This window comes from Podarcis tiliguerta (assembly GCF_965153285.1).
Source record: "Podarcis tiliguerta genome assembly, chromosome: 5".
In the NCBI taxonomy this organism is placed as follows: Eukaryota; Metazoa; Chordata; class Lepidosauria; order Squamata; family Lacertidae; genus Podarcis; species Podarcis tiliguerta.
Window position 1 is genome coordinate 37,662,547 of NC_139538.1, and position 121,896 is coordinate 37,784,442.

Here is a 121,896-nt window from a genome sequence, read left to right on the forward strand (position 1 = left end):
TTTACTAAGAATTTTGATCATCTTCACGACAGTCCTGAGAAGTTAAGGGGGGCAAACTGGTTGTGTGCACATGTCTGCTAAGCACATGATTAGCCATCCAGCTGCGAAGCAGGGGTTGTGGAGTCTCACTTTGATCAAAATGAGCAGGCTGGTGTGGGAACCAAAGTCTTCCCTGCCCCTCACAGCTGCTTTGAGCTATTTCCCCCCAGCCCAGCTTCAATACCAGAAGGTCTCCTTGATCAACATGCAGCCCTAAGTCTAGACATGTGGCATTTCACATGTTTTTGTTGCAGCACAGCGTGTTGGAACAAAATGATCTCCTCATGCTTCACACCAGTACAAATTTTCAGCATCATAAACGAGGCTAACCCTACTTGCCAGAGGATTTCTGTAAAGATCCTTAGGGCAGCAATATTAGTTGAATAGCCAGTCACATCCATCACTTAAAACATTTTCATCAGCTGAAAGTGTTCCTCTGATTAATCAGTCAGTTTTTTAAAAATGCATACAGTGTGTATGTTTGTGCACGCGCACAAATAACAACTGCAGGTGTCACACTTAAGAGAAAATGCAGTGTGTGTTCTGCCTGTTGTAACAAATGTGTGCACCATTGAACGGATGGCTACTCAGAAGTAAGTCCTACTGAATTCAGTGGGCTTTATGCCCAGGGAAGTGGTCAGGATTGCAGCCGAAAAGCATGATTTGCCCCTTAAAACTATTGTTTTTCTCATATGCAGTTAACCAAGTTTCCTTCAACTGGGTTACAGCCCTAGAGATAATGTAGGTCATACATGTTTTACACAGATGCCACAAGGAGACACTGACTAGATCGTTGATACAGACAAGGTCTTACTATTCTTTTGCTGAAATCTGTATAGATGTAATTAGAACAGGAAAAAGAAGGTCAGTTGCTGCTGTTTGTCAAATTCAGTTGCCTGCTCTCTCTAAAAAGAGCCCATCTATTGACTGGCAGTAACCTCACCCACCTAGGTGAGGTTACATCTTGATTGTGCAACCAGAATAAGTAAAGCCTCTTAGCAGGGGAGTCAGACAGCCGTGTGACATGGTTAACAATCTGTGGACATGCATCAAAACAAGCATGCTCCGAATACCAATTCGCACTACTTGTGGATCTCTGAGGACTTTTTACAGGAGCGACACAGATATTTAACAAGGGATGGGTGTGGTCAGTCATGGGGCAGGCATCTCTGTGTCCCAAGGTGAGGTTCTTCAGCAAGGTTCATCCACAAGGAAGCTTTCTGTTCCTCTTTGTTCTGCACTCTAGCACAAAACTTGAAGTATCTGCCAAAAAAGAGAGAGTCAGGTATTGACAGTGACAGAGGATGCGCAAACCACACATTGTATTTCCAAGCCTCTAGGCATCAAGCAAAGGAGGAACTTGCACATCACCCTTGAAGAGAAATGCCCAAGTTCTACCCATAATGGGAGTGGATATAGATATTGGAAGGGCTGAAGCAGAGCAAATGCAGACCCATATGCACTGGGAACAGAAACTGCTTTCGAATGAGTCTTGATCCAATTTAACAATCATAACTTCCTCCAAACAATCTTGAACATTGTAGTGGTGTTAGGGTGCTGGAATTCCATGAAAATACAGTTCACAGTGTTCCTCAATAGGAAGTCAGGATACTTAATTAGGTTTGAAGTGGGATGATGATGATGATGATGCTTGATAATTAAGAAAGGAGAGAGATCACTGGACTGTCAGCCAGCAACGTTCTCCATGTGGATGCTACAGGAGGCCAGCTTTCAGAATTTTGTTTCCAGGCATCTAGAAACAAAGAGAGAGGGCTACCCTCCAAACCAGCCTGAATGAGCTTAGCTGTGCTCTAAATCCCTGCTGGCGATCTGGCCTTGACATCTCAGGCTGGGGGTTCTCCCACTTAGCATTTGCACAAGTCCAGATGAAATCTAATGACAAACTGAAGTGAATTAACTAGAAATGGGGAGGCAATTCAATTTGCATTATGAATTTAAGGGAGTGCTTAGGAGGTGTGGACAACACTCCACCAAGGCTTTCCGTGGGTGTCTTATAGAACTCTTGCTGTGTGTAAACAGACTCACTCCTGCTTAGCCTTAACAAGCAAAACATTTCAGCACACGATGAAGTAAGGAAAAGAGAGAGAGAGAATTGTGGAAGAGGATGGATGTTTCCCCAGCTCATTCTCTGCAGTCATGGCTGGGTGGGGGAACTCTTTTCCGTTCCTGCTGAGAAGACAGAGCCAGAGTGTTGCCTGAAGGATACAGGAGGTACAGCTTAGATGCAAACCTGTGTTGTTTTTTTGGCAGACAGAAAATATTGCAGCTAGGGATTGGGAGCCACCTTAAAAGTGGTAGCTAGAGCTGTCAGGCTGAGTGGGGAAGCACTCAGACCAAGAGAGACAGCAGTTGCCAGCAAAGACAAGCTCTATCCACAACAGCACAGCAAGCAGCCTGGAAGAAGAAAACAGACATTGCTCCCAAGCCCTCCTTGCCCCCTATGCTTGCCTGCATTTCCTGACACCCAAGAAGCCAGCCAGCCAGCTAAGCCTCCTGGATTATAAGGGCCAAGACTACAGATGACAGGCTTGGGCATTCAAAGCCATCTGCTCTGTTTATTTGGTTGTCCTCCTAAGTAAAAGGGAAGAAAAAGAAGGGAGGAAAGGAAAGGAAAGCAAGCTTCTGGCAACTTGAACGGTAAGGCTGAAAAACACTTTAAAAAGCAGAGAATTGCAGTCAGCCTATCTGTGCACGTGTGTGTGTGTGTGTGTGTGTGTGTGTGTGTGTGCTTGTAGCTGATGCATGTTTATTTCACTGGAGCCCATGTTGCAGACAAATAGCGAAGCTCTCGCTGGTGTCTTAGAGTGTGGGGAGTTGGTCTGCAGTAGAACTGAAAGGAGGACGTAGCTTGAAGACTGCAGCAGGATGTCTGTGAGGTTCGTCTTTAATTCAGCTGCAGTTTAATAGTCTGTTGGGTCTAGTGCAATGTAAAAAGACACTGGGCACTTGATGCTATTAACATACAAACACGGTGCCTGCTGTCGGAGCTAGTTAGGAAGGAAATGAGCGTCCGTTAACTGGACTGGAAGGAAAGCTGTTGTGAAAGAATGATGGAAGGTGGGTAGAAGAAACAAGAGCAGCCCCCTCCCAGGGGAAACTTTGCTCTCCAGAGATTAAATACAGCTTCTGGTTTAGAGAGATAGGAGATGTGGGCTTCCTTCCACACACATTTTTTTCTCACCGGTTTGCTAAGACATATAAAAATGAGAATCTTCCTTAACCTGCTAGGGTCCTGGAGCTTCACCTGTTCACATGAAGTTTTGCCACTGCTGTTTTGCAATGCAAAAGCGGCATAGTTTTAAGCCGGCTGAAAATCTGATCCTGTTTTGTTTACTAAAGCCACATCTGCAAGGTGGGCTTTTGCAAGTCATATTCTATACAATCCCATTATGGGACAGAAGGAGAGTAGTCAGATGCTAAAGAGGACAGAGCACTTTTGACAAGCAACTGCCTGCTGAAATTCCCTCTTCTCCACAGCTATTAAAGGTGCAGGAGCTGTGGCTCTGTTGTATCTGGCACTGCCTTACAAAGGAGGTATTTGTTTAACCAGGAATGATACTATGGTTTCCTACCTACCAACCCCATTCCAAATTCCTCTTACAGTCCTAACAATGTCTGCAACAGGTGAGGGGCAGGTAAACAGGGTACAGTGGAGCACAGAGATTTGATATTTGTCAACATGCATTGGGTCTGTACTTGTGTGTAATCAGAACATCATCCAAGGGGCAATTAACATGATGCATTGTTGTGGTCAAGTTGATTAGATCCAAGCTAAATTTAGCATGTGGTTATTATGTAGTTTCATCTTGCACCCAGTTTGGCACTTAGACCAAACTGCTGATTTAAATATGCTAATCGTCAGGTGCTTTGGGGCTAATGTATGTTGAACTGCAAGTTGAGCATGTCAGTTAAATTGTCACGGTATCATTTCATCATCTGGTAGATAATCCACTCAACACATAATCCCATCAGTTCTTGTGAAACTGAAAGTTTTCATAACTAAGAATCCACACTTTCAATATGGAGCTCAAACCACACAATTCATGGCAAATACTGGCACATTTTTATACTTCAGTGAAGGCCATAGAATGAGCCCAGCTAATATGGCCATTAAGCACTGTCTGCTCTGACAGACAGCAGTAGACTTTCCTAACCAGGTTACAATGCTATTCAAATACCTTCATAAGCAAACCTCCTGGGAACTGAGCAGGGAGCCTTGTGTATGCAAACCGTGGGTTGTAGTGCTAAACAAGCCTGCCCTCTCTCCCATTACTGGAAGCAAACACATGCTTGTAGATTCAGGAACTGCAGTACAGAGCCACATCAAAAGTGTTCTGGAACTGTCATCAGCGTTCTTTACTAGCAATGGCACAACCCAACCTGGGTTTGGAGGTGGCAAGTTTCAATCTGCCCAGAAACAGCACCTTCAGAAAGCCAAATGAATGGTGGTCTAACATGATGCTCCCATCTCCAAGCTGACTGATATTTTTACAGGCTATTTTTAGGCAAACACTGGTGTTGGGCAATGTGCCATTTGAAATTTACATATCTAACAAAATTAACAGAAGCAAATTACACCTTTTCTTTCTAGGGAGATGGCAATCTATGATTTTAGTCCAGGAATTGCGTCATCCCCACCCACCCTCCGCTGGCTTAATGGAACTTGGCAATTAGCAAAACTAATCAAAATGGCTCTATTTCCAATGTTTGCTAAAATCTTCAGCATGTGAAGTAGGTATCCTAATTGGCCTCAACTTAGCAGGCAAATTAAAGCTTTTTCTTTTTGCCAAATTTAAACCCTATTGCTTTCCATGAGAAAGTTAGGCATGTAGTTCAATATTTCCACTGAAATTAATGGGACTTAGTCCAGTTAATGTTAAGCACGTTTACATTCCATTGATTTTAGTGGAAAATGTTTAAGCACATCCTTAACTCTCTCAGGGAAATCAATGGATTTAAAAATGCCTAACTCTGAATTGTCTTTCTGGGGCCATTTGAGCAGCACCCACTGATTCTCTGCTGGTATCTTCTCAGATGCTTAAAGTGTTTGGGTTCCCTTCCGTATGCATTTTATGAGAAAGAAATTGAGCAGCCTTATTCCTCCGAGGGCATCAAGTGAATGAAGCCTTGGCCATTATTATAATTTGCACAGCATTTTCTGTTGTACAAGTGTACTTTTAAAGTCACTATCACATTCACTCCCATAACAGTCTTTAAGGCGTAGGTCATCCCCGCATTATGAGTGAAGAACTGACTCTGAGGTGCTCTCCTTGACATATGGAGCATTCATAGCTAAGCAAAGATTTGAACTTGCTTCCCGCTGGCTTATGTTGGTGGCTTTTCAGTCACTGGGTCTACAGCTACCTGATTTCAGACCAACCACAGACATTCTTCTATGAGATGAGAACAGCTAAGCCATCTGGCTATTATGTCCACACAGTGTGAAAAATTAACTTTGGAAGATAATTCATGATTTTGCAAAGGAAAAGACCAGAAAAACAAAGCTTTCTTCCTGAATTGGTCTGTTTATAAAATGTTTGCAGCTGCATCGGTCCCTTAGGATGGAGGGAGGGGGAATCAAAACAGTAAAAGCACAGTACCTTTATTAGTGCCAACCAAAAAATGACAGAATAGTCAGCAAGCTTTATCAGCCTCTTACCTCAGGCTGGAAGTTATGTTAAAAATAGAGGAGGGGTATTTGGGGGCATAGCAGAAATTCCCAGTGTGACTGTAGTGTAATTTCAGAAATGTAGAAAATGTGATTTCCGGATTAAAATAGAAACTTTTCTTTCATGACTCATGAGAATGAGATGGGATTGATCCGATGCTCTTTTTTTACTGAGCCAAGATCAATGCTCCTTGAACCCAGAAGGAGCTAGCCGGAGGGGGGAGCGTCATTGCTCCTCTGCCTTCCCAACCCAGCCGTTGCTGCCAGGGAGGTGGGGCATAAGAGTGAGAGGTTGGTGTGATGCAGGTGCAGTGTTATTGAGAATCAAATTGGCTTCGTCACTGCACCAGCACCACACCAGCCTACCCAACACTATGACACTCCTTCTCTTCCTCTTGGTTTATGGCAGTGATCACTGCAGTGGAAAACCAGGTAAGCGGCGCTGCCCCAACCTGCTCCGCCCTGCCAGCCAATGCTGCCTGGGCTCTGGTCAGATGAGACCAATGGCCCAGATTAATCTGCAATGTGGCCTTGGCGCTTCCTGCTTGGTCCTTGTTGCTCTGGGCAGCTTTGAACAGAACTATGCAAGTGCCTGTGGCCCCTCTGGTTCTCACTTTTCTGCTCTAGAACTTCCCTTCTGTCTGTGCTGACCGCTCCGCCCCGGCGTCCTTAGCCAGCCAGCCAGGCAGCCTGCTTCTCTCAGTCCCAGAATCTAATGGTCTAGAACAGGGGATGGAGATCTGGTGGCTGTCCAGATATTGTTGGACTCCAACTCTCATCATCCCCATCTAGAATCGGTCACTGGTCAGAGAACATGGGGCTTGTAGTCCAGCAAAATCTGCAGGGCCCTAGCCAATCCTGCCCCAGGTTAGAGTTTGACAACTAATGTGGCCTAAGTCAGGATAGGCCAATCTGCCAGGTTGGGTTTTACTCAGTTTCTTATGTTTCCAATGTTAAGATCAGTTCTCCACATTTCTATATAAGTTAGCAATTTTAAAAAATATATTCTCATGAAAATGCACTAGCATTTCAGTGCAAATTTTTCCTAATATCCATTTCCATGCAATTTTTCCTAATATATACACATTTCCCACAAGACAATGTGTTGTTTAATGTTATTTTCACAAACATATGCATTTTTATGGACACTTTACCTCGGTATACACATTTTTGTGAGCATTACTTGACTGGAGAGCTATACTGCAAAATTCAAAGATGTGTGAATTTTGAAGAGCTGCTGTAGTTTGGTTCTTGTATTGTTTCAGAAAGTGCAGATTAGGTAGGTTCACCTTTAAATGCAAAATGCCCACAATAAACATATTAGTTGTTAGTAGTATAACCTTAATGGTTAGAAGTGCAGTCTCTGAAATACTGAAAAATGTAGAATGCAATTCTATATACATCTGCTCAGAAGTAAGCCTCATTGAGTCAAACGGGGATGTGTATAAGATTTGAGATTAAGTTTTGCCTCTTAACAGGAATGCACTGTCAGACAAACATCCTTTTTCCTTATTTGAAGTGCATCAATGAGACTACATTTCTAATTGCAGGAAAGGGTATAACATTTATTCAGGTTGTTTACTTTTTATAAGATATATTCAGTTTTGTACCTCCAAATCATATGTCTCTTTCGTACTAACTGCCTCTGACAATAAAATCCCATGTATGTAAATGTCTACTCAGAAGTAAGCCCCAATGAGTTCACAGGGACTTACTCCCAGGTAAGTGTGCATAATTTATCTCTAAGTTATATTAATGGGTAATAATAATAATTAAAAAGGCAACTAGTGAAATGCTAACATTTGTGCTTTACTTTGATGATAAAGGATCGCCGTGTAGGTCAATATCTGTTTTAGTTTAAACCTGTGTGCTCAAGAGGGAGAGCAGTGGTTTGAAGGTGGAACAGGGGAGGGGGGGACAAGGGGCCCATGAATATCCTGTTCCCTAGGACCCCCACAAACCTGGAGCTAACCCTGATTATGAATAGACCATCTCCTCCAGGAATTTGTATACAGTAACTCTTTTTTTAAAAGCCACCTAATCTATTGGCCATCAACATATCCTACAACAGTGAATTCAATAAATTATGTGTTTTTCCTTTCCTGGTGCATTTCAAATATATCCAAGGGTGTGATAATAGAATACAAATAATTTGCAGGGGAAGAACTGAGAGATCTTGCTATTACATCCTCCTACACAAAGCAGTGTGTGTGAGCCTGGCTGGGATTTGTATCTATCAGCTATCCATTATTCCATGCCATTTTTCTTCATATTGGCTGAGAACAGCAAACCTGACACTCTCCTATTTGGAATACTGCAAACAACTCCAAGTCTGAGGGCAGCAGACATTCCAATATCAAGGAGAGATAGATATTCCTTTAAACAGAACGTGATCGAGCTCTTGAGCAAAGCCGCAACAAATTCCATCCCCCAAAGTGGCTTAATGAGTGCTATTCTGCAGGTTGCCTTCCCCAACTTGGTGCCCTCTAGATGTTTAGGAGTAAAACTCCCATCAACACCAGGCAACATGGCCCTGGGAGTCATAGCCCAGAATGTCTGAAGAACTCTAGGTTAGGGGAAGGCAGAACTTGAGGTATGAGAAGATGACAGGTATGAATACTGATGGATGCAGATGGGAGAATTGTGATGAGCAGATGCCTTCAGAGGATGAAAAGTGAAATCGTTCCAATGGACTTTTTGCATCAATCATTGGTTCTGCTATCCAAGAAATTTCCTCTTCCATCAAAAAGTATAAGCTGGAAACATCCAGTGATTAAAGCAAAAGCAATAGATTCTGCAAATGTATTGTTTGGCTCTGTGGTAACAAACTGCTTGCAACCTTTTTCTCCCCCCCCCCCCCTTATTTTTTTTTAATTTATTTTTCACAATCAAACATTATCTTTGCATACCTTAATAAACAAATGCAATTAAAATTTTAAAAAATAAAAATAAAACATTTTCATATCATATCAAATCCATATTTCGGGATTCCTCCGATCCCTTGACTTCCCTCCATTCCCTCCCCCGGTTCTTTTGTGTTTTCTTATGTTGTACATGTCTATAATTTTCTTATCTTTAAATATTTCCAATTTCAAACCTTATCATTAATATTACAAGTGTTTTTTAAAAACCCTGCTATTGTATTAACTTCTTTACTGTGCTTTTGTAAATATGCAATAAACATTTCCCATTCTTTTTTATATTTGTTGTCCTCTTCATTTCTTAGCCTTCCAGTTAATTTAGCCATTTCAGCATATTCCATTAGTATACGTTGCCAATCTTCTTTAGTTGGGACTAGTTCTTCTTTCCAGCATTGGGCTATCAATGTCCGTGCGGCTGTTGTTGCATACATAAACTTTTATATTCTTTCAGTATATCCGTTCCAATTAAGAAAGCTTCCGATTTTTTAACAAAGGTTATTTTTAACATTTTTTTTCAATTCGTTATAGATCATTTCCCAAAAGCTTTTTATAACTTTACATTGCCACCACATATGGTAAAATGTACCTTCTGCCTCTTTACATTTCCAACACTTATTATCTTTTGTTTTGTACATTTTTGATAGTTTAACCAGTGTTAAATACCATCTATACATCATTTTCATAGAGTTCTCCTTAAGTGCCGTACATGCCGTGAATTTTATATCATTTCTCCATAATCTTTCCCAGTCTGCCATCTGTATATTATGTCCCACATCTTTTGCCCATTTTATCATTACACATTTGACCTCTTCATCCTTTGTCTCCTATTCCAACAATATATTATACATTTTTGATGATAATTTATAATCACTTTCTATTATTTCTCTCTGGAATTTTGAGATTTCATATGCAAATAATAATAATAATAAAATGCTTGCAACATTTTTCATAGACCTAATAGAAAGAATGAATTCAGAGAACTCTTAACTGGCACTGTGGAAGGCCTTGCACAATCATTTGATAGTGCCCTGTGCTACTCTGGCAAATCTGATCCAATTGTCCCTTTTTGATTTTCTTCTGCCCAGATACTTTTTGAGAAAACAGTGTAATAATATTTGATAGCATGCATGTTGACAAAGAACTACATGATGTTCCTTCAATATTTGGTGAGATTGCAAATACACCCCCCCCCCCGAACATTCCTGATCTTGTACCAAATGTACCTACAAGACTTTGTCACAGATTCCTATCCTACAATTAGTATAAAGAATGTGTAGCAGTACTGAGCAGCTGGTGGATCCCATTTTGTTTTTGCAGTTTTCCCAATTTTGTTAGACATAGCAGTTTTCTGATAGGAAGAAAGAGAGATTACAGGCCCCTTCATTCATTAATCTCATGAAGGGGATTCATATGATTACAGGAAAAGTGGAGCCACCTGCTCCCTGGCACTGACTCCCTGCTGCCCCCATATCTAAGAGTTGCGCGTGGATGTCAGAGAAGGGGAAACCTATGGCTGTAGAGGTCTACATCTGAGAAAAGGTCTATGCTCTCCTTGGTTAGCTATTCTCAGTTTGTTGATGTTCGGGGAATGGACTTTGGAGCTGTACAGCCTTGGGGGGCAGGACCAGTGATGGGGGACCACTGCTCCTTTAATCCCTGGAAAGAGACTTACGCAGAAGGATGAAGGCTTGCATGTTGTGGGCAAAAGACATCACTCTCATTGCACATTGAAAGTCACAACCATGTTACATGTCAATATTCAGGGTAGTCAGAACTAATTTGTAGCCATGATGAATATGACTGCGTTGGGATATAAGAGCAGAGGGGGCTTTCACAGTAAAGACAAAGAATTTGTGCACTGGATTGGAAGCCAATGTGGGTATTTAAGGAGAGATCTGATGTGATCAAAGCAACATGAGGACACAAGCGATTTGGACTGCTAAGTTCTATTTTGACAGAGGTGAGGGGGCCAAGAGAAGAGCAGGCTGCAGTCGTCAAAGCAAAGGTGTGGAGCAGAGTTTTTGTTGAGCCAGTGGAGGGGCAAAGAGCCATATTTTTTGCAGTGTTGTAAAAGGAGAAGCAGCATGACTATACTTTTACTTATTATACATTTGTTATCAAAACATGCTCATATTAAATTTATCCTTGTGTTGTTGTTCAATTTCCAGTCTCACCTTGGGATCAAAGTCAAGCTGGACCTTTCTGATTCTGCTATTAGCACACAGATCCTGCGACTGGGTATGTGGATTTTTATTTTGCCTTTTGAAACTTGCTGCTGTAACAACTACCCTCTTTTTCCTGGGTTAGATATATCAGAGATCACCATGAGCACCTGAGGTGCTTCTGAAAAGGAAGATAGGGCTCTGTAAATTTCACTCATTTATTTGTTTCCTGCCTTTCTTCAGTGAGTCTGAGGCAACACAGGTGGTCCTCCCCCTTTCATCCTCACAAGAAGTTTGTAATATGAGTTCTATAATAATATTTTATTATAGAATCACTGGAGACACGGTGCTTGGTCCCCTCCACACACACACAGTGGCGTAGCGTGGGTTATCAGCACCCGGAGCAAGGCAAGTAATTTGCGCCCCCCCCCCCCCACTGCACTGTCCCTCCCCCAGATAGTCCCTCGCTCTCTCTCTGCACCGCACGCCTGGCAGCCTCCCCTTCACAGTGGGTGGTGACCCGGCGGCTCGGATCGGATTCGCACAGCCAGCACTGCAGTGAGAGAAGGTGAGTGAGCCAGGTAGGGGCAGAGAGCTGCGAGTGCGAGCGCCCCCCCCCCCCGATGTTGCGCCCGGTGCAGCCGGCCCCCCCTGCATCCCCCACGCTACGCCACTGCACACACACACACATCAGTGATGGCTGGCACCCATCAAGGTTGGTGAGGCAGAAGCCAGGGAGCCCAAATAGTAGCCAACTCATTCTAGTTTTGTCCCCTTCCTCCTCCCTGCCAAGTTCTATAAAGGTAGCACGATAAGGGTAGTACTGAGAACAAGGCAGAAGAAGCTGACAGCCGCCCCTCTGTACTGGTCATAAGTAAGTAAGTAAGTAAGCAAGCAAGCAAGCAAGCAGGTGGAGCCTGGGTGAGGGCAGGCTGAGGCTGGCGGGGCAATGCTCCACTTTTCCAAATGGACCAGCCTTCACTCTTCTGGTAGAGCATGAGTCTTTTAATCTCAGGGTGCATTTGAGCTGCACATTGGGCAAAAGATTCCTGCAATGCAGGAGGTTGGACTAGAGGACCCTCGTGGTCCCTTCCAACTCTGCAGTTCTAAACCACAGAGCCTAGGGCTTGCCGATCAGAAGGTCGGCGGTTCGAATCCATGTGACAGGGTGCACTCCCGTTGCTCGGTCCCTGCTGCTGCCAACCTAGCAGTTTGAAAGCACGTCAAAGTGCAAGTAGATAAATAGGTACCGCTCCGGCGGGAAGGTAAACGCTCTGGTTCTCCAGAAGCAGCTCAGTCATGCTGGCCACATGACCCGGAAGCTGTATACCAGCTCCCTTGGCCAATAAAGCAAGATGAGTGCCGCAACCCCAGAGTCATCCGCGACTGGACCTAATGGTCAGGGGTCCCTTTACCTTTACCTATGTTCCATGTACACCACACGCAATCTAGATTATTTGCATATTATCACCCATGAAAAGTGCTTCCCGAGAAACTGGTTTCATTCCAAAGAGAATAGCTCATTGCAAAAAGAGTCTGCATTATCTCCTTTTGAAAACAGATGTAGACTGTCCTGGCAATACCAGATGTATCCACACCTGCCCAGTGACATTGTAGGTGGGTGTATACCAAGAATGCAATCATTACGGTACTTCCTTCCTACATCAGGAGCATGCTCAGGAAGGAAAAGGTGCGGATAACCTAAACAAGAGGAGGGTTTCCAAATATGTATCACGTAACCACCCGCCCTTGTGAATGTCAATATCTAGAATCAATCTAGTTTAAAAGCAGGGGATGAGCATGAACAATCATGGAGGAAAACTACTACAGGTTAGTGTGTATGTAGCCTGATTTCAAAACTCTAACCACTATGGGAGATTGGCTCCGGTTTATGCAAGAGTATCCTGTTTAGATAGATAACTGGTTCAGGGTGAAGCTACTCTAACACCACCAGAATGCAACAAAGACAATTCCCAGTCAAAAGCAGCATGAACAGGAAAAATTGTGGGGGGTGGGGTCTTGTTATTCCAGCATATGGAGTAGCACATTCTCTTTCTAATTTGTCCATATTAGCTTCCCAATTCACTGTGTATTATCAATCACAGTGTGAAGGACTGTTGTGCTAGGAGTGGATGGAAAATCAAGGGGAATGCTCCATTGCTGCACTGTTAATTAGAAATGACAACAACTCCTTGCCTCATTGTAGAGATGAAGGTCTAAGAAAACAGCTACAGTCGCTACCATCTTCCTTCATAGGAAAAGGACTACATTTAGGAATAGCTGGCAATGTAATGAACCTGGTGGATTTTTTTCCTCCATCAAAGGCAGTTTTCTTGCACTTCAGACTAAATCAAAGATTTACAATGTGTCATACAAGAAAGATAGCAGGACCTGTATCTTTCCTCCCCGCAGTCAAAAAATGTCTGGAAGCAAAAGTCTTGCACAGGTTTTTTTTTTACCCTTTCCACCATTTTAGAGGCTGGTTTTGAAACAAAAAACCCCCCAACAAGATACAACCAGCCAGTTGTAACATGTAGCTTGGTCATTTTAGCAGCAGCTGTGTAAACAGCTGAAACAAGTTAGATGCATTTAGTTCTTCAGCATTTGCAAGTCAAGGTGGGGCTGGGATCTAATTCAATCTGCTGCTTAATCCATTTATACTAATCTGTAGCAGGCTTTGTGCAGATGACCCTGTAAGCACATAGGCTGAGTGAAAGAAACCGAGGGTTTATCTAGTCTCAAAAAGAAAGAAACGGACAAGGATCTCCATGGCAGGAAGATGAAGTGAGTGTACTTATCCTAGTATTTGTATCCCCCTTGATCCAGCAGCAGTAATTCATGGTGCTCCTTCTATGCACTGAATTTTGCTTTTATTTGCTGAACATGTTGCAGAATACAATTGCAAAAAACCCCACAGCCCCACACAATCTGTCTGGAGGGCCTTACATAAATACAAAGAACTGTTTTTTAAAAAATATCAAACTCTTTGCCTTTACTTTTCCAGAATGCATATTGTGTGCTGGCATTTGATTCTCATTGGGGTGGATGGTTCCAAAAGGATAAATCTATGTTTAATAACTCTCCCTTTGATTTAATGATATACTAATGGTTCTGAAGGTGTGGGGGCTGGGAGCTGTGTCATTCTGGGTGGTAAAAAGTAATATGAATGAATGGCAGAAATCGGAAGGAGAAGCTGCTAGTTAAATGTGCGCTTTCTCCTCCGAGTGCTGGTGGTATTGACATCAGTAATCACAAAATGCTTTCAAATAAAATTATCCTGCAATTGCCTGGGATACTTCATGCAGAATTGATTGGGCAATCCTAAATTTAGTTAAGAGGGAAAGCCCAGACTCCAGCTTCACACCTTCCTCTCTGACGTCAGAGCCTGAACACTGACCGTTCTCGGGGCAGCTACAGATACAATTTTTGAAAGGGACCCGGTTTGTCTCTGTGTGCAAAGAGCAGGGCTGCTGGAGGCCCTCTTCACTTTGATACGGCCAGCAAAAAGAATGCCAGGTGTAAGTGGGGTCCCAAACACCAAAGTCTCCAGCCTTAGCTCTTCCAAATTTGTGTCCCTGTGGAGAACAAAAGGTTTATCTTGGAAGCCCTGGGAAAGCTGTGGATTTCTTTGAGAGCTGCTCATCAGCTCCCTTTCCCTGACACTGAGAGAATGCTAGAGCTATATTTGGAGAATATAGATGCCTTTGCTTCTCATTTTCTGTGCACAGTCCACACACCTGCCATCAAGATTGTTCTTTTGTGTCAGTGGAGAATCCAGGATCTGTGAATTTTCTTTGTTTCTGTGTATGATGTGATGGAGGAGATTGGGGGCCCTGGCAGAGGGATTCTCCATTTCAGCAGGGAGACGTAAGAGTGGAGTGCAGCAGGAATTGGTCTCGAGGAGCTTAGCTAGAGTGTAGCAGCTTTGCTCACTCCTTTCAGCAATAGAGCATGGAGCAATATGATGGCTCTCTGGGCTGACGGAAGGGCATTGAGTCTTTAGGTAGACCTAGTAGAGCCAACCCTCCCCTCCCCTGGAGTGATTCTTGTAGTTGTCTTGGGGATATCTAGCTGATAGTAGAGTTCATTCCAGAACTGTTTTCGTGTAGAGGTAGTTTGAGTCTGCAGGGACATATTGCAGCTGCTGCAAAGTGTAGATAGGAAAGAACAAGGAAGTTAGGGTAGAAACAATTGTGTTTGATGGAAGCATGCCAGATGTTGCTGTGGACCAGCATGAGTGCATTTGCACCAACCAATACTTTCACTGGCACCCATAGGGTCTTCTTCCCCCACCCCTGGCATGAAATTAGTCTTTAAAGAAAGAGTCTGTTGTAGCCAATATAATAGATTTTGGTGTGTGCTTGGTTGTGATGTCCGCAATAGTGTCTATAGTTTGCAGATGTGCTCCTGGGCCCTGATCTTGGCCATTTCTGCTGGTAACTCATTTCCTGTACCAACTGCAGAGGTGTTGTACCAGTATTTGGATCATCTGTTCTGTCTGCCCATTTATGCGGAGACGATAGATGGAAGAGAGTCTGCCCTTGATTTGTAGCAGTGTCAACAGGGCTTGCCAGAACCATAATAGTGACCGTGTGTGTTCATCTGTGATAACACGATTGAGTGCCCAGTGAAGTCAAAAGAGGAGGTGAGCTATTTTGCTAGCCAGAGGCACTGGATTAGCAGGGGCAAAATGAATTGCAATCATGTCTGAGAGGTGGTGAACACAGTGGAGTTTGCTGTGGTGGTTGCTCAGGGACAGGTTGGCATTGGTGATGGAAACAAACCAAGATACCACAAAACTCTGTGTTAAGTCTGCTGTGGCCAAACCAGCATAATTCCTCCTCTGAAAGGTCTCTGTGAGAGACTCTTGATGTTTGTGCAGGAGTTGTACCAGGATAAAGGTACCCCTGCCCGTACGGGCCAGTCTTGACAGACTCTAGGGTTGTGCGCCCATCTCACTCAAGAGGCCGGGGGCCAGCGCTGTCCAAAGACACTTCCGGGTCATGTGGCCAGCGTGACATCGCTGCTCTGGCGAGCCAGAGCCGCACACGGAAACGCCGTTTACCTTCCCGCTAGTAAGCGGTCCCTATTTATCTACTTGCACCCGAGAGTGCTTTCGAACTGCTAGGTTGGCAGGCGCTGGGACCGAACAACGGGAGCACACCCCGCCGCGGGGATTTGAACCGCCGACCTCTTGATGTACCAGGATAGACACTTCCAAATGGTGAGTAGAAAGTAGGGCACCAGGGAAAGAGAGCTTATCAGTTCAATGGTTTTTTTAATCCCAGCATTTGTTGGTTTGTTTATTAAATTTATATACCAACCTTAATCCAAAGACCACAAGGCAGTTTACAGTATCTCCTGCAAAGGAGGAGTAATGCCACAGATACAGCACCTTAAGTTGCAGCAGATCACCTTAGGTATAGAACTGATAGGTAATAGAAAAGACTTTCAGTAGGTGATATTGACAGGGGAAGACAGAATCATCAAAGGATGTCAGAGTTCATCTGTTTCTTGCTTAACCTTATTCAGTTTTATTTCTGCCAACCTAGCAATTTGAAAGCACACTAGTGCAAGTAGATAAATAGGTACCACTGTGGCGGGAAGGTAAGCGGCATTTCTGTACGCTCTGGCACTTGTCACGGTGTCCTGTTGCGCCAGAAGCAGTTTAGTCATGCTGGCCACATGACACGGAAAACTGTCTGTGGACAAACGCCGGCTCCCCTGGCCTGAAGCGAGGTGAGTGGCTCACCCCATACCCACCTTTGACTGGACTTAACTGTCCAGGAGTCCTTTACCTTTACCTTTATTTCTTTTATCAAGGGAACCTAGAACCCAGGGGCTGAATGTGGCCCTCCATGCCTCTCTATTTGGCCCTCAGGACACTCCTCCAGCCACACCCTTCACTGGCCCTGCTTGCCCCCTCCCCCAAGTGTTTTTGCCTGCCTGGAATGTGCCCCTTAATAATTATTCTTGTCTAGATGGAGGATACAGAGAATGTGGGTGTGGGTGTATAAACTGGACTACTGGACAATGGTAGTGTTTACATTTGTTTCTCCACCCACTTTTGCCTCTGGCCCCACCTACCACTGGTAGGTCTGTCCTGTGCCTCCCCTCTCAGAGAAAGATTTCCCAGACAGGAATGTAACCCTCAAGCTGGAAAAGCTTCCCCACCCCTGTTTTAAATCTTTGGAGACTGCAGACTGCCTTCTTGCTGAAATGGAAAATGAATTCCAACACAGCAAGGTTACCCCCTCTGCCTCTCATGTGTAGACAGGAGATCGAATTACTGGTACCGGAAAAGGATTTTGGAGCATCATGCAAAATTCAGCTGATGTGCATTATGGCTGACCGGGCCGAAAGACTTAAAGCAGAGTTGCATGAACTCCCCTTGATTCCCTCCTCCACAGCCGGGGCCATTGCAGCACTCTTGTTATTTGGAAGGAACTAGAGCAGGCAGGGAGCTGCTTGCTTCCTGCTGGGATCCCACAACCCTTTCTCTTGGTGAGGAAAATCCCTGCTATATACATGCTGCCATCCTGCATAATCGTGACCAGGCTGAGAAACTGAATCTATAATCAAAACATTTCCAAAATAGCCTAGCCTCGGGGGATTTCCCACTGGTTGCCTGCTCATCTGCTATACCCAGAAAGGCTGCCTTCCATGTTACGTCACGGGTGCCTGAGAAGAATGCTGGCAGCAAAGAGTCGGCTTATCAAGAGGAAATGCTTTCTAGTAGTCTATGGTCTTGAGCACCAGAGCTTCTGTTTCTGGTCTATGTCAAAAACATTATGCTTTGTGGCTCAGCCAGCCATCAGCGAAACACTAAGAGAAGAGCCTGTGATCATAAGTGCTCTGGGCAGAAAGAATACTAATAAAAAACCCCCAACCAGCTCCACCAAGCTAAGCTACCAGAAGCAGCACAAGAGAGCTGCAAGGCTACATTTCAGTGTAATGCTGAGCCAGAGTTTGATCAAACCACAGTTTGTCCAGTGAGCAAGGATTGTTCTTGCAGATGCCCAAATAAACTATAGCTTGTTTCAGCTGATGTTTCCCCCTCCCAAAATGCCCAGCTGCTGTAGCAATGCCCTCTGTCACTGATTCACTTCTGCAGAAACAAGATGGAAAACTCAAGTGTGCTGCTCCTCTGGCCACAACTCTGAGCAAAAGGCTCTGTTCCCCCAATCCTGGGTGCTCCTCGTGAAGGCTCACAACACACACAAAATCTTCATGAACAAACGTGACTGAGCAGGCCCACTAACCTGGCAGATTTGGAGAGAAAACAATCTGATCTGCCAACCCAAAAAATTTCTGGACCCCTGATGTGCAGTGTTTAAGGAAGTACTTCCTTTTGTCTTCCACCCTATTGCTTGCAGTTCAAGGCTGTTCTTGCTTTTTTATTGTCTTTTATGTAAGCTGATAAAGTTTCTTTACTACCAGGGTGCAAAACTATTGGGCATAAACATAAGAACCTCTTCATTCTATGCACTGATAATGAGTCCCAGTCTATACTATATCCTTTAGCTGCAGGCTCCCCAGTAATAATAATAATAATAATAATAATAATAATAATAAATTATTTATATCCCGCCCTCCCCAACCAAAGCTGGGCTCAGAGCAGCTAACAACAGTAAAATAATACAGCATTCTAAAATCAATTCATTATAAAATCAGTTCAAATCAAATTGATGGCAACCATTGGGCTAGAGTTCTGTGAAGAATTACCAAAGGAGGGGGTCAGGCTGTGCCTTGGCCAAAGGCATGGTGGAACAGCTCTGTCTTGCAGGCCCTGCGGAAAGATGTCAAGTCCCGCAGGGCCCTAGTCTCTTGTGACAGAGCGTTCCACCAGATCGGAACCACAGCCGAAAAAGCCCTGGCTCTGGTTGAGGCCAGCCTAACCTCTCTGTGGCCCAGGACCTCCAAGGCGTTTTTGTTTGAAGACTGTAAGGTCCTCCGTGGGACATACTAGGAGAGGTGGTCCCGTAGGTACGAGGGTCCTAGGCCCTATAGGGCTTTGAAGGTTAAAACCAGCACCTTAAACCTGATCCTGTACTCCACCGGGAGCCAGTGCAGCTGGTATAGTACCGGATGAATGTGATCTCGCAGTGAAGACCCCATAAGGGTCTTCTGCACCCATTGGAGTTTCTGGGTCAGTCTCAAGGGCAGCCCCACATAGAGCGAGTTAGAATAATCCAGTCTGGAGGTGACCGTCACGTGGATCACAGTGGCTAGGTCAGAGCGAGAGAGGTAAGGAGCCAACTGCTTAGCTTGGTGGAGATGAAAAATGCTGCCTTTGTTATAGCTGCAATCTGCGCCTCCATGGAAAGGGAGGTGTCAAACATTACACCCAAACTCTTAACGGACGGTGCTGGCACTAATTGCGCCCCCGCAAGAGATGGGAGTTGCCTCCCCAATCCCATATAATCCTGACTCAGCCAAAGGACCTCTGTCTTCGAAGGATTTAACTTCAACCGGCTCCCACATAACCATCCAGCCACAGCTTCCAAACATCTGATCAATGTGTCTGGGGCCGAGTCAGGATGGCCATCCATCAACAGATAGAGTTGGGTGTCATCAGCATACTGATGGCAGCCCAACCCAAAACTCCAGACAAGCTGGGTGAGGGGACGCATAACGATGTTGAGAAGCGTCAGGGAGAGTATCGCACCCTGCGGAACTCTACACACCAAGGAGTGGCGCAACTACAGTTCCCCCCCAAGTGCCACCCTCTGTCATAGTTTAAGGCAGGCTTGGAAGATAGGGGAAGTTCAGGGAAGAACCTGAGACTGATTACTAGGTTTGCAGTGCAGAAGAGGAAATTATTGCACACTTTTGAAAAAGCATGAAAATGTTTTCTGTGCTTCCCCCCTCCGCTTTTTGAGGTCTGCTCAAACCTGACTGCTGTGCATTGTGAGAATATAAAGAGAGTCATGAGATTGTACCTGTGGGTTGTGCATTTTATATTTGGAACATCAGTGCTGCTTCTGATCCCTAAAAGATGACTGTCCCAGATATGCCCCAACAGCAGAAGTGTGGAGTTTGCTTTTACTGCACAAACTGAACATGGCAAAAGGTCGTTTGCTCCTGTTTCTTAAAGAACCTCACTTTAGGCCAAGACGCTTATTCTGCAGGTTAAAACAATGTTTTTTAAAAACAGACCAACGAACCAGGCATGTTCAGCAACAGCAGCTGACCACAGATCACTATCGGCCTGTCGAAGTAGGAAGTATTTTGGCATTTCCCCTTGATATCTTATTGAACATTCTCTCAGAAATCGGAGGCCCTGTAGTTGACGGGGTCACCTGCCTGCTATTTGTGGCTTATCTGTGTGTCTCTGTGTGCATGCAGTTAGTTTGTACCATTTTGGGTTTTTTTACCGCGCCTTCCAGCAGCGCTATCAGGGTGTCTAGCAAGATCACTGTCGGCTGACAGTGGGGGTGTGTGTGTGATGCAGCTTTGTCATGGTGCAACTGCTCCAACGCCCACAGCATGTGCAGATTAGATAGCAAGAGTGGCTTTCAAGGGCTCAACAGGCAGAGAGTCCAAACGCCCTCCAAGTGCTCTGTTTGCGGTTGAGGGGAGGATGACCATATAACGTAACTGCTTCAGGATTTCTCTTTGAGAAATTGCTGAGGGAGGGAAAGCACTGCAAATATTTTAGCAGGCTGGAGATCAAAGGTGCCCTTTCTCCCCCAGAAGTCAGAGCCGCAATCCATTTCCTACTCTCTCCAGAGCTTTGCTCCCTGGATCCCTGGCCGTTGCTGAGTGGGATTCCCATCTCAGCCACAAGAAATGCTGCTGGCAATTGTTCTCTCAGCAGCAGCAGCAGCCTCTTGTCCCCTGCCCACTCTGGCACTAGGAGATTTGCAGCTGGGGGGGGGAAGGTGTGGGTGGGCAAGCCAGAGGAGGCAGCAACTGAAAGGAGGGGAAGTTGCTGAGCTCGCTGAGAGCAGCAGCACAGCTTTAAAAATGAAGAAGAGTCTATCTGAGGTGAGGAAACGCTGTTGCAGGCATCAGGAACAGGGGGAGAAGATTGGGCGGGGTGTGTGATTTCTTTTTAAGATGCCAGTGGAGAAAGGAGCGTGAGTATCCTCCCCTCTAGCACTTCCTCTCATTTCATGTCTCCTTTTTGCAAGGAATATGATGTGAAAATGGAGAAGCCAGTTGGGAAATGTAAGTGGGAACACTTTTATTCTAAAAGCATCACATCCAGGAAACCACGGTACTTTCATACACAAACACAAGCACAAGCACACACGGTTGCCTAGATTAAGGGAAGGGCCTCAATAACTTTTGTTTCTCTACAGTTCTATGGTTCTGTGATTCCAGCGCCAATTGGTTATAGCTAAAAACTCATGAAATGAGCCCTCTGAAAACTTGGACAAATCACAGTGATGCCTGAAAGATAAAACCATGTAGGAGTCTGACTAGTAGGCCTGGGGCAGACATTCCAAATTACAGGCCCCATTACAGAGATGCTCCTGCCCCCACTAGCCACCCATCTCACCTCAGAATTTGGGTGTGTGTGGTGGATTTTACATACAGAAGCAGTGATCTCTCAGAGAAGCTGATGCCAAAGCTTTACTCACAGACCAAATGTAGGTGGAGCCAGAGGCAGAGCTAACTAATTCTAGGTTTGTGCCCATCCTCCTCCCTGCTGAATTCTACAAGAGGAGGAAGCTGGCAAGCAGTGCCGCCCCCTACATTGCTTGTTAGAAAGAAGGCAGGCAGATGGACGTTGATTGAAGGAGGGTAGATTGAGTTTAATGGGGCAGTGCCCCCTTTGCTCTAATGGAGCACAGACTTTGCAAGGAGAAAGTCAAGCAGGTTTTTTTTATTTCTCCCCAAATCTCAAAAGTCACACACTCTTCCTTTCCCACACATATTATGCCTCTATTTGAATGCAGAGACGTTCTGCAAACATTTTTGTCAATCCACTGTTCTCTGGCCAATCAGGTCTACAGCACTCAGCCAATCCTAATCCAATAATATAACTATGGCAAAGAAGTTCCTCCCATGTGTCCCTGGGCAGAAAAACCATGTAAAAATGGAGTGGCAGGGCTGCCAGTTTTCCAGCCAGAGTAGTGAAGGTTCCCCCTTCTTCCAATTCTGTTCCATTGTGTTCCTCAGTATAGATCTAATAGGGCTGCATTGAAAAATAGTCCAAGCATGCTTGGAATTGTTTCCTTGAAGGCCACACCTCAAAGTACGTTACTGGTAGCTAGCCAGGAGAAGGGAGTGGTTGTTAGTTTGAGTGGCTAGGTTAATATATATATATATATAATTTGTTAAGAGAGAGCAATGGTGAGCAAAGTGTAGCTATAATTCTGTAATATCTATTTTTTACTTAATCATTTGCATTTATTTTTGTGAAAAGGGGTTTGGGAGAAGTGGTGGGTGGCTTCTGCATGTGTTGTAGCTTTCAACACTTACGTGGTATTAGAAATGCAGGGTTTGGGTGTGTGTGTCTGGATTTGAGAGATGTATGGAGGGATTGCATTCTTGCTTTCCCCCCTTAGGTTTTAAAAATGCTCCTGTGTGTTTAGTTGGTTATTGTGAGAACAGTTTGCTGGACTAGATGGGCCGTTGGTCTTATGCAGCAGCCTCTTCTACTGTGATGATTATAAGTACAGTGGTACCTTGGTTCTCAAACTTAATCGGTTCCAGAAGTCTGTTCAACTCCTGAAACCATTTGAAAACCAAGGTGCAGCTTCCTATTGGCTGCAGGAACTTCCTGCTGTCAAGCAGAAGCCATGTCAGATGTTCGGCTTCAGAAAAATGTTCACAAACCAGAACACTTACTTCTGGGTTTGCAGCGTTCAGGTTCCAATTTGTTAGACAACTAAGCCGTTCAAGAACCAAGGTACCACTGTTTCTACAAAAGCTACCTGCTGTGGAACCATCTTATTAAATGTAGAGTTTCCACATCGAGTAAAGCTGATGCACCCTGTGTATGCTCATACCATTTTTCTCTGAGGCTTTTAGTTCCTGATTATATCTCTGCTGAAAGGTTTGTGTGTACATGCTAATACTGAAGACCTAATGTCCTGTTCTGAAGCAGCACAGTCCATGGATGCCCCAGAAGACAGAATATTGGTCTGGGGCAATGGTGAGAATCTAGATCAGTGAAAGAGACAGTCCACTGTGTAGATATTCACAGGCAGCCAATACAGAATGGGTTCTGGAGAAACAAGAGAGCAGGATATAAGATTTGCAGGACCATGGACAGATCACTAGGTAGAGGGAACTTCCTCCAACAGTCCCAGATAATGGCTTATATCCTTCAGCACTTCAGACCTAAGTACACTCCCAAATACTCCATCCCCATGGAATGGAGATTCTTAAGGTACTGCCCTCAGGTCTGAGGCCTGGTACTTTGATGCTTTTTTATTACTTACTGATCTTATGTTCTTTGCACTGATGAGCAGGACTTAGGGAGCAAGAGGTTGTGGGATCTTGACTTCCAGGCTCAAGATCAGGGGCTGGGTCTTGCTCCTCTGGTAGGGATGTGGGCAAGATGGACTCAACCAGCACTTCTCACTCCTCATCCAAGCTATTGCTTTTAGGCTCGTGTGTGATCTGGTATTCCAGTTATGTAGGATTGCTGACTCCGCGGAGAGCCCACACACCAACAGCTTAGTACAGTTTGCTCGTGGAGGTAAATGTCTTCATAGTCCTATAGATCTTTCCTAATAACTGCTCTTTCCTACAATAAAGATGTGAATCTTGTACTTTGGTTTAGTCAGTCAGAATCTATAACAGAACTTTTCCACTGGTTGGTGTGGCCAAAGGCAAAAGTGAGCAGAGCTGTGTGTCTTTTTACATTTGGCTACATTCTGGCCATTGAGAAATCACAGTGCACGCGCGCGCGCACACACACACACACACACACACCTTCATCCAATCAAGCAAGAGGCGTTATCACAGTTCGCAGACACATTCTAGTCAGGCAAAAGCACCCAAGGAAGACGTGGATCACAGCCAGTGAGGGGTTGCCTTGTGAGAGCGGGGGTGGGAGGGGCATGGGCTGGGGAGAGTCCTGGGAGCAAGGTGAAGAGGCCAGGAAGATGACATTCAACCCCTGGGCTTGAGGTTCCTTAACCCAATCTATAAGATCGCTGAAAACTCTAACATCATATGCGTGGGTGCTTGGAGGTACTCTTAAAAGTTGTTCAAGTTGAAATCCACCCCCACAAAAATCTTTGGTCCATATTTTTGTCTCTCTTCTACCTACCTAGTACCCTCCAGATGTTGTTGGACTCCCTTCATCCCTGGTCATTGCCCCTGCTGACAAGAGCTGTTGAGAAAGTCTAACTTCATCCCAACAATGTTTGAATGGCACCACCTTGACTACCCCTGGTTTCGGGGGGATGCCATTTCAAAATATATTTGATGTGCACTGCAGTTGTTCAGGTTTCAAACCTCTCTCCTGTGTCTCTAGTTGCAAATTTCTGTGTAGGGGAAATATATATACTATATATATATATATATATATATATATATATACACACACACACACTATATATGTGTGTGTGTGTCTATATATATATATGTATATATATATATATATATATATATATATATATATATATATATATAAAATATAGTATATATCCATGTAAATCTACAGGCATGAAGACTCAAGGCCATTGAAGTGCATCCCTACCTTTCCACGGCACACACTTCACCCACAGTCTATCCAGACAACTAATTTCTAAATATGCCACATTTACATGCCACCTTTCTGTTGAACCACTCAAAATAGTTTGCACTTTGAAATAATGTCTTGGAATGAGACGCGGTGCCAACAAGAGGAATGAATAGATAGGGAAGAGGAAGATGACCACCTGTGAAATAATGAAGCCACATAATACATGAAGACCAAGTGGAAGGTTTCATTGCAAGAAACAGTTCTAGGAGGGGAGGACCCGAATGACAGCTGGCCCCAGCCAAGGTGGGGTTTGTGTATGTGAGCCTTGTTATCAGGCCTCTGATGCAGCCAGGCAAGTTGTCTTCTGATGGAGACAGTTGTGGGAGAGAAAGGGCCAAATATTCCCATCCAGGCTGGTGAAGGAGGGCCTTGCCATCTCTCCTCTCCTGATATAGCCAGATGGAGCTGAGTGATGAGTTCTCAGCTGTGGCTATTCTATAAAAAGTGCAACCAGATCAACACCTTAAAAAGCAAAACATTATGGTCAGGTTGTATTTATTGAAACAAACACCCCTTCGGAAGGCAGTGCAATAAAGACTGTTATACACTAAATGAATACAGCAGATGGGCGAAAGCCAATTATTTATTTAGAAATTCTCTTACCTGCCCTTCGCCATAAGGTCCCATGGCATGTGGCAGCAATAGAAAATACAATTATAAAACCAGCTCGAATCATTGCAATAATGCAATATATAAAACCAACCCACATGGAGTAGAACAATACTGTATAAATTGAGCAAAACATTATAGTTTTCAGCAAACGTAATAGTGGGAGTGGAGGTAAGGATTCAAGCAGTGATTCCTGATTTCAAAACACTTGTGTTATGAGTGCAAATGTACAAGATGAATCTCGTTAGAACAATGGTCAGTGGTTTTTGAATACAGTGGTACCTCGGTTTAAGAACTTAATCCGTTCCTGAAGTCTGTTCTTAAACCGAAACTGTTCTTAAACTGAGGCGCGCTTTCCCTAATGAGGCCTCCCGCCACCAATGCCCTTCCACCATTCATCTTCCATTCATAGACTGAGGTAAAGTTGGCAAACACTACTCCCTCATTTTGAGGAGTTCGTAAACCGAATAGTTCGTTAACAGGGCTGTTCGTAAACCGAGGTACAACTGTTCAGCCCTGTTAATCCAGCCTTCTTTTCTCTCATTTGTAACATGATGACCTCCCCTGTCGGAGGCAGTGTGCCTCTGAATACCAGTTGCTGTGAATCGCAAGTTGAAAGAGTTCTGTTGCACCCAGAACGTGCTTGTGGGTTTCCCATAGGCATCTGGTTGGCTATGGTGATAACAGGAAGCTAGACTAGATGAACTTTCGGCTAGATCCAACGGGGCTCTTCTTATGGCATTATACATTCTTAAACTTCTAAAATTAACTTCCCTCCTCTGTCATTCAGATAGTGATTCATGCATGTATTCTAGTTGCCCAAGAGAACGTAGATCAGGGCGTGGATTCCCTCAATTTTTCACAACCATCATGTTCTTTTACAGGAAAGCACCAAATTTACATCAGGCACGGACTAAAGCATGGTGATCATGCTATGGAGGCATGTGGAATAAGTCATGTTTCCAGTGTACTCCATTCAATTCTCTTTGTTACCCTGGTTTTGCATGTTTCTCTCCTCGCAGAGTTATAGTTCCCAGCAACTTTAGCAAACTACAGTGCCCAGAATTCTTTTAGGGAAAGAATGTGCTCTGAATGTGCTTTAAATGTATAGTGTATACACAGCCTTATGGTTTAGGTACCCAGTGGAGAGACTTCTCACTGCCAAGAGCATTACACAAAGCTTTTGCCCTCACATGCGATATCTGAGCTCACTGGAGAAAGAACTGCGGTTCTCAAGGATCTGGTTTTAGTGTTTTGATTAATATTGGAGACCCTGCAGCTTCTCTACAGAACTTGCTAGGTAGATGTTATTTAGACCACGTAATAAATTAGTGAGGTGGCTGCGCTGTCTCTACACAAACAACATAGTGTCTGGAAAGATCGTCACTCATTGTACACATGTTTAGGAATCCCCTTTGTTTGTGTTATTTAGATGGGAAATTAGAGGTTAATAGAGCTTTTTACAATGTCTCCTATGTAATTAGAATGTCTGGGCACCCAGCAATTTCTAGAAAGTTGCAGAAAGGGTTGCTTGCTTGATTTGACTTTTGCACGGGGTGTAAATGTTTAACAGGATGGTGGAATGAATGTGGCTGCTCATTCTGCCAGGTTCTCCATGAATTGTGAGGCATAATGCCAAATGGCTTTCCTAAGACAATTGATTGTTTTCAGGAAAAGGGCCCAGTCTTTGCCTTTACCGAACCATCGGATACCTCATGTATTTTGGGAAACTGCCATTCATTTCTGAAACTGTAATCAGCTGCTTACAGCTGCTTATATTCAAATCAAGATGAACTAAGTTGTTCCTGCTTTGAAGTTCCTAGTATGGTTCATCTGAGCTCATGGCTGAGAAATTCACTCATTTATTAGGATACAGCAGAGCTATATTACATTAGCAATACTGTCCATCAAATCTGGCAAAAGGCTTGTATTTACTTACTTTATTTTATCCCACCCATCTCAGAGTAGCATACATGGTTCCCTTGTGCGCTCTATCTCTCACATGACAGCCCTGTGAGATAGGTTAGCCTTAGGCTAAGAAATAACAATTTGTCCAAGGGCATCCAGGACATTAATCCAAGCAATATCTGCATCATACTATTAGGACGGTTTCCTTGGGGGGGGGGGAGTGAAGGCTGTATGCCTCAAACCCCTTCTAATTCCTGGATCCAGCATGGATTCAATTCCTGCAATAGCCAGGCTAGCTTCCTGGTGAGTTAATGGTTCTCTAAGTATGGACCATTAAGGTAACAAAGGAAGTGGCTGTGTGCTAGACAACAAATGGGTGGGTCCGCCTCCCACAATTTGATAGTAGTTAGAAATACAAAGGCAGAGTTGGTGCATGTGAAGTAGAAGCTAGAAGCAAGTGAGAGACAGAACCATGCCCGATTTCTGCTGTAATCCAAGACTGTGACCAAGTAAGGCCTTCTTGGTGTGTTGATGCCGTGAGCCTCTACATCAGGTTGTACATATGTGTAAATAAACCATATACAGTGGTACCTCGGGTTAAATACGCTTCAGGTTACATATGCTTCAGGTTACAGACTCCGCTAACCCAGAAATAGTACCTTGGGTTAATAAATTGTGCTCCGGCAGCGTGGCAGCAGCAGGAGACCCCATTAGCTAAAGTGGTGCTTCAGGTTAAGAACAGTTTCAGGTTAAGTACGGACCTCTGGAACAAATTAAGTACTTAACCTGAGGTACCACTGTATTATTACAACATCACAGTTTCTGCTGTCCCTTATTCAAAGCGTCTGGAACCCCGGGAATCTCAGAGATTTGTTTGGTGTGCAACACTACATTTCAAGCACTATCATACCTCATTCCCCCAAAGAATCATGGGAATGATAGGGTGCTGGGTATTGTTAGGAGACCGCTGTTTCCCTTACAGACCTACAGTTCCCAGAGTTCCTTAGCAAGAACTCTTAAACCGCTCTGAGAATTGTTGTTTGAGGGGAGAGGGAGGGCTCTCCTAAACTCTCAGCAACCTGAACAAACTCCAGCTCCCAGGATTCTGGCTCAGATCATTTTTAAAGAGCCATGAGTGTTAAAATTGGTATAATAGTGCTTTAAATGTACCGTACGGATGTGGCCAGGCTTTAAACCTGTGTGACACTCCAACCACAGCCCCACACTGGAAATGGCCTGTTTCATTGTGGGGGCTCTGGAATCCCCCCCCCCCTCTCAGTTCATTTTTCAAATTGTTAAATAAGCTTGAGTCAGCACAGTTCTGCATTTGTTTCCCTGAAAGCCAGCATGAAAGAAAAAGATTTGGGGGAAATGTATGCCGTTCTGTAACTTGCACATTTTAATTCTAGATTTGAAGACACTGGCGTTTCTCCAGGAAGCATTTTCTGATGGCACTCCTAGCTACAGCGGAGACAAAGATGCCTCTGCGGAGACCAGGCACATTGGCGTTCATCCTGATCAGGATCTGAGTTCTGCTGTAGAAAAACAACAGTGACTCAGTAAACATCTGCAGAGCAAAACTTGAGCGATGGTCCAGAATAATTCCTTGTTCTAGAGGTGCAGCTCCTCCTAAAGACCTCTGCTAAGGGTGGAGACAGCCTCCCCAGAGCTCGCCTGAAAGATGAACGATGGCACCTGGATCACCCTTAGTCCGGCAGAGTTTGCTCAGCTCCAGCAGTATTCTGAGTGTAAGTACCGTCCCTCTCTCAGCTCAAATGCTTGCCATTTCGGTGTGGGTTATTTATGCCAGCATTAGCACAACAGCTTCCAGCACGTGGTGAATAAGATGCATGCAATCCTTGTCCTTTCTTTCACAGGAATGGTACAATTAATTTGTACTGTGATGTGTCATTCTGTGAGGTATGCCACAATAACTTAAGCACAGAACATCCAAGCACATACAATAAGATCTTTTAAAGCCCGGAGATGCAATTCTGACTATATGGGGAGTGTTTGAGGGGTGTGTGTGTCATCAAATACAGGGCATTGGGCTCATTCCCCCACCATGAACCACCTGCAGTCCATCCTGGAAGTCTGTTAGTCTGCAGAACAGGCAGGGATGCTAGTGAGGGATTCATGTGGGTTTGAAAGGGTGGTGTGTTCCACACAAGGGAAGAATCTGCAAAGCTGTATTTAATGTGATGCTTTCATTTTTCAAGTACTGCTCCCAGGATTGAAGTGCCAAACTGAGAGCCTGAGAAGCTCTTAATTCCAAAGGTGGTTCCCCCCCCCACCCCACTACTAAGCGCTTAGGCTTTAGCAAAATTCACAGCAGAAAGAAATGATAAAGCTAGTGTCAATAACTTGGTGCGCTCTCTCAGGTTTTCTCTTCTGCAAAGATCTGGACTCTGGAAGAGAAGTGTTCCTCCTGCAAAGGCCTAAGATAACATTTTGATACTCCTGTGTGGTAGGGCTCCGCGATGCTACTGTGAAATGTGTCAGTTTTCATGGGGACTCATATGTAAGAGGACTGAACTCTGTATTTGGAAATACCAAACACCCAGGGTGGAATTCGAAGGGACCCAGGTGGCGCTGTGGTCTAAACCACTAACCCTAGGGCTTGCCAACCAGAAGGTCAGCGATTCAAATCCCCGTGATGGGGTGAGCTCCCATTGCTCGGTCCCTGTTCCTGCCAGCGTAGTAGTTCAAAAGCACGTCAAAGTGCAAGTAGATAAATAGGTACCGCTCCGGTGGGAAGGTAAACAGCGTTTCCGTGCGCTGCTCTGGTTCGCCAGAAGTGGCTTGGTCATGGTGGCCACGTGACCCGGAAAAACTGTCTGCGGACAAACACCAGCTCCCTCGGCCTATAGAGTGAGATGAGCGTGCAACCCCAGAGTCGTCTGCAACTGGACCTAACTGTCAGGGGTACCTTTACCTTTAGGGTGGAATTCAGTGCTGCGCTGTTGCAATTGCTCTGTCGGTGCAAGCATATCAGCTTGCTGGGCAGCATGACCTCCCTCTGCTCTCCCCATGTGCTATTCTGGGGGTTCTCCCAACACCCCAAGGCAGTTGGGGGTAAAGGGGGAGGAGAGAGGGGAAACCCTCATTACTGATGATGTTTATTATGTGAAGCCCACCCCAAGTCTCAAAAACCATGTCTCGTTTTGTTTTCACAGCATAATTTTTGCACTTTCCCACCAAAGCCTCATCCCTTGCATTCCACCACCAGACCTAAAGGATACTTTTTCCAATGCCTTCTCAAGCAGATTTCTATCATGGAGGAAATGAGAAGGCTTTCTAAAAATTGTTTGTGCCTGCGGATCCATTCACATTACCCTTTTTAATGTATTTTTTCTATCCAGGCTAACAAACATGCTTAAAGTTTGCTTGGGGTGAAGTGGTCCAATGATACAAATGTTGCATCCATGTCTCAACACATGAACGCAGCACTTGCCAAGTATGAATCTGTACAGCTATTGACCTATGGGAAAAATGCAGCTCAGTCAGGTGCCTGCCCTGGTGTCTGCTGGGCTAAGTCTGCAGGGCTTTTCTTCTGTTCTTATAATGTGAATGACCACATGGCCCTCATCGGTTGAAGTGGGAGAAGAGAGAACACCTAGAGAACAGATCAAGGGGCAGCTCCACATCCAAACGGGCTGGCAGTGCAATTTGTGGGGGAAGGAGGAATGTTAGTCTCAGTACGGACTAGTCAAAGTCTAAGTCAATGGGGCCAGCACTAAAGAGGCAGCCCTTCAGTGTGTCCACACATACAACAATCTTCTCTGTTTGTGGTTGGTGGATATGCTTCCACATTGGAAGGCTGGGGAATAAGGATGCACAGAACAATTTCTTCCCACTGACCTTATTGCTCCAAATGTAATCCTTCTGAGACTCTAGCCCAAACACTGTGATATTCATGACCACTTTAAGAGATGGGATCTTGAGCGTTTGATATGAGCAGTCCCCTTAGTTTATTTTTAGTAGCCTTTTTTAGGCATCTGAAAGCAGATTCCCTTCTTTTAAGCATTTTCCTCTGGTATTTCAGTCGATGTTGATCCTCTGGGGCTGACTTCCTAATCCAGGGCAGCTGAGCTGTGAGCCTGCTGGGATGTCTCACCTCCTGGAGCTCTGAGACCCCAGGAAGGGAGATTAAAAAAAGAAACTGGCTTCCATCACGACTTCTTACGAAAGAACCCTTCTCAAATATTTTAGTGGCAGAAATAATGGATGATAGCGATCACAACCTGCTAAATTAATGCTGTTCTTTGCACCGGGAGAGCATGGGGAGCTAAGCTGCTTTCAAGTCACATCACTCAGTGGTTCAGACAGGAAGTGCGACAGTGAAAATGCTTCTATCCCATGACAGATGCAAGTTTCCAATCACTGAAGGAGGAAAATCCAACATCCCAGGGAACAGTTAATTTTTGCCCACAAGTTTTGAAATGGATGGAAAGGGCATTTAGGCTGCAAACACGCCATACATTTATATCACATCTCCCCACCCTTGAGAATTCTGAGAGCTCCGCTTTGTTATGGATGCTGGGAATTCTAGTTCTGTGAAAGATAAATTACAGACCCCGGGAGGGAGATGTGCTTTAAATAGGCTTAAAATGTATGGGGGGGGGGGATGTGTGCTGTTTGTTTGTTTTTTTAAAAAAATTATTAAAGATTTCTTAGATTACAAAAATACTTGCATCGTCTCTTTTTTCAAGTTGTGTTTTCTACAGATCAGTTTCATTTGTTGTGAGACATTAGTATTAGATTAGGAAGAAAAGAGGGGAAAGAAGGGCAGGGGAATTAGGAAACACTGGCCTGCGAGTGCTCCAATTGGAGAACAGCCTTTACCAAAGGTGTCATGGACTTTGAAGACGCTCAAACTCAGGATGAAAGGGAGACAAGTGCTAAGAGGAAGGCACATTTGGCAAACCCTCACCTTCATCACCTCCCGCCCCGAAACCTATGTCCCCACTGTGGAAGGATGCGTGGAGCCAGAATTGGCCTCCACAGTCACTTACAGACTCACTGTTCAGACCGTGTTCATGAAAGAGAAAGTTACTCAGCTATGAGTGATTGCCAAAGAAGAAAGAAGAAGAGTAGCAATAGCGGTGAGGAGTGGTGGTGGTGAGGAAATGGTGTCCCGAACAGGGCCTTGTGTGCTGCAGATCCGCTGCTGCGTGGATGGCACTATCTTGGGAAAGATTAACCCACCCTAAAGCAGCTGCTCTGAGACCCTTAGTCTCATGTTTATTTTCCTGTATGTGTATATATTCCCCTGGTACACCTTAGGCTAGACGGCTGTTGGGAATGGAGTGTGGAAGAAGCCATGCCTAATAAGAACCCTACCAGAGGGCTCTCATTAAGCATCCACCTAACCAGGTTACCTGCGTAAAGCCTGCAAGACTATCTTGGCTGTGAGTCCTAGTGCTCCCTGCCTTGCAGGCCTTTTCCCATCTGGCCTGGGAGGGTGGGGCCCTGACTGACTCCAGCTACAAAAGCTGAAGCTGCTGAAGAGGACAGAGACCATCTTGGCTGTGATGTGTGCATGTGTTGCAGTAGCAGTCAGCATCTGAGAAGATGAAGGAGAGGACAGAGGGTGAAGAAAGCTGTGAGTGGAAGGAGACCCTTTTCTCAACCTTTGGGACCTCCTGGGAAATTCAGCAAACCTGCTGTACCTGGAATTTGATGTGGATACTGCAGCTGAGTGGGACATAGTACCATCCACCTTGGGCCTGTCCATAAAAAAGCAAGTCTGAAGTGAGAGAGATTAGGGTGATGCCTGCTGTTTCCAAGAACTCTTCTTGTTGTGAGACTTTTGTGGGAGAGCTGAGAGTTTGTTTGGGCCCTGGTTGAGAATCCAGAGGCTGAGGTGGTGTGTGTTCCCTACACAATGCTAGGGTCAAATATTTGACATTGCAACTCTAATATAGCTTCTGCTTCAAAGGAAACATCTGGGGTGTTGTAAATATAATGTTTAAGGTGCTCTACTCATTGCAGGTTCATTAATAATTTCACAATAAAGCAGGATGGATTTTCATGAAATTTTAGAGCCCGCCATGACTTTTACAACATCATTTTGCCCAAGGTGTTGGCATGGTCATATATAATCATTCCTAAGTTTGGCAAGCTGAAATGACCTTTTGAAGAAACAGATGACTTCGTCAGACTTCTATGTAATTAATATTATTCATGGTATTGGCATTAACTTTCTCCTTCTAGATTCCACAAAGAAACTGAAAGATGTTTTGGAAGAGTTCCATGGAGATGGTGTCCTAGCAAAATATAATCCAGAACAGGTAAGAAAGCTTGCTGTAAATGTATTCCTAAATTCTATATTGAATCAACACCAGTAGTCTTGTTGGTCCATTTGAACAAAATGCACACCTTCGGTTAAATAATGCCATTTGTTAGGATCAACCACGTGACATTTTGAGCAATGCACAACTCCTTCTCAGGCAAGGTGTTTAAAAAGGCTGGTGTTGATTTACTGTTATTAATAGTATACTATATTATTTTATATATTATTTCTCTCTCTCTCTCTCTCTCTCTCCTTTTCTTTGTTAAATTTGTAAATAAAAAAGTAATTGGAAAAAATAAAGGTGCAAATATATTATTTATCACATCACCGTTTCCAGAAGGGTAGTCATGTTTCTTTCTATTGGTTTTGCATTTCATTTTCCTCTGAGATCATTCTTCTACATTCCCCATATGCATATATATATTCTTGCCAATTCAGGATTATACTTCATGCCTCTGATAAAATGGACTGTGAGCTTATGCCATAATAAATGTCTCATTGCACTTAGGGCAGTCATTGCCTGTACCTACTTCCCAGCAGCCCTAGGTGCAACCGGAAGCCTGCATAGAATGTAACTGAGCTTCATTGACTGTCTCCTTCCACATTCTGTTTTGAGACCGTGACCAGATGCAGATTGCATCGCTTCACCGAGGGCTAGCCTTTTCCGCATTCATCCATCCCTTACTCTGTTTACTGTCTAGCCCAATGAAGAACTCTGGAAAACTCAAATGCTCGTGGCATTTTGGTTGATGTAATAAAGGCATTGTCCTAAATATGGATTTTTTGAAGATCTGAAGATGCATTCTGATAGTGTAAAAAGAGAAATGGAATAACAGTAACTGAGAGTTGCCTGTATCATCAGTTTCTAAGAATTTGCAATTTCATTGTTTATGAACAAAGGTACTAGCATGAATGAATATAGCTGCACATAAGTATAATGATTTTCTAATCTGAAATTAGAATTCTCTAACTTGGGGGCGGGGAGCATAAAGTATGCACACTTGTGTGTTTCATTGGCTTAAAGTGGGTAATATTACTACTTCCCCTTTTCCCCCTCTTAAAACTAACTTTGAACAAGTTGAGCAGAAAACATTTTCAGTCCTCACTGCATTTGCCCCCATGTTGAAAGTGTTGTTCCTCAGATTCTCTGGGGGTGATTCCTCCGTATTTTAAGGAGAAATTAGGATAGTGCCTTTTCATATATATATATATATATATATATATATATATATATGCTTTCGTAGATTTTCACGGGTACAGGAATGCAGGTTTTGGTGTCCTCGGGTGTCTTCCCGTGTAAAAGTTGGGGTGTCTAGGCGACGTTTCGACGAGGTCTCACTCGTCATCTTCAGGCTGGTGCTTTCGGCTTCTTGTTACTGGAACAGAGCAGGATCTCAGTGTTTGAGTTCCTATAAATACTGTTGAGGAGGTGTGGTGTATAGCCTCCAATGTTCTGGGCAGAGAGGAGGTTCCCAGGCTAGTGTGCCTTTTCTTCTTTTGTTCCTTAATTACTTGAGGGATATCTTGAGTGATTTCTTGAGTGATTTCCTGAATCCCACTTAGGTGGGTCATTAGGTGTGGATTAGTTGCTAAAGCCTTCGTGTCTTGAACTCTTGAACTTTGTGAAGAGTTTTTCTGAGAAGATGGCTGTACTGCACTTGGTTGTGCTCTGGCTTGGCTTCGTGTATAGGGGCGAGCTGTGGTTTTGTGGCCTGTGCCAGCCAGATCTGTGTAGGGATTGCAGGGGGGTGCAGCATCCGGAGGTGCCACCCTGGTTTGGCTACTGGATGGTGTCTGTAATTTATCTGTGGAGAGGGTCTGGGTTTGGGTCTGGTGTGGTTGATTGGTGATGGCGTTCTGTGTGCCTCTGGATCTGGTGTCAGATTTTGTGGGGAGGGCTAATTTCCAGATGTCTGGCAAGCGGGATGTGTCGTCACGCTTGTTCATGTTGTGAGGGTGTTTCTCTATCTCGATGGCTTCCATGATTATTCTCTTGTGGTGATGTTCCATGTTAAAGAGCAATTTGGAATCTGCAAAATTAATTTCGTGTCCTGTTTCTTTCATGTGTTGGAAAAGAGAGGAAGTTTTTTCTTCTTTTTTGACGGCATTCTTGTGTTCTGCGATCCGTGCATTTATTCGTCTGTTTGTTTGTCCAATGTACGTGGCTGGGCAGACTTTGCAGGGTATTTCATAGACCCCTTGGTTTTCCAACTGAATTTTATCCTTGGGGTTTCTGAGGATATTGGCTATTTTTTGGTTGGTGCAAAAGGCTGTTTTGATATTGTGTTTATGGAGGATTTTGCTAATTTTATCTGTAGTGCCCTTGATATAAGGAATGAGGGCTATGCCATTGTTTTCTTCTGTGTCTTGGTTTTTGGGGGGTGTTTCTTTTTGGATTAGCTTCGTAACCCTGTTTTGCTGGTATCCATTGGCAATTAACACATTTGAGAGATTCTGTAACTCAGTTGTCAAGTGGTCTTCGTCAGCCAGGCGTTTGGTTCTGGAGATGAGAGTCTTGGCTACGGAGTTTATTTGTGCAGGGTGGTGGTGTGATTGTGCATGTAAGTAGCGGTTGGTGTGTGTTTTTTTCCGGTAGATAGTGTGTCCTAGGGAGCCATCAGGTTTTTTGTAGATTAGGACGTCAAGGAAGGGAAGTTGGTTGTTGGCTTCTATTTCCATAGTGAATTGTATTTTGGGGTGTAGGCTGTTGAGATGTGTGAGGAAGCTATCCAGTTTTTCCTTCCCGTGTGGCCAAATTACAAAGGTGTCGTCAACATATCTGAGCCAAAGTTTGGGTTTGTGTTCTGACTTGTCTAAAGCATTGGTTTCAAAGTGTTCCATGTACAGGTTAGCGATGACCGGTGAGAGGGGTGATCCCATAGGTGCTCCTTCTATCTGTTTGTATCTTTGTCCATTGTGGATGAAGTACGTGTTGGTTAGGCAGTGGTTGGTCAGGTCCAAGATGTATTCGGGGGGATTGTATTTGTTTTGAATGGCTGTCAAGGCTTCATTAATGGGCACTTGTGTGAAGAGAGATACAACATCGAAGCTCACAAGTAGGTCATTGGGTTGTAGGTTTTGCTTCTTTATTGTTTCTATGAACTGGAAGGAGTTTGGAACGTGTGAAGAGTGTCATCGCTAACGTGTACATGGAACACTTTGAAACCAATGCTTTAGACAAGTCAGAACACAAACCCAAACTTTGGCTCAGATATGTTGACGACACCTTTGTAATTTGGCCACACGGGAAGGAAAAACTGGATAGCTTCCTCACACATCTCAACAGCCTACACCCCAAAATACAATTCACTATGGAAATAGAAGCCAACAACCAACTTCCCTTCCTTGACGTCCTAATCTACAAAAAACCTGATGGCTCCCTAGGACACACTATCTACCGGAAAAAAACACACACCAACCGCTACTTACATGCACAATCACACCACCACCCTGCACAAATAAACTCCGTAGCCAAGACTCTCATCTCCAGAACCAAACGCCTGGCTGACGAAGACCACTTGACAACTGAGTTACAGAATCTCTCAAATGTGTTAATTGCCAATGGATACCAGCAAAACAGGGTTACGAAGCTAATCCAAAAAGAAACACCCCCCAAAAACCAAGACACAGAAGAAAACAATGGCATAGCCCTCATTCCTTATATCAAGGGCACTACAGATAAAATTAGCAAAATCCTCCATAAACACAATATCAAAACAGCCTTTTGCACCAACCAAAAAATAGCCAATATCCTCAGAAACCCCAAGGATAAAATTCAGTTGGAAAACCAAGGGGTCTATGAAATACCCTGCAAAGTCTGCCCAGCCACGTACATTGGACAAACAAACAGACGAATAAATGCACGGATCGCAGAACACAAGAATGCCGTCAAAAAAGAAGAAAAAACTTCCTCTCTTTTCCAACACATGAAAGAAACAGGACACGAAATTAATTTTGCAGATTCCAAATTGCTCTTTAACATGGAACATCACCACAAGAGAATAATCATGGAAGCCATCGAGATAGAGAAACACCCTCACAACATGAACAAGCGTGACGACACATCCCGCTTGCCAGACATCTGGAAATTAGCCCTCCCCACAAAATCTGACACCAGATCCAGAGGCACACAGAACGCCATCACCAATCAACCACACCAGACCCAAACCCAGACCCTCTCCACAGATAAATTACAGACACCATCCAGTAGCCAAACCAGGGTGGCACCTCCGGATGCTGCACCCCCCTGCAATCCCTACACAGATCTGGCTGGCACAGGCCACAAAACCACAGCTCGCCCCTATACACGAAGCCAAGCCAGAGCACAACCAAGTGCAGTACAGCCATCTTCTCAGAAAAACTCTTCACAAAGTTCAAGAGTTCAAGACACGAAGGCTTTAGCAACTAATCCACACCTAATGACCCACCTAAGTGGGATTCAGGAAATCACTCAAGAAATCACTCAAGATATCCCTCAAGTAATTAAGGAACAAAAGAAGAAAAGGCACACTAGCCTGGGAACCTCCTCTCTGCCCAGAACATTGGAGGCTATACACCACACCTCCTCAACAGTATTTATAGGAACTCAAACACTGAGATCCTGCTCTGTTCCAGTAACAAGAAGCCGAAAGCACCAGCCTGAAGATGACGAGTGAGACCTCGTCGAAACGTCGCCTAGACACCCCAACTTTTACACGGGAAGACACCCGAGGACACCAAAACCTGCATATATATATATATATATATATATATTTAGAGAGGTGGGGAAAGGTTTCCAAAGAGCAACAGATCTGAAGGCCTATGTTCTCTCTCCTAGGAAAAGCAGATTAGTAAGAACACTAAAAGTGGGTTGTCCCCACTTCCACGCTAAGCGAAGGAAATAGCTGCGGTGCTATTCAAGAAGAACACAAAAGGCTCCAAAACCTTAGAATATCAAATGAAATTAAATAAGAAACGGGCACAAAGAGCTTGTGAGGGAATTCTTGACACGCAAAGTAATTACGAGGACAAGCCAACAAAAGAAATGGCAGGAATTGCAATTGTGCTCCCTCTTAGGAAGAGTGCTTGCTAGGCACTTAGGAGGGAACAGGGCAAGTGCTGTGTTGTGGGTGGCCGTAAGTGGGCCGCACCGCTTTCTACTGAGAGCACATTGCTGTGGTTTGTGCCCCACGGCAGGAGATATTACTGTGATTATTTCCATTGCACAAAGCAGCCAATGTAGGTATAATTCATTATTACCCGCTCTGAGAAATTACTGCATTTGCCATTGGGTTTAATGACTAATTGCCTTTTAAAACTGCTTTAAAGAACAGAGTTGCTTTCCAGCAGAGGCTGCGGAGGAAGCTGCCCATAAAGGAGCAGGTGGGGGGGGGGTATTTTCCTACAGTCCTTTTGTGCCGTTTAGCTTTTATTTGTTTAATGGTACTCCTACTACTTTATCCCTGCATTTGGAGAGGGGGTTGTTGCGATAACCCCCTGCTCCAAATTATACCACTGCAGCCACCCCACTTCCTACCTGACTTGGGAAAAGCCAGAGTGGAATTGCTATTTCCTGCTCTTTGAGGGGATATCCTGTCATTTCCTCAGACAGCCGCTTGCCTGTAGCGATGGCAACGTAGCAATCGCTGTGAGCAGAAATCAAGGATCTGTACAGATGTGTCTGGAAGCAGGAGTGGGCGGGAGCTTTTCGGCTCTAACAGTGAACCTGCCTCCTCCTCGCCTCTCAACCGTACGTCCTCTAATGACACGTATAACAGCTTCCAGATAAACTTCTTAAGTACCTTTAAACCGTTTGCTCCTCCCTTTCTCCCACATTTCAGGTGGGCTGTCCACTTTTTTTTTCCTTTAAAGAACCTTAAATGTTGATGTGCTCAGGTCTGGCACTATGCTTCCAAAATAAAATAAAATTCTACCAGGTTTGTATTTATTGGTCAGTGTTCCACCCAAAGGCCTTTGAGATGACTTAGAAGATAAAAAAGTTTAAAAACCAAGCAACAGAGCAGCCTACTATTACAAGTATAACTACATAGGAGCTAGAATACTAAAAGCAAATCACTCGATGACAAAAGGCCAAGCGGAATATAGACTAACCCACCTGACTGGATGCCTGCACTCTAACCTTCTTTTAGAGCAAGTCTAGAGATGAGAAGAAAAGTAGGCATGACTCGTGTGTGGTTGCCATTCCCTTTCTCTCCATCTGAGTCAGCCTGCCTGAGAGGGGTCAGGAAGGAGAGTCTAAGGCAGGGGCGGCCAATATGATACTTTCCAGATGTTGAGGACTACAGCTCCCTAAACGGCCTCGGCCCAGTATACCTGAAGGAGTGTCTCCATCCCCATCATTCAGCCCGGACACTGAGGTCCAGCTCCGAGGGCCTTCTGGCGGTTCCCTCACTGCAAGAAGTGAAGCTACAGGGAACCAGGCAGAGGGCCTTCTCGGTAGTGGCACCCACCCTGTGGAACGCCCTCCCATCAGATGTAAAGGAAATAAACAACTATCTAACTTTTAGAAGACATATGACGGCAACCCTGTTTAGGGAAGTTTTTAATGTTTGATGTTTTATCATGTTTTTAATATTCTGTTGGGAGCCACCCAGAGTGGATGGGAAAACCCAGCCAAATGGGCGGGGTATAAATAATAAAGAAATTATTATTATTATTATTAGCCCTCCCATAACCAATGGGATAGCTGTGGTGAGTGGCGTTGTCATCCCAAGCATCTCGTTGTCTGTCCTTGGTCTTAGGGTTCAGTAGGGTGTGGGATATACACACCCTACACAATAGCTGCAGATTTGTATTGAGTATTTCATCTAGCCATAAGAACATAAGGGGTGCTCTGCTGGATCAGACCGAAGGCTCATATAGTCTACAGTGGCCAATCAGATGCCTGTTAGAAGCCCCCAATTCAGCAACATTCTAGCAACCATCATGATTAAAAGCATAGGCGTTGTATCCCATATTGAAGGTAACATTACCAAGAATGCACTTTTTCAGTATCTGCAGCATCTGTTATTGCACTGTGTAGAATTGGATCCAGAGGGATTTAAACCATAAAGTTCTGGTCTGTTAAGTTCCCTTAGGCTGCAGTCCTCAAGATGCTTTGCTGAAAATGAGCCCCTCTGAACACAATGGAACATCTTTCTGAGTAAACACACAAGATTACGTTGTAAATGACCTTGGGCATTGTGTTCACTTAGCCCAACCAACCTCACAGGATTGTTGTGAGAATAAAATGCTAACTTTGTGATAACCACCCTGTACTTCTTGGAGGAAGTTCCAGATACAAGGACAAGAAATAAAAATAATAAATAAACGAAGCAATCTTTCATTTAATCCTTTAAATAGTTCTTGCAAAAACCCTGCCTGTTCTCTTACGTCAAAAATTTACATTTCAGGGGAAAGATTTTCACAAGCCTTTTCTCTAGCATGTACGGTAAACAGTTCCATCTACTGGGAAATTTTGACAAGGGCATGCTTTTAAAATGCAAAGTTTTTTAAAATTACGGATTTCCCCCAAGTGTGTTCTGAAATAGTACAGTCGTGGGAAGGACTGTAGCACGTACCATCCTGAAAGTTTGGTTTGCCTTTGCCCAGCAGAATAGCTGTTTCTGTTCCTCCTGCTCTTCGGTCCTTCTTCACTGAACTTTGCTTTGTCTTTTTTCCGCTCTTCCTTTCCTCAGAAACAAGACACTCTGAACCAAGTAAGACTTGCTTTCCATACTCTAGCTATCACATGTGGTGTTTACATGTTGCCTTGCATGTTTGCTTCTGCTTAAACTGACCCCCCCCCCCCAAAAAAATAGGATCAAAGTTATGACTTGCAGTTTCAATCAGTATTCTACAAAAATCAGAAAACCTCAGTGCCTCTTCTGTATCTTTAGGGAGTCAGTGTTGAGAGTACTTAAACATACAGAAAAATGTCAGAATAGTGAACCAATGTCCTAATTCTCACAACCTAATTCTCATCCTCTGAGCCTCATCTAGTCCAACCCTCTGCAATGCAGGAATCCTGCCCACAGCCATCCCTGTGTGGCCTTGAACCACCTACCTTCTGCTTAGCAGCCGGACCCATTGACCCATTGTGCCACAGGAAGGGCAGCTTGTGCTGAGCATGCCATCCTCTGCTGCAGTGTAAACTCCTGGGACTCAACTATACAGCTGCAAATAAAGGTTTAAAGTGTGTTTTAAGTGCAATATACAATGTGGCACTAAGATGGCGAGCCTTATGGGAAATTCCATATATTTTTTAAAACACTTAAAAAGAAGAAGCATTTTCAGAAAGTTTTTTTTAATATGCTTGTAGATTCCACCCTGAAGAGCTTTAGCTGCATTTCCTATTTAGGTGTCGCTGCTGCCACCCCACATAAGCTTATAGTCCAGTATGCGCCTCTGCTTTCAATGTGTGTGAAAAGTGCACCTCTGCCTTTTCTTGTGTGGCATGTTCTCCTGCGCCTCTGCTTCGGGGGGTGGAGAGAGAGCTTTCTATTTTTATATTAGCGCTATATGTCATTTTGCAGTTCCACTGTATACTTTTAGATTAGCCTTCTCCTACCGGGGCTACAATTCCCATCAGCCCTGGCATCATGAGGCTGATGGGACTTCTAGTTGCATCTGGAAGGCACCAGGCCGGGGAAGGCTGCTTTAGATATATCTGTTATATATCTGTTATGTGAAAAGCTTCAAACAGAGCTCAGTGCATTCCTGCTGCATATAATGTGCCGCTGTGTGTGTTTACAATCTGATCTGTTTCTATCTCTGGTGTGTTGTGGTAGTTAGGATTGCACAGGGCCCAAGATGTGGGGGAGAGGATACATTTTATGAGCATCCAGACATCCAGGGGGCCCTATCCCTAACCTTGCAAGCCTAGTTGATGGGGTGGGGAAGGCGGAACTGTACTTTATAGTGAGGTAGGAGAGCTGAAAATAATACTGCCAATATATTTCACATCTGGCAACCAATTCACCCCTTTGGTTTCAGATAGTACATGGGTAGATGAATCTTAAAAGCCTGGGACACAAATTTTCAAAGCCCTCTAATGTGTTGTATATTTTGCTCTAGGAGACTTAGTTTGGTCAGAATACACTTCCAGAGTTAACGCTAAATACATTACTTCTGGTAAATGAGTCACCACAAAAAAAATTGTGTTCCAGGCTTTTTAGGCTTGTCTACTCATGTACTAAGGGATGCGGGTGGCGCTGTGGGTTAAACCACAGAGCCTAGGACTTGCCGATCAGAAGGTCGGCAGTTCGAATCCATGTGACAGGGTGCACTCCTGTTGCTCGGTCCCTGCTGCTGCCAACCTAGCAGTTCGAAAGCACGTCAAAGGGCAAGTAGATAAATAGGTACCGCTCCGGCGGGAAGGTAAACAGCTTTTCTGTGCACTGCTCTGGTTCTCCAAAAGCAGCTTAGTCATGCTGGCCACATGACCTGGAAGCTGTACGCTGGCTCCCTCGGCCAATAAAGCAAGATGAGTGCCGCAACCCCAGAGTCGGTCACGACTGGATCTAATGGACAGGGGTCGCTTTACCTTTACTCATGTACTATCTGAAAGCAAAGGGGTGCACTGGTTGCCAGATGTGAATTGTTTTCCAGCTCTCCGATCCCACTTTGATGTTTGAGGATAGTTGTAAATGCATATTTCCTTGTATCTATGTACCTATTATCCATATCTTGTGATATTTGCTGGAGCTATTCAGAAATAACGTTAGAACAGAATAAGCAATATTTTGAACAGTGAGTTGCTGGCCAAGGTTCTTCTCTAGAATAGTGTGTGTGTGCGTATGCAGTTAAAATTTCTTGTTTGAGAAAAAGAGATTCGTGCTTCCTTATATGGCATGCTCCCTCAAGAACTACCAGTCCCAGAGTTCCTGGTGCATGGGAAGGAGGGAGTACAGCTGGTGGGAGGAACAAAGCACTATAATAGGGATACTGATCCCAGGGGCAGCAGGAGCCAGTGCTGCTGGCAGGATTTACTGGCTCAACTATATTTGTGACTAAATGCCACCCAGCAACTTCGTCTATCAAGTTCCAACTTGCAGGTTAAATTGACTTTAGGAAGTTAATCCATGATTTTTCAATGAAAAGAGCCAGAAATATAAAGCTTTAACTTGAACTAGTTTATTTATAAAATGTTTTCATCCATTGGAATCAAAATATATCAAGAGGATAATACCGTTATCAGGACCAACCCAAAAGATACAAAATAATCAGAAACTTTCAGGACTGTTCATCAGGCTTGACATTATGTTTAACAAAAATAGCAAAAAGGGGAGTGGGATTGGAGGGCATGTTTCAGAAACAAGGTGCAATTTCAGAAATGCAGAAAATGTAATTTAATAATTATTACAGTAACTTATCTTTCATGACTCATGAGATTGTATAGGACAGGTACGTGATGGGGGAAGGAGGGGGGAGGTGTTACAAGTTTTTATCAGGTCACCAAAAATTATTCTTGGGCCCTGGTTTCAGAAATGAATTCCTGCTGTGCAGTCTGTGGCTATTTCTCATATTAGGCCTTGGGATATAAATGAGACTTATCTCTGTCTAACAATATTTTTGCCAGAGTTCTGAAAGCTGAGTGCTGCAACGGCAAAATGTGCACTGCAAGCTGGTCTCCATGATGCATCTGTCACAACAAATATATTTTATTTTGCCTTACTTGCTTTGCCAGGGTTCTGGAGCCCATCATTGCTGCTGCCCCTCCCATGCTTGCTTTGAACCTTCATTAGATTTAATAGTACGTCATGGATCTGGAAGAATCCATCTGCCATCCCTCAAGGGATGATGGGCTGTTCCTGGTGTGAGGGGGAGACAACTCTCAGATTTGTGTTTGGCTGTTTTTGAGCAATGCCATTCAAGCCCTGCTCTGTAGCTTAAAGTTGCCAAATCTACTCTAACTGCATATGTCCATTTATTTAAATATCTGAATTGCAAATGTTAAACCACCTGTGGACCAATGCTGAAGATAAGCTAAAATGAGCACTCTAGACTTAAACATACCAACTGGTTCATTTTTAAAAAATAGCAAGGGGATAACCTTCTCCTTTCTAAGGTAAATAACCCATGGACCGCAGGAGACTGACATCTCTGACCTAAAAGATTTTCACTCATTTTTCCCTGATGCCATTTTGTGGAGCTCTATTGGACCATATATGTTGTTCCAATGGGATACTGAATGCTACCTGTTCATAGTTTGTTAATCACAGGTCACCATGGTGTATATTGTGTAACATGCATTAGCAACAGCCTGAAAGCTTGGTGGTTGATTTTAATTGTTGCGTTGTCTGGAAGGAATCCTACTTCTGCAGACCGTCCCTTTTTAAAACGAGAAGTTAAACATATCTAAAGGGCTTTTCTGTTTTCCTTTATTCCATTCTTCCCTGAAGCCAATTGACTATGAGGGGTTCCAGCTGTTCATGAGAACATATCTGGAGGTGGATATTCCAGAAGAGCTCTGCCAGCACCTCTTCATGTCCTTCAAACGGAAAATCTGCCAATATTCCCCAGAGAGCCAGCGACAAAGTTCCAGCATTACGCAGCTCAGCAACCTTGGTGAGCAACCTCCATTCTCCTTTGTCTGCTTCACACACCATCACTAGCGCCTGCCATTTGCTGATTTACTGGTCCACTTGTCATTTTTAAAGTTTTTAAGAAGCGTGTTGCATGTTCAGTCGAAACTGAAAATGAAGCTGGGATGTTTTTAGAAGTCGTCTTCTGTGGCAGATTTGTATTTAGAAGGAACAAAGTGAGACTTGCAACAAAATGCAAGTGTGGAGTTCTCTTCCAGTCAGTCTCTTTTATAATACCGTATTTTCCCGTGTATAAGATCGTCTTATACACGGAATTAAATACGGTATATAAATAAATACATGGCGCCATCCATATTATTTCCCCCCAGCCTCCCCTCGCTATTGGCCTCAAAACAAACCCTGATCTGGTACTCCCCCCTAGCAGCCCCCACTCCGGACATTGTCCCTTCCACCCAGTTCCCTCAGTTGCCCCTTGGCTACCCAGACCCCCCCCCCCCCATTCCCCAAACGCACTCACTCAGGCAGCTCTGGCAATCACAGCTCCTCGATCAGCGTTTGCATCTGCCGGCGCTCAATATGGTACATACCGTAAATACTGAGACAAAGTGCACCACACAGGCGGGAAAGCTGGAGCTGCAGCTACAGTGGAGTTACACTGAGCTGACAGGAGCAACCGCCATTACGCAGCTTGCCTCACTGTTTGAGGTTTAAATATACGGTACTAAATATACTGGTGTTTTGAATATTTAATAAAATATTGAAGTTGTTCTGTTTGGTGTTTAAAATATTTATTAATTTTGGGCTCAAAACATAGGGGTCATCTTATACATGGGGGCATCTTATACACGGAAAAATACGGTACTCCGTTTCACCCGTTGTTATCCTTGGTTTCCCATTTCCACCCTCCTCCAACAACCAGTTGGCATTCTGTGGCCACTGAGCCTACTGAGTCCACATTGGATTCCACCTCCTCCAGGCCAGGATTCAGGTTAGGTCATCCACAGCTTGGGTTAAGTTCTGATCCACCCCACCCCCCACTTGTACTTTGCATTATTGGTGAGACATAAGAATATGTGCACACAACCCTTTCTATTCTAACCAAGTATTTATATATTTGCCAAGAAGAAAGTGATGACAGCTGTTTACTACAGACTTGCAATAAACGTTACTGAGTGTACGTTGTTAAAGTGTGTGTTTATTTTTCTGTTTCTCTCGGGCTTTCAGATTCTAAGTCCATTGATACAGGCATCTCTATCCAGACTGAAGTTGCTTGCGCCCCTGTTACAGGTATCTATGATAAGCTCTTTTATGAAACCCCTGCTCCACTTTTTAACAAGGACCTCCATAGCCATAAATGGGCAGAGCGGTATTGTACAGAGATTTATAAGTACAAAAGCCTATCTGGGCTTTTCTAATTTACTTGACTGTTTTCCCACGCTGGCCAACCAGAAACAGGAAACAAATGCAGCAGTCCTCTCCCATTGTTGTCCCCAGCAACTGATATTCAGAGACATGCTGAATTTGAGACTGGAGGTAATATACAGTTATCATGTATGTAGTAGCCACTGATAGCTTGAGTCTCCTTTTAAAGCTGTTCATGTTGATGGCCATCAGCACGTGAAAGTGAACTTCATTGTTTAACCATTAGAAACATATAGAAGGGATCCCCTAAGGCAGCGGTTCTCAACCCGCGGTTCCCCAGATATTGTTGGACTACAACTCCCATCATCCCTGAGCTCTGGTCTTGCTACCTAGGGATGATGGGAGTTGTAGTCCAATAACATCTGGGGACCCACAGGTTGAGAACAGCAGCCCTAAGGTCATCTGATCCAAACTGCTACTAGTGCAGGAAATTCCATCCCTACAAAATAATCTCTGAGAGATAGCCATTCACCATCTGCTTAAAAATCTCTAACACATCAGAGTTTTCCCACCTTCTGATGCAGTCTGTTCCACTGTATCATCAGAAAGTTGTCCTTAGTTTTAAGTCTAAATATTTTTCCTTGAAAATTGAACCTACTGGTTTGGATCTTGTCATCCTTCCTTTTGTCTGTCCTGAATCTCCTGCCTTTATTTGATGTTGCTGGGTTCCTGTACTCTCTTGCTTCCCCCTTTTTTACCTGGGACTACCCACTCTCTCACTCTGGAATTCCCGCACAGTCACATGCAGCAGCTAAGTAAACATAGAAAACAAACATTATTTGAATGCCAAAGCTTTTTACAGCTCTATCTCTCTCAGTATTTCAGTGCGACCTGGCATTTGTAACCATCAGGTCTTGTCAGGAAACTGTTGCTATGCAGAGATGGCTCTTTCAACTCTACAATGCTGATATTACATTGAAGGAGCATCTACCATTCTGGTTATGTACCAAAGACAAAAATATTTTGTGTGTGTGTGTGTGTGTGTGTATATACAGTGCTATTTTTCTAGAAAAAGAGATGCAGAAACTCACCATGAACACCTCCCTTGTTCTCTTATAATGACAATCTGAGAGGTGCCGGAACTGACTTCCAGCAAGTTCCGGCTGAAAAAAAAGCATGCTTCACTTCAAACCCTCTTTTGGCATCTCAGGAAACAGCCCATTCAGCTCAGGGTCTATTTAAATCTGTTTTGTTCCCACCCCATTCACTGTTGGAAAATCAAAATAATGCCTTTTGACAGAAGTGGATGAAATTTGTAGGTGTGGTAACCTATCTGCAGAATTACAAGCAAATATATATACAGAGAACTTTGTGCTGGAGGCCTGTCAGTCACAGTGTTCTCCTCTTCCCACTTCAGTATTTGGTCTGCTTCTTCCATCACCCCATCCTGACATTATGATAAGCTTAGAGACATGACTTTCACCAGATGCTTGTCTGCAGCATTTTTTCATGTCTGGATCACGAGTGTGCCACAAGGGGCTTCATAGGTCCCTGCTGCGACTTGTACCACCTTGTACAGATCCTGCTTCATCACTAAAATCCTCCTGAGGCACCCCACCCTCAGGATTCATCTGCATCCAATGCACACTTCTAAATATAAATCTTTTTATCCTGACAGCATAGTTATTGTAAAAGAGACAACTGGAGCTTGTCCAAACGCATTTTATGAAATACCAAGCTGTGATAAGATTAAGTGTAAGGAGTTCTGTGGAAACAGCAACTTAGGAGCTTCCTAAGAGACAGTCAGTTTCTGTTTTCTTCTCAGGTTCCTCTGATGAAATTAATATTGATAGCTTGCTAGACTTCATAGTTCAGCTATGGCCTTTCCTGACCTACTGAAGGGAAAAATAATTAACTGGCTAAAACCTGATTCTGCTTTAAATGCATAGTGTTGGATGTGATCAAGGTAGGGAGAGTCGTTTCTGTCTGAAAACACTATGAAATGCAGTGACAACACCAGTCCTGTGGTAACAGAGATGGAGATGAGTGTAAGACAGCAGATCAGAGAAGAAATGAGCCTTGTGACTAATTTGAGAGAACTCAGCAGACCAGGCCTAACTTCCTGGGGACTGAGCTGTCACAAGCAGTACATGAGATACTTCTCATGTACTTCTCATGTACTTCTCATGAGATACTTCTCCATCTGCACAGGACACTAAATGACAGCCCTCATCGAATAGGCTCCAAGTTGGAGTGTGCAGAATAACACATTCCATTAAAGAGTTCTGACTTCATGCTGTGTTTGAATTTATAGGGATCAATGGGAAAACTCTCCTAACTGCCACAGGAAGGCACACACCTGAACCCAAAAGCTCCCCGGGAAACCCGGCAGAGCCACAAACAGCATCTCTAAGTCCTGCTCCAACTGCCAATGCCAACGCCCTTGGGAATGCCTCACCTAGCTGGTCCAGGTCATCTTCACAGAAATCCACTGCTGGTACCCCCTCAGCTCAAAACTCCTCAGGGTCCTCCAAGCTCTCCTCAGGTTCTCTGCTTAGCCCACAGTCCCCAGGTGAGTCCCATCTTTGCTCTTCTGTTCCTGAGGCCTTGTATGAACACTGCAATTTCCCTGCCCCAACTCTCTGTAGCTGTGAAGAGAAGCCAGGTCCGCAACATACATTTACATTGCATTTAACACACATCTGAAACACGTGACTATCTCCGAAGAACCCTGGGAACAGTGAATTGTTCAGTGTATGGAAATTGTATTTCTGCAAGGGTTAAACCACAGTTCCCAGGATTTGTGGAGAGGGGGAGCCATGTATTTTAATGGATGTGAGGTGTGTTTTTATGGTGTGGATGTGACTGCAATTGTCACAGGCCAAAGCCACAACTTGGAGTTCTCTGTTCGGTTCTGTCAGCAAAGTCTCGTTAGGAAACCTGAAATGGAAGTTGAACAGAAGCACTTTTGATCTCTGTGAGAGTTTGGGAAGCAAACACATCAGCATCAGGACAAGAAAGTGATTTTTCAAAAAGCAATTCTCTCACTGGGTCAATAACTAACTGTGTTACTTCCAGCATTCTCTCTCCGCAGGCCCAGCCACATCCATCTGCTGCACAGTGGTAGTCAGGGACTCCTGAGAGTTTCCTCTGAGACGCTCTGGGAAGCACATTACTGTTGCCTTTGCAAACATTGGAGTGTATTTGCAACAAGCTAATTTATCTGAGGTGGTGTCACCAGCTGCCTCAGCTCAGCTGCAAAGCCACATTTCTATTTCAAGCACAGTGGATTCTGCAGCATCTTTAGATGTTGCGGCGGGGTGGGAGGAAAGTGTCTTGTTTTGCTGCTGAAATCCTGTCAGCCAGTATCCTTTTTACCATAGCAATAGGAGGCAGGTTGGGCAAGCCACGGAGTGTCTTATTGCCTCCAACCCACTCCTTTATGTCAGGGAAGCATAAGTGGAAGAAGATGCGAATCTCCTCATTTCCTAAGGGCCAGCGCTCACATCAAATGTGCATGTCCGCACTGCCTTATGATTTGCCTGTTGACCAATTTTTAGTTGCTGGTCTTGAGCCAGCTACTTCTTTTTCAGTATTTGGTTGTTTTTCCTAGGTCTTCCTTCTCAGAGGTTATATAGATGAATTTGTATTCTCATACATATATACCTCCTCATACCTTATATACCTTGGCAGTCGTGTTGATTTGGGATGTTATGCAAGAGGTTTACTCATATGAGCACCACTGGCCATGCTGGCAGTGGCTGACAACATTAGGGGAGCACCAGGCTGGGGGAGACCGCTGTGGAGCAGCAGCAGCAACAACAACAAAAGCCAAATTTGCTCCATCATCTACATGTGATGGCTTTCATCTATTTAAAGTTGGCTCGCATTTTAATCATATTAATCATTTCTTTCCCAGGCCAACAGATAAAATACAATGGGATATGAAACCCCATAAAACCACCCTCCAAAAGTAATTTTAAAAGTGCAAGCTGAGTAAAACAAAAACACAGTAAAAATAAATATCCCGCACACATATACACACACAACTTTAACATGACATGCTTAGCATTTCCTCCAAAGGTTAAAAAAGGAGGAGGTGCATTGACACACTTCCTTGGAGTTCATTCCAAAACCTTTACACACTGTTATGAGGTTTTTTTGGGGGGTAGATCCCCCAAATGTGTTATAATTCAGTAGAAGTGATAATTAATCAAGGTTTGATTAAACTTTGCCAGACACTGAAACCCCCTGGATTTAGTTATGCTAACTGGCCAAGACAGCTTGCAGAGCTAGGTGGATGGGTCATATTGTTGTTGTTGTTCAGTCGTTTAGTCGTGTCCGACTCTTCGTGACCCCATGGACCAGAGCACACCAGCCACTCCTGTCTTCCACTGCCTCCCGCAGTTTGGACAAACTCATGCTGGTAGCTTCAAGAACACTATCCAACCATCTCGTCCTCTGTCGTCCCCTTCTCCTTGTGCCCTCCATCTTTCCCAGCATCAGGGTCTTTCCCAGGGAGTCTTCTCTTCTCATGAGGTGGCCACAGTATTGGAGCCTCAGCTTCAGGATCTGGGTCTTTAGCAGGAGAAGGAGTGGTAGAACTGCAAGGGAGCTGAGGATGATAGCCTGGAAGAAAGAGACACAGAGGGTGGCTTTTTGCTGTCTCTGGAATCCAGTGCTGCTCTTAAGGGGGAAGCCAGAACCTCACAGGATGTGAATGCTCTGCAATCCCTCCCTCTAGGCGCAAGTAATATATATGTGCAAATAAAACCATATCTCATAAAGATGCCGTAGTCTGTGCTGTACCTTGTTCCCAAAAGGAAACTCAAACCCTGAATAAGCCCCTGGAATCCTGCACCGCTCATGGAGATTGGGGTGGCATGCAACAATTCATAGAGCTGGAAGGGGAGGAAGCTAAATGGCCTCATTACATTCAGCCACCCACTAGGGAGTGATGAAAGTTTAGTGCAGTGCTATGCGCAGCTTTCCTGAAAGTAAGGAGCAAACTGGAAGGTTTGGGGAGGCTTCCCCCTAGGTGGAAGGATTGCTGTGCTGCACTTCTGCTGTTGCTGCCTCAGTTAGTTTAGACTGCTAGAGATAAAACAGACCTATAAGGAGGCAAGCCCTTCCTGAGGTGCTTGTGCCACTGGTAAAGGTAAAGGGACCCCTGACCAGTGGGTCCAGTCGTAACCGACTCTGGGGCTGCGGCGCTCATCTCACTTTACTGGCCGAGGGAGCCGGTGTACAGCTTCCGGGTCATGTGGCCAGCATGACGAAGCCACTTCTGGTGAACCAGAGCAGCGCACGGAAACGCTGTTTACCTTCCCGCCGGAGCAGTACCTATTTATCTACTTGCACTTTGACATGCTTTCAAACTGCTAGGTTGGCAGGAGCAGGGACCGAGCAACGGGAGCTCACCCCATCACGGGGATTTGAACAGCCGACCTACTGATCAGCAAGTCCTAGGCTCTATGGTTTAACCCACAGCGCCACCCGCATCCCATTGTGCCACTGGTGGTATCAAGCAAAAAAAAAGGCCCTGAGTTGCTGTTGTCTTTTTAATGTCTACCTGACTGCATAGTCCAACATCTCTTTTTGAGCTTTGAATCACCTGTGCTCATTTTTGACCTTTTCTTTAGGCTCCAGAAGCTTGGAGAAGAAATTACCATTCAGCCTTCGAAAGAGCCACATCTCCCTGAAAACAGCCAGTCCGCATTTGTCAGCCCCACTGGCTCAGGTAGTCTACCTGAAGGACATTGTCTGCTACCTGTCACTGCTGGAAAGGGGACGGGCTGAGGATAAGCTGGAGTGTAAGTGCTTGGGTGACAGGAAGAGTGTCTGTGACCACAGCATCAGGTCTTAAGACTTGTTTTGTGCTGGGGTCACTTGGAGGCAGTGGTGTGGTATGGGGGGGGAATGGGAGGGTTTGTGGCTTCAGGGGAAGCAATAATGGCTTTGAGCTTCTAGTTCTGGCAAGAGCTGTGTGTGTGTGTGTGTTGTGAATCAACCTGGTCACAATCCTTCATCCCTCTCCACTCATTCTCCATCCATTTTCTCTAGAGCATCATAGGCAGATATGTTGGTTAGGTGGCACCTCTTAGTTGACCAGATCAACTTAGGTCATATATCTGTGCTGCATTTGCTTGTCTTGGGTCCCTTCTTCAGAGTTTAAAAACAGGCCTGAGGTGGTAGACCCTTTTCTTATATTCAAATTATGGGATGAAAGATACTATGTGTGTAGGGGGCTTTAATCTAATCCACAAGCCCCACACATATTATTTCCCGCAATTTTAGATCGTTCATAACCCCCAAAACTTCTTTTAAAATGTATCTTAACAGAGAATCACAAAAAGTAAACGGACCAGATCCCCTTGGAACCCTGCTTGTTGTAATTTGGAGTACTGGCTTTAAAAGAAAAAAATATGTCAGTCTCCAGGAGAAAACATGATCCTTAACTTTGGAGAAGTTTAGAGACTTTTCTTCTTGGAGGAATAGAGTCTGAGATTTCCTGGACCCTGCAGTTCATCTATCCTGGCTAGCAGAAACAGACAGAAAAGGACAACTGAAATGCCAAACTCCTGGCAATCCCTTAAGTCAACCGTAGGGGGTGGACCACCAGCTCCTGGATTGGGGCTACCTATGTATGCCATTTGGGTGGGTGTGTGTATCTGCCTGCATATGAGCATAAGCTGTGCTCTCTGGATGGATGGTGCATGTCAAAGTGTGGGTGATCCTGGTTAGCCATCCCTGCTTTAGGCCTATCCAACTTAAGTAGACATTGTGTGTGTTTAAAAAGCTGAAACGTCACACAAATTCTTAGGCAAAATTTCAGAATTTAAATTTGATCTTGCATTTTAAGCAGTTTCCAATTTGATTTGGAAGGGACCTTTTAATATATATATTTTTTAAAAAACAACTTTGGGGACAATCCAGCTCTTTTGCATGCAGTACTGATTGCTCCCATTAAAAGAAGTGAATTCTAACACGGAGGGAGATGAAAGCTCATCAATCAGTTTCCATACAAACTCTTTGCAGAGCTGACTCACATAACCACAGAGCTTATCATGGCTGTTTTCCTTCTCCTTCTCCCTTGGATGGCTCTGAATTTGTGCCAAGCTGACTGTGTGACTCATTTGCCATTAGAAACCCCAGAGTCATTTTGCGCACCAAAGGGCAGGTTAATTATGAAAATATTACAAAGCAGAATACTGTAGGATCCTCCTCACAGGATCAGCTTGGGAACCATAATGTGGATAACCCGCTCCAGGGATAACATTGTACCCAGGAACTTTTCAAAATGCCACAGCAGGAATGGAAATGTGTTGTTGGAATTGGCCTCTGGAAAGAGCATCACTGACATGTAGACTGATGAACAGGCACCCTGGTAACAGAGCTTGCCTGTTTAAAAGGATACTTACATGTCTAAGAAGAGGGGTGTTTCTGTTTTTCGTTTTGTTTTTTGTAACTACTAAAGAGGTTTCTTCTAGGGCAAAGTTGCTCATCTCTTCTCATTACCTGCACAGTTGAAGTACTGCAGAAAAATTGTGGTTTGCTTCATGGATTATCATGATCTGAATGAAAAGCAAGAGATGAAAAAGGGTACCTTGCAATTGTGATGAGAAGGAGGAAGGCAAGCTGCTACTTATTTATTACTCTCCACAATGCACCGAGTCAAAGCCATGGGAAATAATTTATGGCTCTGTTACATTAGCATTTCAGGAAACTGTGCAAGGCTGCCCTCTGGTGCCCCTGGCTTGTTTTTCTTCTACTTTTTAATTGTTCTTAAAAGGCACCACGTACTGATGGATACGACATCTCTGTTTATCAAAGAATTTTTGCACGAAGCTTTCATAAAAGAAACGCCCCACAGTCAGTTTCTTTCAAGTGGTCACCTAACAAAAAATATTTGAAACTGACATTATGTGGAGCAAGCCAAGCAATTGAAGAGTCATAGCACACGGAGAATGTGGAGGTCAAAAGATAGACACAACTCAACATGACACCAGGAATACAAGTGAGGATTAAACCACAGTACCCAAAGCAGCACTGAGATCAGCAGGCAGGATAGCTCTGATGAAATAACATGGTCATGAAGATAGGACCAGATAGGCGTTGCAACCATTGAACACTATTTTTTTGCCAGTTAAATCCATGTTTTGCTAGTTGGTTGATTTTGGCATACCTTATTATTGTTATTTTTCCTGCATGTTAAATCAGCTGTTAATGATGCCCAAGGCTGGCTTCAAGCAGCAGCGCAGGAAGCTGCTCCGGCGCCTGGGGCGGAGTCTGCCTGCCTCCTCCCACTCAGCCGCCCTACTGCTGGGGGGGAGGCAGTGGGCAAACCGTATGGGCAGCGCAGAGCCTGCACATGCCCAAGCCACTGCGTCTCTCCCAGGAGAGACACGGCTCGGGTGCGCTACAGGCCTTGCTGTGAGTGCTGCCCGGCATTTTGTCAAACCTCCCCCCCCCCCCAGTGGTGACACCCGGGGCGGACCACACCCACCGTACACCCCTTCCTCTACCCCTGGCTCCAAGTCTGAGGAGCAAAGTGCTCATTGTGTTCCATCCTCCATCAGTGGACTGTGCAGGGCTTACCTGGCAGCCCAGAGTAATATTTATGGAATATCTACTTCTTAATCCAGACTCAGAATTCCATAGCACTTGGGACTAAGCCTAGGCTGCTCAAGCCCAAGACTTACAGCAGGCAAAAAAGGAAAAAGGGAATTCTGGAAGGAAGAACGCCAGTCTGCATGTAGTTGTAAACAAGGAGGGGACACTGAAATGAAGTTGCCATCTAATAAGCACAGCCCAGGTTCTTATTTCTAATAATCTTAGGCCTTTTAACATGACACTCTGCACTCCAAGCAATGCTAAGCTAATGAGTCTAGTTTAATACCCCACAAACTTTAAGGGGGGGATGTGATAGTGGCTAGACCCCACCACCTGATACTGCTAGGAGCACCAGATCACACACATAAAATCAAAGTGGCATCCATAGTTGTTGCCACCAGGCTGTTGGCACCCTGGCAACCGCCTAAGGATGCCAAGTGTCGGTGCTTGCACTGCCCAAGCTGTGCACTTATATTAAGTTCACTGATGAGCATGTTCAGAAAATGTAAGATATATAAAATAGGTAGAATGGTGTCACTTGCTTGTTGAAGTGCATGTAGGGTTTGGTGTGTCATAAAATCTTTTAGTAGGGCCTCTGTTTGTCAGGCCAGAACCAAAACCTGACTGCACTCAACCCTAGGCCATTGTCTAAGCTTGCGCATGACTTCACAGGGCAACTGTTTCTGTCTAGGTGCTGACGGGAAGTGAACAGTGAAGGGCTCTCAACATCAACGAATGCGCTACTCCAATAGGAAGAGCGTAGCTGAAAGAGAGGTACCCAGCCAATCCCTTGGGCACTGGAAAGTTAGTGTGGTTTAATAACATTTGCTTTCTTTAAAAAGGTACATGTAGAGTATGGGGCCAATGAACACTCCCCCCCAAGGCCAAAGCAACTTGGACAGCTCCCAAGGGCTGCAGTTTTATTTCCAGCCAACTCCAGCAACGAACTTTCAGCCTCGTCTCTCTTGCCACCCTCCCTCCCTTCCAGGGCCAAACTAGATGTGATGCTAAACATGCCATTATCAGACATGTCTATGGATTTGCTTGCTTTCTTTTTTTTTTAAAAAAAGGCAAAATATGTGGCCCACACCACACGCCTGCTCTTAATTTGTGTTTTCTTGCAGTTATGTTTCGCCTCTATGACACAGATGGCAATGGCCTCCTGGACAGCTCGGTAAGCCATCTTTCAAAGCAGCACCCTTCTCAAGAAGGCGAGGACACAAGTCTTTCTAAATGTTTAGAGGCCTCCCCATGCGCAGAGGATCATATGTGCATTTGTGATATCTGATTGGTCTCTGGGTCAAGCTCGTAGGTCTCGGGGGGGGGGGGCAGGTGTGGCATCAGCAAGCAATTGATGAGCCATTCCTATGCCGATAGGTCCTGGCAGGCTTATCTAGTGGCGGCGGCAGTATGGCTGAGTTTAGCCATTCAGTTTCCCAGTTTTTTGGATGTAGCCTTGCTCCAAGGCATTGTTGGAAACCCAACTGCTCTTTTTAAGGGTGGGACAGAGGGAGACATTGATGTCGGTGGCAGTGGCGGCAGCACCAAGGGAGGGAGGGCATCAGTGGCAAATGTAAGGGGACCTTTAGCTGCCAGGACCCACTCAAGCCTGATGCCACACATACATCTTTGATACAGCTTTTGAGGATGTTAAGGCCTTTAATGAAGCTTAGATATGCTAGACTTCCTATTTTCTTTACAATATATTGGCTTGAGATCCCATGTTTCTTACTAGAAATTGCATACAAGTCCTGCTAGTTTTCTGTGTGCGACACGTAGTATTATATATTACCCTTGAGCAAGTTCTTCAGTGGAATTATCCTCAAAGCTTCCCAGAATGAGAAACCGAACCCACATAGCTACATCATAAAGACAGGATGTCTTCCGTGTGTCGTGGTATAGGTTTGAAATGTCAGCAGATGCATATGACTACATTACTGTAAATCCAGGGTGGGGAAGCTGGTGGTCCTCCAGATGTGGCTGGGCTGCAGCTGCCATCATCTCTGCCCATTGGTCATAATGGCTGGAGTTGATGGGAATTAGAAGTTCAAGCAACATCTGGAGGACCACAGGTTATCCAGTCCTGCTGAAGATATGCACACATCTACATTCGCCCCCCCTTTACCTTCCTTTTTGTCTTATTTCTGAAACCAGGAGCTAGATCGTATTATCAATCAGATGGTTCATGTAGCAGAATACCTTGAGTGGGACTCCACAGAACTGAGGCCGGTGAGTTTCATTTGTGTACAAGTCTCTGCTGAGCATGATCAGTATTAAGTCATTAAGGCTCTCTTTGCTGCACCCTTGAAGATCTGCTATATATCCTACCAATGGAATAACTTTTGTTTGATGGGTTGAGAGAGGATCTGTTGATTCTAATTAAATTATGTCTCCTTCTACAGATCTTGAAAGAGATGATGGAAGAAATAGACTATGATCATGATGGAACTGTGACGCTGGAAGAGTGGATTCGGGGTGGCATGACCACTATTCCTTTGCTCGTTCTGCTGGGCATGGAAACTGTGAGTAGCTGGCCTAACCTCAGAAAAGATGAGCCAAAAGATGTTCAGTAAAGGTAAAGGAACCCCTGACCATTAGGTCCAGTCGTGGCCAACTCTGAGGTTGCGGCACTCATCTCGCTTTATTGGCTGTGGGAGCCGGTGTATATCTACCGGGTCATGTGTCCAGCATGACTAAGCCGCTTCTGGCGAACCAGAGCAGTGCACGGAAACGCCGTTTACCTTCCCACCAGAGTGGTACTTATTTATCTACTTGCACTTTGACATGCTTTCGAACTGCTAGGTTGGCAGGAGCAGGGACTGAGTAACGGGAGCTCACTCCGTTGCGGGGATTCGAACCGCTGACCTTCTGATCAGCAAGTCCTAGGCTCTGTGGTTTAACCCACAGCGCCACCCGCGTCCCTATAAAAGATGATCAACTGAGTAGTAAAAAAAAAGTAGCTAGTCAAGATTTTTCTCCTCTTTCAGTGAGGGTTTAAATATGTGATACACCCAGTTTCTTTCTACTTGTATATTTGGTTCAATAATCTTATGGCACTTCAAAATGTGAGCAGTTTCAACAAATGGTTGTATTTAAAGCAGTTATGGGGAACCTCCAGATGTTCAGAGAATCATAGAATTGTAGAGTTAGAAAGGACCAAGGGTTATCTATGCAATGCAAGAATCTCAACTAAAGCATCCATGACAGATGGCCATCCAACTTCTGCTTTAAAACCTCCAAGGAAGGAGAGTCTTCAACCTTCCTAGGGAGTCTGTTCCACTGTTGAACAGCTGCTACCCCATCAGTAAGCGCTTCCTGATGTTTAGTTGGAGACTAAATCCGTTTGTTCGAGTCCTACCCTCTGAAGCAGCCCAAAACAAGCTTGCTCCATCTTCCACGTTGCTGGACTCCAGCTTCCATCAGCCCCATCACCAATGTTGTAATCCAACAACATCTCAGGAATCATTGTTCCCCACCCCCAATTTAAAACATTGATGTGTATAAGGGAGGAGGCACCACCGCTCAATGGTGGAGCACCCACATTTCATGAAGAAGGCTCCTGGTCCAGTCAAAAGGATCTCTGGCAGCAAGTGCTGAGAAAAAGAGGCTTGCTTAGAAACATGGAGAGGTGCTGCCAGTCAGGGAAAATAAGAGGTGAGGTATAATAGGGTTACCAGATGTCCCCGGGGACAGTCCCCGGATTTGCAACTCTGTCCCTGGACAAATTCTGTCCCCGGAATGTCCCCAGATTTGCAAATCTGTCCCCGGGAAATGTGGCAGCGGCAGCCTCAGCAGCCCGGAGCCAACCTGGTAGCGCAGTTGGCTCTGGCTGGCTTCAGGAGCTGCTCGCTGCCGTGGGCCCCGCCATTTTTCCTGCGTCATAGCAGTGAGCAGCTCCTGAAGCCAGCCAGAGCCAACTGCACTACCAGGCTGGCCCCTCCCGGGCAACAGCCAGCCGCCTATGGCTCCCGAGCCTCACCTGATCTGTCAAAACAGGGGGAAGGGGGCAGGAGATCGGGAAAGGCTTGGGAGTCACGGGCAGGTGGGGCCCCATTGCCCAGTTTTTAAAAAAAACTGCGCATTTATGTTTCGCAGGGTGAGAAAGAAGGGCTTTGCACCTTTATACAGTATGCATGTGTGCTTGGGCCCAGGGTCTTTTGCCTCACCATCCCCACTACTGACTCCCTGTTGCTACTCAGTTTTGTTTTGTTTTTAAAAAAAGTGTCCCTGGATTCATTGAAAAAAATCTGGTAACCATAAGTTATAATGTTATAAATGCGTTGTAAATATGTGACACCAGGAGGCGCTGTACAGCAGTCAATGGGAAATTGCTTTGAGAGCTATATAACGGTTTCTTTCTTAGCATTTTTAAAGATCAGTGTAGATCCAACCTTGGTGTTCATGTAAAGGGAGAGTGTTGGGTGACTATCACCCACAGCTTCTTGGTGGGATAAAAAAGATGGATAGAAAGACTGGTAAAAAGTCAGATCCCTTATTCAATATCAATGTGTGTTTGAGGAACAGGAATTCTTTGGGAACAGGAATCAACTTGGTGGATCCACATTTGGCAAGGCAACTAAATGTGTTAATGTTAATGCATACCATTGCTCATGCATACCAAGATGCTTTGCCTCCCCCTGTTGTTTTGACTATAAATATCATTCACACAGATGATAGCTCTGCTACATTCAGGGTAAGATACTTACCGTATTTTTCGCTCTATAAGACGCACTTTTTCCATGCTAAAAAGTAAGGGAAGATGTGTGTGCATCTTATGGAGCGAATGCAGGCTGCGCAGCTATCGCTGAAGCCAGAACAGCAAGAGAGATTGCTGCGCAGCGATCCCTCTTGCTGTTCTGGCTTCAGCGATAGCCGCATGAAGCCTCTTCAGGGCAGCGGGAGCGTTCCTTCCGGTGCGCTGAAGAGGCTTTGTGTTGCTTTCGCTGAAGCCAGAACAGCAAGAGGGATCGCTGCGCAGCAATCCCTCTTGCTGTTCTGGCTTCTGGATTCAGAATATTTTTTTTCTTGTTTTCCTCCTCCAAAAACTAGGTGTGTCTTATGGTCTGGTGTGCCTTATAGAGCGATAAATATGGTAAATCATTTGTGTTGTCAAGGTCAACAAACACAGGTCCTAATAGCTTACAGGCGCAGTTCTCAAGGAGTATCTTTTGCACAAGCCCTTTTGAGATAACCAGAACTTTAAAAAGAGCACAGAATAAAGTCAATGATAGCAAAGGAAAAGAAGAAAGGTTTTTGTTTTTTAATACAGCTACTTTCAAAAGTTAAACCACACGAGGGCAGCAGAATGTCAAAAGTCAGATTCTCAAATAACATCTGTTTTATACAAGGAAAATTAATGAACTGCTGCTGGCATTCAATAAATTTGTTAGCATAATTAACAGAATTATAACAAGAATTATAACAAATATAAAAAGGAGGTAAATGTAGCTTACTTTAATAAAGATAGAAGTTAGATGCAATCAAGTAGTTTTGGGTTGTGAACCTCTTTTTGTTTTGTTTAATTTCATATTCTGCCACTTCAAAGCCTGACACCCCCCCCCCCCCCGATCATTCAGAAACATAGATAACCAATTTCAGATCCTGAAGGAAGCGCTGCCTGGAACCCCCAACCTCAGGAAGTTCTTACTCTGCCTCAACTCTCTAATCCTGCAACCCGAGAATCCCAATTTAGCCACCCAAGACCACATTTGGTGGCAGATGACCTATCCTACCTGGCCACAGGGATCTCTTAAGTCCTTGAGTCTAGGAACTCCTGGAACTAGTTGACCATTCACAGTCTCTCATTCATTTGTCTCCTGGACCATGACATCAGCGGATTTCATCCAGTCCTAACATTTCCTGGCTGGCTCCCATCAGCCCCAATTAGTAGGCATTGCTTTGCCTGTCCTTACAGAGTACTGCCCATCATATGCCTTTGTATAGCGAATGGTTTGGTTGAAATGCATTTTTAAAAAGAAGAAGAATCTGCAGATTGTACAATGGGCCCTTGATGGCCACGCTCATGAAGCTCTTGTGATGCATATTGGGTATTTGTGTGAGTTTTTCTCAATTTGGGGGTAGAGATCCCTGTGCCATGACAAGAACTAGATGTTTATAAAGACATTCCACAATGGGAGGATGCTTGAGTGTCTCTCACTCTGTAAGGGGGCTACTAAAGCCAGCTATGTATTTTGATTTTTTTTAAGCTGCTAAGCAGAGCAGTATTTTGCAAGTATTGATGTGGCATACATAGGCATGTGTGACTCTGGAAAAAAGCACTTGGAGGAATCCATTTTCACACATTCTTCTTATGTGCACAAAGGAATAGCTTCTATGAGTAGGAGGTGAGAGAGTTATTTGGTTTGGTGCTTAGAAGCTTCCACTCATGTTCTTATGTGCCAAATGGAGGTACCAGTTACCACCACCACCAATCAGAAGAGAGTATTTGAGGTTACCTAACATTCATGCCTGTAACAAAGGACGCCTAGGTGCCTTTGTTCTGTTTGCATTTATGCTGTCATATTTGACTCACCGTACTCTCCATGGATGCGGGTGGCGCTGTAGGTTAAACCACTGAGCCTAGGGCTTGCCAATCAGAAGGTCGGCGGTTCGAATCCCTGCGATGGGATGAGCTCCCATTTTTTGGTCCCTGCTCCTGACAACCTAGCAGTTCAAAAGCATGCCAGTGCAAGTAGATAAATAGGTACCGCTCCGGCAGGAAGGTAAACAGCATTTCCGTGCGCTGCTCTGGTTTGCCAGAAGTGGCTTAGTCATGCTGGCCACATGACCTGGAAGCTGTATGCCGGCTCCCTCGGCCAATAAAGCGAGATGAGCGCCACAACCCCAGAGTTGTCCGCAACTGGACCTAATGGCCAGGGGTCCCTTGACCTTGACCGTTACTCTCCATCGAACCTTTCTTCTTCAAATAATACCATTTTAAATAACTACGATCGAGCTTTTATTGCCCATTTATTCTTGCAATCTCTTCAATGTCCCTTGGAAACTGGTGAAACTTGCCTGGCTAGAAAACACAATAGAGCAAAAAAACAAAAACAAAAACAAACTAATTTGTGTGTTACAATGATCATAGTATAGAAATAGTATAGAAATAATATAGAATAGTATAGAAATAATTTTGATAGATACTGCCTTCAAGCTAGCACCTTTACAGACTTTCTGTTTCCTTTTTAAATAGTTATACCACATTAAACAAATAGTATAGATAAGGATACACCATAAATCTTTCTCTTGTATGTTAATATACTTTATATAATTTGTTTCTTTGGATTTCATAGTTGCTTGGAAATAGTAGGCTTACAATGGTGTAAGCAGTGCAAATTTTAAAAAATGCATAATCCTCTAATTTGGCTTGATAGTCCACAGTCATTGGCAACGCAAAGCTATACATGTCTATTCAGAAGTCAGTCCCATTTAGTTCAGTGGGATTTACTCCCAGGTAATGGCATCTATTTATTTAGGGCACTTGTATACCACTTAATAATTAGCATTTCTAAGTGAGACTTGTAAAAAGAAAAAGAAAACATATACATTGCAGTCTAAATAACATCTCTTCTATGTCATGGCAGCTTATTTTATTATTATTACGGGCTTTATGAAGATCTGTCTACATCGTAACTAAGTTATACTTTTACATTTTCTAACTGGCATCCTCAAAAATGTTAGTAGGCTGTGGAGGCTGTAAATGGACCAGTTCAGACAATCAGTTTGCAGGTAGTTTACATTGCATTTCTGGTCATCCTGAGTTGAGAAGGTTATCCTGGAAAAGGTGCTGCAAGAGACACCATCTCTCCTCTGTATCTTCCACTCCATCTCAATGGGCTTTTTCCCCTCCCTGTAGAATGTAAAGGATGATGGACAGCATGCGTGGAGGCTGAAGCACTTCAAGAAGCCTGCCTACTGCAACTTTTGTCGCACTATGCTGCTGGGCGTCAGGAAGCAAGGCCTGTGCTGCTCCTGTAAGTGCCCAGATAGGCTGCTTGTACAATGCTCATGTGAGATTCACCCCTCTTTGTTGACCTGCATGCGAACGAAGTGGAGCCAACAGTGCCAGAATCCCCAAGACAGATGAGGAGAAAGATTTCCTGGTTTATTTGTTCCTTTTTAATTTTGACACACAGCAAGCAGGGATTCCATATTTACTTCTAGTGGGTTCCTTATTCTGGGAATGTTTGGGGATCTTTCTAGATGCGCAACTCTCAAATGTGGTGGAACGGATGAACCATAAGCCAGGCCTCACCTCTACTTGCTGAATAAAATTCGTACCCTTTCCTAGGATCCAAAGGGATCTAGGCAATGGCAACAAAGTCTGTGTGCCCCAATATCCTCCCAGTCCTACAGCTGCTACTATGCACTGCAAATGGTCATCAACATTCTGTGGGGAACCTCAGGCACAAGGAGGGGGCAATTGTGGGCCTCTATGTCTTTCTATCTGGCCCTCAGAAGTCTCCCTGGGCCACACTCCTCACTGCTTTGCACCCCAAATACTTTTGCCTGGCTGGAATGAGACCTTGATCTCTGATAATGCCTTTCGGTTGTCTGGATGCGTGGTGGAGCAGTCTACTCCACCTGTCTGTTCATAGAGTCCAATAATTCACATGAAGGGTTGTTACAGTTCCACAGAATCCTTTCACAGATTCTAAGACAAGGATTTCCAGAATATTGGCCTTGTTTCACCATCCTAGGCTTCATCAGTAGAATGAAGTAAAATGTGTGAGATTACAATATTGTATTTATTTGCATTACCTAGAGCCTGTACTACTGATGAACAGACAGGTGGAATAGACACTTATACATATATGGACCTTATGAATGAACTGACTAGAAAATGAACTGATCCACTGGGTCTTCTGCTTTTTTGTTGAACTTTATGAGACTTCCGTTGAAATTTACAATCTGATACAATGAATAGTATACCTTGTTTATTCAAAAGTCCAGCCGGTTACGTCTTGTATGTTTAATGAAATAGCTAGAAACTGCTTGCCTTGAATATAGGGTGAACTTAGAGCTTCTCTCTTTTTCTTTTTCCCTACAGTTTGTAAATACACAGTCCATGAAAGATGCGTGTCCAAAGAGATTGCCCCCTGCATCAGCACTTACGTGAAATCAAAGAGAAATACAACTGTGAGTAGGGCATTCATGAATGCCTAGTGCATGTGTTCACTTATTGATGACCTTCCATCTAAGGCAGGCTGTCTGCAATGCAGATCATGCTGTCCACACAGTCATAAGAGCCCTGCTATTGTGCCAAGAAGGACCCGTATTTTATAGGCTACCACACTTCACCAAATTGCCATACTGCTGGAATAGTTCATAAGTATCAAACTGAAAAGGGAGGAATCTGCCTTCTGGGGAATATGGCTACTTCTCCAGAGGAGGTTAGGCAAGCAAACGCTCAACCACAAAACATTGAGACCCGTTTCTGGCAGCAGAGTCCTACATTCTTAGAGCCCAGCAGCTCCAGGTTCCCCAAACTCTGAATGAAAGCATCTGCCCCTAGGATGGTCATCAGCCCTGTATAAGGAAATTGTGCTGAAACTCTAGCTGGGTTTGTAGTCGGAGAGAGAGCAGCACATCAGAAAACATTGGCCAGAGTTGCAGCTGATACCAGAAGCTGTACTAAAACATAGCTGCGAGGTCATGACAAAGCAGAAACAGAGGCTGCAAGACTGGAAAAGAACTCCGAGAAGCAATGGAGACAGTCAATGATTTTTGGATTGTGCATGCCCATGTGAGCAGTTCATTGTGGTATTATGGCTAAAATATCCATCTAATGTTCTATACCAATGGCATTTAAGATTGTGAGTAGCCTGCCTTATAATACAGTGAGTTTAGCCGAAGGCTCATGAGACACCACGATAGTTGGATCACAGACTCCCCCCCCCCAAAAAAAAACCACTTTCCCATTTCTTTCTTTATCCCATGCTTCAAAAGCATATCCTGAAACATTTGAAGGAACAATGATTCTGACGCTTATTCAGGAGCATTTCTTCTCCTTTGTTGCCTCATATTTAGTGCCTGAATTTCTTTTCCAGCATGGATCACCTTGTCTCATGCATTTCTAGGTCATGCAGCACACATGGATTGAGGGGAACTCCCCAGCCAAATGCGATCGTTGTCATAAAAGCATCAAGAGCTACCAGGGCATTACCGGACTACATTGTGTATGGTGCCAAATCACAGTGAGTACGTGAAGCAAGTGTGGTGGTGTGTTTTTTTAAAGAACGCTAAGCTGTTCAAGGCAAGTCACCTCCTACATCAGCAGGCCATGTTTCTTCTATATTGGCAATAATCACGGCATGCCTGTGAATAAATAAGAAATCTGTTCCTCGGTTTTTCTCCTGATTGTGAAAACGGTCACGACACTGAATATTGTTGAGAAGCCACAGAATGTGACTGAGCTTTGTTACTTGCTTGATTTGGTACGATGAGCCTGGGATCATCTGGCACATATAGAAGTCATTCCACTATCTATAAGTTGGTTTATTCCACTCACCCTGACATATTTCCCCAGTTCAGGATAAGCTACATTTGATCTTGGAGTTCCCAAATCAGCAGTCCCCCATCCACAGGGACCACATATGAGGCTAGTTTTTATATTCATTCATCTTTTACCATAATGTTACCATAATTGAGCCAGTGAATTCTAGGATGCCCCAATTCTTCTTCTTTTCTCCCCCCCCCCCCCCAAATTTGCATTCCCACTATGTATGATAATAGTCCCCTCTTGTCTTCTGACATTTCCTACATGTAATGTAAAATTAGCCAGGTAACATTTATTTATGTTGTTTATTAATGCCAGTTAGAGAAACCACCTTGCCATTACTTGTAACAGCCTTCCTTTTTATGGATATATTTAAAGAGAATCTTTGTGCTGTGTTTTCTCCTCTTGCAGCTTCACAACAAATGTGCCTCTCATGTGAAGCCTGAGTGTGATGGTGGGCAGCTCAAGGACCACATCTTATTGCCTTCGCACATCTGCCCAGTTGTTCTGGTAAATGAGTCTGCTTGACACCTATGAAATGGGCTTAATGATTGGCGTTTTCTCTCACATATGAAGGCCGCTAGATGATGCTCTCTCAAATACTTAAGATTTTCAACCCATCCAAACTGATTTTGTTAACTTAAAACCAAGGTACTTTCCCATAGAGCTGCTAGAGAAGGCCTCTTATGTCCATTACTAGAAAGCTGGTGTGTCCCTAAGAAGGCTGAATGACAAACTGCTTGCAATCTGGGCATTTCGTATCGAGCCACTGCTACTGCTACCATACTTTCCCACTACTCCATTAACTATATGCAGCTATCAGTTTACTAATGGTGAATTGAGGCTTGCTAGAAGAGGAAAATCACTCCAATTGTTTCAAGCAAATAATCATTAGCATACAGCCTTAGGCTTTGTTGCAGGTGAGAAAGTAGCTGAAAATAAAAACTCAAAGGAAGAGTGTTGTGCCATATGATGTAGTGTATGCACAAGCATTTTCTCTTGTTAGAGCAGGCAGGGATAATGAGCAAAATCAAGCGATCTAGCTGGATCCTGAGCACCACATAGACTATTTTGGCAAGTGGGTAGGGCTGTCCGCCTGTCAATCACCTTATGTCAGGATGACATCAGATGACCCAAAGGAACATTTTTTCTCTCTTCAGGTGCTGCTCAAGTCTTGCCTGCAGAGGAAGGTCCTTTGCATTCAAAGGAAGAATCGGAAGCCAAATCTTCTTCATTTTAGCTCCAGCTTCATTTTAGCTACAGGTTTCCTGCACTTGACGTCTTATATGATGTCAAGCGTTGGAAAGGTGGGCATGGTCTGCCCACAGTGGCCTAGTGGGCCAACCTCCAAGGCCTGTCAGGCCTGATTAGGCTGTAGGCTGCCTATCCCTGTGTTAGAGCCACTTTGTGATTACTTGGAATAGGCACAGGCACTCCAAGGTGTGCAAGATTGTAAGATGGACAGGCTCAAAAATGACAATTGCTGAGAGATTTCCACACTTTTTGTAGTTTCCTTCTCAGGTTTTGCATATAATCTACCTCTTATTTTTGTGGTTTGTGGTTTTGCATATGCTTTTAAAAGATCATTCTATCTTTGAAGGTCCCAGGGTGGGCTGCAACAATTAAAAGCACAATATTTAAAACTCACCTCTGTGGAAAGAGTACTCCACAACTTCCACAAATTAAGAAGTTTCCTCTTTCCTAATGAGGAAACTGTGGTGGTACAAACATTGTACTTTCAAATGCTATGTCTACTTTTTCCTGTGTTCAGAACTATGAGAAATGGGGAAATAGTGAAAGCTGGTAATTGAGTCCCAATGAAGAAAATGTATATGTGAGGTCAAAAATCATGAAAATGCCAGTGATCTGGATTGTACATTAAATAATGGAGAACAGTAGCAGTTTTTTAAATTAAGAACCATTCTGTGAATAAAGTTTAAAAACAGGAAACCAAGGACATTATCTATCTCTCTATCGTCAGATTTATGTCCCACTCCAGAATCTATAAACTTGTAAATCCATGGGGGAAGAAACCATTGGAACTGGGAGAGAAATTAAAACACACCTTATTACTTGCTAGTAAAAATGTAGCCACCAAAATGCATAACAGAAGACCCAAAGTTAATGTATAATATATTAAATGCTGTCTGTCAAACAGTGCCATGATGATAAGCATTCAGTAATACATTTCATAAAGTGCTAAACAGTAGTGGACAGATTGTTTGGGCAAAGGCACTTACCCAACCTCCCAGAAAGCAGGTCATTGCTTCTTACTGGGAGGAGGGGGGCGAGGTGGCAGCAAAGTCAGCGCAGTGCAAACGCAGCAGCTGAGCCAATGCATTGCTTCTGCCAGTGCATTGACACTGCACTGCCTTCCCCACTGCCTCACCTTTCCCTCTCTCCCTGCTGGTAAGCAGCCGAGCGAGGTGTTCAGGCAAGCACCTTCACCCCACCATGCCATCCACTACTGGTGCAAACAATCTTTCTTAATTTATTGACCCTGCAGTGAATCATATTGAATCAATCACTTCAACGGTGGCTTGAAATGATGGACACAATGATGGTTCCAAAGTTCAATATTTGACTTGCTCCCTGCTCAGGGCTTGACATGAATCTCACAGTTCCACCATCTCCACATTTGCTTCAAAAAGGAGCTCTTGGACATTTTAAAATTTGACAAACACCATACTTGGACACCTTAAAACAGGGAATGGATTCAGAAGATTTATAAGAGTCAGCTCAGTTTTTGTTTTTTAACCCGATGTGGAATTCACTGAGCTGGCTGAGCATATGGCTGTTATAATTTGGAACCCCATCATGGTCCAGGGTTTCCCTTTTGCCACTGCTAAGGAAAAACAGAGCTGGGAATTAGATCCTAGTGAAGGAATCCCTTGGAGATACTTACTAAAGAAGAAAAAATTGGCAATGTTATTATGTGGTGCTCTTTTCTGGATTTTTCTCATATTTACTTATTCCTCTGTTACTATAGCTATTGAGAATAATCTATGATGTTTTGTGATGCTTTTAGTGTTGTAAGGCTGCTTTGAGATCCAATTTTGGCTGAAAACTGCAGTATAAATATGATTAAACATAGAATAGTATAAATATTTTGGATTCATTCACTTTTCAGGTATCTAAGCATCATGAAAGCTGCATCAGTGTTTAAAAATCCACGTTAAAAAGCTTAATATGTATATAAAAAGCTTTTCTTCATATGTGTATGGGCCTCTCAGAAAGCTTTTCAGCTGTGCAGATTGTGGAATTTTGAAGTTAATATAAATCTTGGAACAACATCAGCCTGGGAAGCAAGTCAAGTATTGAACTTTGGAGCCATCGTTGTGTACACAACTTTCTAAACTGCTTTTGGAATGACTGATTCAGTCCTTCAGTGCCATTCACTATGTGCTCACTATATTCAGATACGGTTTGCACTTCATACAATGTATTATTGATGGTTAATCTGCATGTTTGTATTCTGTGTTGCTTGACAGACAGTATTTTAATACGAAAGTTTAATATGATATTAACTTAACTCTTGGAGCTTTCGTGGTCTTTCTGTTGTATTTCAGTCCAGTCAGGAGGAAGTCATCCTTCCCACTTTGTTTATGTTGTCAGTGCTTCCTTGTTATTTGCTGGCCTTCATCCATGCTTCAAAGTCCTTTATGCATTTTCCCTATTCCAAAGGATAGGCAATCCCACCCAAGAAGATCAGACAGTGAATCGCCATCCAGCACATCCCCAGATGATACAACCCTGGCCTTCAGATACAACACCACCACGGTGGATGGGCATGGACTACAGGTAGACAGTTCACAGCTGCTGCTATCGTATCTATTGATTTGACTTCTATCCTGCTCAACATGTATGGTTCTTCCCATCCCTGCTGTATCTCAGCACCAGTCTGGTGAGATAGTTTAGACTGGAAAGTGGTGACTGCCCTAAGGTCATGCCCAAAGAGCTTCATGACTGAGTGGAGATTTGAACCTGCCCTTGTCCAGCACTCTCCCCAGTATATCACACTTGCTCTCTCACTTTTCTCTTACACTTGTGAATGAGCGTGTGTATACCTGCAGAATTATATTTTGTACACCATGCCTAAATTGCAGGCTAGTTGTGGAGAAAGGCATACCAGGGAGAAGATGTCATTCTGCACTGATCTCCTAGTCCATGGGTAGGAAAACTAAGGCCCGGGGGCCGCATCCAGCCCAATCGCCTTCTAAATCCAGCCCGCGGATGATCCGGGAATCAGCATGTTTTTACATGAGTAGAATGTGTCCTTTTATTTAAAATGCATCTCTGGGTTATTTGTGAGGCCTGCCTGGTGTTTTCACATGAGTAGAACGTGTGCTTTTATTTAAAATGCATCTCTGGGTTCTTTGTGGAGCACAGGAATTCATTCATTTTCCCCCAAAAAAATATAGTCCGGCCCTCCACAAGGTCTGAGGGACAGTGGACCGGTCCCCTGCTGAAAAAAGTTTGCTGACCCCTGTCCTAGTCTCCCCATGAAGCTGGTTCTGGAATATCCTTTGATAGTCGCCCTGTTGAATTGTGCATGGTTAACAGATTAACCCTTGGATCCATCCTTCTGCAGCTCTCCCCTCGGAACCCAAGCTTGCTGAAGCTCTGCTAACCTAATATTGTCTCAATGGCAATGCCTGCCTTGTCCTTTAAAGAGTTCAGTCTCTAGGCGTATATCAGGAAGCGCACAAGAGGATATTTGCGGAGCATAAGGCAAACATTATTGAGTCAAAGGATGTATATATTAAACAGAGCCGAGCTCCTGAGGCTGTGGCTCGTGTGCTTAGAAGGCCATAGACAGAATAGGTGTGGATAAGAATAAGTGCACAGATTGGTGGTTCCCAGCTTTCTCCAGATTCTGCTGATCCAACATGTTGCCAGTTGCATGCCTTACTTCCTCTGTGGCAGTGCCGTATGACTCATTCCCCCCCATTTTGCATGAATGATGTTTTGTATGCTGTATAAGGAGGCTCTTTGTTTGCTTTGTAATTTGCTTTCTAGATCACCCCTAAGCCTGGAACGCATCCACTGTTGGTGTTTGTGAACCCCAAGAGTGGAGGGAGACAAGGAGAAAGGTATGTTTCCCTTCCTCCTATTGGAAAATTGTACCCTCTGCAGGATAGAAGTTTTTGGTACAGTAAATGCACATTTAGTAATCACTGTGAGTAATGCAAACATCTTCCCTTAAGGAAGTAATAGCAAAGAGATTGCATTTTTCCTGCAATCAGACGACAATATTGTGCTGCTTGGGAAATACCGGTACCCCTGGGACATCACCAAGTCTTTGGCTTGGTAAGGACAGCTGTAATTCAAAAATATTTATGAAGCAAACATTTCGGAGAGGGGGCTTAGAAATAGGAGAAAAGATTTCCATATGGAAATGGTTTTATTTGTCTGCTTGATGATTGTTTGTCAATCTGAAAATTTAAATAAATTTATAATAAAGAAAAAGGAGAAAAGATGGGTCCACAGTGCAGTAAACATCAATCCAAAAGCATCCTCCATTTTCTGAATATGAAGGTGGCAACTATTGCTACACTTATGGAGCTGCCCTGAGCAGGCTGTGATGTGGGCACAGAGTAGCTGATGCTAAGAAAATGTAATCATCTGCCTTGGATAGGGATAGGGGAGAAATTGGAATCCGTTCACATTTAAAGGCAAACTTCCCTAATTCTCACTTTCCAAAACAATGCACAAACTGATACACAGGCATCCTTCAAAAAATGTGCACTTCTTCAAATCATGTAATGCAATTCTCTGGCCAAGTAATGAGTACAAAAATGTGGTAAAAGTGTGCATTATAATAGGGGGAAATTGATTTGCAAAAATGTTTATTTTGGGGCACAATTGCTTGCAAACATTTAATATTAGAAATTTGCACTAAAATTCTGATGAATTTTCATGAGGACTTTTTTTAAACAGAAAAATGAAAACTAGTGTGGAAATGTGGAGAACTTAAGACTGGAAAAATGAGAAATTGAGACATAGTAAAACTGACAGATTTCCCTCCTCCTAGCCTTTACTCTCCTTTTTAGGGGCCATCACTTTTTGTTTTTCTTACTTACTTTCAGGGTTCATCGGAAATTCCATTATCTACTCAATCCCAGACAAGTTTACAACCTGGATCGAGGAGGACCCACTCCTGGGTATTGAAATCCATTGATCAACCTGCATCCATTTTGCTATCCTTACGATTCCCTCTTAGTTGTGCTGCCCATTCTCACTCCCCATTTGCTTTTTGCTCACCTTCCCTCTCCAGTTTCCCTTTCCACCTCCCTGCTCGCTGAAGCTTCTTAACATACCTTAGCTTGAGGAACTCAGCCTGCTGCCAATTCTTTAGACTTATGCGTGGAGCTCGTGCTGGAGTTTATGATATTTGCCATGTCTGTCTTAAGGCAATAAACCTTTGGGCTCTGGGACTCTACATCCTCCTGATGGAATACCTGTGGATATTACACCTGAATACAAATTATACAATCCTGCAAAAGTTATTTGTGGCTAAGGCCCATCACTCTGCTGTCAATTGGATGTTGTTGCAGCAACTAGCTGCTGGATCTTGTTCAAAGTTTGCATGGATTTTACAACAACAACAACTATTCCCCTTCATGCAGATCCTTCTTACAAATGTCATGTATTCCTTTATGGGTGTTCTTCTTGAATGTGTGCTGTGCAGGTTGACTCTTCACTGGGCAAGAATTGCATGATTTAGGACTTTGAAGAGCAGCAGGGCTGCTGTGCCTTTTTTCACATTTGCTTTTGTGTGAATTTAAAAGCAGTTTAGATGTGGTGTTCTTTCCCACATATGGCAAGCAAGCTATTCTAAAGAGCTTCCCTACCTTTTCCTTCTGCTTTCTCTTAGTTTAAACTTTTTCCGTGATGCTCCAGACTTCCGTATTCTGGCTTGTGGAGGAGATGGGACCGTTGGATGGATCCTGGACTGCATAGGTAAATTGGGATCCAGGGATGCTGCATGGTTCAAAGTACATTAGATTTGTTGGATAGCTGATACGCCTGGGGTCACTACTGTGTAAGAGAGAGGGGGGCTCCTGTAGTAGGTCAGTAGCAGAGCACTTGCTTCCCCAGGCTCAGCCCCTGGAATCTGCAGGTAGGGCTGCCTGAAACCCTGGACTTCTGCCAAGTGTGAACTGTGCTGAGCCAGATGTACCAATGGTCCGACTCTGACTCCAATATAAGACAGCTTCCTGTGTTCCTTTAAGGGACTGAAACTAGAGTTCTTCCGCTGGCCAGAGTGAGGCAACCACCTCAGCTAGCAGATGCTGGGTGGCAGGGAGGGACAGAGCTTTGTTGCACACAGCCTACTCCGCTGCCCTCTAACCTAGCCTGCTGCTAGAGGACAGCGTCCCATTGCTAGGACTGGTGCAAGAGTCAAGTTCCAGTCCAGTCAGCTGGAGCAGGAGAACATCTTGGCCTCAGGCAGCAAAATGTATTGGGCTGGCCCCATCTACATACACAGACTCAAACATGCCTCTGTCCCATACAAGGGTTATGAGGGTTTTGGAGCTCTGATGAGGATTCCAGATTGCCCCATGTTTCAGACTACAAAATGTCTTGGACCAGTCCTGTCTCCATGCACACACCTCATCCACCAAGAAGACTCAAATGCATGTAAAATGTACTTTTAAAACTTTTTTTAAAAAATACACACAAGTATCTGAGTGGCCTTGGTGGTTAATTTGTCTTACGTCGATCCTCACTGTGTTTAGAACTGGATGCCCACATGAACCTCTGCCCCATATAATGTTTATGAACAGAAATGGAGCAGTCTGTAGCGCTGGAGATTCCAAACTGACAGCCAGGCCACAATGATCTTCTCCTCCTTCCTCTGCCAGAAAGAGTAGCCAGATGCGCTCTCCCCCGCTACTGCCTCCCCAATTTGCATCTCCATTAATATTGTCATTATTATTCAGCATCTAATATTGAATGAAGTGTTGTGCAAATTGGAACAAAAGACCAAGCCTCTGCAAATGGCTTACAACCTGACAAAGCAATACACACAGGTGGTAAGAATTGAGAGGAGAAATGCCCGTGGTATCCACTGGTAACAATGGGCCTTACTCCAAAGTGAGTATGCATAAGTTTGCAGACATATCATTTCTGTCCTCCCCACGACAGGGCGTCCTTTCGCTCCTTCAGCGGAGTTCCTTTCTTTTGGCAGCATCATGCCAAGGATTTCCCTCCCTTGAAAGAAAGATGGATGTTGGCAACGAATGAGAAAGCGGGGGCAGCTGAAAGCATGTCTCTCATGCAGCCTGGAGACAGGGAGAGTTCTGTGCTGTTGAAGTGCGCACAAGGAAAAGTTTGTAGCCGGGAAGACTCTGTGGCAAGGAGCCCAAGGAGGTGGACCTGCAGCAGGAGAGGGCTGAATTTGATATTAATAATAATAATAGTTTATTATTTATACCCCACCCATCTGGCTGAGTTTCCCCAGCCACTCTGGGTGGCTCCCAATCGAGTGTTAAAAACAATACAGCATTAAATATTAAAAACAGGCCTGCCTTCAGATGTCTTTTAAAAATAGGATAGCTGCTTATTTCCTTGATATCTGATGAGAGGGCGTTCCACAGGGCGGGCGCCACTACCGAGAACACCCTCTGTCTAGTTCCCCATAACCTCACTTCTTGCAATGCGGGAACCAGCAGAAGGCCCTTGGTGCTGGATCTCAGTGTCCGGGCTGAACGATGGGGGTGGAGACGCTCCTTCAGGTATACCTGATCGAGGCCTTTTAGGGCTTTAAAGGTCAGCACCAACACTTTGAATTGTGCTCGGAAACGTACTAAGAGCCAATGCAGATCTCTCAGGACCATATATTGATTCATATATTGATTGGCATTAACCAGCCACATCTTTGACTGCAGGCTGCATTATAAAGAGGCTTTCCTGCCTCCCTTTTCTGAAAGCTGCACACATAGACAGGGTTGCAGGCTTGGTCTCCTGAAATTCTGAACTGAGGTCCAGCAGCTCAATGAACTAGGGATGGGGGTGGGAGGGAAATTAGTTTGGTTTGCCTTTTTAGGCAAACCTACTTTATTCACACTTGCTGCACCAATAAGCTAACTGAAATGAGGTTATCCTTTGAAATTTGCACTTCTCCGAATTTTGTGATGCAGTTCCCCAGCCAGACGTGTGCTCAGAAAGGTGCATGTTTGCAAAAGCAACATATAAAACTACAATATATTAGGTCAAATTGCTTTCAAACACCAACACACCATGTATAGCCAGGGAATACAGCTGTGGTTCGTTCTGCTCTTGGGAAATCCTGTCCTCATTAGCTCTGCTATGGCAGGTGATGTAGAAAAAGGAAAGTTGACTCCAGCGATCTGTTGGCTTCTAAAGTCTGTTTTTCTTTTTGCAGATAAGATAAACATAGCAAAACACCCTCCTGTGGCTATCCTGCCCCTGGGAACAGGCAATGACCTTGCCCGCTGCCTACGATGGGGCGGAGGTAAGTATTTTGAGTCAGCCTAACACTGTAGGGTCATTCATCACGACCTCACACCATGACTTGCCACTGATCCCTCCTGACAGCAGTCCCATGTGCTGTTGAAACCTGTCAGCTGCTTCTAATCCCACTTGTCGTTGTCCAGGCTTTGCACCACTGGAGACTGTCCATCACTGACAGCTCTTCAAAGTATACATTAGAAAAGAAAGCTTACCACACCCACCATGCAACTTGCAATCTTACCCAACCCACAGCCTTATCTACTAGAAAAGAGCATGGTTCCCCATTCACCATTGATGTTGTTGGGCCCAAATCATTGCCAGGATTGTTTCTCCTTCTCTGCTTCTGATCACTTGGCCTTCTTTTATGGCTTTGCATAGCGCCGAGGCATCCATTACCAGACTCTCTGTAACACAACTGTTTGCCCTATTAGTGCTTGGCCTATTCCACCGCTGACATTCTGTTCCTTACCATATGCCATCCCTTTTTCCACTCTCAAGGTTATGAAGGTGGCAACTTAATGAAGGTCCTGAAGGACATTGAACACAGTGCAGAGGTAATGCTGGACCGATGGCAAATTGATGTCATCCCTATTGACAAAGAGGAGAATGGGGACCCTGTCCCTTACAGTATCATCAACAACTACTTCTCGATAGGAGTGGTAAGCACTGTCTGTACAGCTCTTGTTCCCATGATCTCCCTCCCTATTTCCCCTGTAGTATCAGAAGCCCTAGATAACGTTGTGTGTCAAACTGGAGATGGACAATAGGCTTTAGAGGTGATACAATGGCAGCATCATTGTCCATGGTGTACATACTATTCTGTCCCATTGTCACCTAGGGACAAATGGCTTCTGTGTGTTTTTGACACATCCCCACATCCCACAAAACCTGCTAAGTAAAGCAACAGCAGTTGCATACCACAAGCAACACCTTCAGCCAACTCACAGCTATAAGTTGGAGTGCAGTTTTCTTGTCTTATGGGCATGAGGTCAAAGCTCATATTTGAGACTGGAAATTATGTTTTGTAGTTGAGAATGGAGATTGTGGGGACTCTGATGACTCTTAAATCTCAGTAAGAATTTATTGCAAACTTGTGATCTAAGAAGACTCACTTCTGCATCAATAATTATTATTATTAGTTAAGACAGTCTTCTTTATGAGAAGAAAAAGCAGTTAGTCTTTATCCTGAAGTCTGTGATGCAAGAATATGGGTAGTTGACCTACAGGAGTGTCATGGGACTTAGCCAGTTTGGTGAGCTGATCTTTCAAAGGCTCACATGACCCAATCTTGTGGGTAGTGTGGTCAGGAACAGAGCTGGATACAGGAAGGCTGAATTCCTGTGTGAAAATAGGATTCAGCTACAGGGAACTGTGAATCCTGACTTGTGAATCCTGAAATGTAATTGGGCTCCCATTCTGAGGCTCTTGACTTCAGAGCTGCTTAGGAAGATCAGCTTGTGCAAAACAATGGCTCTTTGTCCTATGCTGATCCTCCCTTTCCCATCACTTACTTGATGGAATGGGAAGCAAAAAAAATGCCTTTTGGAAGCATCAGCTATTTGCAAAGGGAGTCCTGTTTGCAGGTGATGTTTTCAAAAGGCGGCTTTTTCTCCCCTCCTGATCACATGATGGGGAGAGAAAAGGGTTCCTTGTGGAAGGATCACCTGCACAGCAGAAGTCCCTTGAACCCCACCCATCAGTTGATGTCACAAGTAACATCAGATGATTGACAGTTGGGTGGGATTTTGAGAAATGGCACCATGGTCAAAATTGGACTCCTTGGTGGGCCAAGATTGGTCTGTGAGTCTGTCTAGCTTATTCAACCATTGTTCTTCCCCTGGGATCTCTCTTTGTTTCTTGTATCTTGTGTACACTATCCTTGCAGCTGTTGTTGCATATAGGAATAAGTTATTGGCTTTTTTTTGGTAACTCATTCCCAATTATGCCAAGAAGGAATGCTTCCGGTTTCTTGAGAAATGTGAATTAAAAATAAAATAAAATAGCTTGTTATACACCATTTCCCAAAATTCCTTTGCCCTGTTGCATTTCCATCATAGGTGAATAAAAGTACTCTCAGCCTTTAGACATTCCCAACAGAGTTTTGACTCTCTTTCATACATTTTGGCCAGTTTGACTGGTGTCAGATACCATCTGCACATTTTCTCTTACTTGGTAACATGCCGAGAAGTTCATTGTTTGGTTCTATAATTTTCCCCACTCATCAATTTCAATATTATGCCTGATATCAATGGCCCACTTAACCATTGCTTCCTTTATAAGTTGTTCCTCACTAATTACATTAGCATGAGCATATCTGCACTATTGAATTTGATTTCTTGCTATAACATTAGCAGCCTTTTCCTTTCTGTACCTGAAATTTAACTACCTGAATTTCTATTCTTTCCAATTAAGAATTCTGTGTAACTTAATGGATTGCATGCTCCTTCCCTGATTGAAGTTGATCCAATAAAAGATATCACTTTACCTGTGTTGTAGGGTTGCTAAGAAGCTCCCCACAACAGCTGACTCGTTTTAGCGTTCTGACATGGTGGGAGAAACAGCTGATTAAAAAAAAAAAGCACTGAAGCATTTGTTTAAAAACAGTCTCATGTTATATTGAGGTTCCATTTATAAGTGATTGATTGTCATAAATGTGTTACAAACATGGCCAGTATGTCTTAAAAATGGCTATAACTGAAGTGCTGACCTTTTAGATTCCAAAGTCCATGCTTAATATTGCATTAAATAATTTTAAATTGTCTTAACACTTTGCAGATCTTTAAGGAAAGTTACTTTTGTGTAACTTGTGGCACAATTTCCATAGATCCATTGTGCATTATAGTCAATTGCAGGGTGCTAGCAGGTCAATGAAAGTAAATTGGAGAGCTTTGGTGCTACGAAATCTCATTGCTGACAAGGTGCCTTTAAATACTACCACTGACGATGACAAGCCATTTCACCTCTGAGTCCAAGCTGCCACATGCTGCTTCCCATCTTTGCCCCCTTTATTTTTGGGCTGTGAGAAATGTGGGCCAGCAGCTATATCACTAACAGGAAGTTTTGGATTACAAATAGATCAGGCCATGGGCTCGCAAAGTCCCTGAGACTAGTGACACCTCTGCACCCCATCACTGAGATGTGGATGATGAACAGCCTGCTAATCCCTGGATGGAGTAAAGCACATTCCTTGGGCTATCTGAACCCAGAGAGACTGCAAGAGGGGCCCTTGTGTTACTATTTGTGACCTCTGTTTATGTATGTGTGCATTATGTGGCCATTCAAAAACTACTTGAGGTTTATGTCTGCTCAAATACAGCAGACAACCATGATAGATAAGTGGGATAACAAGTTTTCCGCTAACTAAAGAAGGCTTAAGCTAGGTCATTCCATAGAGGCCTGTTTTGATGCATTCTTTGTTGATTTATTATGCTGATCAGGGCTTCGGATGATCTTCTAAAAATGATTATGTTATATTCTAAGGGTACAAAGGAGATTACAGTGAATAATATGCCTAGACAAAATGGATTCTTGTCCTTTCAAAAGCTGTCATTCTAAGGGTCTGCTACAATTCTTTGCCTGCATCTTAAAAACTCAAGCTGGGGTTGCCTCCATACAGTCAATATTTTGCAGGGGAGATTCAAGTACATACTGGAAATTTACTTTTGTGCAATTAAAGTGTATCAAAGCACTCTGTGACCTTGATGCAACAAATCCACTGTTGGCAGTTAGGAAAGTGACAGGGAAAATACACTAAAAAGTTTGGGATGAATGAATGAATGAATGATGCATAAACACCACACAAACAAAATAGAATGATTGCTCATTGTCACATAAGCTCCAAGCAAACAATTCAGAAGAAATTCTCAATAAAGACTAGTCACAAGTCTTGTGCAAGCAAATCAGAATGCATATCCAGTAAACAGGTCCTCTGAAGCAGCTCTCCGAAGCATGGGAAAAGTGGCAAGAGTACACAAGGATTCATAATGTTGAATTAACCAGATGTCCCTTTACCTTTACTTTTTAACTCTGTCACAAATAACTTTAGGAGGTGCTTTGGGAAGCCCTAGCATGACCTCTGAGTACTCGGAAACAGAGAAATGTTGTATTTCCCATAGTGTTCCTGTTTTATAACTTTGAAATGCACATGGGGAAAAGTAACTTTAAAATCAGTTACAGTGGTACCTCGAGTTACAAACGCTTCAGGTTACAAGCTCTGCTAACCTGGAAGAGTTACCTCAAGTTGAGAACTTTGCACCAGGATGAGAACGGAAATCGTGTGCTGGCAGCAAAGCAGCAGCAAGAGGCCACATTAGTGAAAGCACGCCTCTAGTTAAGAACAGTTTCAGGTTAAGAACGGACCTCCAGAACAAATTAAGTTCGTAACTAGAGGTACCACTGTATAAGGTCTGTTCCCCACAAAAACTGAAAGCACAATTTATGGGTGAAAAGTGCTAATTGTGCAGTTTTGTGGGACACCTGAATCAATGAAACTGTCTTCAGTATTTGGAAGGCCTCATTGACTAATCCCCCCCCCCCAATCTCTCTTTATAGGATGCATCCATTGCACACAGATTCCACATGATGAGGGAAAAACATCCGGAAAAGTTTAATAGCAGGTAAATATCTTTCCCCTTCTCCACTGTCATTGTAGTGCTGAAGAAGGCAGTGTTCAGTAACTTTATGATGGAATTAATGCCATTTGTTTACATTGGATGATCTTCAACTATGGTTTACTTAAGAGTAGGCCCTCTGAAATTAATGGATCTAACTTAGTGGGTCTATTCTGAGTAAGTCTAAGGTGGTATTCAGCTACTGTGTATTGCTTGGAATTTTCCTGAGTTGGGGAGAGGATGGGTGGTACTTCTGCTCTGTGTTTGTTTGAGTTGGTGATATGGTGTAATGGGATGCAACAGATCTTGGTAGGAAGCCACCACCTGACTGTGTTCTGTTCACCTGCTGGATGGCTAAAGAACCTGGCACGCTGGCCAAACATTTCCCCAGGAATATCTGTATGACAGTATTTGACCCCTGTAAGCCTAGGGTAGCCATCCTACTTAGGGACACCTCCATGATTTTAACAGCTGAATGGGAGGAAGGAATCAACAGGTGATGCTTTGCCCAGCATGGAAATAGCAATTTCTGTGGGGTGCAGCTGTCAAAGACAACCCACACATAAGCTGAAGTTTGCCCACATTGTTCTCTCACCAATTTCTGTAACAGGCAAAGATGAAGTGCAGCCAGTAAAGGCTTCCACATATGCATAAAGCAAGGGATACTGGTGGTTCCTTTATGTTGTTTCACACCTTGTAGTAGGCATGACTTTTCCTGTGCTTCTCATTTGGTACTTAAATATGGGAGGCCAACATGTACTCATTATATATATTTGTGTGTGTGTGTGTGTCTGTGTGTGTGTATACACACGCGCGCACACACATGCATGTCACAGTGCAATGAAACCATGAACAAACCTTTTACCAGTACAAAACCACATGTTGATTAATATTTGGTAGGGTAGCTGGGTGTCCAGCCCATGAGCCACCAGTTGGCCTTCACTGGTGTCGGGTATGATGGCTAAGGGATGGTCCTCATAGAAGCAGAGTTGGAAGGGATCCTGAGGAGCATCTAGCCCAACCCCTGCAGCAGAGAAATATTTCCTCTTTTTTTGTTCGTATCAGCCCATAAGTGAGGTATCAGTCAAAAGGTATTTTAACAAGGCAAAGGTAAATAATCAACTTCACTCATCTCTGTAAAACAAACATGTATTAGCATTTCTGTCTCTCCACTCCCTCAGGAACAGAGCCATTCACTGAGAAGGAATGTCCAAATAATGGCCATCTAGGAGAATGCAATCATTATTTGAGGATTCATATATAAATCTGTATTACCTGGCCATCTCTGATTGAGCCCTTCTCTTTGTCTTTAACTCAACTGTAACTTGGTGGTTTGCTTTTTGTTTTTTTTTACCTGAAACTGTAACTGAAGAAACTCATTTCCCTCTGTACAGCAGTTAATTACGTCAGCCTCATGGCATGCAGTCCTGAGGCAATGTGGCCTATACCATTGTAGGATTTGCAACTATTACTATTTGCAGGTCTTTATACTTTAATTTCTGCATAGAAAGCTGCTAGAGCTTGGCTGTAAACCCAGTGCTATTCATTCACACTTCATAATTACACAGAAATTCCAGGGCCAGCAGGAACAGGCTATCAAGGCAAGGCACAACATCAGGTTAGAACTAGCTCACATTTCACTTGCAGTTCATAAAACAATGGTCCTGGCTTGCAGTTCACAAAAACGGGAGACTTGTCACTAATGGCCTGTGCAGGAGACATTCAGAGAATTACTCCTAGCATTCTTGTGTTCATAAATTCCTTAGAACTTTAACACTCCTCCAACCACACTCCAAGCTTTCTAAGTGAAAATCTCTCTTATCCTCTAAAATGTACCCCAGGGATAAAATCACTAATATGGAATGAGAAACCTAAGAATGATGTAATGCTTTAATGTATCCCCTTTTCTTCTAACAGTTCACACAACTGCTCTGCCCCCCTTCACTGATGTTTAGCTCAACTGTATATGTTCAGATGGTAGCCAGGTTGAATCATTCGGTACCTGCGCAAACATCAGGTTGGTGCATGCGCTCAGAAACCTTCCTGATGAGCTGAGCAATGCCATGATTTGCTTATCACAACTTACGTGGTGCTGTCCAAACTAGAGAAAGAAGCAGCTGCCTATATGTGGAGTGATTGCATGAACGCACACTTAGATGATGAAGAATAAATAGGGAAATTGTAAAGCTATCTCATGCATAATAACATAAATAATGTCAAGTCCGTTACATTTCTGGTCTGTGTACATCTCATATAGTTCCTTGTGGGTTAAGGTTGAAACCCACAGCATGCATTAATTTAGTCACAGGGTCTTCCAAGTGAACCTATGAACAAAGTAATATGGGGAAAGTTGATCGATATGAGAAACAGTTGAAGAATCTGGGCTTCAGGTGCTATCAGATGGGCCATCACATAGACAAAGACTGGGGCCACATTCACACCATACATTTAAAGCACTGTGATACTACTTTAAACAACCATGGCTCCCCCCCCCCAAAATGCTAGGAGCTGTAGTTTGTTAAGGGTGCTGAGAGTTGTTAGAAGACCTCACAGAACTACAGTTCCCAGAGTGGTTTAACAATCAGACCTCCTTCACAGAGAACTTACCTTTCAGCCAGTGCTATTTTTCTAGAAAAAGAGGTGCCAAAGCTCACCATGAACTTTTCCCTTGTTCTCTTAGAATGGCAGTGCCACACACCTGAAAGGTGCTGGAGCTGAGCTCTGGCTGAAAAAAAGCACTGCTTTCAACTCTCCTCCTTTCCCCCCACTGCAGTCTATAAGTGGAAGTTCTGCTTTCTGCAGAAATCCATATTCAACAACCTTTTAAAAATGATTCAATATAGGCAACATCATTTCTTCTGAGTGCTAGTTTTCCTTTAAGGTGGTTTTTTTTTTTTTCATTACTGCACACATCCCTGCCAATAGCATGGCTGTGTCATTAGACTCCTTGCAGATGGGTTCATTTCCCATTAATACTAATGGCAAAATGTTACATTTTTGCTATGGCATGTTTGGCATATGCACACTGCTTCTAGGAAACTTAAGAGCAGGTACCAGAATCATAGCCTGAAATGCCAGCTAAGTGCTTATGCACCTGAGTGTTTCTTGGCCCATGCTGTTACTTCTCGCTCTTTCTTCCCTCCCATCCAAAAATACTTGGTCTTCATCCAGTTTCCTGATCCTCTTGTGAAGCCATCCTCCATGGAAAGCAACCCAATCAACATCTCTACTTGCCATTTAGTTTGCTATGCCTTCCCACCTCTTATTAGTGGTTTATTTTGGTTAACCATGGATTTCCTCTCCAGGACCTGTGGACATGCATTTCTAACCAACTGTCTACACAGCTTTGGCCCAGCAGTGATCTGGGAACTTACAGAGCAGCTCTGAGGAAGGATGGGGCATTAGGTATAAAAACAGACTGAGGGTATCTCATAGTTTTCAAACAGTGTTCCTGGAAATCCTGGGGTTCTTTGCAGGTTTTTCAAGAATTTCTCACAGGGGAAACATAGCTCAGCTGTTGAGCATATACTTTGCTTGCAGAAGGTCTCAGGTAATAGCTTTGAGAAAGGGACCCCCTGCCCAATTGGAGTAAGGAAAACTGGACTAAATGGACCACCAGGTGGATGATCTGGCTCAGTAGAATGCAGCTTTATCTATCCTCCATGTGTGGATAAACTTCCTTAAAAGTTTGCTTGTCCACTGTGACTAATCTGCTCCTGCAATCTTCAGCTAAGTGTGTATGGATGCATTCTCAGTTCATGAAAGAAAACAGGAGGCTCAAGAGTCCCAGTCAATGCTCTCCATCATGTTCGGACTAAATATTCTAGAGCCTTTTAAGAGTCTCAGTGTTTGTGTGTTAAAGGTGTGTGATTGTGCGCACATCTGGCCCTGACTGGTTTGGGGTCTGATCACCCCATCCACTGCCTTGAATGCAACTCCCCACAGCTATCCACAGAGGTAATACAGCCACCAGGCCAAAAAAGATTTTTCACCCCTGCCCTAGGCCATGCCCCAGAACCTTCTGTAATGCATGTAGAAAGTTTCACTAGTCGTCTACTTCATCCAGAGTCCTGCGTCTGACAGAGGCAAGTTTTGGACATTTAAGAGAAAATGCATAAAGGAAGGTCTGCTTGACTTTCAAACGCTTGTGGCGAGATGTGTGTGAATACCCTGACATTGACCGAACCCATCTTGTGCACTGCTTCCAAATGAATTTGTGAGCAGAGCTAGTAGTTGCTCCAATCTTGACAAAATATTGAGGCTAGGCCTTAAATGGCTTCTTTAAGTTGGAAAGCAGACAATGGGAGAGGGTGGTTCCTCCAGAGCCAACACAGTTTGAAAGAGGAATTGCTGCACGTTTTGTTGACTCGTCCATTTTTGCCTCTGGTAAACAGGTTTTGACATTTTTGTATTATTAAAAAAAACAAACAAACAAACCTGCAAATCCTCACCAGACGTGGCAGTGGAAGAATAGAAATGGCTGTGTACATGGTTAAGGTTAATGGGAGTTGTAGTCCAAGCCATATGGAGGATGCCAGGTTAGGGAAGGCTGGTAATGTTGTTGTTGTTTAGTCGTTCAGTCGTGTCCGACTCTTCGTGACCCCATGGACCAGAGCACGCCAGGCACTCCTGTCTTCCACTGCCTCCCGCAGTTTGGTCAAACTCATGCTGGTAGCTTCGAGAACACTGTCCAACCATCTCGTCCTCTGTCGTCCTCTTCTCCTTGTGCCCTCCATCTTTCCCAACATCAGGGTCTTTTCCAGGGAGTCTTCTCTTCTCATGAGGTGGCCAAAGTATTGGAGCCTCAGCTTCACGATCTGTCCTTCCAGTGAGCACTCAGGGCTGATTTCCTTAAGAATGGATGCGTTTGATCTTCTTGCAGTCCATGGGACTCTCAAGAGTCTCCTCCAGCACCATAATTCAAAAGCATCAGGAGGATGCCAGGTTAGGGAAGGCTGGTAATGTACAGAAGCCTTTATAAACCCCTTTCAAGTCAGGCAATAGTTTCTCCAGCCTAAAATAGCACAAAATACCTGTTTGTGCTGTGCAAACACATTCTGACAATTGTTCCATCGGACAGAAAGGATGCAGGTTGTGGCTTTACTTTCTCACATGAATTCAAACCCAAGCTTTCTCTCTTCAAGAAAACTCCAAGTAGACAACTCTTTTATAAACTGCTTAGAGGTTTTACTACCATCCAACGGTATAAAATTTGGTTAAATTAAATAAAAAATCCGAAAGGCAAGAACGTGCGTTTGTTTTGTTTTTTTAGGAAGGAGCAGGGCACCACACAATGCGAAGAAGAGTATTTAGCAAGGAACCTAGTGAGATGCACCATACCTCTGAGCGGCCTTATTTAGTTCTGGAGATGTTTTTACACCTACAGGTGGCCGGGAGTGGAACAGCTGCTGTTTCTGTCTTTACAGCATTACAGCAGTCCTTAAACCTTTGAAAGATTTCTGGGGACTGAGTAAGAATTTTGGTACAGGGAATGAAGCTCGGACATGAACACACTTCCTGTAAACAATCTCTATTAGGTTACCATGGTCTTAGGACTGCACTGGAGTCATCTTAGGCTAGAGAGGTGCCATCAGACATGCAATTAAAAAGAGAGAGGAAATCCTCAGGCGCTGGGGTGAGAGTGACAATGCAAAGCATATTGGGATGAAGGGGACTCTCCTTTTCAGCCCACACCATTTTGCTGCCTGAGGCAGAGCAGCAAATCCCTCTCCTCCAAAGTCAAGCTGCGTAAAACCCAGGGCCCTTTAAGGTATTCTGCAATGTGAGGCAAAAAGTTGCTTGAGAACCCTAACACATACACATACCCCAACAATTTCCTGCCTTTTATGGAATCCAAAATCAGCCACCTGAGGCGGTTCCTTACTCTACCTAATGGTAGGGCTGGCCCTGTTTCATTCTCTAGATTGTCTGCTGCTAACCCCTATCTTCTGATTCTCTTCCCCCTCCTGTTTTTTGTTTTTTTAAAAATCCTTCAGTCCCAAGCACTGGATGTAGATGGAACCCAGCTCCACAGCCCAGTCTTCAACAGCATGACCACTACTGATTATAACACAATATGTTTATTGTAGGAGGGATGCTGTTCATGCAGCCAGTGTTTTGACCAAGCCCTCATAATGTCATTGGCATAAAAATGCCAGCCAGTACCCTCCATCCCAGTGATTTAATCTGGAGTGGAAATCCAATCTGTTTAAAAACAGCAATTACTACTACTACTACTACTACTACTACTACTACTTGTTATAAATGACCTGAATATCTGAATGGCTCATTTGTAACATTAAGGCCCCTCCTGTGTGGAAATAAGCTTCCTCAACATTCCTTGGGGGCCCCTCCAGACTAGAGTTTTATTCTGTACTGTATGTATTTTGCAACGTGTTCTTTATAGGGCTGCCATATTTTGAAAAGTAAATCTGGACACAAAAGTTGTTTAGCTTTTTTTGCAAAATCTAAAAAAAAAACCCATGCATTTTTAAGCAAGGAGGGCTGAATACCAGCCATGTCCGGACATATGGCAACCCTGTCTTTATAGTGCAATGTTCTACTTTAGTTTGTTGTGCGATGCTTCCCAAATATTACCACATAGTTGTTCAGAGTTTAGCAGAAATGAAACAACAAACCAGAACGTTTGCAGTAAAGAAAAAGAAAAAGTTTTGGGATTTCAGTGGGAAATTATAGGATATTGAACTGATGCAAACTGAAGCCATGGGACCACCCCAATACTTTTGCAGGTGTAAACAGCTTTGAAAGCGTGATTGCTTTCAAACCTAATCTGGAGTGGGGGCGAGGGAGTGGATGTGCTTATGGGTTGCCCTTCACAGAATTAGAGAGAGGACCTTGTGGACTCAGTATCTGGAAGGCCACAGGTTCTTCAACTCAGATCTGAAAGTCCCTCCTTTACATTAGGATCTCCCTGCTTCAGTCTAGGAACAGCAAAGGACCAGAATGTATGATTACTCCACGTCCACCTTAGCTTTGACAACGGTTAAACCCCTGGGTTCCCAAGAGACCGGTTTGCAGCTGAAGTCTGTTGTCTTTGGGTGAAGACAGCCGGCGATAAGGGCTATCGGGAGTGTAAGCAGGAAATAACATTCATTGTCCTGCTCCACATCTTGCTGATAAGCTGAAGAGCAGTGGTCAAGGGTCAGAGGCAACTTGTACCAAGCTAATCACACACTCTTAGACTGACACACTTTGCTTTTCTATAATAGCCCTTTCCATATGTAGCCAAGGGCATTGTTAAGGGCTCAAGCCATGGGCGTTTTGCAGTGAAGCCCAGGTCGTCGGCTACTTCCCCTCCGCTTTTTAAAAAACCTTGACTTAAAGGTGGCTGAGAATCCTGCAAAATGCAGTCCTGGTGCAGACATGCAGGATCTTAACTGCCCAGAGTCATATACACATTAGCATATGCAAACTTAATGGAAATCTGTGTCATAGGTCTGTACTTAGCAACCCCCCTGCATGTAGCGGTTGATAAACTAAAGCCTCTGATAAACTAAAGCCTCTGGTTCTAAGAATCTGCAAGGTTGTCTGCCTTGCAAGATGCAGGATATAGTCTCAAGCACTGAATGTCTGAAACTCGATCCTGAAAATGTCAGCTGTTCTGTGCACAGAGCACATTTCTGAGACATGTCGCATGATTGTGGAGAAATACCTGAAAACGTTTTGGTCGGTTCCTCTGAGACTGGGCACAGCTCCCAGGAATCGGGGACTAGGAAGCCATCACTCAGCACAGCTCTTAGTGAGTGCTTCATCAGGCCACACCCTCCTCACACTTACTGCTTTTAGGCTTTTTCCCCTAGTCTCTCCTGAGCACTTCCTCCCCTGCAAAAAAAAAAAAGGGGGACAAAAAAGTATAAAATTTGCAAAGTTGTTTTTAACAAGCCGCAGTTCAAAATTATGCAAACTTTATGCAGACATGCATAATTGCCTCTTCAAAAAATTAACCGTGCAATTTTTGAACCTCTGACGACAACTCTAACAATGTCAGGATGAGGCGCGTAGCAGGGTGAAAATAAATACTGCCTGACATGTGTGTTTGCATTTAGTAAATCAACCTGTCTTCTCTGCCTTTTCTTTCTCGACTGAACGTGGGCGGGTTTCTCATCCACCCCACACCTCCTTACATTTTGCTGTTCTGCTCTTATTTGCCAGTGAGACTATGGCTTCACTGTAGTCCTCATTTGGAGAATCTAGGGGGAGGGTGGGTCCGAGGTTGGTTGTTCAACTCAGAGCCCCTAAATCTCTCGGGCCTTGCAGCTATTTGTGAGGAAACTGGCACAATCACTCAGAAATTCCTCTTAAGCAAATACCACTGAAAAGTGACTGAAAATAATGTAATATCCCAATTCCTTTTCATGTAATTATTTTATTTGGTTGATTTGGAGTTTGGTGGGGTTGCTGTTTTAAAAAAAGATTGCTTTTTATTTAAAAATGCTCAAGGGAACATATATCAAATAAAAGCAGCAACAAATATAAAGGACACTGTACACATCCCATTCAGTTGGCTGGGGCCTTTCCCAATGCATTATCCCTATTATTGGGGCAGGAACTAATTTCAGCTAAACATATAAAGTGTACACAAATGTTTGCTCTGTGTCCCAAAATTACAGCTGTTTCAGGTTGAGTCTGAGTGTATTCATTGAGTTATCTAAGGATATTTTACACTTAAAGTAGCGGCAGGGAACTTCTGCCCACCTTGCACTGTTGTTGGACTGCAGTGCCCATCAATCCTAGCCAGCATAGCCAATGATGAGGGATGATGGGAGTTGTGATTCAGCGACATCTGAAGGGCAGCAAGTTCCCTATCCTTATTTTGCAGTGTTGAGGCAACTCTTAGAAACTTCCAAGAAGATGCCATTGCTTTCCCTATTGCCAAAGAGTTGGTGCTGCTGAAGCAAGGCTTTGGAGTCCTGCTCAATTCTGTAGCCAGGTGTTGTTACAAAAATAAAAAAATGTAGTCACTCCCCTATCCCTTCCTCAAATACGCTTCTCTTCTCTTCTCTCGCATTCGCTTTGTTCTGCTGACTCCTGTTTAATCAGCTAGCTGTTCTAAACATGGCAGCATTGATTGTTCTCGCATTCTGTGCATGAGAACCATGATTATCCAGCAAGGACACAGAGGCACTGTGCTTCTGGTATTGCATTTAGCGTTTGTGATTTCAATCCCTTTCTCCAGGACCAAATTGTCCCTGCAAGGTTCAGTGAGGTTCCCATGCAGTTTTATTAGCACTATTAGCACAAGAAATCAGGTAAGCCTGATCTCTGTCCCCAAAGGCTCTTAGCTCAATCAAAAGGCTAGTGCAGGACAATTTTCTTTTTCCAGTTTGAGTTGAAATTTTGGATCTTTCGCAATGGAGAGCCGCAGCAATCATCAAGCTAACTGGGCCAAGTCTTATTATGAAGAAGTGAATGGTAGAGAGTACAAAAGTACACATTTGTTCCATGGCTTTAGCCCTCCTGCCGGGACCTCCTTGCAAACATTTTGCACAAATCTGAAATTAGGCAAAATTTTCAGAATTTTAATTAGCTTTATGAGTTTCAACAATTGAGATTCTCCTTTGAAAATTTCCCTTTTTTGCTTATACTTCTTAAAATAAAATATCGACATGAAGCCTTGCTGATGACTTTTGGGTTCATCCACACTTATCTTTGCTCCTCGCTTTCTAAGCAAAGGGCTGTGGTTTCTAGGTCTAAACCTGAGCATGGTTTTTTGTGTGTGTCCCAAAGCTTTTCCGGGGGAAATTTGTGCCTTACTGCTAAATCAGAGCAAATGGCAATCTGAAGAAAACCCAATTACTGTTTGGTCCGATTCAGCAGTAAAATGTGGGGGAAGCACTCTCTCTCTCTCTCTCTCTCTCTCTCTCTCTCTCTCTCTCTCTCTCACACACACACACACACACACACACCATGCTTGGACACGGACCTGGAGAGCCCAGATCTTGAACCCATAAAAGTAATAATGTTAAGTATCAGCTTAACCTTAAGCTCTTATGTACTGCCTGCTTTTATTGCGCCTGCTGTCTTAATTACCCCACAAAGGAGATGGAATATGCCACCATTCCATGGTTGTGGTGCAAGACTCACATTGGGTTCCAGGACAAAGCTTTGCATGACCCTCACAGGAACCTCAAATTGCTGTATTCTACCGTCATAGACAACAGCCAAGGAACTAAGGAGCTGTTTTCCCCGAGTCTCTTGCGCGTGCACACAATGAAAGGAAGCTGCTGATACTGACCCATTATTGTTGCTCCCGATACATTTGCAGTGTTTTAAGTCATGTGCATAAAAGCTCAAGTTTTTCGCAAACATAGCAAGGTGCCACACGGAAAGCTGTCTTTGTGGTATTTCTCATGTTTCCAGCCTGGCACCCAACTCCAACCAGCTTTGAGTGGGTGACCTTTGGTAGTGTCCCAGAGAGTTGCCATCTTCCTTGGGATGATCAGTGATTAGCGTGAAAAGCTTGCCGTTTTTACTATTTTACTGCATGCTGTCTGGATGGCATCCCTTGATGTTTCATTATGCTTCTGTTTCAGGAATAATGCCTTTCCCCCCAACATGAGATGTGCTACATTTGTATAATCTGGGAAAATCTGACTCTTCTTTCTGGTAGCACTCCTGTTGCAGTTGCTCTGGAGAAGGCAGTCAGAGAATGCCTGTGGAGGATGATAAGCAATACCTTCCCTTTCACCAAGGGCATTTTGCACAAACACAAAATACTTTAGAGGCCGACATTCTTCCCACTACACCAGTCCAGGTCACATGTGATCACCTACCTCCCCCACTTTTTAAGTGGCAGTTATCACATCACCAAGCTTACTCTCCTCTAGAAATTCCTCCCCCCACACACACCCTTCATGAAAAACAGAGAAATGCATTGTTTGCATTAATTTTGTTTTATTTTTTGAGGATTATGGACACCTCATCACCTCCTCTATGCTTACAGGAGCCCAACAGCAGCGTGGCTGTCCCTCTACAGCAAGGTGATCCCCCCTGCCACCTATTCTGGGTGGATTACAGTACAGAGAGATCTCACTGTTCCCAATCTTTCAACTAGGATTTGCAAATTTATTGTCCAACCACAGATATTTTGGAGTAAGCCTAGATAAGCACTCCAAGATTTTATTTCTGCGGAGCCTTGGTACTCCCTCTGTGTAATGGTTTAAAAATGCCCCCGTGAATTTAGTCTTGGATCTCTTCCCATCTCCTGCATTTCACCAGACCACCCTGCGCAAAAGATTATGGTGCCAGCTGAGAATTCAGTCGCACAATGGCCCTAATTTTCTGGGAGGCAAAAGATGTTCTTTTCTAGCTGTTTCCAGTGGCAGTGTGGTAGTTCTCTGCATGCAGACATCTGCAGTAGATATGGTGCTCAGTGACTGCTGGAGAGGACAGTATGTTCGGAAAGGGAGATGATGGAGGGGATCTCTCCTTCTGTAATGCCCCCCTCTCTTTGTTCTCTCTGTCAGAATGAAGAATAAACTTTGGTATTTTGAATTTGGCACAACGGAAACCTTTGCCGCCACCTGCAAGAAGCTCCACGACTATGTAGAGATTGAGGTGAGTTTCCAGGGATCCTCAAATTGCCGCTTCTACTGGAGACTGTTGTCCAGGTGATTGCAGTGCCTCTTTGTTGCCCAGGAGACTATGTGGGTAATTCTTAGTGCTGATACAAGCTTCCCTTCCAGCCCCCTTTTCCATTAAGCTGATCCTACACCTGTCACACACAAGCTGCTAGGAATACTCCTTAATGGGGTTTACTCTATGTAGCAGCTGTAACGTTGAAGAGTACCATGGAGATCCTGCTGCCACCACCTTGAACCGTTTCCAGGAGTTTTGACATGGCAGGAATGATGTAGGGATCAGCTTTCAGAGTCACGATAAATTCACTGCTTCCGGAGGAGTAACCGTGTTAGTTGGTTGCCACAAAAGCGATGAAGGGCCCTAAAAACTGATGGGTATATACAGTATTATGGCTTCACCATTGACAGACTAGACTGCAGTTCATCAGATGCCATGAGTGTTATAGCTATGAATTCAGAGGAAAAGGGGGACGTAAAAAGTCAGGTCAAGTGGCAATGAACTGTAAAAGGTAGAGTCTGTGACACTCCAAATTAAGGGTTATCCACACTTACCTTTTGCCCCACACTTTCCAGGCACAAATCCACACTTAAAAGCTCTGTGTCTGAGCATTTTGAAGGGGTTTCTATTGCCCTGGAGCTTTCCCTGCAAAGAGCCACTCTTTAGTGCTTAATAGGTGCAAACGTCAATTTGGGGTTTCCACGGATTGACGTCTGTTCCAATTGAGCTTTAAAGAGCAGATTTTTGTGGGCGAAGGTTGATTGGACATGCACTTTTAAAGCGTGCACTGTGCCTGGAAAGAACAGAGAAAAGAGGAAAGGTAAGTGCGGGTAAATCCTAAGTGGCCATTCACAACACCAATATTTTGTGATAACACTTCCACTGTAGCATTTCTCAGCTAATTAACACTAATAGCAGGAAAGAAACCCATTGTCCTTTCATGCTCAAAGCAGGTATGGATCAAATCCATTAGGCAACCATAAGCTTTGCAGGCAACTAAGACTTGCCCACAGTGGAGATCTTCCAAGACTTGAGATGCTGATTCAAGGTACCTATTATTTAGCACCTGTTCTGCTCCCATGCTGGTTTCCTGATAATCTGTGTAATAGACATGGGGGGGGGGGAGATTTATACAAGTGGCTAAATCCAAGCTACAAAGGGATCTGGTTCCTGTATTTCCAAAGAAGCCCTTGTACTATTAGTCAATGCTGAGAATATTTTTGATAGGCAAATAACATCAGCAACGGAGCTCCAAACTTGCTCGACCTTTTTTTTCCAGATTATAAGAAATAACAAAGACTGCAATGTTTAATCAATTTAATCAACTAGCTGGTTAGATCAATAGATTAAAATGTTAATTGGCTAAAATGGTGCCACTGTTTAACTAGGTAGTGGGGGGGGCATTCCCAACATACTATGAATATATAGTTAGATGCATATGAAAACTGTAGGTGTCATCCCATTTTAAAAGAGGCATTCTCCCATACACAAAGGAATGCCTCTTCTATTGTAATGTCTAGTATGATGTGTAAGTGCATCATCTAAAAACAAGGAAAGCATGTTGCTGCATTCAGAAAGTGTTTGGCCCAAACACCAAACAAATGCGTTAATCAGCTAAAATTTTGATCTTATACATTTTATTTAACCAGCCATACTAATAATTGAAGAACAGGTTTGTTGTATGCATTTTTTCTAAATATCATGGCAGAAGTTTCAAAACATCTTGTAGCACCTTAAAGGCTTGGTCATTTATGGTGGCATAAGGAAAGTGATGGGAAAATGCACTGGAAAGAGTGGAGAACCTCTCAACAAGCAAATCAGAATGAATGTTCAGTCAGAAGCCGATGGTGTCTAACCTCCCTGCACACTTTGTGCAAGCAAATCAGGATGAATGCTCAAATAAATAGGTTGTCAGGAAATGACCAAATTAAAAGAAAGTCTGGTGCATTCTTTTAGTCTCCACTGTGCTTCTGAATGCAATGAAGAGGGGAGGCTAAGAAGGAGGTCCATTTTGCCTCCCTCTTCCAAACATGGATCCACAGCCCAGGAGGGAGTCGAGAGAAAAGTTCCCAGGAAAGCTTTGCCTGAGGGACATTACTGGAGGGCCACTCCCCCCCCGCCGGGGTTTATGACTTCCACAGCCTTCCTGAAAACAATCCCCATCTTGTGGCTAATTGGAGCTGGAATCCTGCTTCAGGCTCACAGTTACTGATATGAGCAAGACTTTGGATTAAAACACATTCAGATCCAACTAACAATAAATATCCTGTTGTCCTCCATTGTTCAATGTGTAAACAGAAGTTTTCTTTTTCTGCAAACAGCCAGAAGTTCAGTCCAGCCTATCCTTTAGTGACATTGCCATCCACTGCTAATTTGGGTGCACGGGGGCAGTTTCTTTGCCATGGAGGAAGCTCCTCAGATACCAAAGGCAGCAGTTGTGTGAAAAGAAAAACAGCCACAGACACTAAGCAGCATTTTAAAAGTGCATACACATCACTGAGGGATCCTCCTTCAAGTGTACTTGTTGGTCCCAGCATCTGGGCTCTTGCCATCTCTGAAGTCAGTTGGAGGAGAGCAGAATTTAGCCTCTCCTCCTCCTTCTTACAGCTGTACTTCAGAGCTTGGCTGGAAGTGTGTGTGTGTGTGTGTGTGTGTGTGTGTACACCCCGTGTTTGCATACAGCGATCTTTGGGCTAGATGGAAACAGCCTTTAATTAGAGAGGAGTGTGAACAGCTTGCCAGGGGTTGCTAAGAGCCCTGTCATTTTACTCTCTCTTTTTCTTTTCTTTTCTTTTTTTACACAGTTTGTATTGGGGCTTTGGGGAGGTGTGTGTTTTCTGTAAACTTCCTCCTTTCCCCGTCGGTGGATAAATGAACCTTTCATTAGTTATTCATTAAAGCTAGAATGCAGAAACGTCAGTTGGCACAAAAACCTTGCCCTGGCGATGGAGTGTTTTGCAAATGACTCCCCCTGTCCAACACAACAGAAGATGGCCTCCTGTCAAAAGCAATGCTCAGAACTAGGTTGCGTGGCAGTGCTTTTAAAGGCAACAGGGAAGCGCCACCTGTTTTGAAGGCTTGCCCCATGATCCTCAGAGGAAGGGCTGTAGATCACTGGTGGAGCAGCTGCTGGAGTACATGCTGAAGGTCCCAGGTATAGACAAATTCATGGAGGAAAAAACTGTCCATGGCTGCTAGTCATAATGATCAGAGACAGCACTGGGAAACAGCAGCAGGAGAGCACAGCTGCACTCATGTCCTGCCTCTGGGCATCCCAGAGGCACCTTGTTCACCAGTGTAGGAAGAAGGATGCTGACTAGATAACCCACTAGGGTTCTTTTTGCATCCTTCCCTCCACCGTTGTGGACATAGCCCTGTCTGTTCTAGCCTTGCTAATATTCTAGTATTGTTTGCAGAGTGGGGAGGTGCCAGCCTAGATTAACTCTGTGTATATGTGCAGCTTTTGGGAATGCAGTGCACTGGGTGAGGCGAAGGTGAGGACGTGGGTGGCACTGTGGTCTAAACCACTGAGCCTCTTGGGCTTGCCAATCGGAAGGTCGGCGGTTTGAATCCTCGTGATGGGGTGAGCTCCTGTTGCTCGGTCCCAGCTCCTGCCAACCTACCAGTTTGAAAGCACATCAAAGTGCAAGTAGAAAAATAGGTACCACTGTGGCTAGGATTGCCGTACATTTGGAATTTCCCAGACATATCCGGAATAGAAGAAGAGGAGTTTGGATATGATATCCTGCTTTATCACTACCCTAAGGAGTCTGAAAGCGGCTAACATTGTCCTTTCCATTCCTCCCCCACAACAAACACTCTGTGAGGTGAGTAAGGCTGAGAGACTTCAGAGAGGTGTGACTAGCCCAAGGTCACCCAGCAGCTGCATGTGGAGGAGCGGAGATGTGAACCCGGTTCCCCAGATTACGAGACTACCACTCTTAACCACTACACCACACTGGCTGTCGTCGGTACTGTACTGTAGTCGGAAGCTGTGTTCAGGCATAAATTGGGGAAATGTCTGGGAAAATATGGACATAAGGCAACTTTGGGCAAAATTTTAAAAAGTAGCTCATCAGTTAGTTTTTGCCCCCCCCCCCCAAAAAAAAAGCTCAACCATTTTTGTGTCTGGATTTTCACTGTGGCAGGAAGGTAAATGGCATTTCTGTGCGCTCTGGCACTCGTCACAGTGTTCCATTGCGCCAAAAGCAGTTTAGTCATGCTTGCCACATGACCCAGAAAGCTGTCTGTGGACAAAAGCCGGCTCCCTCGGCCTAAAAGCAAAGATGAGCACCACACCCCATAGTCGAATTCGACTGGACTTAACAGTCCAGGGGTCCTTTCCCTTTTACTTTACTGTACTGAGTGAACATATCCCATCTCAAAAGCCCCATGTGGACATGCCCTGGGTTGTTGTTGTCCTTTTCCTTCTCCCTCCATTTTTCACTCTACAGCTCCCTTTTTTTCCTTTCAGCCTTGGTAGGGGCTTTATAATAAGCCTGCTTTTTATAAAGCACACAAGTTATGCGCAGTTGGACCTGAGCCATCCCCAACGCATCAAGTGTCTGGGTCCCACTCATTTGGACACTTCTCCTGACCTTCCCTTCTAGGAATTGTATCTCTGATCTGTTTAGTAACAGGGTGCAAAAAAACAAAACAAAAAACCCTGCAGGATTCCACAGCTTCCCTAGGGAACTTTTTCCCCATTGTCCAACATTACTTAAAATTTAGGGAGGGGTGCTTTACTGGTTTGGTTTTTAAGTGAACGCTACTATTACCTCCTACGTCCTGCACACCCAGTACATCTATAAAATAAGTGCAGCCGAAAATAGCATTTGCCTTTCTTTTCCAGGCATTGACTGCTGAGATTGTATTCCGTTTGTGAATCACTACAACTCCTAGGTCCTTCTCGTCTGTGCTGGATCCTAGCAGGCTTATCCTCCAGTGGTGGCTGGTGACCATTGGGATTGGTAGGGTGGAAGGCAGGGAGCCCAACATTAGGCAGAGTCAGAGCCAATCGCAAGGCTGAACCAACTAATTCTAGTTTTGTCGCCATCCTTCTCCTTTCTGAGTTCTAAAAAGGGCAACACTGAGACTTAAGGCTCATCCACACCGAGAGGTTTTGCCCTTCCACTTTCACCCAGCAAACCCACTTTTTAGCACTAAATTGAAGCCAGTATCAATTCAGAGAAAACCCAGTTGACGTTTGCTCTGATTCAGCAGTAAACAACAGGTTTTCCCAGGGGGAAAGTGGCAAGGAAAGCGGAAATGTGGGTGAGAGCTAAGGGGAGGAAGCAGGCAGGTCGTGCCACTCGCTGGACTGGTTGTAAGTAAGAAGGACAGAGGTTGGGGGCTGGCTAAGGGCAGGCTGAGGTTGGTGGGGCAGTAACCCCCCCTTGCCCAAATACTGTTACCCTCACATTTGGGATATGTATGCTATGTACATCTCCATTTGCTTTCATGCTGTTTTATGTAGCTTAACGATCATTTTGAATCATTATAAGAAAGATAGGCACATTTAATGACCTCATCTGAGCCCTAAAACTAATGAGACAGCAACCCAGGTCAGAAGCTGTACTAATTCAAAAGACCAGCAGCTCTTTAGGAACCAGGGATTCCTATCACCTGCAATCAAAACAACTCACTCTTCAATCACAGCACTGACTCTTTGGGTAAAAGCAGTGAAGAGTAGAAGCAGCCAGGCAAGCTTATCTGACAGAAATATGTTACAAGGGTATCTGCCCTTTTTGCTTCCTAGCTTTCTTTTGGGATGGTGTGATAATTAATTTTCAAATGAAAGCTCAGAATCTGGGGACCTTGCTGGCTGTGGGCCCATTACATCAGTACCCAGTTGTCAAAATTTTCTGACATATTCCAGTGGCCTCCTAACAGTTTTCAGAACTGCCAAATAATATTGCCCATCACCAGACTTCTGAATTTAATCAAGAACACATGTTACTGCTTAAAATGGCAGACTTAGTACTTACACCTGGGCAGACGTGGATACCTTTTGTTTCAAATTTCATCCTCCTAAAATGCTTAAAAAAAAATATCAGACAGTTTCAAAATTTCCTAAATTCTGATATTTGCTTAAACTTGCAAAATCATGCTTAAGGAAGGCAGAAGTTCCAGTTCTTTAGAAACCATGTTAGTAAGTGGGAGACTTTAAGCTAAGCATTTAGGGGGAAATTAACTTTCAGAACAAGGAGGCAATAAAATACTTCATAAAGAGCCATTCGAGACACAAGAAGGGCAGATATTGAGGAATAGTATATAGGAAGCCTTAGAAGTTGCCCTTTCCAGCTACAGTGAGGTATGGAAGATGCCCTACCCTGCAGCTCCATCCCATCCTTAGAACTGGTACCTTTGATTCTTCTTTGGGGTTGCTTCTCTGTGAGCCAGCTGGCCTAGGGGGGAAAATACAAAGCTGTCTTTCAATTGAATGGTTGTCTTTGACTATTTTGTTTAACACAATGCAAAAAGGGATTCATGGCTGAGAATTGAAGTCAGATGTGGAATATACAAACAGCAAATCTTGCCAGTAGCTTTTGGGGCAATATGCAGTGAGCAGTGCCCAGCTGGTGCTTGGCCTTAGCCCCAGAACCTGTTTTCCGTCCCATGGCTGAGTCATGGGGCATGGGAAGTAATAAAGACAATAACACTTTTGATGATGTGCGAAGTAACCATCACTCACCCAAAGGATCACAATAGGATCTGCAAGAAAAGTTTCCAGGCCTGTTGTTATAACCTCCACACAGGCTTGGGTGCTAACACTTGTCACGGTGTGATATACTGTATTTTTTGCTCTATAAGACTCACTTTTTCCCTCCTAAAAAGTAAGGGGAAATGTGTGTGCGTCTTATGGAGCAAATGCAGGCTGCACAGCTATGAGGGATTGCTGCTTTCACTGTGCAGTGATCCCTCTTGCTGTTCTGGCTTCTGAGATTCAGAATATATATTTTTTCTTGTTTTCCTCCTCCAAAAACTAGGTGCATCTTGTGGTCTGGTGCATCTTATAGAGCGAAAAATACGGTATGTTCTGAGACAGAAAAAGACTTACTGATTACATACAGGGATTCTACTTACCCAGCCCAATTATTTGAGCCTTTTGCAGGTTCTGTACTGATGTACATCAGTGAAATGGGAAAGGTACCTAGATGTAATGCTTGTGGAAATAGATAGCCCTCATTTCCCGCTCTCAGGGCTGCAAAGTGTTAATCTGGTGGCACGAAAGCAACAGTTTGCCCTCCCTCTGGCTCCAGGCATCTGTCATGAGCACAGTGAAATGACAGTTTTGTTTTGGAAATTGGCATCAGTTACGGTATAGACTCCTGGAAATAAAGTTGGTTTTTTCCCCAGCTGCAAATGTCTACTTCCAGTCTCCCTGCCAACAGCCTGTCAGCTGCCCCTTCTCAAAGAGGCCATTGTACCACACTGGCACAGAGACAGAGCACGGTTAAAGAGGGAAACATTCTCTCTGCCCATTGGATGCTCGTTCCTCTGCTGTGTGAATATATGGCATCTGTATCACGTTCTGTGGCCTGCCAGACCTTTGCTTACCCAGCAGCCCAGAGAAGGTTCAATCATAATATTCCTGTGAAAAACAACAGAACCAAGTTTAACTGTTGGCAATCATTGTTCCTTCTGAACTGAAGCAGCGACCCTATTGCTGTTTATCTACCTTGTATTTAGACCTGCTTTTTTAAACATAGCTTTCTGTTGATGTCTGGGTCTGTTGCTCCTGTGATGACTAGCATTTCTAGCAAGCTTCTTGAGTCAATTAAAAAAAAAACTGTTCAAGCCTCCCTCCCCTTTTATAAAAGGTGATGCAAGTACATTTTGCTCAATTTTTTGAGGGTATTGTAGGGTCATTCGTCCCTGGAAGTATCCTTTAAGGCTATGTTGGGAGAGGGTATCTGGAAGCAAATGTGTTGGTGATTTGCCACTTTAACTGTCACAACTTTAAGTGAGGTGAGTTTATCTGTTGTTGAAAGCATTTTAGTTACCTTATCGGAATAATTTTGCCATCAGGCTTTGCCACTTCACTAGCAGAAGTCACACCAAGGAGTATCTTTCATGCATTTTGCATCACATGCACCAGCTGCACAACCAGGCTCTTGCTGCCATTATCTTCGCATAATCTTCAAAATTAATTTCTGTAGATATCTTACATGGGGCAGCCTTGTAACGTTGCCCATAAGGCTTTTGCAGGTTCAGAATGCTGGGACTTGCCTCCATGTAGGAAAGGGGAAGTGAGAACATATTCAGCCTGTTTTATGTCAACTGTACTTGGTTCATGTTTGTTTCTGGGCCCAATTCAAGCTACTGGTTCTCTCCCTTGAAATCCCGCATGGCCTTTATATCCAGAGAATGCCTCTCTCTACATATGCACACATACGCCTCTCCACTTGTTCTAATCTTTCAGCAAGGCCCCATGCAGGATAGGTCCTTTCAGTAAATGCACAAAAACAGCTGTAAAAAAGTGTGGCGAGTCGTTTTCCTAGCGCCCTTGAGATTTTGGAGTGCACTTCTAAGTCATCGCTCAGCTTTCGGCAGGAGGGGGAATTCAATGCCTTTCTGTTTCAGAAAGCTTTCCACAGTCTTAGAATGATACTCTTGATTGTACATTAATGCTGTGATGTGTTTTGATAAAGGTGGTGTTTTATTGGCTCCTTGGCAGTTGGAAGTCACCTTGGATTTTTAGGAAAGTGGGATAGAAGTGTTAAAATAAATACATAACAATGCAGTGCATTGATGCAGGGCATTTTATGCCTCACAATAGCTTCCTTTATCTTTGTCTCCCACCATTACCTGCCAGTGCGATGGAACAGTTCTGGATCTGAGTAGCACTTCACTGGAAGGTATCGCAGTCCTCAACATTCCCAGCATGTATGGCGGCTCCAATCTCTGGGGGGAGACCAAGAAACAACGCAGCTATAACCGCATGAGCAAGAAGGTACCTGAAAAGTTACAATCTTCAGTGGTTACTGATGCCAAGGAGCTCAAGTTTTGTGTTCAAGGTAAGGGCATTTATTCTTATGATTGCAATAGGATGAGTGGATGGGTAGCTGCGGACATTTTAAGAGCTGGCCTTCTGCAACTGCTGCTGCCCCATGTGTAATCCATACTCAAAGAACTTGCCAGTTTTGAAGGGCCAAAAAGATGTGTTGTGGCTCTCAGCTCAGTGAAAGTGATGGGCACGCAGTACTTTTTTCTTTAAAAATGTTTAGGGGTACTCTCATTTTCCTACTCATATTGAAATACTGCCCCTCAATGAGGCCAGATTTAAGATTCACCCCTGCATCCCCCCAGAATATGCGCTGAGATATTTGCAAGCAACAGTAATGGGCTGAGAACTAGCAATAACAGAAATTACCGGAACACATCACCTCTGTAATGCAAAGCCGATACAAAAGGGCACAATCCCTCTCCATTTGAATAAATGGGAGCTGTGCCGTAATCCCTGCCAATGTAGAATTTGATGGAGGATTGCACTGCTAAACTTTAGTTATGCCCTTATCAAGTGTGTTTACAAACTCCAGTTCTGCTGCCTCTGACTCTTCTTTGTCCTTTGAAATAGAGTATAACAACCAACCTGTAAAAGTGAATGTATGCACTTTTTGCATCTAGTTTGTGTAATTTGCATATCTCCATACTACCATCCAACTATATAACATTTTCAAATTAGGAAAGGTCAGGTCCCTGCTCCCTAGGGGCTTACAATATTGAAACTGACACCAGGTAGACCACAAAGGAAGGGAAGGGAGAAATAAAGGCAGGGGTAAAATTGATTTGTGTTCATTTTGTGTTGTTCACTTATATCACAGCATCCCCATTTAACCTGTCAGCACTCTAAACTAGCAAAAGGGCATTTCTGGCACATGGTGGCATACATAACATTAAGGTATATTGGATGAATGAGTCCTTGATGCTTTGACTTGATGTCATGAAAGTTGGTGATGATATTGCTGAAGCAGGTGAAGAAACAGAAGAAGCATCCAAGTTTGTTGCAGTGCTGGGATCCTTGGTCTATATAACTTTGCTGAGATGCCCAGTCTGCTGCTTGGATCTGGCAGCTCTTCTGGCAGAGCTCTTGTGCCTCTAATAGTTGATTGACATGAAGCTTTATTCTTTTTATTGCTATGATGCCATGTGGAGAAGATATTTACCTGCCACAAGGGAGACCTGGCACACCCAGAATAAGCTGGCAATTCTAGCGCTGCAGGAGCTGCTTTTCCAGTTTAGTGGGCAAGGATAGGGCTTCTCTCCCCTCAGGGACTTCAGCTGATACAGATAAAGATAACTGATCTGGTTTGTGTCGTTTCCCCCCCTCTTTCTAGCCTAATAGTTCCTCTCTTGCAAAACTTGGCTCACTTATGCTAATTACCACTTGCTTTGTTTAGGAAACCTTCATGAAATTTACGTAACACTTCCTATGAAATTAGAGCAAAAGCAGGTTACAAGACGGGTAGGTAAGATTCCAGAATGATAAGGAAGGAGGTTTTGTTTTGCCTCTCCTGGCTCAGTAGAAGTTGCTGCATGCAGGATGGTAGCTGTCACCACAGGAGCTCCCAGAGCAGACGCCTTATAGGTCATCAAGACCAGGCGCATTGTGTCACTGTTCACTAGATTTGCTAGGCCCAAACCACACGTGATAGTGGCAAGCCAAAAACCAGGTCTGAACGGATCAAGTCTAAAGTGGGAGGTGGGATTTAAAGTTCCCAAAAGGAACTGAGAAGAGAGCTGGGTTCAAGTGGTTGCAGCTGGCATTTGGAGTTAGTGGCAAGATCAGCAGGGTTTACCATTCAGTGAAAAAAACAGCAAAAGCACTATGATTTACAACTATAAGAAAAGTATTGCATATTACATAATGTAGCTGGGCTTTACGTGTATAGCCACACACAAATTCTCTCTCCCACACTGGGCCAGGCCCCTGCAAAACCCTCTCTCTCGCTCTCCCCAACCCATCATTTGCCCACACAAAAACTCTCTCTCTCAAACTCTTCCTCCTGGCACCATCCCAGTCCTCTGCTTGCATCCCATGATAATTCTTGTTCTTGGCTCTCCTCCTCCCACTGGACACACCCTTTGCCCATGAAGTTTGGAGGAGGAGGAGCTTGAATACATGAAAGAGGTGTCCTGTCTGAAATCCAAACAGGACAGGAGACACTTTTCTCCAAAAGAACGATCACATTTTTCTAGGGACAGGCAGAAACCCAAGACCAGAGACATTTCCAGTCCTAACAAGAGGTGGAGTTTATTGGAATCCAGTCAAGATCAAGCACTGAGGATCAGTTTTCAAAACTGAGTAGCAAGTGGGAGTGTAGAGCTACAACTTCACATCAACCAAGCTCAGCAGCAACTATAGGTACAAATATAGAAGGGAAGTGGGCAGTGCAATCTTAAGCATGTCTCCTCAGAAGTATTCCCCATAAAGTTCAATAGGACTTAACTTCGAGGTCAGTGTCGTCGTATAGGACTGCGGCCATAGTTACTTATTTATTGCTCTCATGTTGAGAGCCAGCCTGGCACTCCTCCTCAGGTCCCAATTGCCTTCCAAGATTCCTCAGCAAGGCAGAGGCTGAAAAGGGTGGCGTGAGGCCAGCTAGAGCTTGTGGACGTGGCAGGGCACACCTGATAATTAGCCAGCCCTCCTAGTGACAGTCTACCATGCAGCATTCAAAGAGCCGTAATTAACAGATCTAAATAATCTTTTAATGTAAGCAACACGGCTGGCTTCCAGCTGTGAGTACGAGGATATCTCTGGAGGAAGGGCACAACAGGGCATGGACAAAGAGGGAAAGATGCAATAAGAATAAGGATACAGTACACTGACTGTCTAGTCCAGGGGTAGTCAACCTAAGGCCCGGGGACCGGATGCGGCCCAATCACCTTCTCAAACCGGCCCACGGACGGTCAGCGTGTTTTTACATGAGTAGAATGTGTCCTTTTATTTAAAATGCATCTCTGGGTTATTTGTGGGGCACAGGAATTTGTTCATTATTTTTTTCAAAATATAGTCCGGCCCACCACATGGTCTGAGGGATGGTGGACTGGCCCACGGCTGAAAAAGGTTGCTGACCCCTGGTCTAGTCCTCCCACCCCCACCCCACCCCCCACTATGGAACCTGTTCCAAAAACACAATCACCATTTCTGCTAAAGAAACAGCCAGGTACAGGTATAAGCAACTTTTCTGCAGCATGCTTCGTCTCTGCTGCCAGTACACAGTGCTCCAGATTGCCCCACTTAATCTGTGGGTGGATGAGAGGATCTTGCTCCTTGACTAAGATTGAGCTAAATCAGGAGTAGCCAATGTGATGTCTTCCGGATACTGCTGAACTACAGCTCCCATCTCTCTGGACCATTAGCCATACTGGCTGGGGCCTGATGGGAAGTGGAGTCCAACAAGATTCCCCCTCATTCCTGCCCCCTGTGTTTTTAGTCATTCCTCCCTATCATCAACATAAATGCATGGATTTCAGGATGAGGGAGTTAGTTACTCACGCCACACTTTAAAATCAGCATTTTCCACGGGGCAGTTATTTTTATGTTTGTCTTTAACCTGAATTTCATTAGAGGTTGCATATTTAATTTCCTTCTACCCATGCTGGTCTCCTCTGAGTCTGAGTCTTTACAGAAAATGGATCTTGTAGGTTAATTAAATATTAAAGGGCTTCAGCTAATAACGATGCTGGCGCAGCAGGGCAGGGCTGAGCTGCTGGAAATGAAAAGGAGGCTCGGATTCATGGACCCACAACCACCGGTTTCTCTGAAATGCTCTTTTGCTGAGAGTGCCTGGCTGAAAATAAGAAAAAGACCTATCTATGTACACGTGGGAGAAAGCGGAAAGCATTGGGAAGGAGCCTGGCATAGCAGGTGTTACTTAGGCATGGCAGAATGACTAAGAGGATGCTTTAATACAGCTACAATACAAGCAAAGGAAAGGAAGTTACAGAGGTGGGGAAACAACGCTCTCTCCAGAATATTCCATGGTGACTAATGCAAGAGAATTTTCTGAACGGAGAGGACTGAAGCAGAATCAGAGGCAGCAAGCCTTTGGGCATCTCCCTCATTTGGAAAAGTAGATGGCACCTTTTCAAATTACTTTTTCAAAATGGAGGTAATTGTTTGAAGACTGCAACTTTAAGAGCACTAAAGAAGAAGCTGGCAACTGAAGGCCTGCAGGCCATATTCAGCCCACCTGGCTTTCCCTCCTACGCAGGTTTTTCCACTTCTTCACCTCCTGGAATGATTGGTTCACAAGTGAGCTGGCACACAGCAGCCTTGTGAGCTTCCATGCTGCCTTTACAAAGCATGCACAGGTAATAATGGATAACTAACCTGAAAACAAGCACCATTCAGCATATCAGGGTAAGGTTTTCAGGGTTGATTCTGAGGAATGTCAATTATTGCTTTTTGGAGCAGCTACTTCTGCAGATTATTTATAAACTAGGCTTGAGTCACACAAAGGAATTGGTTTAACAATGCAGCTTTGCATGATCTGCTATCAGTCTGATCTTCAGACTGTCAGCAAACACCTCCTTCTTGCCCAAGTTAGCATGTTACGGCAGAGCCCTTTGAGGTTTGAGGTACAAGTAGCTCCGATCCACAGCTTAATTACATTTCTTGTGTCCTGGAAGAAGAAGAAGAAGAAGAAGAAGAAGAAGAAGAAGAAGAAGAAGAAGAAAGAACCACACCAGAGAAAAACACTCTTGACTGTGTAGACTGTGCCATATTTCAGAGATGGAACATATTAGTCCAATGGGCTCCACTGAGCAAAGGAAGGAAATTAAGGCTGTGGGATAGTCTGAGGCCACCGACGCCAATTTCTCGAGGCCTTTCAAGCCAGGCCTAGCTTTGGAGAATTAAAAATGCTGGTTCGCGGCAATGCAGAAGGAAATGACTCTTACTATTAGGACTGCAGGTGCATCCTTGGCATGGACAAATGGTTGGGTGTGAATTAGGCAAAAGCCTCCAGTTTGCTCCGCTTTCACATTTGTTTCTCCTTGTTTGCTATTCATTGTTAATCTAGGACATGCTTTTTTCCCTGCACAGAAAAGGAAACAAAAAAATAGACCACACACACGCGCAGCTGAGCTTAGGCAACAGGATTTGCCAAACAAACACCAAAACAGGACAGGGCAAGGCCCAGCTATTTATCATTAGCTGCCGCCTCCTTTTCAGTGCCTGGAAGAAATGCTATACCCTTGAGCCAAAAGGCTGCTTCTTAAGATATTTGTGTGATGTGCAACAAATGAGCAACCATCGGTAGCGCTTTTGGGCAGCACAGTCTACCAGTGTGTCACCCTGCACACGCCCCTCTGAAAATGAGTGGGTGCTGCTCCAGAGTGCTACCCCATGTACAGTTGATGCTCCTGCCAAGATGGTAAAGGGTCTGGAAACCAAGCCTTATGAGCAACAGTTGAAGGAGTTGGGTATGTTCAGCCTGGTAAAGAGGAGCCTGAGAGGAGATACGATAGCCATCTTCAAATATCTAAAGAGCTGTCACAAGGAGGATGGTGCAAGGTTGTTTTCTCCTGCTCTGGAGGGTAGGACTCGAACCAATGGCTTCAAGTTACAAGAAAGGAGATTCTGACTCAACATCAGGAAGAGCTTTCTGACAGTAAGAGCTGTTCAACAGTGGAACAAACTCCCATGAGACATGAGAGGTGGTGGAACTTCATTGGAGCTTTTTAAGGAGAGGTTGGGTGGTTGTTTGCCATGGATGCTTTAATTAAGATTTCTGCATTGCAGGGGGTTGGCCATGATGCCCTTTGGGATCCCTTCCAATTCTATGATTCCTTTTGTATTGGATCAAGACATCTTCCTCCAAGGAAGGGCTTCTGTTTCAGGGATATCGTGTTTCTCAAGCTCTTGAAACACCTGTCCCATATTGTGACGTTAAGACTGGTGAGGTCTTCCAGGTGAGGACCCACATAACTCATCTCAAGGCAAAGAATAATGCAGAGAAACTCCTTTCCAGCTCTGAATTAATATCCCTGCTTTACCTGAGAATTCAATTGCAAGGTGAGCATAGGAAGGTGCTATTTGACTGGACTATGTATTCTATGGTTTAACCTGAAACTTATTGAAACAAAAGTATATCATACACCAAAATGCTCAAGAGGGTGAATTCTGTGGCACACAAAAAGTCTCCCAGAATTACAAAAAACACACCCCAAGTAAATTCCTCACACCCCCTTTTATTATTATTTTTCACTCTTTTCTGTATGCTCTTAAACTTTTCCATGGAAATTGCTGCTAAATTTGGCTGGGTTAAATACTTTTTAAAGGTATTGCATGTACATTGCATGTATATATCCATCTGAAGCTTGAGAGGTGCTCTGGGCTCATTTTTTTCCATCTTAGCTACTTCAAGAAATATTGAGCTGCATACAGCACAGAGTAAAACACACACACAACACCTCAAAGGAGATGATTTGAGGCGACTTTTTGTATGTGACTAAGCTCATCTTCTTGACCATTTTGGTGTATGATAGTGTATCTGTTGCAATAAGTTTGAAGTTGATGTTCTAGACATTGCCGTCAGACCATATTTTCTGCTCCTAAGTGCATCTTCTCTTGCTCACTCCTCTCACCCTATGTGTTATGTTCATGGAAGGCAAAGCCCATACTTGTATTTGTTTTATTCACACATTACCCTTTCTCTCATTAGATCTCAGCGATCAACTCCTGGAAGTTGTGGGCCTTGAAGGGGCAATGGAGATGGGGCAGATCTATACTGGACTGAAAAGTGCTGGCAAGAGGCTAGCTCAGTGTTCCTCCGTTACCATCAGGTACCAATCACCCCAGGCTCTTGGTCCCTGCATCTTGCTTTTGCTCAAGTCTGCTGAGAGCTCCGAATGGTATTAAAAGTATGAAATCACAGTACAGGCAGGAAAGCATCACGTGGGGAGTGGGGGAGAGCAGAGACAGACATCTGTTTTTTGTTGTTGACTCAAATTGATGTCTTGTTGGGCCTATGCCACACATAACATTGTAGAGCTCAGGCAGCTATGGCACCCATAAAATGCAGCAATCTGTGCTATAGAAGGATGGACTCAAGTTGTGTTGGAAGGGCCAAGAAGTATTTCCACCTCCTAATTAGTCCTGGGTAAGGAGATTGCTAGGCAAGATTGCTAGGCAAGGGAAGCAGCAGACTGGCTGTAGAGGTGGTAGGCAGCCATGCCTACTGGACAGTCCAAGGCGATCAACACATCACTGGCCACTGCAGTGCCAGATGCTCCTCCTGACAGCAACTGGGACTATATCCTGCTTGTGAGTAAGGGCTACTGACTGAGTGCCTATTCATACATATGGGAAACAGGAAAGACGTGTGGAATAGATAGTCTAAGAGGTAAGGAAGCTGAGAGGACCTCCAGGCCCAGGGGAGCATAGTTGGGTTGAGTGACAATCTCCTTCCAGGACCTTTAGCAACTGGTTGAAGCAAGCAGGAAGGAGAATGTTAAGGGTTCCTTTGGGCAGGTTGTAAGAGGCTTCAAGCTGGTCTGTGAGAGACTTAAGTGAAGAAGAAGGTACCTTGCACTCCTCTCCCTTGACCTCTGTTGCAGGTCCTTGTTGCAATTCTCTCTGTTATTTTTAATACTAAGCTCCAATTTTCTAGCCTTCTAGTGGTGCATTTGAAAACGAGATGGCAAAAAGTCCTAAATGGGCAGAAATATAGAGGTGTATTTGAGATTAGAACAAAAGTCCATTGCACACAAGGAGTGTTCTAGAAAAGCAGGTAGCAGGTTCACATATAAGGTGAATGACATTTAAGAGGTGGATCTGAAATACAGAAATTGACTGTGGTCTTCCTTGCACTCCTCAACAGATTGCTGAGCCATCTCCATTGTGAGTAATAGAATGTAGGGCTAGACCACCTTGTTTTTCTCCCTCTTTGCCAAAAATGTTTGTTATTATCAGCTTGCAACAAGATACAGTTTCTGCCCCAGCTTATCCACTTCAGTCTTGTTAACTTTTTCGTTATGCCTTGTTTGTGGGTTCCAGGACAACCAAGCTTTTGCCCATGCAAGTGGATGGAGAGCCCTGGATGCAGCCACCTTGCACAGTGAGTAGTTGCATGTTATGAAAGGGATCTGGGATATGCAAGTGTAGCTCATCTGTCAGTGCTAGAAGCTATGGAAGATTGATCTCTAGAGCAGGAGTGACCGATGTGACGTCCTGCAGATATTGTTGGATTACAGCTTCCATCATCCCTGGCCATTGGTCATGCTGGCTGGGGCTGATGAGAACATCTTGAGAAGACCATGTTGGCTGTCCCTCTTCTGGAGAATGAACTGCAGGTGAGACCCAGATCTCAGTTGTGGATCCTGGACAGGGGCTACGTTTCAAAACCAGCTTTTATTTCACATGGAAACAATGAAGCAAAATAACTATAATATCCTAGCAAATAGCCCTCTACAATTTTAGAAGGAGGAAGCCTGATTTTCCTGTCTCCTTTGATGTCATATTCTCAAACCCTTTCTCAGCAATGACAGTCACATTTGTATTCCTAATGGAAAATCAAAGGGGAAAGAGGGAGAGACCGATGGTGGTTGTACACTGCTACAACATTACGGACATTGCTGTACCTTCTGTGTCTCCACACCACTGTACATCATCTGAAGATCAAAGGAGGATGTGTTAGACATGTAAAAAAGACAGATTGTCCTCTCTTATTTGCGACTGAGTAGAACAGAATGTTGCAGTGAACAATTTCAGCTGAAAATAAAGGATCTTAAGATTCATGTGTACATACAAATATCACCAGTGGTCAGGAAATAACATTAGGAACATTTTTTCCATTGGTTGTTGAAAACCTTGTATAGTGCTTCTTCTGTTTCCTAGGTTCCCCTATGGGAGTTGAAACCCTTTGACAGAGAAGCATTGGTTGTAACTGTATACTGTGGTGGTATAAAAATATTCCCAAAAGCAATTGTGCTGAGCACTTGGAGGCATCTAGGGATCCAGTTCCTTTTTCTGTGTGATTCTGGATAGCAGCCTCCATCCTTCATATTGCATTGAGGCCTTATCCTTGTGGCAGATGACTTGTCAGACAGGAAGTGCTTTCTGTGGCTTCCTGGGAGCCTGCCTGCCACCCCTGAACCACCTCAGGGGGTTGTCCTGATCCTCTGCTGCCTCCACACCCACCCAGAGGTCTTAAGGTCGTATCACAGTGCTGCCTCCAGTTTGATTGGTATTCCGATAAGCAGCCTTGCTCATGTTGCATAAGGAACTGGGCAGACTTGTCCTTCCTTTCCCTGCTTCCTGATGCAACAGGTGTGGGGGTGGAACTTGTGAGCAGCGCCTCTCTTGACGGTGGTTTGATTGGGTCACAGGAGGGCACTCTGGCACCCCATACATTCAAAGCAGTCTTATACAACAACATCATCCCTGCTTCCATCCGTGAAAGCAACAGCACTGTTGCAGTTTAAAATGGCTGCTGGATAAAATCAGACACATGTTCAAGTGCAGATGTGGCCTACTGGAACTGCCCAGTTTTCAATGGGATACTGTCCCTGCTCCCCACACACCCACATACAATCCACAGCAAGGTGCCCACTTATCCAAGGCATCTTCACTTGGTTGCAAGTGGTCAAACGCCAGGTGCAAAATACACCTGGCTAATTTTGAACACTGCTTATACCACTTAAAAAGTCCTGGCTTCCCCTCAAAGAATCCTGGGAACTGAAATTCATTAAGGATGCTTCAGAGACCCCTATTCCGCTCGCAGAGCTACAAGTCCAAAAGTTCCTTGGGATGAGGGATTGATTGATAAACCTCTTCGAGAATTATGGGTCTCTGATGGGAATAACAACTCTCAGTGCCCTTAACAAACTACAGCTGCCAGGATTCTTGGGATGGGGGAACCATGACCCTTAAGGTGATATAGGTATAGGGCAGAAGGTCTTAGGGTCAACCCCTGGCATCTCCAGCCAGAACTAGGAAAGGCCGCTGCCTGAAATTCCAGGGAGCTGCTGGCAGTCAGTGTGAACAGTACTAAGCCAGGTGGACCTGCATTGCTGGGGTTGGTCTAGAAGACCTTTGGGGTCCCTTCCAGCTCTACAATTCAATGATTCTATGACCAGTGGGTCAGATTTGGCATAAGGCAGCTTCCTATGTTCCTTGAGCTCTTGGCATAATGGCTGCGCAGAAACAGCAATGCTCTAATCCCGATGCTATTTCTTTCCGTTCAGATTAAAATCACCCACAAAAGCCAAGTGCCGATGTTACTGGGACCTCCCCAAAAGAGCAGCTTCTTCTTCCTGAGGAGGAGGAACCGAACTCGAGACTAATCTGCAACCAAGCAAAAGAACAATCTTCCGAAACAGCAGTTCTCCATTCCAGGGGCAGTCGACCGCACAGGGGGAAAGCCTATGGAAAGAAACCTTCATCTCTTCAGATCTCCTGGCTTCTGAATCTGCTTCGGAAACATCAGTCTGGAGGCAGCATTATGAACTCTTAGTGGAAAATAACAGGGTTGGCATTCGGCAGCCGAACTGAAATAGCGGTGTGGGTTTGTATATACATGCACACATAGCCACATTCTCTAAATATCACTGGCAGGGATAACACTAACATTGATGGTTCAGGGGGATTTTTCTCCTCCACAGCGCCACAGTCTAAGGAGGAGAAACTCTCAGAACTGCTCTGGTTGGACTGTGGCGAGAGTTGGGACTGTTCTGAGGAGAGCTGTTCTAGGCGGCCATGAATTGCACAGCCCTGTCTGAAAGCAAACAAACAGACATGGAAAACGGCATGTCTGACGTAGCCCTGCAGATGGGATGTGGGATCTTTTCCATTTATTCGGACTCTTTAGAACCCCAGAAGCTGCTGTTAAAACACCAAACTTGGCAAAGAAACCGAGCTTCACTTATTTATTTATTTTAAAAGTATGTCAGAAGACTTTTGGCATCTCGCTGTGCTGCCCTCTTGGGTCACCAAATCCTACACATGATAAGAAATGTTCCTTATTTATTTTTTCCTTAGCTTGGGGGGGTGGGGAAACACTGGGGGAAGTAAGAAGGGAAAGGAGGAGGGCACATTATTATCCACCACCACCCCCAAACTCTTACAACAGCAGTGTCTTTTGCTAGCTTGGTTCTAATTTTATTTTATTTTTTTAAGCAGAAGCTGGTTAGGCGTTCCATTTCAGAGGCTTATGAATGCAGAAAGCAGAGATTGCCAAGTGAGGAAACCAGAAAGAGTGAAGTTGACAATAAAAGAGGCAGGAGCCTTTTTTGGCAGTAGAAAGCAAACTCAGGGTACTTTAAATGTATGAATAACAAGCCAGTTTGGTCTATGATGACGATGACAACCTCACCAACTTGGGGGGATCCTTTCAGTTTAGATGTAGGCCACGCTTCTCTCTGTTAATATTTTTGCGTTCTCCTTTCAGTTCTGGACGCTTTTCTTTTCTTCAGTCTGACCACATCTGACACATGTGAACATGTTTTTAAGTTTTCTCTGGCAGCCCTGATTGAGAGCTCTGCCAGAACTCACTCTCGTCATGGGACTGACTTTAGTCCAGTGGCAAGAATTGCAAATCAAGTGCTGGATGTGTTACAACGGCCTAAAGATGTGGCAAGGATTGAACCCCAAAACCAAGAGCCAACTCCATGGCTGGCATTTGAATGTCATTAAAGGCCAGCTTGGTCCCATGATGAAATGTAAGCATACACAGAGGTCATCCTAAAGAGCTAATATTCCCCCCACCACCATGTATTTGTTCCTGTAACAGAGCAGCACAGAAGAGAACTCTGAAAAACTCACAAAGAGGAGAGATTAAAATGGCTCTATGTTTCAATATGAATTGAATACCCAGGTTAGCTGCTATTCTTCCATGCTCTAACTCTTTTAACTGCATAGACTGTGAGTCAAATTTTGATTTGTCCAAAAGCTAAACTTGGCAGCCAAGCCACGTTGGGTTTGCATCCACCAGTAGCCCACATGCCACCTTGGTGCAATTCCTATTTTTTCTTCAAGAGAGGAATCCACGAACAGCTTGAATAGCCTGTAACATAACTCCTCTTCAAAGCAGACCAGTCATTGGCAAATGGGCCTATGAAAGATTGTTTTTATTACATCATCAAAGGAAAAGAGTCTGAGCCAGACGATGTTCTTAATGTAACCTTCTTCTGTGTGAGATAGCCTTGCAGGATTTTGTTTGGGTGGCTCTTTGCCCTGGTTTGAAGCCGCTCAGGGTCAGCAAGCGTGTCTCATTCACATTTAACCGCAGAAGAATAAGGAAGTGTTAACTGACTCTCCTTGTTGGCTGACAGGACCACGTGGAAGGCTCGCCTCTACATATCTGAAAGAAAGGAATGCAATCTTTGATTTATTCTTTGAAAGTGGAAAAAGCTGGTGGCACAATTCCAACTATTATGCCTATTTATTTTACTGCTTAAATAATGAGGAAGGGTGTTCTCAGCTAATGTAATTCTTTCTAGATGAAGTCACTTGGCTTCACCTAGAACAAACCCTGCCTAACACTCTCAATAAGCTAGGAAATCTGGTGGAGACCTTGACAACATGACTGTATTTTCATAGATAACTGTGTTGCCGTCACGAACCCCACAGTGTTACATTTGGGACCCATTCAGATGATAGCATTTATCTGAGCAAGAAGCAAAAGGCAGAACAAACTGTGGTGGCTGTGCAGATTTGTTCTTACAGCTGGAAATTGAGGAATCTCCCCAAAGAGGGATATTTTGGCTTTGTGGTCTCAGGAATGATTAAGCCCTATTTACTGCGTTACCTCTTTAGGGCTGCATCACAGCTGCTTCCACAGAGGGACCATTTACACTCAACAAGTCTCCATGTGCTGCTTATTTCTGTGGGGCAGAAGATACCCCATTGGCTGCCAGCTACATTATCCTACCTGCTTCCCTTTCTCCCTTCCCAAAGCTCCATTTCCTTCATGCTCAACTCACCTGTCTCTGAACGTTTTTGCATCACAATATCATTGTCTCTTTTCTTTTCTGCATTCTGCTTTTCAGGGTTTTTGGTTCAATGCTGCAAATATAGCTTGTTCTCTCTTTTCTCAAATATAATTATCTTCTGCCATTGAATTGATATTTGGCTTGGTTTGGTTTGGGTTTAATTGACTGTACAGCAAAGAACAAAGGAAAATAATTTACCCAGAAGCCAGCAACTAGAAGCTCAGGATTCTTGAGTTGCCAAGGAGAAAAACAACACAGCACAAATTCTGTCCCCCTTGGGGATTTCCATGCAGTTGCAACCAGATCTTAGCCCACTTTATCAATCTGGTGCAAAAGTAAAGGAGAGGCAAGTGTTAAGCACTAGGCATTTCTGTCTCCCCCAATCTGGTACCTTCCAGATACTCTGGACTGTAACTGGCCATTGTCCTGACCATCATCCCTGACCATTGTCCATGCTAAGCTATAGTCCAAAATACATGGAGAGCACCAGCTTGGGGAAGACTGAAGTAGATTCTTAACAATAAAGGTAGTAAGATACTAACCGAGAAAACTAAATGCAATGGGCCAGGATTCAGTACATTGAAAATATTAGTTTCTCCCTCTCTGAAATATGAGGACACGCCTATGCCTCAAATTTAAGCTGGGTTGCTGATGAGTCCCTTCCTCAGGGAACTCTCATTCTATGAAGAGGACCAGTAGCAGAATTCTCAGGCCCCTAACAAAAGCTATTATTCTTATCATTTGTTTGGGGAAGTTATAACAATTAAACTGGCATAAAGCACAACTATGAAACTGGTGTAGACATGCTGTGGGTGATTTGATTCAGGACTAGCAAGCTGGCTTATTGAGGAACTCAATATCTTGTTTTTTATAGGACTGTTCAACAGATAAAATTGCACTGGTTTAATTATAACTAAATCCACCTTCTGACAAGAATTACTGGTATCTGGATTTGAAATAATTCTGGAAAACCATCAGTGGCTCAATTGTTAAAATGGAGCAGGAAAACAATCGCAGAAGGAAGGAGTCTATATAAACAGTAAATAAATGTTCCCAAAAAAAATCTTTAACCAGACAGGCAGTGTAGAAGTAGCTGAGATTTGCGCAGAAAAGAAATCACGTGCTCAGAATGAGTTATGGGCAACCAAAGGCATATTAAAAATGAACAAATTCTCATAAGGAAAGCAGCTGGGCTAAATTCATATCTTTAAATCAGATATTAACAAAGGTTGGTGGAGATTAGGTAAGAATAGGAAATAGATTCTCTTCCAGACTAGCAAAATGAGATTCTGAGGGTCCTGGAGAAAATGACAATTGAATGGTTCAGGGGACAAGAATACCTAATTGTATTTGCCAGATTTCATGCCTAAGTACTCACTAACACTTACCAGTTGTTCAGCTTTAAACAACTGACTGATTGCCACAATTATTATGGGCCAAATAGTGCTTTGCTGTCAGGTGTGACTGAGGCTTTGCTACATTTCTGAAATGTCAAAGCATCACAGAGATGCTTGGTGATTAAGAAGGAAGTAGGAAAGTGCTGTACTTTCAGGGGGGGAATAGCAAAGTTAGCTCCAATGGCATGGGAAGACAGCAACCTTGCTGAAGCTAATACATCTAATTTTAGATGCCTTTAGAAAATATAACAATGAGCTGGGTTGCATGTAATGTAACCCTAAGTCAAACCATGGCTTAGCTTGAACACAGAAGCATGAGGGCTCCTGGTGAGGAGATCACAGCAGCTCCACTCATGATCCTCCTGCTGCTGAGCTAAGCCATAGTTTGGCTGAGACTGTCCTTTGAACCCCAGGCTCATGGCTTGTCTCCTCCAGACAAACCACAAACTGTAAACACAAGAACAACATTGAGTTGCCCCTCATGTTTAGTCTGGAGTGACACCAACCACAAACCTGGGATTGGATGAAACTAAGCCAAACCATAGCTAAGCTCATGGCAGTACAGAAGGAGGAGTTGCAAAGGCACCACCGTCTCCTCTCTGGGAACTTGCACATTCACACTAAGCCACTGTTGACCGTTTCACTGAATATTAATCAGGGCAGCCAAAATCAAAGTAGCATTTTTAGTGTTTCTCATTCAGTAACAAAAATAATAACAACATAATCTAAAAACCACAATGCACCAGCCAGGCTAGACATCACCTCTTATTTGATACCCTAATACAAATAAATTTTAAAAGGATATCCTGGATATCACTGGAAACATTCTGGAGAACAGCCAACAAGAGGCATGAAATGACACGCTGCCTGATGTTTACTTGGAAGTTAAGTCCTACTGGAATCAATGAGACTTACTCCCACCTAAACATACACAGGATGCAGATGACATCCCAATCCTAAATCTGGTGCACTTAATGTGAAAATGAACATTTATGATCAGGCTGCTCTGGGACAGTAGGCAAGCCAAGAAAAAGATTTAGATGGCTAAAAAATAATAATATTGTCCAATTCCTATAGAGTTAGAGAAAGGTTGCTGAGATGGCTTATAAAAAGAGGTTAAGAAACAATGCATTGTTTGCCCTCCAAAAATCCACCCTCCCGTACAGGGAGAGAAAAATAGCCAGAGGGCAGACATTGAATGAAGGAGAGATACTTAAACAGCAGAAGTGGTTGCAGAGCATCAGAGCAGCTTTAAAACCCAAATGATCTGGCCACACTCAAGAATCCCATAATTTAAAATAATCCTTGCCTTCCACCCAGTGCCAAGTATAACTTGGCAAATTGAAGGCTTTAACTTGCTCTTTTATTAGTACACAGCTCTAGAGGCATCTCAACAGTAAGCTACAGACATTTGCACAAATGAACAAAACATGAACTAGCAAAACCTTGCAGCAGTATATTTATGTGGGATAGCAGCTAGGCTTTGGCAATCAGAACAATCTGCAATAGTGTCATTTTCTGTCATCCCCCCCCCAAAGCGTATTAGTGGATAGAGCTGGGGGCAGCAACCTTTTTCAGCCATGAGCCGGTCCACCGTCCCTCAGACCATGTGGTGGGCCTGACTATATTTTGGGGGGAAATATGAACAAATTCCTATGCCCCACAAATAACCCAGAGATGCATTTTAAATAAGAGCACACATTCCACTCATGTAAAAACATGCTGATTCCCGGACCATCCGCGGGCCAGATTGAGAAGGCGATTGGGCCACATCCGGCCCACAGGCCTTAGGTTGCTTACCCCTGGGATAGAGCAATGTTGGTGAGCAAAACATTCTGCAGTGTCCGCTCATCCCCTCTGCAGCCCCAAGAAACAGGTTGCTGCTCATCTTTTTTATAGAAAGGAAGCTGAAGATGAAAGATAAGACAAGCCTGGGGACCCACAGCTTCCAGTGTGCACCCCGCAAAGCTCAAAGGACTTGCTCCATGGTGACACCCCAGTTTTTGAATGCCTTCCCTAAAGAGGTATACCTGGTGCCTACTTTACAATCCTTCTGGTACTAGGTTAAGGCTACAGCCCTAACCCCACTTACATGGTAGTAAGCCTCACTGAATCCAATGAGGGACTTATTTCTGTTCTGAGTAAACATGGTGAGGATTGCAGCCTAAAATAATCCCTAGGAAGGTTTCCTTCATTGGAGGTATTTAAGCAGAGGTTGGATTGTCACCTGTCACTGATGCTTTAGTTGAGATTCCCGCATTGCAGGGGGTTGGACTAGATCATTGTTTCCCAACCTTGGGTCTCCAGCTGTTTTTCTGACTACAATTCCCATCATTCCTGACCACTGGCCTTGCTAGCTAGGGATGACGGGAGTTGTAGTCCAAAAACAGCTGTTGACCCAAGTTTGGGAAACACTGGACTAGATGACCCTCGAGGGCCCTTTGAATTCTACAATTCTATGCTTTTTATTTACCCAGGCATGTAATGTGTTTTGCATTATTTAACTGCTGGCATTTTCTATGGCTGCTATCGTTGGTGTTTTACTGTATCGCATTAGATATTAATTAATTCGTTATCTGTTGTATACCACTGTGGACTCCGTTTTGAAGAAGGGTTATATAGAAATGCTTTGAAATAAATAAAATATGCCTTTAAATCTCCCAGCGTGGCAAGAGACATCCTGCCTGTTCTCTTGCCAACTCTCTCATCTGCTCCTCCCCTTCTTTCTGTGAGGCATACCTGGCGCTCTGATCAATTACAGGAAGCAGGGGAGAGGGTGGATGAAAGAGCTAGGAGGGAACAGGCAGGAGGAGCCATAGCTGGTTTACCTCCTCCTGCAGCACTTGGAAGTTGAAAGGGGGTTGAATATTCCACACTCCCAATCTGGCAGCCCCACCTGCCTCATATAGAACCATTTGATTTTCTTTTCCCTGTGCTTAGATCTAAGTCAGATATGGGGAATGTGTGACCCACCAGCCCTTGGAGTCCAGCTGCTGTCAGCTCCAGCCAGCATGGCCATGGCCGGGGACTTGAAGGGACTTGCAGTTCAGCAAGACCCCTAAGCAGGCACGTGCCACATTCATAAGCTGGTCTTTCACTTATTTTTTGCCTCACAAAGGCAAATTTAGTATATGGAATCATCATTTATGAGCTCATTAGCATGAGAGAGCTTGGGACAAGGTTTTTTTCTTCCTTTTCCATTTCGTTCTTTCTCCATTTACTAGAACTGTTAATCGTTGGAAATTCTGGCTCGTATCAGAATGGCAACTCTTTGCACAACAGCTCTGCTCCTTGTGTGGCTGTATGCTTACTGTGGTTTGTTCCTGAACTGCAATCTCTTTTTCAGGGCGAGGTTATGCCTTTTAGGCAGAAATGGGTCTGGTCGAGTGGTTTCCATCACTGCATCTCTATGCTGCAAAGCAGTGCGCCCCTTAGACTTCTGCCCCTCTCCTGCAGGAGGCAACAACCTGCCCTGTTCACTCTGCAGGCCTGAGGGAGCCGAGGCAGAAGCAGCAGGAGCCCAGTTTGGCTTTTGCATTGTCAAGAGAGCAACTGATGTGAATTCCAGCTGTGGGGTTTTTATTCCAGGTGATGACTCATTAGCCCAGCTTGATCTCCAGCCCAGGCAGAGTATACAGGCTGACAGCCAGACAAAGCAGCGTTTATTTGTGAATGTCGCAAATGCCTTCTGCATACAGCCAGTGCCCAATTCACAGAGAGCTCCTCTAGGGCCATTGGGGGGGGGCGTGTTGCTGTGCTGGCTTCTCCAGTGACATTAGCAGCTTGCTTTATTTTGTGCGGCAGGCAATTTGTGGACTTAGCGCTTTGCAGAAAAGCAGGCCAAACTCTCTGCTCACTGGGGTAAGGTGCTGTTTACTCTCCTGCATTTACATCAGTGTAGAACTTTGGCCAAGGAATCTGGGGGTCTGCAGCTGGAACCTTTTGCATAAAGTAAAGGCAATTTCAGTAAGAAACCGTGTGATACTCCAGTATCTGCACCGTGTCTGTTTCTTGCTTATTTCTCTTTCTGTCACTCTGCACATTCAACTTTTTTTCTCCTCCCATTCTCAGTCTGCACATCTACCATAGTTTCCTCTCCCATCCCTGATCTTTCTGCCCCTCAGTGCTCCGAAGTGTATTTTGGGATATTGCCTAGAAGATAGATTCTGGGGGAATGTAGCTTGCTGAAAAGCCATCCAGGATGAAACTTTGAGTCAAATTATTTGCTGTTCTCTGCTTCTCCATGTCGTGAAGGACTGTGCCAGAGCTTCCGATCTCTTGTCAGTTTAGTGGGCTGCTTCCTTAGGCCTGGTCATCCTCTTGCAAAATACCAGCAATGTGCTCCGTAGACCAGCTGGGCAAGAATGCTAAACAGTGCCACCTCCACCACTGCACGAAATGGCTCGATGCACCACTTTGGCGCCTAAGGAATCGCTGCCCAGTTAAAACAATTCCACTCCAAGGAAATGCAGTCCATTCATATGGCGGTGCTAGAAGCCGGCTCACAATCCACATTCATCACATAATGACCGTTGATGAAACCGATATTTGCATATATGAATGAAACATGAGCCTTTACCAATTAATCCCTGCAGCGAGAACATTTGCACCATCCAGTTCCACCTCAACTGCAACATTTCCAGGTGGAGACATTTCACACGTTCAGCTGAATCACCAGGTGTTGGGTAATCCAGTTCTGAGAAACTGAATTATATGTGTGCATGCCTGAAACAATCCAACATATATAAAGTACAGAAGCAGTTCCTCTGGTTTTTGGTGGGGTTTTCTTTTTGGTGGAGTGCTGTTAGTGTCATTCATGGGATTGCTTAATTCCTAGGGGTCCATCCCACTGCTAAGCACCCACCACCTACAATGCTTTTATTCAGGAATCATGGCCTTACTGTTGAAATCCATGCTGACAAGGAATGTAGGAAACTGCTTTTATCAAGTCAGACTATTGGTTCATCCACCTGAGTACTGCCTGCACTGGCAGGCAGCAGCCCTCCAGGGTTTCCCAACCCTGCCTGGAGACGCTGGGGATTGAACCTGGGACATTCTGCATGCAAAGCATGGGCTCTACCATTGAGCTACAGCCCATCCCTCAATGACACGACCATCCTTGCTCCTGCCACTCTCACTATCTGGTGGATGAAGTTGCTCTGTCCCAGTTCGGTTCATGCTCATAAACCTTCTGAGGAAACAACACAGCAGTCCCGCGATATAAATTCAGCGTATGACGACACCAAACCACAAGCAAAACTCCCGATTGAAAACTTGGTATGCACAACGTTTGCCTCTGTTGCAGAAGCTACCAGACTAAACTGCACTTCACTAGCATCTCACTAACCAATCTTCGGGGACTCTCAGTGCAGCCAGAGAGAGGACCAGGTACGTAATGGGGCAAAATGGGCATCTCTCCATTTAGGCTGTAATCAATGCACACCTCCCGCCTAGTGTATTGTGTGAATACAGGCAGCTAGAGTTAATCCTGTTCCTCACCATGAAATGTACTGTATATCCTCCTGAGCATGGACTGCTCTTCCTCCTTCCCCATGGATATCGATGTAGTTCCCTGCATGGAATTGTGTGAATTCGTAATGTAGCTCATGTTTATATGTAAATCCTAACCGATGTGGTTTTACATCAAATAAAATGACAATGAAGTTAATGGCTACTTCTGGAGCAACTTTTGATTGAGAGCACCAGCTGGGGTATCACCGACTGCACTTTTCCAGGCACAATAGCGTGACAGTGCTGCTGTCTCTTGTGCCGGAAAATAAGCATCCTGTGTCCGGATTGCAGTAGTTCTCCAAGAAACTTTCTGATTGTTCCATGTTCAAGGGCAAGACAATTGCAACGAGTAGAAAGGAGGACCTAAAAAAGCAAGGGCACCTTCTGCAAAACAGGCCATAGCTAGCCCAGGTGCCGGAAAACAACAGCATCAAAACAAACGGTGATGACAAAACAGAGGAGAACCCCAGTCGTAGGCACAGAGTAGGATGGTGGTGATCCCATTGTTCTCTATGCAAGAGAAAGAATAAAAATGACACTTGACCTGCTCAACCACATTTACAGTTGCCCATCATTCAAGTAGCCATTGGTTACAAGTCATTAGGGGACCAATGGCAACCTCAGTCTCTCTGTCTTCTGGTGTTGGTGTAGCACATATGCACCACTTTATTGGCATAATTGTAATACAACCCAGCCACAGCAGAGTCCTTGGCTCCAGGCTATCATTACATTGTCTGTCTTGGGAAAGCGCTCATCATAACAACCCATTGCCACAATCAAGCCCGTAATACCAGCTGCAGTCAACAGCAACGTCAGTCCAAACCAAAATGAAATCTGAGGCTCCTCTCGCAGGCAATTGGCAAAATACACTCTAACCAAGGTTCTGGGAGTTCCTTCACTTTTAGCTGGTATGTTCTTGAAGACCACATGTTGGATCTACCAGGTCATTCATTCACAGTTTATTGGAACATAGTCAGACCACTGGTCTATCTAACTATGTATTGCCCACTTGTCATTCATGACCATTGACCATGGTGGCTGATGGGGAATCCAATAACATCTGGAGGGTACTGCATTGGCTTCCCCTGGATATGCCAACCTGAACAGAGCTGTGAGCTCTTGCTTCTAGCCCTGACAGCTAAGGGAGACTTTAGATCACCTGCCTTCCTTGAAACTGGGTGAAGGGCATTGGACTGTCATTTGTCCCGTAAATAACAAATTCTGGATAGGAAGCATTTTGCCCTTGAGCTCCCATGACTTCTACACGTACCTGGCCCATCTCCAGCAATGACAAAGTCATGAAACAATTGTTGGGATGCTGTAGAAGCAGGGGACTTCCAATCATTTCATCCTCTTCGTGTTTTGGAAGTCCAACAGAAAAGCAAGCCCAGTTGTAGCAGTGACGGAACATTTCCATTCATTTTTTTAAAAGGAACATTTAATTTTAAAATAAAAAGACTGATTTATGTCATTGTAGCCGGTATAAATCAAAGCTCCTGGTTTAAAAATAATCAGTTTCTTTCCCCTCCCCGTCACCCTCCACCCCAGGAGAACAAAAATAAAAGGCAGCAGCAGGCAAGCTCACGTGTCTCTAAAACCAAAGAAAAAACTCCATGTGAAAGGTATTGTGTTAAATTTAGAGCCTATGGTTGTTGGGTGTGTTTTTTTAGAATGGGTTATATTTAGTCAAATTTATTCTACCCTCTCTCCAGCAGAGCTTCAGTGGGAAAGTATAATGTAGAAGGCAAAGGATGACTTCAAACAGTTTCTTCCATCAAACCAGCTAATAAAACAGGCTTTGTCGAGGCTGCAGAACCATCATTCCATGGGTCCACCACTTAGCCTTAGAAATAATTTTATACCCTAAAAATTGCACAGACTGGACATAATTTTAGAGGCCCAGCCTGAATTATATCCTCCTGGGCACTTGCCAGAACAGATGGGTCCAAAGCTTCCCCCCCACAAAAAACCCCCAAACCCATTGGAACTGTTCAAGCTGTCACTGTGAGCTGCCATAGCA

At 44.1% G+C, this 121,896-nt stretch overlaps 1 protein-coding gene across 1 annotated transcript; it reads left to right on the top strand.

The window, feature by feature from the left end:
- The first annotated feature begins 1,528 nt into the window (after window positions 1-1,528).
- DGKG (diacylglycerol kinase gamma) lies at window positions 1,529-120,033 on the top strand. Its single transcript, XM_083443225.1, is given in 29 exon segments — window positions 1,529-2,271; window positions 10,818-10,887; window positions 28,449-28,787; window positions 33,256-33,332; window positions 41,011-41,031; window positions 44,716-44,881; window positions 46,084-46,146; window positions 48,536-48,793; window positions 51,864-52,034; window positions 55,959-56,008; window positions 56,989-57,063; window positions 57,237-57,356; window positions 62,693-62,810; window positions 63,887-63,975; window positions 64,917-65,033; window positions 65,747-65,845; window positions 69,020-69,136; window positions 70,355-70,428; window positions 71,425-71,499; window positions 72,213-72,298; window positions 74,727-74,816; window positions 75,314-75,474; window positions 79,367-79,431; window positions 90,912-91,002; window positions 99,842-100,043; window positions 106,701-106,821; window positions 108,035-108,095; window positions 110,224-110,266; window positions 110,269-120,033. Coding segments are annotated over 27 exon segments (2,901 nt in total). The 5' UTR covers window positions 1,529-2,271; window positions 10,818-10,887; window positions 28,449-28,720; the 3' UTR covers window positions 110,493-120,033.
- The last annotated feature ends 1,863 nt before the right edge of the window (window positions 120,034-121,896 follow it).